The sequence below is a fragment of the Acanthochromis polyacanthus genome, chromosome 1, assembly GCF_021347895.1.
Source record: "Acanthochromis polyacanthus isolate Apoly-LR-REF ecotype Palm Island chromosome 1, KAUST_Apoly_ChrSc, whole genome shotgun sequence".
NCBI classification, from domain to species: Eukaryota; Metazoa; Chordata; class Actinopteri; family Pomacentridae; genus Acanthochromis; species Acanthochromis polyacanthus.
The window spans coordinates 66,917,324-67,025,159 of NC_067113.1; the positions used below are offsets into that span (position 1 = coordinate 66,917,324).

Here is a 107,836-nt window from a genome sequence, read left to right on the forward strand (position 1 = left end):
TTCACCCCCAAAATGAAAATACGACTCAATATTCCGTTTCATTGGTGGGCGGGGCTTCGGAGCCTGCCGGTGCACAATAAAGCTCCTGCCCATCACAATAAAGCTCTTGCGCTGGCATTCACAGACAGACTGACTTTCATTGTATTGCCTGCCCCCACTGCACTTCCCCTAACTCTAAATCAAAGCAAGTCGTGTACACAGTAATGACAGTCATAACCAGTGGTGTAGTCTAGTTTTTTCTAGTGGGTATACTCCAACCTCATAAACCAAAGCCAGGTCAGGTTCTCATATATGTGCGCGTGCACTCACATGTCCGCGCGCGCGCACACACACACACACACACACACACACAGCAGCAGCAGCTCCTTTATTTCAAACTACCAATTAGATACTTATAGACATTATAGCGTCAGCAGCTCCTCCTCCTGCCATCAGGTAGAGCTGATGTTTCCTCTTCATCAGGTAGAGCTGATGTTTCCTCTTCATCAGGCTCCCTTTCCTAAATGTTAACCTTAGCTCCAGCTGTAGTGTTCCCTAAAGTGGCAGTATTCACAGGACAAGCAACAGGCTTATTAAAACACTGAAATAGTTTCATTTAGCTTTGCTTTCTTTTTCTTATTTTTTCTCCACTGACTGATGCTGGGTCATTAGAAGTTCTAGACTCATGTCCCTCTTCTTCTAAGCCAGGGGTATTCAGCTAAAATTCAGAGAGGTCCAGTCAGAAAAGGTCCAGAACATCATAATGTCTAACTTGAGTTACTGTGATATATGCTGATGTAACCTGGTAGTTTTATTAGAGTCTGCCTGTAATCAAAAACTGACCGTCAAATAAATTCAGTACGGTTCAAAAACATTTTGACATTTATTAATAAATAACTTATATATAACTGTATATCTTAGAATAAAGTGCAGAACTTAAAAAAGCATGACTGAACAACCTGAATCAACTTCTATACATCTTTAACAATAATTAAATTTCATAAATGTAAACATTTGAACACTTTTACATTTTTGTCTGTCTCATATCACTCCCCTAATATCTCTGCTGCTTAATGGGAGAACTGAGCTGCTGCTTGTTTGAGCCGTTCTCAAAACATATTTTGATTATGTTCATAGTTGAGAAAGCTGCCTTACAGCTGTTTGCTGAGCCAAACATGGTCAGCATGTGACCACAGTCTGTCCTCTAGAGATGTATAAGGCACAAAAGATACGACTCTCAGAGTCGATGCTTTGTAGTGAATCTGAAGAGCCGACTCCTAACGTATTTAATGGAGTATGGAGTTTAACACTGTCCTAGCAGAAAACATGTTACTGGATCCTAGATTAAAGAAGCTTGCCTTCAGTGACAACAGAGCTGTTGATGAGAAACTTCAGAGAATATGAGCAGCAGTCTGACACCTCCACCATTAGAGGACCAAGTGGAGGAGGAACCTCAAACTTCTGCTGTGTGGAGCCTCTTTGATGGAAGAGCTACAGGAGATGATTCAGGAGAAATCCTACAGCTAATGTGGTAATGGAGGATCATATCTAGAGGAACCCCTCATCCAACCAGCAGACGACCCACTGAGCTGGAGCAGGACAAGGCCTCAGTCTGCCCCACCTGGTGAAGGTGATGGAGGAGAGACAACTTCTTCCATCTGAGAGAATCTTCTCAAAAACACGGCAGATATTCACTGAAAGAAGAAATGTATCAGCCCATCCAAGCTCAGCCATCTGATTTTTCTAAATGTCAGCCTGCTCTGAGGACATTTATACTGTTTGAATACTGAGTCTGGTTCTGGTTCTGTTCTGGTTCTGTGGGTTCATGTGCAGAGTTTTGTTCATTTGTTTTTTGTGCAAAAAAGTTTGGTTGAAATAATAAACAAAAGCAAGAATACCTGTTTTTGTAACAGAGCAAATGTACAAAATGAGTCAATTATAAGGCTTCTCATAAAAACACTGAATGAAAAAGAGTTTGTCAAAACACAAACGATTCATATTTGCCTGGTTTGGCTAAATATGAGGCTACAAACAATAATAAATTAGGAGCCGTTTGGGAGCCGAAAGAACCGGCTTTTCTTTGGAAGCCGTGCCAAAAGCTCTCTGAAAAGAGCTGAACTTCCATCACTACTGTCCTCTCTGTCCCTCATCTCTCAGCTGCTTTTTGAAGGCAGAGCTGCGATGCGATTCAGCGACGTCATTGGCTGAGTAGCGTCACGTGGGATGCCTGAACTCGGACATAATTGGTCTGTGCGTTTCTGAGCCGATAGACCAATGATAAACACTGGAAAGCTGCACCGGTAAAATAGAAGCGACCTGTCAAATTTACACCCGTATAGACGGCGTCTGGGTCCGGATCCGGACCGCGGTCGGCCTTTAGTGAGCCCTGTTCTCAGCCAGACACCTTCCCCCGTCCCATACAGCTTCACCGCTTCCTGACACAGAGAAAAATGAACGTTATGTCAAAAAAACATACTAATACATGTGTTTGCGCATTTTAAGTGGTTATATGGAAATTCGGACCGTATCTTTTGTGCCTTATACATCTCTAGAGGACAGACTGTGGTCACATGCTGACCATGTTTGGCTCAGCAAACAGCTGTAAGGCAGCTTTCTCAACTATGAACATAATCAAAATATGTTTTGAGAACGGCTCAAACAAGCAGCAGCTCAGTTCTCCCATTAAGCCGCAGAGATATTAGGGGAGTGATATGAGACAGACAAAAATGTAAAAGTGTTCAAATGTTTACATTTATGAGATTTAATTATTGTTAAAGATGTATAGAAGTTGATTCAGGTTGTTCAGTCATGCTTTTTTAAGTTCTGCACTTTATTCTAAGATATACAGTTATATATAAGTTATTTATTAATAAATGTCAAAATGTTTTTGAACCGTACTGAATTTATTTGACGGTCAGTTTTTGATTACAGGCAGACTCTAATAAAACTACCAGGTTACATCAGCATATATCACAGTAACTCAAGTTAGACATTATGATGTTCTGGACCTTTTCTGACTGGACCTCTCTGAATTTTAGCTGAATACCCCTGGCTTAGAAGAAGAGGGACATGAGTCTAGAACTTCTAATGACCCAACATCAGTCAGTGGAGAAAAAATAAAAAGAAAGCAAAGCTTAATGAAACTATTTCAGTGTTTTAATAAGCCTGTTGCTTGTCCTGTGAATACTGCCACTTTAGGGAACACTACAGCTGGAGCTAAGGTTAACATTTAGGAAAGGGAGCCTGATGAAGAGGAAACATCAGGTCTACCTGATGAAGAGGAAACATCAGGTTTACCTGATGAAGAGGAAACATCAGGTCTACCTGATGAAGAGGAAACATCACCTCTACCTGATGAAGAGGAAACATCAGCTTTACCTGATGAAGAGGAAACATCAGCTCTACCTGATGGCAGGAGGAGGAGCTGCTGACGCTATAATGTCTATAAGTATCTAATTGGTAGTTTGAAATAAAGGAGCTGCTGCTGCTGTGTGTGTATGTGTGTGTGTGTGTGTGTGTGTGTGTGTGTGTGCGCGCGCGGACATGTGAGTGCACGCGCACATATATGAGAACCTGACCTGGCTTTGGTTTATGAGGTTGGAGTATACCCAGTAGAAAAAACTAGACTACACCACTGGTTATGACTGTCATTACTGTGTACACGACTTGCTTTGATTTAGAGTTAGGGGAAGTGCAGTGGGGGCAGGCAATACAATGAAAGTCAGTCTGTCTGTGAATGCCAGCGCAAGAGCTTTATTGTGATGGGCAGGAGCTTTATTGTGCACCAGCAGGCTCCGAAGCCCCGCCCACCAATGAAATGGAATATTGAGTCGTATTTTCATTTTGGGGGTGAAAACGAAAAAACGAACCGTTTCCTGTTTTTTTGTTTTTTGCTCAAAACGAAAAAACGAAGAAACGGCTTGATTTTTTGTTTCTGCTTGTGTCTTTTATAGCCAGGAAACAAACGGATAAAACGTACCTTGTCCGATTTGCTTTTGCTTTTTCATTTAGTCACAGAATGAGCAGTGCTGAAGAAGAAAATGAAATTGCATTTTGGAATATTGCTTTTTCATTTTAGTTTTGATTCAAATAGTGCAGCCATGACTTTGAAATGCAAAAGCATTTCTGCTAATGCTTTTGAATTTAAGTTTTGAGTCACATTTACAGTTACTGGTATTATTATTATGATTAGTATTATTACTATGGGCTGCTCAGCAGTGGCGTATCCAGGACTTTTTTGCCGGGGTGGCCTTGAAGGGACACAAAGCTAGTGTGGGGTGGCTATGGCATAGCGGAGTTTAATGTCATGTACGCAGCCGACCACAGTTCAAATCCCAGTACTTTGCTGCATGTGACATCCCCTCTTTCTCCCATGATTTCCTGTCTCATAAGTGTTGAATAAAGGTGTCTATTCTGGTTTATTTTTAAATTCCATTTCCCATTATTACAGTCCTCAATTATATCTGGTTATTTTAACTACTCTAAATCAGTAAAATATGTTCAGGATAGGGTACAAATTTTCTAAGAGCCATTTCCTTGGATTAAAGTCCTCATCTCTTCACAAATTAGATTAGATTAACAAAATTCAACTGCTTTCAACTCATCCTGTAGAATAACATTATCAGTCATCAGCTCATCAACTGTGTCACCTGTATTGTTGCTTTACTAACTGAAGCGCCATCTTGTACCAATTACTGCAGTAAGTTGCTAGGAACGCTAGATTCATAACATCAAATTTTAAACAAAAAAATTGTCTCAGATTAGTTATTTCACCGGAAAGCAGCTGTGTAATACACAGGATGATGTAGAGAGCTGGTTAGATCATGGGTAGTAGAAGCCAGACACGGAGCTGGGGGGTTCTATCCGTCTTCTCGGCGTTTATTTCACTCTAGCTATGACAACCTGCTAACAATATATTATTCCTTACATACATTTTACATGTGAAAAGTAATCCCACGAGCTCTTGTTTCCTTACAGCGCTCATTAGAGCATCCATAGGCTGAACAGAAGTCCGGCATCTAAGTGTTGAGTGGCAAAACCAGCATTGTAAAAAAATATCCGAGCACCTTGTATAGTAGCTACACGTGTGACGTTTCTATCATTGATTGACAGAATTTCTCTTGTTTCTCGTGTTGACGAACTTGACCAACCATGGGCGTAACCACCATCTCAGAAGTGAGGGGGACAAATTTTTCAGAGCGATTTATCATTCTCTTACATTTAATTGCACCGTCCTTAGTGGCTAAAGAACCACACAATCCCTAACAGCCACAGTACAATACCAGGGGACCAACTAGGCTAGTTCTTTAAACTATAAAGTATAAAACTTTAAACTATAAAATCTAAAGTTTTAGTGGCCAAACTCTAGTTGAGTTGACAACAATGTCCCTTGAACATCTACTGGACGAGTAGCCAAAGGTGCCAAACACTGAACATGAAATGATCAGTACTGCCTGGTTTCTCCCTGCAATAGATCTCTTATTTTCAGGAAGTTATAATCTCTCCTTACCTGTAAAGACCCTACATCCTTGTCCCTGCTGCTGGCCTCTGATCCATCTCCTCCCTGACTCTGCTCTTTCTGTTATGGCAATAAACATAAAAAATGTGGTAAGAAAAATTCTGAAATAGCATTAGTAAGAGTAAAACTTGCAGTAGAATTTAACCTCAAAATCACTTTAACCCATAGATACATATTTTTTTCTCAGCCACTTATATATATTTTTTCACCTCTGCAGACCCTGCATGGTCAACATTACTGCTGGCCGCCTCCTCTGGTCCATCTCCTGTCTGACTCTGCTCTTTGTTATGGAAATAATCATTAAAAAATCTGAAAATCAAAATTCTGAGATAGAATTTGAAAGAGAAGCAGTAAAAATAGTTGTAAATTTAACCACTTTTATACCATAGACCTTTTCGCAGTGACGTCAGAGTCGGGGACACGTGACCATACCTTCCTTAGCAACGCACGCCGCCATTTTAAGAGGGGGCAACAAAGTCATTAGCAACCATGATTTGACCGCCGAAACCACGCGGTTTTGACCCGGAGAAAAACGTCTGGTGATTATTTCGGAAATCTTGAGCCAAAAGCCAAGCTACGGTATAAAGAAAAAATAGAACTGGTTGGTTTGCAGTCATGTCCGTACCAAATTCCTCTGGTTTCATGGGAAAATGACCCTACTACGTGTCCAGATCTTCATTGGCACTCCATTTACGAGTACCTTATCAACAGCCCAGGCATCCACACAATGGAGAAGATGAAGACTTATAAAAGCCTGGACTCATACGTTTTCTTTGAGGTATGCTTATATTTATACGTTTTTGTGCATACAGGTCAATGTCAGAATGATAAATGCTTTGTAAGATATGGCTACACCAGCTCCGCTATGCTAAGCTAATGTTAAGCTAACGGGGTGAGCCATTCCACCTTTTAATTTCAAGTGGAAGTAGTGTATGTATATTAGTTAGATGTGCATTATCAAAACTAAGAGTCAGATACCTGTAAATGAGCTCTACCCACCCTAGGCCCAAGGGTATGAGGTGCTAACAATAATGAGGACAATGCTGCTGATTACAGCATAGTAGTTAGCAGAACGAAAGGGAGGAGAGAAGGTTTGAAAATAGCAGTGTGAGTAGAAAGACCCCTGACTTTTTGTGGGAAGCACAGCTAGCACTAGCCTAAGTTAAGTAGCTAGCCCTCAACATTTCAGATAATTATAGACATCATAAGCTGCAGTCAATTCCAGCCACTTTTAGTACAAAAAAATCGGTAATATTCTATTTGTAAATAAAAATATGACGAGAAATACAGGGAATATTGGACGTGCATCGCGAGGTGCATTTCCTTGAAAACGACCTATTCGTGGATTATATACCGACTTCAAGACATGTTTTGGACAAAATATGTTACTGGCTTGTTTCGTCTGGATGTCCAAGGTTAGATTACGGCCGTTTTTTGTGGAATATTTTCATCTGTGTGTAATAATGAACCCGGAAATGTGAGTCGCGCTGTGTATGTTGAAGCCGTGTACAGAGAACGGATGGATGGATATTCGTTTTTGTCGGACAAATGTGTTTATATTACCCGCTGTGGTAATCACATCTGAAAGTGGTTTATATCGGCGGATTCATGAGAATCTAAGCTTTCCATCGGCGTATAGTGTTTGTATAATCGTGTTTGCAGTTTCAGACATTTAGCAAATTGCTTATGCAGATTTCAAAGTGTACCGCGGGCGGGACACTGAAGCGCAACAGGTTAAGCTTATTAATTAATAATTTCAGAAAATCAGTTAAGGGTTAATAATTGCATGAAACACAACATACCATTGACGAAATGCTGACTGCAAACATAGGACCATTTTGACTGTGGGCTCCATGTGGTTCCATTATTGTTAATCCGCCTCAATGCTTTGAGCCATAAACTCCTTTTCTGGCCCTTTTCAGTCGGAATCCTGTAAAAGGAAATGTTCTTGTTGCTCCATGACTGAGAACTACAGCCAAAAACAGCGCAGGTTTTGGGCATATCTGCTTTTGGTCGTTCAAATCGGGAGGGAAACGTGGGAAAGTAATGGTCGTCAAGGCAAAGCATACCCCTCTTAAAATGGCGGAATCGCGTTGCTAGGGCCGGTGACCGGCGGTGACGTTCGATGATGACGTTTCGGAAAAAGGTCTATAGATATCCTATTCTTTTTTCTCCTCCCTGACTCTCCTCTTTTGGGACCAAAAGACTTAAATACATGGAGAGCAATTGTGAGCACATCTTCTGCCCAGAAATGAAAGAGGACTGGGTTTATTCCAAGAATAAACTAATTAGCAGTAATGTAACAGAGGCAACCACATTAAAATTATTAACTAACATATTGATATATTGCCACGTTTTACCTTGTCATCATTTAGCTAACAAGTCTAACATTGTTTGCATCCAACAAGGTCACACAACTTACACGGTTTGTTTGGAAAGAACTGTGTAAAGTTTTTTGCTTCTTGCTGGCTCTGGCTGGTTTGCTAAACATTACTCTAGACGCAAGTTCAGCACTGCTCAGCGCAGCAGCACGTCTCCTGTGGAACACCTGCGTTAGCATGCGCTCATGGTGCATTCAAAGACGGCTCGGGAAAACACGTTACTGGATGCTAATAACGGGTTTAGCTGTTGTAACGGCTGAAAAAAGTGCGGGGGGACAGAGGGGACAGATGTGGAAAGTGCGGGGGACATGTCCCATGCGTACCCCGCGTCCGTTACGCCCATGTGACCAACTACCTATCAGATCTGGGGTGGCCGCAGGGGTGGCCAATGAGATTTCAGGGGTGGCCCCGGCCACCCCAGGCCAACCCCTAAAATCGCCATTGCTGCTCAGCACTTTCGCCTTGCAGCAACAAGATCCCCGGTTGAAATCCCAGGGTGGGCCTGGGATCTTTCTGCATGGAGTTTGCATGTTCTCCCTGTGCATGCGTGGGTTTTCTCCCGGTACTCCGGCTTCCTCCCACAGTCCAAAAATATGCTGAGGTTAATTGGTAACTCTAAATTGCCCGTAGGTGTGAATGTGAGTGTGATTCTTTGTGTGTATATGTAGCCCTGTGACAGACTGGCGACCTGTCAAGGGTGTCCCCTGCCTTCGCCCGAGTTAGCTGGGATAGGCTCCAGCACCCCCCGCGACCCTAATGAGGATAAAGTGGTGTATAGAGGATGGATGGATGGATGGATTATTACTATTACTTCTATTACTACTACTATTATTACTCTTACTATTATTACTGCTATTATTACTACTACTACTATTACTATTATCATTATTATTACTACTACTATTACTATTATATCAATTATTATTATTATTACTATTATTACTGCTATTATTACTATTATTTTTTATCGTTATTATTATTATTACTGTTATTATTACTACTACTACTATTACTATTATATCACTATCATCATCTTTAGCATTGTTAGCCAAAGAACTGAAATATTCAAGGAACAAGAACATAAACAATCCTCCCAGAAAACTATGTACAAAAGTATTTACAAGCATTTCATTGACCTAGTACCCCTGGAAGAGAACTGTTTTGCAGAGTTTCTTCCTTGTGCTGCCACTCTGGTGTTTCAGTGTGATGATTTTTGTGACGTGGTGCATCCTAATTCTGAGGAACACAGACACTACTAGTTTAAAGATCCACTGGGTCTTATAGGAAGTATAATTTCATAGAATTAAAGGGTTACATGACATTAAAGTACAGTCAGCTAACGTTCTGCTAGCACAAGCTTCATAGCAGAGGATTCAGGTCTGGCCAGCAGAGTTCTGTTTAATCTTGTGGGTGATTAGTGAATATACGCTGCTCTTCAAAGACTATCACTTGTTAAAACTGCCTGTTTTCAAATTAAAATATCAGGGAATGTTTATCTTAGATTGATTCAGGTAAGGCTCATTTAGGTAGGTGATTATATGACATCAACAATTACTTTGAGCTGTACAAACATGCTCCTTCCTTACCTGGGTCAGGACAGCACCTGGTGAACCTTTCATTTTATTCTCTATTTTGAATAGGCTGAAGAAACAAGTCTAAAAAAAATCAGTTATACTGTTCACAAAACTGTTGCAAAACGATGCTAACTCTTTTTGTACATTTCAGTTCACCTGCCATCTTAATGGAAGAATATATTGTATTTCTATTTGTGATGAGTAAATGTTGGACAATGCACTTTCTCCAAACTCAATTAGGGACTTTTCATGCGTGTGAAATGTGAAAATAAAATATACAACATACCACATATTTTAATACTGTGAGCTGCTGAATCGGTTAGACTGAAGGACATCTGGGTGGCACACTTGTGACTGGGTTATTTAAGGGTAGCAGTGTACCCATTTTCTTCACATAAAGACAGCTATTCTTTGTATTATTCTCCATTTAATAAAGTGTCAATTGTAAAAAAAAATTTAAAAGACCACACATTTTCCAAGATATCTTTATTTAGGAAGTGTCCTCAAACATCTTAAATAGCAAATCAAAATTTCAGAGCACACTTCTATCCGATTCAGAAAAGAATACCCCAGTCATGTCATATTCATTTTAAAGACATTTCTTATTTGTAGACATAAACATAAGCATGGTGTCATTTAAGCATTAGACACTCACAAATTTGAGTATCAAACACAAGTTATCTCAACACACTTCAATAATTGGCTATATAACAAGCAGCCCCTATTTTCACTCATAGTGACAAATCATTACCTAAATATGATACTGGTATTTACTGTGAGAAACAAAGTGTGAAAGTCAGAAAAAAAAAACCCATATGATTCTGTTGATTGAAGATATGAAGGTTGATTATGTCCATTTTGTTGTTTTCTTGTATTTGATTAGCAATTCTTTTTATCTGAAAAAGTTAGTTACCAAAGTAAAACAATCACCCTTACTAACTTTGTCAGATAAAAAGAATTGCTAATCAAATGTCGCTCTCACCGAAGACAGTCTCGGGCATCACTGCTCTGAACAGAGAAAATGACATCATCAGCAGCAGACAATAACAAATGAACAACTGGGATATTGCTGGTGAAGTAAAATAAAATCTCTAATAAAGCAGTAAACTCACCAATCTGGGACTCCACTGAGTTACATCTTTGACTCTGTGTAAAAAAAAAGAAAAAAAAGAAAAAAATGTAAAAGACTGAAATTCTATGTACCTTGAGAGAATTACCATTATCAGTCATAGTTTGAAATTACGGGTTTCATTTATACGTTTATTCATTTATGTGCTACTTTCTGACAGTTTCTTTAAACTAAATGTGTTGCACACACACTGTGGCCGTCCTTAACTCACCCCAAATATAGTCCACGGCCGCCTTCTCTCCATGGGTGACTTTGCAGGTGTACTTGGTTCCATCCTGTGGTGTGAAGGCAACATTTCTGGTCAGATGGAAGTGCCAGTTTTTTTTGAAGGCCAGGTCAGTCTGCAAGGCATCAGGGATTTCTACCCCATCCTTCATCAGCTGGATGGAGATGGCAGGGGGGTGGAAGTTGCTCACATGGCAAATCAGAGTGTTAGCCTTTCCAAACTCCCCTGGGTCACGGCTGTACACCTGAACCTTGGGTGGAGCTAAAGGCCATAAGGAAAGAGAAATTACAATGAATCACAGAGGCTTGGCATAGTCTAGGAAGGTTAGGACCAGGCTTAGGCTAGGAATACTGAATGAAGCTTTCATCAGGGTTTGCATGAGTTAGTCTGGTAGGATCACTCTCACAACATTTTTCAAATGTTCAATAACATTAAAAATAAAATGTAACAAACCAAAAACAAGAAAACGGTGATTTTTACATTTTTAGTCTGATTCCACTGAAGGCGAAGCAAAGTTGTAAACCATGTCCATTTCTGACTAGAGACAACACATCATGGGATAAAAATAAGTAAATAAATATTTTTCACATGAGGATGGCATTGGATAAGCAGCTAAACTGCATTATTTTTGGTAGTGTGTGATGCTGCAAGACTTGGTATCGATCTGATCTCAAGTTAATACAGGGCCAATTACCACCGATACATCAGACTAACTTATTCAGCAGTGAAACTGGTTACAGGGAACACCTTGCCATCTGAACCAGCTGTCTTATCACAGACGTTACATTTACTGATGTTCCCTAAACGCCTCACAGTGCAGACTGATGCTGCTCTGCAGCTGTGTGATCAGACAGGTGTGAGAGCAAAAATTACTTTGAAAAGAGTGAGGTAAAGTGTTCTCATTTCAGATTAGTCCAAGATGAAAGTGATTGATTTTATCCATGTGTTGTTTTCTATGAGCAGAGAAAACAGCGCACAAAAGCGCGTAACATCTTTTAACAGTGAATCGTGATATTCAATTTGAAAGACCGCAGATAGTTGTTTTCTTATCCTGGTAAAAGCTAAAATCATGACTGTGATTAATGGGTTTTTAATTTTGTGGCCCTGCTACAGCACACGTCTTTGTTATTGTCTCCGGTTCAGTATCTTCCTGCCTGCAGTCTGATCATCAGCTTTGACAGTTGGATTTCTCCCTCTCTGCCTCCTCTTTCCTCAGTGTTGGTTGAGGAATGTCCAACAGCTAAACAGCTCATTCTACAAATCAGATAAGAAAAGACTGACAGAGACACGAAGAAATTAAAGTTACACTTTCCACCACGAGGTTGTATGATGTAGCTGCTGAGCCTGTTTTATTGTCTGAAGCTGCTGAGTCACATGACAATAAAACATCCAATCACAAGAGAAAGGAGGAACAAAGTGCTGCTTTTCTGTGACAGGAGGAGCTCTGACCGACATCCAGGTCGACTTCAGTAAAGAGACCAGACTTTTACCGACAGTAAAAGACAAATATGATTGAGCTCAGAACTCAACCAGGAGGTAACAAATAATCAACTCTAGTTCTGTTCCTGTGAGGTAGCTCACCTGAACAACAACAATGAAAGTACGGATTATGTTTTTATGTTTGCTGCTGACTGAACCTACCTCTGTGCTGCCAGGCTCTCAACTAAAATCACTGGCATATTTAATTGCTTTCATTTTGACAAGTTTGTCAGGTCAAATTTAATTCTAAACCCATTTTACATGGATTTGCTGTCTTCACTTAAATGACACATGAAAATGTGAAATTACAGTGAAAAAAAGGTCTTCACGCATTGTTCCACTTGATTTTGAAAGTTTAGGGACATCATAAGATAGGAAAATATTGTTTGACAGGAAAGAGAATACACCTAGGTGACCTGATTTGCCCCATAACAGTGCAGTCACAGCACAGTGGCCATTACACGAAATCGAAACTGAATTGTTCGGGGAATTCCACTGAACGACAACAAGGTTCTTTATGCTTCTCTTTTAAATTTGTTCCAAATATTAACTCTAGTCTCTGGAGAGAAAATGTGCTATGTGGGTAAATTCAGTCTTTCATCAAATTGTATGTATTTTGTATACTGGCTAAAATATCAATTTTATGATAGGTAGATTGAAAAAAAAATGACTTACTGTATTTGGAATCTACTGCGCAGTAGAAAGCTGCCAGAGATACGAACCAGAGAAGTTTCATCTTGTTTGTTAGATTCTGTGTGTTAATGGCAATAAAGACAGACGTGTGTTCCCACGTCGCTGGTAGAGCTGAACTAAAGTGAAAGTACAGCAAATCCATATAATCACACCCTGTAAGCCCGCCCACTATATGACGCAGCCCATCCATCCACCCTATCACTGATTTCTGTTTTGGTGTTACCAGGTAGATTATGACGAAGCAGGTTTGGTTTACTGTGAACTGACAAAGGTTTTGGAAAATCCCCTAAAATCCCACAGTCACCAACTCAACAACACAATACAACCTGAATTTCATTTTAACAACGTTATGAACAAGTAACACATTTAAAATAATCAATAATTATTTTTCTCCCTCTTCTGCCTTGTTCATAGATAATACTGTGGGTAAAGCAGACCCCAGCAGGTGATTTGAGCATGTAAAGCTTGTTGTTGACAACTTTCTGTTTATGTTTTTATGATTTGTACCTGCCAGTATGTAAGTCTCTTAGGACTTTTCAAAGACAGCCACTTCTGTAGATGTACAGTTACATGTAAGACTGTATAAGAGTGGAGAGGATTAATGTTTAAATTTATGTTTAAACAAAATCCAAAAGAAATTAAAAGGAGGAATTTATTCACTGACTCATTGTGGTTTCTTAGTAAATGTGAAAAAACAAATAAAACCACAAAAGCCAAAATCATCATCAGCAGATCACTTTGAATCAATTTAAATCAGTGTCTTGAAATGTGTAACTATTTATTGAATTTTAATTACATTTATGTTCTATGATTTTAACACTAGAAGTGCTTTTAATTTTATTGTACAGTGAGTTTTTGTCAGATACTAACCTTTAATGTTACTAACCTGCCTCTCCTGTCTTTGTTGTTTATGTTGTTGTATGTCAGCTGCTGAACACTTAAGTTTCCCTCAGGATTAATAAAGTGTCTATCTATCTATCTATCTATCTATCTATCTATCTATCTATCTATCTATCTATCTATCTATCTATCTATCTATCTTTGCCTACAGTGATGGAAACAACAATACCTTAAGAACATGAACATGCTGGACAGGAAGTCTACTCCTTACTCGGGCAGTTGTGTCATTAGGAACAGAAGCTATTGAGAATGAGGTGTGAATTTGAATGCAGATTTCTTCACAGAAAGTGAGCAGAAAAGGCAGGATGATTTTGTGTGGGGATGACCCACTACCCCTGTGGACATAATTAGGAACACAAAGTCCTTAGCTGACATTGGAACTTTGTATTTCCACCAGAAACAGATCTGTGCTTTGTCTCAATAGCTTCCCAGTCACTTGAGTTTGCTTTGATGAAAGGCTTGGCTTAACTTTTCATTATTTAAAAGTTATCTCCTGAAAAACAAACGTACAATATTACCCTTATAATCAAGAGAAATATTTAGCTAATTAGAAAATTAGCTCATCTTAATATTATGAAAGTTTTACCCAAAAATGCAATCCACCAGCAAAATTCTCTCTCTCTCTATACACTACTTTATCCTCACTGGGGTTGTGGGGGTGCTCAAGTCTATCCTACCTGACTCAAGCGAAGGCAGGGGACACCCTGGACAGATCGCCGGTCTCTCACAGGGCCAAGCAAAATTCCCTTTTTTATTTCTTAGAAAGATAAAGGTCAGTAATATATTTCACCTATTAAATCATTATAAGACAGCTGTACATACTTTGAATAAGTAAAATAAATTAATGCGCTGGACGTAGTCAATTATGTGAAGCTGGACAGGGGTGATCTAAAGAAAAATTAATAGGGTGGCAAAGGGGTGGCAGAGACATTTTAGGGGGTGGCATACGCATGTGTATATATATATATATATATATATATATATATATATACATATACACATATATATATATATATATACATATACACATATATATATATATATATACATATATATAGACTGTCAGCCAGCAGGCGTTGTCAAATTAAGTATGTCAAAGAAGTAAATATCATTTGTATTTGTCAGCCAATCCTAAACATGGTTTGTTCTTATTAGCTGTCAATTACAATAATGAAATAAAGCCGACCTTACACACTTTGAATGTTAAAAATGTTTCTTAAATTTTGCACCAACTTCGATTAAGACTAGACAGTGGGAAATCTGCATTTGTGTGATCTATGCTTATGGTAGGCCTGTCACAATGATTACATTATCAACTCATCAGTCACAGTCCAGATAATTTTATTCATTGTCTTAGATTTGTGGTTTCATTTTTTGATGCTCTTTAATTGGGACATTTCTTACAATAATTCTATAATCCAGTATTTGGCTACTCTTAAGAACTAAGGATCTACATATCATCTTAAAAATAAAGATGAACAACATCAGATAATATTTTGTCCAAAAAGGTCATTTTTGTTACAGATGTACCTCTTACTCAGATATATTATACGAAAGCAATATTTAGTATTCAAGACGGCAGATAGTTGTTTTCTTGTACTGGTAAAAGCTAAAATCATGACTGTGATTAATGGGTTTTTAATTTTGTGGCCCTGCTACAGCACACGTCTTTGTTATTGTCTCCGGTTCAGTATCTTCCTGCCTGCAGTCTGATCATCAGCTTTGACAGTTGGATTTCTCCCTCTCTGCCTCCTCTTTCCTCAGTGTTGGTTGAGGAATGTCCAACAGCTAAACAGCTCATTCCACAAATCAGACAAGAAAAGACTGACAGAGACACGAAGAAATTAAAGTTACACTTTCCACCACTAGGTTGTATGATGTAGCTGCTGAGCCTGTTTGATTGTCTGAAGCTGCTGAGTCACATGACAGTAAAACATCCAATCACAAGAGAAAGGAGGAACAAAGTGCTGCTTTTCTGTGACAGGAGGAGCTCTGACCGACATCCAGGTCGACTCTTTGATCAAACCGCAGCAGTTCACGCATACAGGAGAGAAAACTTAAACTGTACCATCAATCTCATTACGCTGGTATCGTTCAGTAAGGTCACCAACACTGGTATCGATATTATCAATATTTGGATTGATCAGATCACCACTGTTATTTTTAGTTAAACTCTCCCCGGTAAAGCAACTCCTGGCACAATAAAATGTGTTTTTGTGCTGTTCATGTTGCCATTTTGTTAACTACTTTAATCAGTACAGACAAAATGGTCTTTATAGTTATGGGGACTTCAAACTTAAGCAGAAAATAAAACAATAACACATTTGAAAAGTATTTTTGACTTTAGTAAAGAGACCAGACTTTCACTGACAGTAAAATAAAAATATGGAGCTCAAAACTCAACCAGGAGGTAACAAATAATCAACTCTAGTTCTGTTCCTATGAGTCAGCTCACCTGAACAACAACAATGAAAGTACGGATTATGTTTTTGCTGCTGACTGAACCTACCTCTGTGCTGCCAGGCTCTCACTAAAATCATTGGCACATTTAATCACTTTCATTTCCACAGGTTTGTCAGGTGATTTTTAATTCAAAACTCATTTTACATGGGTTTTCTGTCTTCATTTCACAAATGACGCATGAAAATGTGAAATTACAGTGAAAAAAAGGTCTTCATACTTTGCTCCACTTGATTTTGGAAGTTTAGGGACATAGTAAAATTGAAAAATACACCGTTTTAGTAATCTGTTATTGTTTGACAGGAAAGAGATTTGCCCCATAACAGTGCAGTCACAGCACAGTGGCCATTACACGAAATCGAAACTGAACGAGGAGTGTTTCGGGGAATTCCACTGAATTACGTTTTTTATGCTTCTCTGTTAAATTTGTTCCAAATATGAACTCCAGTCACCGGAGTTTTCTATTAAATCGTCTCTGGAAAGACGTCCTATGTAGGTACATTTTGTGTTTCATAAAATTGTATGTATTTTGTATGCTGGCTAAAATAAGAATTTTACGATCGGTGGATCGAAAAAAAATGACTTACTGTATTTGGATTCTACTGCGCAGTAGAAAGCTGCCAGGGACAGGAACAAAAGAAACTTCATGTTGTTTCTTCGAGCCTTCCTTTTACTGTAGTTACGACGTCTGACCCCTCTTTGCTGGTAGAGCTGAACTAAAGTGAAAGTACGCAGCGAATAATAATTATCACACAGTGTAAGACCGCCCACTATATGACGCAGCCCATCCATCCACCCTATCACTGATTTCTGTTTTGGTGTTACCAGGTAGATTATGACGAAGCAGGTTTGGTTTACTGTGAACTGACAAAGGTTTTGGAAAATCCCCTAAAATTCCACAGTCTCCAGCTCAACAATACAACAGATGAACTGAATTTCATTTTAACAACGTTATGAACAAGTAACACATTTAAAATAATAATTATTTTCTCCCTCTTCTGTCTTGTTCATAGATAATACTGTGGGTAAAGCAGACCCCAGCAGGTGATTTGAGCATGTAAAGCTTGTTGTTGACAACTTTCTGTTTATGTTTTTATGATTTGTACCTGCCAGTATGTAAGTCTCTTAGGACTTTTCAAAGACAGCCACTTCTGTAGATGTACAGTTACATGTAAGACTGTATAAGAGTGGAGAGGATTAATGTTTAAATTTATGTTTAAACAAAATCCAAAAGAAAGTAAAAGGAGGAATTTATTCACTGACTCATTGTGGTTTCTTAGTAAATGTGAAAAAATAAATAAAACCACAAAAGCCAAAATCATCATCAGCAGATCACTTTGAATCAATTTAAATCAGTGTCTTGAAATGTGTAACTATTTATTGAATTTTAATTACATTTATGTTCTATGATTTTAACACTAGAAGTGCTTTTAATTTTATTGTACAGTGAGTTTTTGTCAGATACTAACCTTTAATGTTACTAACCTGCCTCTCCTGTCTTTGTTGTTTATGTTGTTGTATGTCAGCTGCTGAACACTTAAGTTTCCCTCAGGATTAATAAAGTGTCTATCTATCTATCTATCTATCTATCTATCTATCTATCTATCTATCTATCTATCTATCTATCTATCTATCTATCTATCTATCTATCTATCTATCTATCTATCTATCTTCCTCACCCTGTCTTTGCCTACAGTGATGGAAACAACAATACCTTAAGAACATGAACATGCTGGACAGGAAGTCTACTCCTTATTCAGGCAGTTGTGTTATTAGGAACAGAAGCTATTGAGAATGAGGTGTGAATTTGAATGCAAATTTCTTCACAGAAAGTGAGCAGAAAAGGCAGGATGATTTTGTATTGGGTTAGGGTTTTTAGACAACACAGTCATGTAATGGACATCCAGCTCTTCCTTCTTTTTGGCCACATCTGCACAACTTTTAAAAAAAAGTGTTACAGATATTGGCACATCACATTACTGTGTTGATCTTGAAGTGTGAGTCATGTGTCTCTGAGTCATCCTGCTAATATGACCTTTTTATTTTTACACTCTCTAAAGACAGCCTGATAGTATTTGTTTCTAAACTAAACTAAACTAAAACTAAAAACTTTATTTATATAGCACTTTTTATACAAGAAATTGCAATACAAAGTGCTTTACAGATTAAACTGTTTCCTTGTGTGATGTTTAAGACCCACACACACATTTTTTTTGTGCTTTGTCTCAATAGTTTCCCAGTCACTTTAGTTTGCTTTGATAAAAGGCTTGGCTTAACTTTGCATTACCTAAAAGTTGACTTATCTCCTGAGAAACAAACATACAATATTACCCTTATAATCATTAGAATTATTTAGCTAATTATAAAATGATCTCATCTTAATATTATGAAAGTTTTATCCAAAAATGCAATCCACCAACAAAATTCCCTTTTTCTTTTTCTTAGAAAGATGTATGTCATCTGTAATCTGTAGATTTTTGTAATATATTTCACCCATAGTCTATGATTTCACCAGCTCCTGTCCTGGCTTCCAGAGCGGCATGTAAACATAGTCTATGGATGTAAATGAAAATGTTTCTCCACTGTCACACTGAAATAAATCACTGCATTTGACTCACACAGCCTCTAGTTCAAAAACATATTTTGGGTGTTTTTTACTCACTTTTTGTCTACAATGTTAGACTTTTTGAATAACAACGTTATTCCTCTCTCCTACAACGTTTATTTTATACAATACAGTACATCCATCCATCCATTCTCTATACACCGCTTTATCCTCACTAGGGTCGTGGGGGGTGCTGGAGCCTTTCCCAGCTAACTCGGGTGAAGGCAGGGGACACCCTGGACAGGTCGCCAGTCTGTCACAGGGCTACATATACAGACACACAATCACACTCACATTCACACCTACGGGCAATTTAGAGTTACCAATTGACCTCAGCATATTTTTGGACTGTGGGAGGAAGCCGGAGTACCTGGAGAAAACCCACGCATGCACAGGGAGAACATGCAAACTCCATGCAGAAAAATCCCAGGCTCAGGCCGGGATTTGAACCGGGGATCTTCTTGCTGCAAGGCGAAAATGCTAACCACTACGACACTGTGCAGCCCTACAGTACAATACAATACAATTTTTATTTTATTTTATGGAATCACAGGAGGATTTATTTTTTAGTGTTTTTATTTATTCCTCTTTATATTTGCACATTTATTTCATTATTTTTAATAGATTTATTTATTTATTTCTCTTTATATTAACACATTTATTTCCTTATTTTTAACATATTTAATTATTTATTCTTCTTTATATTAACACATTTATTTCCTCATTTTTAAAAATATTTAATTATTTATTCATCTTTATATTAACACATTTATTTCCTTTTTTTTTTTTTTTTTTAAACAAATTCATCTTTTATTCCAAGGGCTGCTCAGTTGCGTAGTGGTTAGCACTTTTGCCTTGCAGCAAGAAGATCCCTGGTTCAAATCCCGGGGTGGGCCTGGGATCTTTCTGCATGGAGTTTGCATGTTCTCCCTGAGCATGCGTGGGTTTTCTCCGGGTACTCCGGCTTCCTCCCACAGTCCAAAAATATGCTGAGGTTAATTGAGTACTCTAAATTGCCCGTAGGTGTGAATGTGAGTGTGAGTGTTCGTCTGTGTATGTAGCCCTGTGACAGACTGGTGACCTGTCCTGGGTGTCCCCTGCCTTCGCCCGAGTCAGCTGGGATAGGCTCCAGCTCCCCCCGCGACCCTAATGAGGATAAAGCGGTGTATAGAGGATGGATGGATGGATGGATCTTTTATTCCCCCAAGGAGGACGGCTAATACAGACTGTTGCCTTTCCTGCACTGGGACCACATGTCTTAGAAATTTTTTTTTTTTCCTCGTGACCAATATTGTTTTTATCCTGCAAACTTTTTTTTGCATTTTTTTTGCATTTAAATGGTCACTGCCGTGACCATTTAAATCATATGCAAATCGAATTCTATGCAAATTATGCGATGACGTCCTGTATCCACTTCCAGCGACAGCCAATAGTTTCTCTCCTTACTACAACACTGTCGCCGACGTACACGTCAAACCTGAGCGTCTTCGTGATGTCCAGTTCTTCCGCCTTTTAATGAATCCACAGTAACAAACTAGCTTTCGCTGTCTAGAGAGAAAACGTTACCGTAACAGGATGAGCAGTGAAAAATACCCCAAGTCTTCTATTGAAGACGACTTTAACTACGGGACTAATGTTGCTACGGCCAGTGTCCAGATCCGGATGGGTGAGTGCCGCTGTGTCGCAGTTAGATGGAGGCTAACTGTGCTAGCTGTCGTTTTAGCTGTACTTAATACTGACACTGTGCTGTTATCAGTATGGCTATCGTTAATCTTTATTACCTCATTTCCCCCAAGAAGCCAGTATAGTGTTAGCTGTAACATTATCACTTAAAAGCATAGTGTTAATGTGGATGCATAGGTTATAGCATGACTAGCAAGTCCACAATCAGCATCACTATTAATAATACTGGTTCACAGGTAACTGCTGTCTGTGATTCAGCATGCATTGGCTGTTTAGTTAATAGAATCAGCTGACAATATGTTCTTTTAAATGTGCATTCATTGTCTCAGCCTCTGCTTTAAAATGAGTCTTTACACCAAATGTGGGTTCCACTGCTTTGATTCTCTGTCTGTGCTGCTCTCTTTGTTGATCAGACTTCCTCAGGAAGGTGTACACCCTCCTGAGCTTGCAGATCATCTTAACCACAGCCACCTCGGCTCTCTTCATGTTTTCTCAAAGCATCAAAGATTTTGTCCATGGCAGGTAAGAATGGGCTAATTTTTGTAGGGATGCATGTAATTCCCCTCTGTATCCATGTAAGCTTCAAGAAGAATAGTCCTGATAAGGCACAGAGGAAAACACTGTCATACAGAATGTCCAAGTGAAACTGGTAGCGATAGAACAGAGATTTAAATATGGCTGATGCTGTAGCAGTTCTGGTTCAGTGGAATATGACATCTCATTGTTGATTTGGTGTTATTAGCATCAAATGTTATGAAAATAGATCTATGCATTATCTAAACACCATTTAATCCTCATGAGTGTCATGGGGGGCTGGAGTCTATCCCAGCTGACTTAGGGTGAGAACAGGGGACACCTGGACAGGTAACAGTCTATCACAGGACTACATATAGAGACAAACAATCACACTCGCATTCACACCTACAGACTATTTAGAATGATCAATTAACGTGAGCATGTCTTTGGACTGGGGCTGCACAGTGGATGGTGGTTAGTACTGTCGCCTTGCAGCTAGAAGCTCCCCAGTTGGCGTCCCGGCCTTCCTGGGTTCTTTCTGCATGGAGTTTGCATGTTTCTCTGTACATGGTGGGTTTTCTTCAGGTTCTCCAGCTTCCTCCCACAGTCCAAAACATGCTGAGGTTAACTGATGATTCTAAATGTGTGAATGTGAGTGTGATTGTTTGTCTCTATATGTGTAGCCCTGTGATAGACTGTTACCTGTCCAGGTGTCCCGTCTTCACCCTAAATCAGCTGGGATAGACTCCAGCCCCCTGCGACCATAATGAGCATGACCATAAAGTGCTAACCACCAATCCACTGAGCAGCCCATGAAAATAGATGTCACAGTCACATAGCGTATTAAGGCCTGCCATTATCAACCCGTACCTGCCTTTATATAGCAATTTATGTTTATGGGGATTACCAACGACATACTCTCTGAGAGAAGTACCATTATGGTATGGCATTTACTACTGAACATGGAGTGGCATGCCATTGGCCACTTTTCCATCTCACCACATCACTCATTGCATTTGTACACATCTTTTGTGCATAATAGCCACATAATGTGACTGGTTGATTTTGTTTGTTTTTTTGCAGTCCTGCTGTGGTTTTGGTTTCTGCTCTGCTCTCTCTGGTTCTTCTGCTGGCCCTGGCAGTTTACAGGCACCAACATCCAGTCAACCTCTACCTGCTGCTTGTTTTTGTACGTCTTTTTTGTTTCCATTTAACAGTTCCTATTAAGTAGTGAGTTGTTTTATTTCACTGGCTGTTACATAACTTAAAATTTCAATCAGCTGTCTGGTGAATTTAACATCCATTAAAGCTCGTGTCCGGAGTTTCCGTTTGTTTTCAATTTATGTATCATTGTTTAACAAAGCTTAAATGTGTTAGTCTAGTTCGATACTATAATATAATGTTAGTATGACGCGATATGAAAATTTATTCATGAGCTCCGCCTTCCTCTCATAGACCCCCATGTTATTCCAAAAAGCGCCGATTGCTGCCGACCAATCAAGTTCGAGCTTCAGCTTTGTCATGCTGTCAATCAACGGTTACGCGCACAGCAAGCAAGCCCATGCAGAGGTGGGCGAGCTACGCACTACGCAACCGCGAGCACATTTGTTTTGCTTGTGGAGGAGAGAGCATCAGGGATCAGCAACTTCCAGAAAAGTTACCAATCCCACGGCTTGTCAGGCCAAGCGACTGCAGGACGTTTTTTGGCTCGGGGTGCTCGCGTCGCTCCCCGACCACGGCCTCCATAGCCCGGCTGACGACTTCGTTTAGATGCCCGACCTCTGGAGGAAGATGTTGGGGCGTCTGGGACATACTCTTCGTCAGAGGAGTCATGCAATTCTGAACTCTAGATAGAAATGAATAAACAATGTAACACATATACACGCGTAAATGCACTAAGTTTGATAAACAACGTCATCGAGAGGGATACACGAGTGTAATCACATATTGAAACTTTACTCGTTCGTCCTAGCAGATTCATGTTATTTTGGTATTAGGACAAGTTAGACTCAATACAGCATTCTAACGTAATTCCTTTATTATTTACTAAATGTACTAAATGTACAAGAGTGGAAAACAGCAAAACAGGCGAGATGCTGCAGCACTCCGGGCACTCCTCTCAGGTACTGCGCATGTGCACAAATAAAGGGGCGAAATCAGAGGGAGGGTGGGACCACCAGTATTTTGGGAGACTCTGCGATTCGAACTCCTGACACGAGCTTTAAGCTGTAGTTCAATTCAGTTTTATTTATGTAGCTCCAGTTACAACTCAGATTGTCTCAGTATGCCGTACAGAACCTAAATGATCTGATCTGTAGCTACAGTACACTAAACGCTGTCCAACAATGTAATGATATACTGCTTCCCGGTAGTGATGCTGGATTAGCTGCTTGGTGACTGTAGCTTTCACAGTGTGTGGTTTTTTTATTAGTATTTCTTAGATGTTTAGCATGTCAGTGTCGCTCATTGCTCTATTTTGTTTGCAGACTTTACTGGAGGCAGTTTCTGTGGGAACAGCGGGTGAGCTATTTTTAAAGAAGTCTGTCAGTTTCCATGTTCTGAGGCTTTTAACAGACTGTCCTGACGTTTCTTCTCTCCACAGTGACCTTCTATGAATACTCTACAGTACTTCAAGCATTGTTCCTGACCTGTGCTGTGTTTACTGGACTAACAATCTACACGTTCCAGTCCAAGAGAGACTTCAGCAAAATGGGTGCAGGGTGAGTGCTGGGTCATGGGCTCTCAGGACGAGTTCTTAAACACTCTGTCCAATCAAAATCAGGTTTTTCACCTTTTTGATGTGTTTTTATATGCTAGCACACACTATGTAAAGAAAATAAACAATGCCATGGCTGTGTATTTCTACCTTGGAACTGCAGTGTACTAATGATAGTCTTGAAAAGTGGCATACAGCTGACTACTCTTTTAAGTTTAGCTTTGTGATTCACTGTGCGTTTACATTTCATACACACGTGGACAAAATTGTTGGTACCCCTCAGTTAAAGAAGGAAAAACCCACAATTCTCACTGAAATCACTTGAAACTCACAAAAGTAACAATAAATAAAAATTTATTGAAAATTAAATAATCAAAATCAGCCATCACTTTTGAATTGTTGATTAACATAATTATTTAAAAAAACAAACTAATGAAATAGGGCTGGACAAAAATGATGGTACCCATAACTTAATATTTTGTTGCACAACCTTTTGAGGCAATCACTGCAATTAAACGATTTCTGTATTTGTCAATGAGCGTTCTGCAGCTGTCAACAGGTATTTTGGCCCACTCCTCATGAGCAAACAGCTCCAGTTGTCTCAGGTTTGATGGGTGTCTTCTCCAAATGGCATGTTTCAGCTCCTTCCACATATGTTCAATGGGATTCAGATCTGGGCTCATAGAAGGCCACTTTAGAATAGTCCAACGCTTTTCTCTCAGCCATTCTTGGGTGTTTTTGGCTGTGTGTTTTGGATCGTTGTCCTGTTGGAAGACCCATGACCTGCGACTGAGACCAAGCTTTCTGACACTAGGCAGCACATTTCTCTCCAGAATGCCTTGATAGTCTTCAGATTTCATCGTACCTTGCACACTTTCAAGACACCCTGTGCCAGATGCAGCAAAGCAGCCCCAAAACATTACTGAGCCTCCTCCATGTTTCACCGTAGGGACAGTGTTCTTTTCTTCGTATGCTTGGTTTTTGAGTCTATGAACATAGAGTTGATGTGCCTTACCAAAAAGCTCCAGTTTGGTCTCATCTGTCCAAAGGACATTCTCCCAGAAGCTTTGTGGCTTGTCAACATGCATTTTTGCAAATTCCAGTCTGGCTTTTTTATGAGTTTTTTTCAGCAGTGGTGTCCTCCTTGGTCGTCTCCCATGAAGTCCACTTTGGCTCAAACAACGACGAATGGTGCGATCTGACACTGATGTACCTTGGCCTTGGAGTTCACCTTTAATTTCTTTGGAGGTTGCTCTGGGCTCTTTGGATACAATTCCAACGATCCGTCTCTTCAATTTGTCATCAATTTTCCTCTTGCGGCCACGTCCAGGGAGGTTGGCTACTGTCCCGTGGGTCTTGAACTTCTGAATAATATGAGCCACTGTTGTCACAGGAACTTCAAGCTGTTTAGAGATGGTCTTATAGCCTTTACCTTTAAGATGTTTGTCTATAATTTTTATTCGGATGTCCTGGGACAATTCTCTCCTTCGCTTTCTGTTGTCCATGTTCAGTGTGGTACACACCTTTTCACCAAACAGCAGGGTGACTACTTGTCTCCCTTTAAATAGGCAGACTGACTGATTATGAGTTTGGAAACACCTGTGATGTCAATTAAATGACACACCTGAGTTAATCATGTCACTCTGGTCAAATAGTTTTCAATCTTTTATAGAGGTACCATCATTTTTGTCCAGGCCTGTTTCATTAGTTTGTTTTTTTAAATAATTATGTTAATCAACAATTCAAAAGTAATGGCTGTTTTTGATTATTTAATTTTCAATAAATTTTTATTTATTGTTACTTTTGTGAGTTTCAAGTGATTTCAGTGAGAATTGTGGGTTTTTCCTTCTTTAACTGAGGGGTACCAACAATTTTGTCCACGTGTGTAACTACCAGCCTCCTCTTCTAAGCAATGCCAGCGTGACAATAAGAAAATGTGCTGGTGTGTCTGTATCAGACCCAGAGCTAAAACACAGACAGCAGAGGCTGCCATTGGAAAAAAAGATTTATCATTGAAAATGAAATTACAATTTTCAGAGTCTGTGCTTTCAGAGACAAATAATTTTTACGCTCACAGTTTTTTTTAAAAATGACGTTTCAAAGTTCTGTTTCCAAAGACAGCTTTCTGTCTCTCTTTTGGCGTAGAGGGGAGGAGCAAGGAGCACTTCAGACCACGGCCCCGCCTCTGTGTTTTAACATGAAAATAATTCATACATACACTACAAGTCAAAAGTTTGGACACACCTTCTCATTTCATGGTTTTCTTTATTTTCATGACAATTTCTATTGTAGATTCTCACTGAAGCCATCAGCATTATAAATGAACACACATGGAATTATGTAGTAAACAAAGAAGTGTGAAATAAGTCAAAACATGTTTTATATGTTAGATTCTTCAAAATAGCCACCCTGTTCTTTGATTACCGCTTTGTAAACTCTTGGCATTCTCTGGATGAGCTTCATGAGGTAGACTCTTTGTGGACTTTGGCCCCAAAACTCCAGCGTGGGTCGGAGTCTAATGCGAGTCAGTCGGCTTGAATTATGTACGACTCAGACCATAAATCTAGATGAAGCGTTTTGAGGCTGCTGATAGTTGACAGTGGTTTTTATCAGAGTTGCTGCTGTTGCCACTGTGAGACTAGGACTCCCTCTAAAGGAGAGATGTAATATCTGATATCTTCCATCCTTACAGGCTCTTCGCCTGCCTTTGGATCCTCATCATTGCAAGCTTTATGAGGGTGAGTGAAACTAATTTAAACATCTATTTCATCTGAAAGAAACAACAAGAGACAAAAGGACTGGGTTCATTGTGTGTCTGTAGTGTTTTACTGCTTGAACTTTCAGGTAAACTGTGGGTACAGAAGTGTGTTTATATGAATATATGACATCGAGGCAATGAGAGAAAATGTTTGACTTTTAGAACATTGATTAAATGTTGGTCATGAGTAGAGGCTGTGGAACAGGATTGATATTCATGGCCTTGCAGTGTAGAACAGCTTTAACCTCCCCTCATGCTGACAGGGTGGCAAACATTAGGATTTTATTGAGTTTGATTCTGAGTTTAGTTCTGCTTGTCAATTCCAGTTCTGAATAATTGTTTAAATGTTGTTTTATACAAAGGACATATGTAGTTCACAGGAGAATGATTTGGTCAGGTCTTTATTCAGGTTATGACATATTTAGTGTCAGACAGTTCATGGAAGCTGTAAATTCATTTTCTACTGTTTAACTTGGCTGCTGTTATTAAATATGATTTTATTGTACTGTTTTCATTCAGTGTACTGTAATACTGTCATCAGTCACAGTGACAGCATGGCTAAGGTCTAAAAAACCACTAACTTGCAATGTGTACAGCTGCTGCCCATGTTAGTGAGCAGTAGGGATGTCTGAGCATGTGACCTCACTAAATACATCTACAAAAGTCAAAGCTTAGTTCAGGCTAGCAGGCATAAAAATCCCCAACTTAAAAACTGGTATTCTTTAGAAAAACAGAAATATCTGCCCTGTCAGGTAGTAAGAACAAAACCCCCAGGAACTCAGTGTAGAGGAGGCCTGAAAACAGAACTATGAGGCTATATCTGACAGTCCAGGACAAGTCATTTATGGTTTCCACCACCCAGCAGCAGAGTTGTCAGATTTACTGTTGTAGCATGTCCACATACATCTGCATTTCCTCCTCTTTTTCTGCTGTCTCATCGTCTCCAGTGGAGACATTTTTGAACTTTTGCACAGAGGTGTTTGTTAAACAATTAAACAACAGGTCCAAACATTCTAGTTTCAGCTACACACGTGGACAAAATTGTTGGTACCCCTCAGTTAAAGAAGGAAAAACCCACAATTCTCACTGAAATCACTTGAAACTCACAAAAGTAACAATAAATAAAAATTGATTGAAAATTAAATAATCAAAATCAGTCATCACTTTTGAATTGTTGATTAACATAATTATTTAAAAAAAAACAAACTAATGAAATAGGGCTGGACAAAAATGATGGTACCCATAACTTAATATTTTGTTGCACAACCTTTTGAGGCAATCACTGCAATTAAACGATTTCTGTATTTGTCAATGAGCGTTCTGCAGCTGTCAACAGGTATTTTGGCCCACTCCTCATGAGCAAACAGCTCCAGTTGTCTCAGGTTTGATGGGTGTCTTCTCCAAATGGCATGCTTCAGCTCCTTCCACATATGTTCAATGGGATTCAGATCTGGGCTCATAGAAGGCCACTTTAGAATAGTCCAACGCTTTTCTCTCAGCCATTCTTGGGTGTTTTTGGCTGTGTGTTTTGGATCGTTGTCCTGTTGGAAGACCCATGACCTGCGACTGAGACCAAGCTTTCTGACACTAGGCAGCACATTTCTCTCCAGAATGCCTTGATAGTCTTCAGATTTCATCGTACCTTGCACACTTTCAAGACACCCAGTGCCAGATGCAGCAAAGCAGCCCCAAAACATTACTGAGCCTCCTCCATGTTTCACCGTAGGGACAGTGTTCTTTTCTTCGTATGCTTGCTTTTTGAGTCTATGAACATAGAGTTGATGTGCCTTACCAAAAAGCTCCAGTTTGGTCTCATATGTCCAAAGGACATTCTCCCAGAAGCTTTGTGGCTTGTCAACATGCATTTTTGCAAATTCCAGTCTGGCTTTTTTATGAGTTTTTTTCAGCAGTGGTGTCCTCCTTGGTCGTCTCCCATGAAGTCCACTTTGGCTCAAACAACGACGAATGGTGCGATCTGACACTGATGTACCTTGGCCTTGGAGTTCACCTTTAATTTCTTTGGAGGTTGCTCTGGGCTCTTTGGATACAATTCCAACGATCCGTCTCTTCAATTTGTCATCAATTTTCCTCTTGCGGCCACGTCCAGGGAGGTTGGCTACTGTCCCGTGGGTCTTGAACTTCTGAATAATATGAGCCACTGTTGTCACAGGAACTTCAAGCTGTTTAGAGATGGTCTTATAGCCTTTACCTTTAAGATGTTTGTCTATAATTTTTTTTCGGATGTCCTGGGACAATTCTCTCCTTCGCTTTCTGTTGTCCATGTTCAGTGTGGTACACACCTTTTCACCAAACAGCAGGGTGACTACTTGTCTCCCTTTAAATAGGCAGACTGACTGATTATGAGTTTGGAAACACCTGTGATGTCAATTAAATGACACACCTGAGTTAATCATGTCACTCTGGTCAAATAGTTTTTAATCTTTTATAGAGGTACCATCATTTTTGTCCAGGCCTGTTTCATTAGTTTGTTTTTTTAAATAATTATGTTAATCAACAATTCAAAAGTAATGGCTGTTTTTGATTATTTAATTTTCAATAAATTTTTATTTATTGTTACTTTTGTGAGTTTCAAGTGATTTCAGTGAGAATTGTGGGTTTTTCCTTCTTTAACTGAGGGGTACCAACAATTTTGTCCACGTGTGTATATTATACTCTTCTTCACGCTCCACTCCATCAGTCTCATGGTTTTTCTCAGGCTACATTGTGATGTCTCCATTTATAGTCAAGCTTAGCTGACTACAGACAGTATAGGTGGCATTTAAATCACACACTGACTGTAGAAGAGGCACTATACATTTGTGCATATATTTTACCTTCTCAATCAGTCAGCTTTCCATCCAACAACGTCCCCTTGATCCAGTCCCAGACAGCAGCATTGTCGTCTGTCTCACTAGGACAGGTTTGCCCAAACTTTCATCTTTATGTTGGACACAGATTCTGTGTAGGAAGCTGTTAAATGGAAGTTGTTTTTCCCCCTTAGATACACTCCTTACAATAAACCAGCATGCAAACCGGTTGCCTCACAGCTACAAGATCACATGGCTAACATGCTGGTCTGGTGTGTGGGGTTTGCATGTTCTTCCTGTGTAGCGTTGGTTCACCTGGTTCTCTGGCTTCCTCACAATACCGTAGACTCAGTTGCACAGATGCAGAGAGAGCAAAGTCCTGCAATGAAACTAAAAAAAATGAGTGCGGCTGACATTTATTTAGGAACAGATAAGTAGAATCGACATGAATGTTTCTTACTGATAGCACGATGGCTTAGTTTTCAGTCCCCAACCCTAATGCTCTACCTGCTCTTCCTACAGTTCTTTTTCAACAGTGACAGTACAGAGTTGGTCCTGGCTGGAGCTGGGGCTCTGGTCTTCTGTGGCTTCATTATTTATGATACCAACCTGCTGATGAAGCAGCTCTCACCTGAGGAGCACATCTTGGCTTCCATCAACCTCTACCTTGACATCGTCAACCTCTTCCTGCACATCCTGCGTGTCCTGGACTCCATGAAGAAGCACTAAAAGCTTCAGTCACACTGAAAACTGTTGTACTTCGCTCTAACACACTGTTGTGTATCCTTAAAGCTTCACTGGAAATCCGTGGTATGCCTGTGCCGTGATTGCAATCTGTTCATGTGAGTGTTGGTTTCTCAAAGTTCATCAAAAAATTGACTTTAGACAAGATCTGGGGAATTTAAAGAGCTGTGTATAGTTGCTGTACTTACTCCAGGTAGCTGCTTTTTCTTCTTCAGCCACAACATTGAAACCACTTACAGAAGTGCATAAAGCTGATGTGTTCTGATGCTACAGTGTAAATGTTGGGTCCTGGCTCATGTGGTTACCATGGCATGTACCATCCACCTGAACACTCAGACCAAGACTTTTTATCCGATGCTCAGGGCAATGGCAAACAACAAAGAACCCAAAGCTTGGATCTGGCCTCCAGACTTTCCAAATTCCAGTCTGATCGAGCATCCATGGGATGCACAGCAACAAAGCTGATTGACAGAAGCTCCACCCTGCAACCCACAGGAGACAAAGATTCACTGGCAGTGTCTCTGTGTAAGACTCTGTGTATGAGAGCCCAGAGGTCCTGTGTCCATGCCCTGATGGATCCAAGCTGTTCCAGTAGCAACACAGCGTTCTATCATTACACACTGGTGGTTTGAATGTTGTGGCCACGAGCACCTTCAGCTGCTGCTCAGATTTTTGTTGGGGCCAATTCATGTTTTCTGTGTTCATGTGTCCTGAAGGTGCCGTATGATGTTCCTGCCTACGTCCATGTTTGACCACGTGCATACTGTGCATGTGCAAAGAAAACCCGATGGATACTGGTTTTTATTCAAGCATCTGGACAAGATTTGCTGTTTTCCAAACCTTTCTTATTTAATCATTATCCGAGTTGTAGTTAAAGGGTTTCTTGCCAGATTTTGATGCTTTAATTTGTTTCCATCAGTGGCATGTAAATAAACTGGGATGATTGAAATTTGTTGAGGTCCTGTGTTATGTCAGCCCACTGTGCTTTGTCCAGGAAACAAACAAAAGGCTCATGTTATTTTAGCCTCCTGGTCTCCTGCTCATGACCCAGAAGGTAAACTTGGTGTGCCATGAGAAATCCTACAACACATCTTTGTGTACTATACAACTATTTTGTGTGCCACGACTTTTATTACTTAATTGCACGTGTGTTAACTAAGAAAGACAACTGCATGACACCAGACATCCTCATTACATTATGTCACATTGTGAACTGAAATATAAGGAAAAATATACTGTAGGATAGTGTGTGAGTTATTTTATGATCATTACAATGAACACTGTTTTGCTCATCTGAGAGATTATAAAATACAGAGGTAGGTTCTAACAAAACAAAGGGCAGATGATACAGCTGTACCACTGATATGATTGAACTGACGTTGCTGTAACCCTTTGATGTGCAGTGTGGGTCAGGAGATCCCATTTTCCACTGGATTTGGGTCACGTTTGACTCATGTTGCTCATCAAAGGGTTAGACTGATGGGTCTGAGGTGAGGATGTCTCATTATGGTCCACTGGAAAAAATGCCCCTCTCAGAACAAGAAAAAAAAACTTATTTCAAGGAACTTTTACCTTGAAATAAGTGAAAAAATCTGCCAGTAGAACAAGTGAAAAATGGCTTGGTAAGATTTCTTAAAATACGATATTTAGAATATTGAGATCTTAAAATTAGCTGGGAAAACTTATTTTAAGCTAGATTTTACCAGGATTGTCTTGACTGAGGTGCTCAGGATTGTCATTGTCTTGACTCCTCAGCATGCATCGCTTCCTCACCTCCATGAGTGTCTTTGGTGGGACTAAGATGTGTGGAGAGCAGTGGACGCAAAGTACAGAGGATGTCCAATTAGAGTAACAACAGTAAGCTGGTAGGAAAATGCAATATGAGGGAGCTGTTGTCCACCATTACTTTATTGTTGAACTGAATTAATTACTTTATGTTAGTTATTAGTAGTTTGTACTACACTGCACTTCTAAGCTCTGTTGCACACCTTTTATGCTCCATGTCTGTCAACGCTGCACAACAGGACACTGTAGATGGCATATTGGAAATACAGTTTAAACAAGCTTAAGGGCGATATCTGCGATTAGACATATTTTATGGTGTAAATGTACTGCATAAAATGTTTGATATCAGGAGCTGAAAGCATGTGGAAACTAATTCTGAGCATCAGGATTTAGTGTCCCAAAAAAATTGACATTTCGCAGGCCAATAATTTTGGCAATTCTTGTTGAAATAACCTCAAATTTTCACAGAATGTATAGAAACAGATCAAGATTTTATATTTAGTGTTTTTTTTGTTCAGTTTTCAGGTTGAGCCATGCCGTTCACTCCCAAAGAGAAGTCATTTTGGGTCTTGGAATATGCTGCTGTTGATGGTCTACCACATCCTTTAGCCCTGCATAAGCAGCCTTCCTCTACATTTTTGGTACCAAGTCCAAATTTATTTGCCAGTTGGTGAAGTATTTTTTTTTCCAGATTTTGCACTTGAAGGCAGTCTTGGGTGACTGTGTGTGAGCATATTCAGTGGTGAGAGAAAAGCAGGCTCTAACCTTGGACAGCTGTAACCATGGCAGCCATGTAGGAGTCCATGACAAAAACTAGTATGTAAAATCATTTATGGATTTCATTTCAGAGACAGCATCTGACTTTGATGAATAATGGCCCACGAGACGGGAATAAAAACCTCAAAGCTGTTTACGAAATGTTTCCACCCCATGTGTGCAAATGACAGAGGAGCACAAAAACACAATGTAAAAACTCCTGATAAACCTTTAATTTGAGCTATTTGTACACCTGGCAAATTACATTAAAACTTCTGTATCCCTACTCTCCCCCAATACCACCCCCCATACAATGTCAGGGAAATAAAGCATATAATGGAAGATATTACAGTTATATCAATGTACAGTGTTTACATAAAAAAAACACAAAGGTAAAATGAATTGAGGATGCACTTAAATGTGAAGCACAAGCTTTGAGAAGTGCCGTTATGTCACTCATTTACCTTAAGCCCCGTTAGTCAGTGTGAACTGAGACACTACAGGTGCACCATTCTGCTAGACATACAAAAATAGATTACGTTGATGCACCAACCACTAGATTATTCACTTTATTTTGTTGTTTTACACATCCTGACAATTGTTTCAAAGTGGATGTAAAGTTGATCCCTGATGGAAAAAAAAAGTTGACACATATATAGCAGGTGTCGTAACATTGAAATAGTACATGCCTTGGTGGTTTAACAAAAATAATAAATAGAAGCTTTTGGTTTAACATCAAAGGAAATTGCTACAAAATATCAAATCTGCAGAAACTGACAGAACTACAGCTAGGCCTCAGTCACCATTTAAAATGTCTCAACTTCTCTTAAATCCAGTACATTCTCCAATAATGCAGTGCCAGTAAAAAAGCACAAATTTAAGGCACAGTGAGGGTCATCGGCTGCAGGATGCTGCAGCAGGCTTTTAACATCTGGAATGTGCACCATTTGTACAATTTCACACTGCAAAAACTGAATCCAAATTTCAATTCACTGCATTAAATTAAAATATGTCTAGCCTGTCCTTGTTGTCTTTTATGAAGAGACACGGGTTGTAGAAACAGACTCACTCAACCAGGAATCCTGAAGCTCTTTACAGCCTCGCTAATGTGTCTGGAATATTTGGAATTTAAACAGCTTCCCAGTTCTAGGTAGAACACACTAATGTCAGCATCACACATGAGGCTGAGAAGATCAGAGACCAGCAGTGACAGCATCAGGGTCCATCCACAGCAAATATTTGTCTCACCAGAGAGAGAGAAGCACAGACGTTCAGCTGGACATGAACCACCCTGAAGTCTGAGCTCCTCTGGTCTGCAGCTCAGCTTTGCAGAGGGAATAAACGTGGTCATTGTTACAACAGTTTTTGAATTCAATGAGTGGATAAATCAACAGTAAAAACAACCCAACTTTAAAGAGGTAAATAATAAATACGAGTAACAATAATAACTTGGACTATAAGTGGAGAAGAAAGCTTCAGGGGACTGTCAATCCTACATCTGGGAGCTTTCATAAAATGAATGAGGAGGAGGAGAAAGGCTCAGACATGGAGCAAACAAAGACATCATCCTCACTGATGCTGTGTTCTGGCTAACTGGAGGCCTTCTGGAAGGGTCTGTCTGTGGCTACAGGTGGACTTTTCTGTGGTGAGCAAGCTGCAAGAAAAATGTGCACTTCAGGTTGACTTTAGTAGAGAAAAGGTAACCCAGCTTGTGCTGCAGTTCACATGTTTGTACAGCTGCTCTGTCTCCTCCCTTTACTAAAACGGTATTAATCCTATGAACAGGTTAACACCTCTGGGACTCCACACCCATACTGTTGTAATGAAAGCTTACACAGAGATGTACTGATACATGCTGTTTCCATACAGTGCCTAAATGAACTCCATCATGGCATCAGATATACAGTGGGAGAGGAGGGAAAACTGGAGTCTTTGCACATCATCTTAAATAGTCTAGAAGAACTCTGCTTCTTTCTTAAATCTATGACACTTCTAATACAAAGATTATATAAAAGACACTGCACTGCTGAACAGTTTCTTTCACAAATATCCTGTGGTGAAAAATGAAAAATAAAAATAAAAAAAGCTTCCCTGTGACACAAACTGGAGTCTACTCTGCTGTAAAGCAGTGAAGAAGCAACAGCAGACTGGTGCTGTAATTGTGGGAGGGCACAGCGGAGAATGTTAACTCTGAATCCAACGATGGTCTCATGAGAAGCCTGAAGAGTTGGCTGAGCCAGAGTACTGCAGACGTGTGTTCATGGTGCTTGTGGTGTTCAGGTGGAAGCTGGAGGCCTTCAGGGGCGTGCTGCAGCCCTGGGCTTGTGGGAAGCGTTGGTGGTATCGGTCTAAACGCAGATATTTCACCGTCACCAGCTTACCTATCAACAGAAGAAAGACCTGTCAAAGACCAATCACTACAGCGTTCTGCAATACATGGAGCTACTCATTCCAACTGATGGAACTCCACACAGATATTCATCCAAAGCTGCAAACACTTCAACCAAAAGCTCGATCCCTACGTGCAGGGTACTACCGCTTACTATCACACTTTTGTTACTGAAACAAAATGTCACCTTGTACTGCTGTTAGAACATTCTCTCAACCCTCCTACAAACTGGAACCATTATCTGCTCAGATGGAAATGATAGAGTGGAAAAAACAGCAGCTGAATCCACGTATCTGCAGGACTTTGTTACTGAATATAATCCTCAAATAAAGTGGTGTATTCTTTGACAAAATAAAAAAACTAATTAGCCAACATGTTCAGTTCATTCAACAGATAACTGAATATAAAGTGGAAGTGCCTGAATAATATGAGTGTTTTTAAGTCTTAACTTGAGGGCATAGCTGTAATTTTTTTCAAGAAACAAAGTAAAATGTTGCCATGGGTAAAATAAGTTAGATTCTGGGCAGCACCATGAGCCCTGTTTCTGTTTAACATTTTGGAAAATGAGGTGTGCCAAATTAAATATCTTGGGAAAGTTCTGAAGCTCTCAGATTCCTGCCCTAATAGTCTTTTGTCGATAATAAATATCTAAAAAGAGGAATCAGGAATGACTGCATATTTCCATCAACCAGTGAAGCTGAAGTTACATCCATGAACACAGTGAAGAGTTTTAAGAAATTTAATCTAATCAGTATCCAACCAAAATATGGCTCCAATCTCCACATCTCTTCCTGACTTTTGGTGGATTTCAGAACTCATAAGATGGTATTTTACAGTGCAGAGAGACAACAACCTGAAGCAGACTGTGAAAGCAACCAGAGAGTCCTTTGAGGCCAACAAGTGGAATGTTCTGCAATGGTCAAAGTCAATCACCTGACCTGAATCCAACTGAGCATTCATTTTACTCGCTGAAGACAAAACTGAGGGGAAAATGCTTCAACAACAAGCAGGAAGTGAAGACAGCAGCAGTAGAGGTCTGGCAGAGCATCACCAGGGAGCAAACCCAGCCTCTGGTGAGGTCTGTGGGTTCACTGACTGCAATGGATTTACAACCAAATATTTAGAGTGACAATTAGATTTAAGATTATGTTAGTTTGTCCAGTTATTTTTGGTCCCCTAAAAAGGAGGAGGATACATCCTCAAATTAAAGCTGAAAGTCTGCACTTAAAGCACATCTGGATTGTTTCATTTGAAATCCAACTGGAAATTCTGTCAACGCCCAAATATTCATGGACCTGACCAATGGATGGGATCTTGTTCACACTTGAGAAAGGTTGATGCTACAGGTACGGACCCGTACCCGTAGCATCTGTACTAGAGGTACGGACCATTAAGGTCACTGAAGAGCTGGCGCCGGTTAACTACTATTTGCTGCACATTACAGGCAGTTTATATGAATGACTTTGACGGCGAACATTGTATAATTTAACCAAAAATACACCGTCTCCTCTCACACTTTAGACATTGCAGTTTTTACGCTTTTAGACGCCGTGTCTAAATTGTTTGAAGTCCAGCTCCTATTAATTAGTTTACCGTGTTCAGTGGTGGAAGCGGCTGACGAACTCCATTGCAAATGTTCCCATTTAATTTCGGACGCTAATTTACAAGATAAAGTTAAGGATGTCGAATATGAAACAAACACTCGTGAATGGTGAGGAGCAGCTCTTTAATTCGGCATGAATTAAAAAAAACCACAAACTCAATTTACTGTGATATTGTGAGATTTGTTTGTGGTTATGTAACTTAGCCATTCAACAGAGTCCGCTAACATGAAAGTGACTGACGTGCAGTGTCTGTGTTGCCAGACGTAGAAAATACGTCAGGGTTTTGTTTAGGTTGTTAATATGTAATAGTCTGTCGCTACTTTTGAAGGTAAAAAAATACTTGTAGTTTGCTGGCTGTTAGTTCCGCCATTTGTTTTGTTTGCTGTTTGTGCTTTATTAGAACAGGGTCACGTGAATAAAAAGTTTTGCTATTTTTAATAGTAGTGCTGATTTCAACCCCCAAATCGCTGCCCGTGAAAAAGTCAGACAATGATATTTATAAGACATTATGCATGATAGAAAAGAGAACAGCAGATGACTGACATGACAGCCTCGGCACGCAGATTCACCTCGAATCACGGAAGCGCCTTCATCACTCGGATTACCAAACCGGCTCATTAATATTTATATACGTCGGATTACCAGCCAATCACAAAGCGCGTTCATCAGCCGACTCATTAATATTCATGTCCGTCTCATTAATATTTATGGTAAGATAAAGTGCCGTATCCGCAGGCCACAGGCTACGGGTACGGGTCCGTATCTGTAGGCACTACCCTTGAGAAAATGGAGCAGAAGATGGACAGGTGGATTGTTGTTGCATCTGCAGTGATGTAAGCGTTGGACTAGACTGTCTGTCATGCTGAAAAGGGAACCAAGCTCTCCATTTACCAGGGCATCTACAGTCCAACCCTCATTTATAGTCATGGGATATTGGTAATGACTCAAAGAATGAGACTGCAGATACAAGCAGTCCAAGTCACTTTCCTCTGTAGAGTGGCTGGGCTCAGCCTCAGACATAAGGTGAGGACCTCGGACAATTGGAAGGAAACTAGAAGTGGAGGTGTTGCTCATTCGCGTCAAGCCAGTTATTGTGCATTGGAATGTCTTCAAAGTCAACCTAGACGTCCATGGAAAAATGCTGCTGTGAAGACGGATGTCAGGAATGACCTGCTCATCCTGCTGCTGATCCGACTCAGAATAAGTGAAAGAAAATAAATAGATGGATCTTTTTGGATGTCAAATTGAATAAAACATTTCTTAATTTTCTGATGTTGGAACCTTAATTAGGTAGGAAATGAACAAACAAATTCTACTGAATTGCGACTGATTCACTGTGCTAAATGTCTTGTTGCATTGCTGGAATGTCCCTAACAATGAAGTGACATAGCTGAAGGACAGTTTCCACTTCGGGCTGCTCTGAGGGTTCAGGTGTATGAGTTCTGCAAAGTGTCTTGAGACAATTTGAATTATAATTGGCGGTATACAAATAAAATTGAATTGAATTTGACACATCCATGATTCTAAAGATTTTTACAAAAAAAATAAAAAAATCACCAAAATGTGATTCAAATGATTCAGTTGAAGTGTTTTACAGCTAATCCAGCAGTACTGCAGAGGCCTGGCCTGTAAATACTCTGGGCATTACTGTGCTTTTCTAATCCAGTCAGTTTTAATGCTAACTGCTCTAGATTAATTCTAAGTGGGGACATACAAATTAGGGTGATAAAACAATAATAATAGGTGCTTGCAATAAAAATGATTTTGAAAGAATGTTGAATAGTTTCATTGAAATGCATCAGCTGCAAACCACCATGAAATCAAACAATGATAACGTAAAGTTGCATGAATAAACTCCATGCATGGTAAAACGTGTAACAATTTTCAGTATGGCCGCTGGTTGTTGACATGCTCTAGGAAAGTATCTGACTCCTCCTGATTTCGTAAATTGTTGGTTTAATAAATAAAACAGCTTTCTTAACATGTTGCATTTTTATTGCAGTTTGCCTTGATTGCTTCAAGGTATGGAAATTCAATATTTTCTATGTGAATATCAGGGATGGCAACATGAAATTCTGATTTCAGCTGAAAATTATTGACTTGGTGAGGGCAGAGCCCACCTGAAGCTGAGAGATTTATAGTAAAATAGAAGTAATTTAGATTGATAAAAATGATCAAAAACATAATAATACTAGACTTAAATAAGTCAGCAAATTTAATGAAAAGTTAACTTACTTGTTCTTCAATCATTTCTCACTATCTTTAGTTCAAAATATTTCACAAATCTATAAGAGTTCTATACTACTATGTACACTATATACAAGTCAGTTCACTGCAACACTCCTATTTTGCCAATTTTCTTCTCTTTGCAGCAAGCTGTGTAAATCTCTGGACAGCCTTCCTTTTCAACTCCTGCTGGTGGGCATTTCTTGCAGCCATTTCCTTCTCTTTCAGTGTATCTTTTGCCTTGGCACTTGAAGTAGCTGTTGATGCTGCTAGTGTAACTAGACCCTCCAGAAAAACACGATTATGCGATCGCATGAATTCCCGCATTAATCACCGAAATGCCGCTGATTATGCGGGGGTCAATTATTTCTCAAAAGGCAGCATAATCCCCGCAAAACAGCGCATAATTCCCACAAGAATCTCACATTTCCACAAAAAAAACAAAAAACAAAAAAGAGAAATATGCGGGTCCCGCTTGATTTCACAATTTCCGCATAAAATGAGAAAACTATAACCAATATAAATGGAGTTGTGAGTGAGTTTTTATGTGATGCCCGGCCTGACGTCATCAGTTCGCGCATTCACACACACACACACACTAGAAGCACGAGCTGATGCGGAGCGCGGTGCCAATGTTGCCAACTTAGTGACTTTTTCGCTAAATCTAGCGACTTTCCAAAGCGTCCGACCGACTTTTTTTTGTCAAAAGCGACTAGCCACAAATCTAGTGACTTTTTCTGCCATTTTGGAGATTGACAGGAAAACTTGGATCATTCTGCAGTTACTGTCCTCAACAAGCAGCAGGTGCTGCTGTGAGCTTCTCCCCCTCCCAAAGCACAGGCTGTCAGTCCAGTAACCCCGCAGCAGTCCCAGTGTCTGATTAGAGGACACATCCCTCCGCGGCCAGACGGCAGGTGAATCGCACATATTTTTGCATATTTCACAACTATTCGCTTGAGTTTCGTTAACATCGGCGACAATAAAGTACCTAATCCCCCCTAAAATTTTCTCAACGGATTTAGACGACTCACATAAATGTTCAAATCTGAAATTAAATCAGCGGAAATCCGCAGATCCGCGGAAAATTGCCATCCGTGGAATATGGACAGGGAACACAGGCTGAGCAAGAAAATCATCTCCAATAATTCCCAAATTTGATGTTGTCTTCTCACGTGTAGAAATACACCCATTTGTTTTATCCTTTCATTAATGCTGATGTGTTCTAAATGTATGTTGTGTGTAAATTACCATCAAACCAGGAGCCATGAAGTGCCTTGAAGGCTTTCCCTGAGTGTTCTGCAGAGAGACATTTCACATAGACACATCCCTGTGGAGACAACAGAAAGAAGACAGTAACAATGCTGCAGCTAACACTTAGGATGACAAACGGTGGTCCTCACTCACAGCACTGAGCTTACCTCTCCTGAGTTCTTGTCAACTGCGATATGGACGATGCCGTCGTTGTCACTGCACTTCTCCAGGATTGCCTCATGAATAGCTAGATCCCAGTTTTCCCCAACCTCCCTGAAAATGCAAATACAACTTCAGTGAATGGGAAAACATTAAGTTTCGTAGTCATTCACAGCTCATAAAACACATAGAAGAGACTCACATGACTGGGTCAAACATGTTTCTGATCTTAAGACATGGCGTGAGACTGTTGGGAGGTGAATTCCTCCGGTCCAGAGGGAAAGCTGAAACAGAAAGACAGAGCAATCGTGTCAGAACTAGGGCTGGCCCGAATAGTGGTTTCTGGTCTCTGGATATGCGGGCCCTATTAAAGACGAATATCCAAATATCCGTTCCGACCCGTAGCGTCCGACACGGGTCCAGACCATTTGTCTGCTCTCCTGGATCCAAATTTTGCACGCTGCCTTCATTTGGCATAGCTCAGTGGGTAGAGTGGCCGTCTCACAACCGGAGGGTTGCGGTTCGATCCCCTGGCCCGTTGTGCTCATGTTGAGGTGTCCCTGAGCAAGACACCTAACCCCTAATTGCTCCTGGTGGGTCGTGGTTAGCGCCTTGCATGGCAGCTCCCGCCATCAGTGTGTGAATGTGTGTGTGAATGGGTGAATGGGATGTATCATGTAAAGCGCTTTGGATAAAAGCGCTATATAAATACAACCATTTTCTCTTCAGTTAAACTGAAGAATTTCCAAACAGCGGAGGTCTTCAGCATCTTGTCTTGTGTTTATGCAACGAAGTGAAGCGTGACGTCAGCGTCGGCAGCAACCTGGCCAATCGGGTGGTGGTAAGAAACATGAATGGATGAGCCAAGATGAGCCGAACACAACGGTATGAGCTGAAGGCGAAGGGAAGAGACGAGCTCTGAAAATTCCTATTTTATCCTATTTTTTAATTTTGGTATCCGAATATTCGGATACCAAAATTAATATCCGGATACTGCTGTAGCAAATGAATATTCAGATATTCGGGTCCAGCCCTAGTCAGAACACACAGAACATGCAGGCAATCACGGTGAAAGTACATATGCGTTTCCACTACATAACCTTATGAACTAATACCTGGAGTTTTCCACAACCAGAACTTTAAGAGAAACTGTGGGCGTACACTGCAAGCCTCCAGATTGTGATCGTTTGCTCCATGAATAAATTACTTAATTTGGGACACATAATCTATCAGTGGAGGGCACTTAGTCCACATTTATTGGTCTCCGTTTTCTCTTCTCTGCTTGTTGTGTCATTGCTTAAGCAGACAGCAGAGTAGAGGATAAACTGTAGTAGAGAGACTGAACCACACTGGAAATGGCGCTAGTTAACCATGACTGCAATCTTCCTCTAAGGGACACAATTTGAGGATACTTCAAAAATTTCTCAGCATCACGTGGAAGGAGGGAGCGTACCTCCCATAGTCGGATACTATACAGCTTGCTATTGCAGTTTACAAAAGCTCAAATGTTTGTCGTTACTTCTTTGCAGTTGGCACCCTTTGAAAATCAGTAGGCAGTGAGCAGACAATAAAGAACAGGTAGATGTACCACACTTTCCATGAGCAAAGCATATTTTCAAATGTAAACACAGTAGTTAATTGCATTCATGTAATAGTAAGAGGCTAAAATCAATAATGTGATAAATATTCAGTTATATTCCATCATATTTTACCTTATTTAAGATCAAACTGCATGACGACATGTAAATCAAGGCCTGTAAACTACAAAGCATACAGAAATAAACCATGCTTCCTGCAGACGGCTCCATAAACGCATGACTTACCTCCACAGATGCAGCCAACACAGAACAAACAAAAACTAAATTCAAAATATCATGGCAGCTACTCTGTGTGAGGCTAATGTTAACAATATTCATTGCTACATGAATCATTTATTTCTCAATATTCACAAAAAAGCTGTTGCGAGCCAGTAATGGCCATCTGCATTGAAATGGTTTGTTTGAGGATTTTCAGTAAGGATTTAAAAAGCATTTAGAACGTTAATGATTATTCCTCCAGTTAGTAATGAAGTCTGCAAGGTTCCATGCTAGGACAAATACTTTTTATCTTGTATGTGCATTCGTAGGCAATACTATTAGGAAACACTGCATAAACTTTCACTACGAAGCAGATGACATATTGGCAAAATTTCCTATGAAGTCTGATAAAACATATTGTCACAGCCCCCATCCTGCTGTTAGTGTGGCGGTTCTAATGTCTGTTTTGTCCTTAAGGAGCTGACAGCAGGAGGCGACCGAGGACGGCTAAGTGTCCAACTTGTCTTCCGGGACTCGAGTATAAAAGATGGCTTCCGCTATCGAGCTGGGGCTCTCTCTCTCTCCTCGCACTGACTCTGCGGCTGTTGGGGCGCAGCCCACATGGCTGGGCTGTTGCTGCCAGCGGCTTGATCTTGCACCTTCATGCATATAACATTTTATTCTGCTACATCTGAAATCCTACTGACGACACTCAGCACATGCACCCACAGCACACCATACACTTACAGTGATGACATACAGACAACTGATGATTTGACCTTCGCTTTTGAATAAATGCCCAGGTAAATGGGCTTCAAACTTGCTCCCCGGTTGTTTACACTTTGTTGTTTGCAGCCTGTCGAGCCAGGTCGTAACAATATCTATTAATGAAATTCCAAGTATGTCCTCAGGACATAAAGATCTGGATGGCCTCTAATTTTCTACTTCTAAACTCAGAATTTAAATTATTTTATTTAGCCTTGTACATCTTGGAAAGACACTATTTCATGAGATGGCTTTGCCAGCACTACTGTGAGGGATATAATTTTGGTCACCATACCTATTCTATTGTTCCCCTAAGCATTGTTTACCTGTTCTCTATCCTTTCCTATGCCATGCTATGCCTGTCCTACCATGCCCACCTGTCGGTCACACATAATGGCAGACGGCTACACTCCCTGAACCTGGGTCTGCCAGAGCTTATTTATTGGCCCCTCCAGTAAATGTTCTTTTTTTTCTTGCCACTGTTGCTAAATACTTGCTCAAAGGTGATCCAAAGGAAACTGCATTTGTTTGGTTTCTCTCTATAAGGACCTTATAGTACATATACCAATCAGGTATAACATTACGACCACCTGTCTAATACTGTGTTGGTCCACTTTTTGCTGCCAAAACAGTCCTGACCCATCGAGACATGGACTCCACTAGAAGGTGTGCTGTGGTATCTGGAACCAGGATGTTAGCAGCAGATCATTTAAGTACTGGAAGTTGTGAGGTGGGACCTCCATAGATCACACTTCCTTGTCCAGCACATCCCACAGATGCTGGATTGGATTAAGATCTGGGGAATTTGGAGGCCAAGTCAACATGTCAAGCCACTCCTGAACCATGTTTGCTTTATGGCATGGTGCATTATCCTGCTGAAAGAGGCCATCAGGAAATACCGTTTCCATTAAAGGGTGTACATGGTCTGCAACAATGCTTAGGTAGGTGGTATGTGTCAAAGTAACATCAGCATGGACGGCAGGACCCAAAGTTTCCCAGCAGAACATTACCCAAAGCATCACACTGTCTCTACCAGCTTGCCTTCTTCCCATAGTGCATCCTGGTGCCATGTGCTCCCCTGGTAAGCGACACACTTGGCCATCCACATGATGTAAAAGAATATGTGATTCATCAGACCAGAACACCTTCTTCCACCTTGTTCTGTGGTTCAGTTCTGATGCTCACATGTCCTTTGTTGGTGCTTTTGGCAGTGGATAGGGATCAGTATGGGCACTCTGACTGGTCTGAGGCTATCCAGCTCCATACGCAACAAACTGTGATGCTCTGTGTATTCTGATACCTTTCAATCAGAACCAGCTTTAACTTCTTCATTAACCTGAGCAACAGTAGCTCGTCTGTTAGGTCGAACCACACGGGCCAGCCTTCAGTCTCCACATACATCAGTGAACTTTGGCCACCCACGAACCTATTGCTGGTTCACCACTGTTCCTTCCTTGGACCACTTTTGATAGATCCTGACCACTGCAGAACAGGAACACCCCACAAGAGTTGCAGTTCTGGAGATGCGCTGACCCAGTCATTTAGCCATCACAGTTTGGTCCTTGTCGGGACTGACTCAAATGCTTACACTTGCCCATTTTTCCTGCTTCAAACACATCAACTTTAAGGACAAAATGTTCACTTTCTGCCTAATATATCCAACCCACTAACAGGTGCCATGATGAAGAGGTAATCAGTGTCATTCACTTCACCTGTCAGTGATCAGAATGTTAGGCCTGATCAGTGTATGGTGTCGCTCTATAAATAAACTGAATTGAAATGTTACTGGATCACTGGTCTAATAACTTGTTTACTAAATATGCACTGCTAGGAAACTAAGAGGGTTGCTGGTTGGAAGCTGTAAATAGTTTTTTTTTTTAAATGACACTATTCATATTTGGTTTCAGAAGGCATGATTGCTGCAAATTGAAAGAAATGCTCACTGGAATCACTAGATAATTTTCAGAGTGTGTTACCTTTTCCCTGCCAGACTTTGGAGGGCATCAAGGAGGTCTTGTCAGAACTAAGACAAGGCTGGAGCCACCTCCAGACCTTGAAGTCCGCTCCACCGATCCTTTGAGTCTCTGTTCGAATCCTGGACTCATTGGCTGAGAGGAAACTCACAGCTCGCTCCCAAATCTTCTTCATTTTCTTCCTGTAAAACAAAATAAACGTTAACACATCTTCTTTACCTCATAAGTCAACAGAAAGCTTCTGTGATGTGACAGAAAAATGTATAAATTTGTAATTAAAACAACCTATTTTGCTCTTTTCTGATAACTTTTGGTCACACACCTGTATAAGTTAAGTAGGGCTGGGCACTAGGAACCAGTTCCAACTTGGAGCCGGTTCAGAGTTTGAAATTTTGAAGGAACTGTTAAGAAAGTTTAACTTTGATCCTGTTCATCAGTTCATAAACACATTTCACTGGTGCTTGTGCAACCAGTTCTAGAGAATGTAGAGCAGTGCAGACGTAGAGGCAGAGAATGTGTGAGTTGTGGGCAGCAAGCAGGGTGACTGTGATGTGTGACCCCGTATGGCCCTGAGGCTAATGACTACTTTGGCTCAAGAGAATCTCTCCCTGGACTACGGTCCAGACAACAGAGCAGCAAAAGGCTCACACAGTGAACTGCTAACACCTACTGTATACAGACAGCTATCTGTAACACTCTGCTTGCTGAATGAATCTGTGTTTTACATTTCCTGAAGTAATAATAAATTGGGACTTTAGCATTATCCTGCTCAATCATTGCTAAGCTGCACAAACTGTGATTTTCCTGTAAAAAAACAAAACAAAAAAGGTTTTGAAAATCCTCACATCCTTTACTCAAGTAAAAGTATTTATACTACTCTGTAAAGTCTTACAGTGAAAATGTTATCTAAAATAAACGCATGCTCAAGAAAATGTACTATGAAAGAAAAAAATACAGTACTCAGAAAATGCCCCCGATGCTGGTAATAGTGACATATTATTAGATTATTATTACTCATGCATTAAAAAAGCAGGACTTCACGGTTTTAATAACTCGGGAATGAAGGATTGCTAAGAACTGGAATCAATGAGCAGAATCGGAACATGAATCAAAATTGTTAAAATATAAATGATACCCAACCCTTGAGTCAGCTGTAAGTTTTGATAACTAGTTTCTCTTTGCAACCCCTCTAGTGAGCAGAGCAGAGCAGCCATGCAATATGGAAGCAACCTAAGGTTCAGTGATGGTGTGTGGAGTAGTCAGGAAGATTGAAACAACAAGCTGATGAGTAGACAGACCACTCTACCACCTGATATCTGCAAATAAAATATACCAAAAAAGCTTCTCCAAAAAACATGCACTATTAAGCATTTACATAAAAATAATTTGAAGGCTCTTGTGGTCAAAAGATTTATTTTCTTTGTAAATTAATTACATTTTTGGGAGGCTAAAGGTGCTTGAAAACTCACAAAACTTTGCACGTGTCAAAAGCACAGGAAAAATTGTATTGATTGTGGGTAACAACGTCCCACAAAATGTAAAACCCTCAGCTTCCACGTTAGGATTCATCTAGATATTTGGTAGGCACATGTATCATTTCCAGATGTTTGACATTTGTAGTTGGTGTGACTTAAAGCCCTTTGTGATGCAAAGTCATCAGTTATGACTTACTGAAAACTGTGGTGACACCAAAATGCAATCTTCAAATGACCACAAAGTCCTCATGCTTGATGACACTCCAGACATGAATACATGTCGATTCTGAGAAGCACTTCCTGGCAGCAGCAAGTCAGCTTATTGTGTCAAAACATCATGCAATGTACAAGAAATGTACATGCTGTGTTTGACATATGATACACAGAAACATGATGTATAATCAGTGGTTGTCTTCCATCACCACACAGTGGACACAGAAAGTGCTGTGGAACTCCACTGTGGACCATCCAGGTCTGAAGACATCATCATCTTCTTTTCCTTTCGGCTTTTCCCTTCAGGGGTCGCCACAGCGAATCAATTGCCTCCATCTAACCCTGTCTGCTGCATCCTCTTCTCTCACACCAACTACCTTCATGTCCTCTTTAACCACATCCATAAACCTCCTCTTTGGTCTTCCTCTAGGCCTCCTGCCTGGCAGTGGGAAACTCAGCATCCTTCTACCAATATATTCACTCTCTCTCCTCTGGACATGTCCGAACCATCTCAGTTTGGCCTCTCCGACTTTATCTCCAAAGCCTCTAACATGTGCTGTCCCTCTGATGTACTCATTCCTGATCCTATCCATCCTGGTCACTCCCAGAGAGAACCTCAGTATCTTCAGTTCTGCTACCTCCAGCTCTGCCTCCTGTCTTTTCCTCAGGGACACAACATGGCTGGTCTCACCACAGTTTTGTAAACCTTTCCTTTCATTTTAGCTGAAACTCTTTTATCACACATCACACCTGACACTTTTCTCCAGCCGTTCCAGCCTGCCTGTACACGCTTCTTCACCTCTTTTCCACACTCTCCATTGCTCTGGACTGTTGACCCTAAGTACTTAAAATCCTCCACCTTCTTGATCTCTTCTCCCTGTAACCTCACTCTTCCACTTGGGTCCCTCTCATTCACACACAGATACTCCGTCTTGCTGTGGCTAACCTTCATTCCTCTCCTTTCCAGGGCAAACCTCCACGCCTCTAGCTTCTCCTCCACCTGTTCCTTGCTCTCACTACAGATCACAATGTAATCTGCAAACATCATAGTCCATGGAGACTCCTGTCTAACATAGTCTGTCATTCTGTCCATCACCATAGCAAACAAGAAGGGGCTCAGAGCTGATCCCTGATGTAGTCCCACCTCCATCTCTGTTTCCTGCACCAACATGTCCATTGAAGTCTGCACCAATGACAACTCTCTCACGTCTAGGGATGCTCTGCATCCCTTCATCAAGGTCCAACCAGAATTTCTGCTTCTCCTCCCGCTCACATCCTACCTGTGGAGCATACCCACTAACAACATTGAACATCACACCTTCAATTTCTAGCTTCAGGCTCATCACTCGATCTGACACTCTTTTTACCTCCAGGACATTCCTAACAAACTCCTCCTTCAAGATAACTCCTACTCCATTTCTCTTCCTATCTACACCATGATAGAACAACTTGAACCTTGCTCCTAAACTTCTAGCTTTACTACCTTTCCACCTGGTCTCCTGGACACACAGTATGTACACCTTCCTCCTCTGCATCATGTCAACCAGCTCTCTATCTTTTCCTGTCATAGTTCCAACATTCAAAGTCCCTACTCTCAGTCCTAGACTCTTGGTGTTCCTCTTCTCTCTCTTCCTATGAACACATCTTCCTCCCCTCCTTCTTCCAACAACAGTCGTCCATTTTCCACCGGCACCCTGTAGGTCTACAGCAACAATGGCGGTAGCTGTTAACCCGGGCCTCGACCGATCCGGTATGGAAGTCATACATTTGATTCGCATGATTGATTTGGCCAAAGTTTTACGTCGGATGCCCTTCCTGCAACAACCCTCTGTATTCATCCGGGCTTGGGACCGGCACAATAAGACACTGGCTTGTGTCCCCTTGCGGCTACATTCCAGGTCTGAAGACATCTACATGCCTTCAATGAACCCGCCTATCAACTGCAGCAGGTCCCAACAATGGTTTAAGGTGCAAGAGCTTAATCATTACTGCTTGTAGCTTTTCCATTACAGCAAATGTGCAACAGTAGATTGCAGTACATAGTTCACTTGAATAGGGTCCCAAACCCTGACATTAAACAAGCCCTGGAGAGAAATTTCTAAATATCGGTGGATCGCTAGGGTCCAACATTAATGGTTCTGGTAATGGTACTGCAGAAAGCAAGAAGAACTTTGTGTTGCACATTGCAAGCACTGGAAGATACATGTCTATATTATATTTTCATTTTCCATATCCAAACAGACAAACACCTGGTGTGTGAGGGACAGATCAGCACACAGGTAACCATGGAGGAGAGAAGTAAATCCTGAAAAGTATGATTACACTCTACAAAAGCTGATGCAGAAAATGTTTGTTGCCAGACAAGCAACAACTTGTTTGCATATTAGAGACATGCTGGGCTCGTACTTCATCTCTTGCTTACTGGGTATGTTATGTTTGTTCAAAGCCCACACAAGGAGTTAACTAATTTATAGCTATATCGCCCGCGGAGCGGGAGGGTGCCGGATGGATCCCCGACGACGGTCGAATTCTGCGCAGCCGGTTCGGCCGGCCTTGGCGAGTCGGGACCGGCGAAATGAAGTGGCGACGCGTACGGTACCGTCACACGCGCGCAACGGCACCGTTACGTGTGTGCGGCGGCGCCGCGTTCAAAACACTGTGCTGTTACACTGTACATGCATGTTATGCTTTGTGCACAAACTGTTAAAACTAAATTAAATCATACACGTACTCTGTATATACTGATATACATGTACTCTGTGTGTGCGTGCAGCAATGTACATGTACTCTGTGTGTGTGTGTGTGTGTGTGCGTGCAGCAATGTACATGTACTCTGTGTGTGTGCAGCAATGTACGTGTACTGTGTGTACAGAGATGTACATGTACTCTGATTCATTACTCTACTAACAGATTGTTTCCCTCCAGGAGGCTGTGCAGAACCAGAACCTCTAGACTCCATCTGCATGTCAGTGAACATCAGCTTCTACTAGAACTCTTATTCCATGTCAGGAACTTAACTTGTACATTTATACAGCCTGATGTCCTCACCTTCTCCTCAGGTATAATACTTATTTTTAACTTTCACTACTACAAATAACTACTACCAGTACTATTAATACTATTTTAAATGTACCACTCCTCCCTCAGCAACCCATTTTACACACTGCAACTGCTGCTGTTTATGTTTGTTTATGTTGCTCTTATTTTTATTGCTGCACTTTACTTGTAGTTCTTAGTTTATTTCTCTGATTACTGCACTCAGAGCTGAGACTCACCAGAGTCACATTTGTCAGTTTTGTGTAAAACTAAGCCAATAAGGTTGATTCTGATTTGATTAATTTCTTTCTTCTATTGTTTAATTTCATGCTGTGTTTTTGATGTTTTCCTGCTGGAACCAGAACTAGGAACCTTCAGACCTCAGGATCCAGCTGATAGATCCTGATGATCAGGTTGACCTCTGTGCCAACGTGTTTTACTGAGCTGCTGAAGATGCAGAGTTTTCTTTTATTCATGATAATGTCAGACAGAAGAACCAAACAACAAACTGTCATAAATTAGAATCTGTCTTCAGCCTTCAACATCTGAACTGAAAGGCCAACAGGCTGGTTTTAATCCAGAAGGTTCCAGCAGCTTCATGGAGATCTTTATACTGGGACACAACCAGAAGGAATGCAGTGGTATCAACAAGAATTCAACTACTGGATGCATCAGTGATTTCTGGATGTTCTGATGGTTCTGATGGACCCAGCAGAACATCTGCTTCAAGTGCTTCATAATAAATACACATAAAATCAGTTATAATAATAAAGCACAGCATATTTTTGACACCAGCAATTTAATTAAAGCAGAAGAAGAAGGATATATTGATCAGTGATCATGTTTTTAAGCTGCACATCAACTGATCCTGATCAGAAAGTATATAAGTATTAATAACATTAATGTCAGGTGGTGCATGAACATGTAATCAGACACTGAATTAAAGTGTTTAACAGCTTTAATCTACCTGGTTTAAACAAGACAGTGCATATGTATTAGAGTTGCTCCATCAAGGGTATTTCACGATTCGATTCGATTTTGATTATGCCGATTATAAAATTTGTTGAATCGATTCGATTATTGCAGCCCAGATTTTTCGATTATTGTGCTTTTTTTGTAGCCTAGCCGCGCTAGACCCATGTTTCTGAAGGCACAAGGGTCTAGGGCCGTTCGACAGGGAGGGAGGCGGGCTAAAAGGTTGTCTTTCAAATCACTCTGCACCAATTGGGTAGGTATACAACCAATCAGTGCAACGAATAGGCTGACGGAGTTCCTAGAGTGCCGGCGGATTGTGGCTAAGTCCCATTAGCTTCCCAACCAACGGAGCCAACTGGTATATTAAGGATTTGCCATATCCCGTCGGCATAAGTCCAAATACGTCTTTCTTCTCAATGAAACACTTCAGTGCCGTCCTTTGTTTATCTTTCAAGTTGAATTTTAGCTTCAAATCTTTAAGGGCTGTGGCTAAAGCCGAGTCGAAAGACAACTGTTTATTGTGCGCCGGTTGTTTCTGTCAGAATCGTCGCGCCTCTGTCGTCACTTCGTTACGCCCGCCTTCTGACTCTACACTTCATGGTGATTGGTCCAGCCAGTTTTAGGAGAATCCAGCCTCGAGCCTTATGGAGGGTAACTAGACCCACCCTGGCAGAGAATTAAATTCCAAAAATAAGCAGCTATCAAAATAATATATATATTGATTATTTTGATACTCCATACATGATTTATATATGTAGTATGATTTTCTCTGATATATAACTTTTACCTGCTGTGTGTGTGTGTGTGTGTGTGTGTGTGTGTGTGTGTGTGTGTGTGTGTGTGTGTATGTATATATATATACACACGTGGACAAAATTGTTGGTACCCCTCAGTTAAAGAAGGAAAAACTCACAATTCTCACTGAAATCACTTGAAACTCACAAAAGTAACAATAAATAAAAATTTATTGAAAATTAAATAATCAAAATCAGCCATCACTTTTGAATTGTTGATTAACATAATTATTTAAAAAAAACTAATGAAATAGGGCTGGACAAAAATGATGGTACCCATAACTTAATATTTTGTTGCACAGCCTTTTGAGGCAATCACTGCAATTAAACGATTTCTGTATTTGTCAATGAGCGTTCTGCAGCTGTCAACAGGTATTTTGGCCCACTCCTCATGAGCAAACAGCTCCAGTTGTCTCAGGTTTGATGGGTGTCTTCTCCAAATGACATGTTTCAGCTCCTTCCACATATGTTCAATGGGATTCAGATCTGGGCTCATAGAAGGCCACTTTAGAATAGTCCAACGCTTTTCTCTCAGCCATTCTTGGGTGTTTTTGGCTGTGTGTTTTGGATCGTTGTCCTGTTGGAAGACCCATGACCTGCGACTGAGACCAAGCTTTCTGACACTAGGCAGCACATTTCTCTCCAGAATGCCTTGATAGTCTTCAGATTTCATCGTACCTTGCACACTTTCAAGACACCCTGTGCCAGATGCAGCAAAGCAGCCCCAAAACATTACTGAGCCTCCTCCATGTTTCACCGTAGGGACAGTGTTCTTTTCTTCGTATGCTTGGTTTTTGAGTCTATGAACATAGAGTTGATGTGCCTTACCAAAAAGCTCCAGTTTGGTCTCATCTGTCCAAAGGACATTCTCCCAGAAGCTTTGTGGCTTGTCAACATGCATTTTTGCAAATTCCAGTCTGGCTTTTTTATGAGTTTTTTTCAGCAGTGGTGTCCTCCTTGGTCGTCTCCCATGAAGTCCACTTTGGCTCAAACAACGATGAATGGTGCGATCTGACACTGATGTACCTTGGCCTTGGAGTTCACCTTTAATTTCTTTGGAGGTTGCTCTGGGCTCTTTGGATACAATTCGAACGATCCGTCTCTTCAATTTGTCTTCAATTTTCCTCTTGCGGCCACGTCCAGGGAGGTTGGCTACTGTCCCGTGGGTCTTGAACTTCTGAATAATATGAGCCACTGTTGTCACAGGAACTTCAAGCTGTTTAGAGATGGTCTTATAGCCTTTACCTTTAAGATGTTTGTCTATAATTTTTTTTGGGATGTCCTGGGACAATTCTCTCCTTCGCTTTCTGTTGTCCATGTTCAGTGTGGTACACACCTTTTCACCAAACAGCAGGGTGACTACTTGTCTCCCTTTAAATAGGCAGACTGACTGATTATGAGTTTGGAAACACCTGTGATGTCAATTAAATGACACACCTGAGTTAATCATGTCACTCTGGTCAAATAGTTTTCAATCTTTTATAGAGGTACCATCATTTTTGTCCAGGCCTGTTTCATTAGTTTGTTTTTTAAAATAATTATGTTAATCAACAATTCAAAAGTAATGGCTGTTTTTGATTATTTAATTTTCAATAAATTTTTATTTATTGTTACTTTTGTGAGTTTCAAGTGATTTCAGTGAGAATTGTGGGTTTTTCCTTCTTTAACTGAGGGGTACCAACAATTTTGTCCACGTGTGTATATATATATATATATATGTAAATGTTGTTGATACTCCATCTATGATTTATATTTATTTTCTCTGATATATAACTTCTATCTAGGCTATTGTTTTATATAGAAATATGTGTTCATTAGTCAGTATTTTGTTTATATATATATATATATATATATATATATATATATATATATGTATATGTATGTAGCGTAATCATATACTGTATTGTCTCTTCAAATTATTTAAATAATTGACTTTACTGCTATTATCCGCTTCTCTAACATATATTAGTGTGTGTGTGTGTTTACAGTGTTTGCAAAATACCTGTCTACAGTCGAGCTTAATATCAGAATATTCTATTACTGTTAATCCCACTATGAATATTAAAATACGCCGAACCATTTGTCCTGTATCATAGCTACACGTATGACGTTTGCAGCAAAAAAAAAAAAATCAGTTTAATATTCAGAGTTAAGATGGATTAAATGCGCTGTCAAACAGCGCTGAGTGGAGCGGGTGACCGGACCAAGACGGCGGCCTCACCGCTCGTCAGACCCAATAGGCAGTAGCGGTCGATGCGGCGTCTACTCTTTATTATGTCTATGGGCGACACGATTTCAACATTTGGAGCAGTTAGCTGCATAGACATATCTATGGTTAGCTGCGTCGGAGCAGCCATCTGAAAAATGACGCTCGCGGTGGTTATTTCCCGTTGGTCCCACTCGCTAAACTGTCCGGCCGGCATGCGCGTCGCATATCTTTGGTTCCGCTTACTATTTTTTTTCCCCGTTTTCTGCGGCAAAGCATCGAGGCTTAATTAATCGATGCTTAATTGTCATGTGAACCATCGTGATTCATCGCTAGATCGATGAATCACGAGCAACTCTAGTATGTATATTATTGTACATTGGCACATTAATAAAACTAATATTTATTAACTCGACAGCGATTTTTAACATTATTTTTGCATCTTTACTCCATTAATTCACCACAGCGGGTTAAAAACACACAGCAGGAAAGTCATTCTGACTATTGTCCGTCATAAATTTCGATTCTGCACGGTTATTTCCTTTAAAAGAGAGAAATAAATGAGTTTAAACGGGTAAAGTAGCGTCAGCGGGCTGATTTGAACTGCCGCGGTGGTGTTAGGGAAATCCCGAGTCATGTGACCTAATTGGAACAATGGGGGCTATCCCACTGGTTGCCAAAAACTCGACAGAAGAATTTGGAACAAGCGAGCGACGTGATTGGCCGAGCGACCGCGGCATTCGGCACAAGCAGGAAGCGGTGCACACGGCACCACGACAGAAGAGAGGAGGCCCGGGGGCCAGGGGGGAAATTGGAACAATTGTAACAGAGAAGATGGCGAATTGATAGGCGCTAATGGGGATCCCCTTCAAAAAGTAAATAAATAAATAAATACATACTTGCCACAGACATGAACTTGAATTGTACATCAAGTGATTTATATAATATATAACAGTACACTAACCACCAAGAGACTAATCAAAACTAACAGCAAGCTAACAATAGCTATTTAAATTTCAAATAACTAACAGTCCAAGTAATAAGGATACTATAACTGAATATGTACAGCAGACATAAGAGTGAAGACAGTAGAGTGTCACGGAATGCTAGGACACACTCTTCTGTTAATCTCAATCTATTGATCTCACAGTAAACAGTGTTTTGATGTTTTTATTGCCAATAAAGGCTCATATCTTAAAACAATACTTGTTATTGTTTAGTGTTAGCCTAGCACCATCAGCAAAAGAGGTTTCAGCTGCACTGACACCAGCAAGTCAATTACTTTGCAATTTCAGTCTAATGGGGAAACTCAGCCTGGTTGTATCAGACTGCTCTGTTTGTGACAACTTCACCAATACCTGCTGCAGAAACTTCTTCATCCATCAAAAATTGCAATCCTCTGTGTACAGCCTAAAACTTGTGACTGGGTAGACTGTCTAGGGCTGGGTATCAATCTAAAAGTTTCGATACCGGTACCAATACCTTCACTTCGATACCGGTTCCTAAACGATACTTTTTTCGATACCAGTTTTACAATATATACTCTAACAGAATGAAAATTGCATTACACATTACTTTTCACATCTTGAGTTTAATTTTCCAGTGATTTCCAGTGCAAAAGAACATTTGCAAGCAATGTCCAGTTCAGTACATACTGAGCCACCTTCGGCCCTGGACCCTTCCTGGCCGACCCGGAGCTGGTCGCGGTGCACTGCCGCGGAGGAAATGCGCCCAGCGGGGGACGGCCCGCACCCGGGGAGAGGTCCCGCGAGGGGACCCTCCCGCACCGACCGGTAGGGTTGCCAACTGTCCCGTATTAGCCAGGACATCAGCAAAATTGGGCTAAATTGATTTGTCTCATACGGGATCTTAACTGTCCCGTATTTGTGGGCGCTGCCATTACTGTGGTGTAACAGCGTGTCTACTCCTAAATGCTGCCTGCTGAGACAGCGGCAGATATGCTTGTAATCAAAATGTTACAGAACCACAAGAGTACTGTCAAATATATAGGTCTAGAGCTCACGCTACACTCTGGCAGCTGACCACACTCCAGAATTCAGTCAATAACAACTACCGGGTATAATCAACAGCAACAAAAAAGAAACACGAACACTGATCCAGCATCATGTCTCACATGAACAAGGCTGGAGCCACATATTTTAGTTCACCAGAGTCGATACGATATGCGCTGTTTTGCGGGGATTATGTGGCCTTTTGGGAAATAATTTATCCCTGCATAATCAGCATTTCGGTGATTAATGCGGGAATTCATGCGATCGCATAATCGCGTTTTTCTGGAGGCTCTACAGTTTGCATACAGGGATAACAGATCAACAGAGGATGACATAGCCACAGCCCTCCACACAACCATGACCCATCTGGAACAGAAGAACAGTTACGCCAGATTTGTTCTTATTGATTTTAGCTCGGCATTAAACACAATCATCCCGAACAGAATGGTAATAAAATTAAACAACCTCCCAGGCTCCACCTGCCTCTGGATTAGGGACTTCCTCAGCAACCGCCCACAAAAAGTCAAAGTATGGCCTCACCTTTCCCCAGCACTCAGTCTCAACACTGGCTCCCCACAGAGATGTGTGCTGAGTCTCCGACTGTCCCTTTCTGCACACATGAATGCACTCCCACCCACCCAAGCAACTCCATCATGAAGTTCATGGACTACATGACAGTGGTTGGGCTCATCACAGGGGAAGATGAGTCTACATAGAGATGAGGTCATTACGGTGCTGCAATAACAAACTGGTCCACCACATCACAAAAAGTAAAGAAATAATAGTGGACTTCCGGAGAAACAGTCTGAACCTCAGCTCATATACATAAACACAGAATGTGTGGAGAGGATCTCTCAAGATTCTTGAATAATGAACACCACTGCACTGATCATGAAGGCACAACAGTGACTCCACTTCCTGAGGTTAATGAGAAACAACACCCAAGCCAGTAGGGCTGGACCCAAATATCCAGCCATTGTGTTAGTATCCGAATATTAATTTTGCCATCCAAATACTCTGATCTCACCTCACAGGAGGCAGTACAGGGGAATAAAGCCAAAAGAAAACAGACTAAAAAAACAGCACATATATACAAGGGCTGTTGCAATCGTACACGAACAATGAACTGCATGCCACATATTTTTGGTTGCTAAAAGTAGAGTTTCGTGTGTTTATACCTATTTACTAGTAGTCATTTTATTTTTTTATACATCTCCATTTTTATAAACCTCAAAGGCTAATAGCCCTACCTCTGCTATAACTACCTCATGTCTGTTTTGCACTGACTGAAGGGCTTATGCAATTTTGTTGTACTTGTTGCAATGACAAATAAAGTTCTATTCGATTGTATTATATCCTATTCTATATTTATACTTGCACATAGTTTTGTTAGTTTAGAATTGCTTCTTTGTGTTGAATGGGATTTCACTTAATTTTGTTTTATTTTTAAAAAAAAACGACATTAAAGATTGTGATTCTCTACATGGTTAATTAGTGTAAGGGACATGGAGCACATGGCTAATTAACATATCACATAACCAGGTACCAAAGCTGCTTTTCAAAATTATTTCTCAACTTTTAATTATATATATGGCTAACATACCAGTCACATTCCTACATTTAGTTACAGTGACAATGATGCGCCATAGATTCACATCTTATATACAAACAAGAACACAAACACTCACTTCACACGAGCACTATGCATACTGTGATAAATTTAATCACTGCACCAAGCAATGTTTTATGTAGCATATGCAACAAAAGATGTTGCACTGTTCAGTCATGACATGTATTTGTTCATCAATTATGATATATTAGAAATATGAAATCATTAAAATTAGCTTGTTAATCATGTTTTTATTTTCGGAACACTGACTGTGAATCATAGGACATTTTTAAAGCTTTGGCTGGAAACTAGCACAATAAAAATTCTACAGAGAGTGGTCTGCATGGTTTTAAATCTTTTTTACAGCTTTGTTTTGCTGCTGAATAGCTGTTCATTTCAGGCACTGGCGTGACCCTTCACATTTTGTTTCTAGACTCTGAAACTTAAAATCAAGTTGGAGCAGCGTTGGTACTCACCGCTCCTGAGGCTGAACCAAGGAGTCTCTGACATGGGGAATTGGCAGGTACGGCTGTCTGTCCTGGTTTTCTTGGCAGGCTTCACTGTGGGTCCTCAACATATCTAAACAACATCAAAGTTTTGCATGAGTTGGGGACCATATTGACTAACTGTTGTAGACACAAATGACAGTAACCATTCTCTAATCTGTAAGCAAACACAACCTGGTTGACACTAATGTGAATACACTGATGCTTCTTACCAATGATCTTCTCCACCATGTCATACATTTGCCTGGTCTCCTCCTCTTCTCTCCTCCAGCGATATCTCATGTAGTACACCACACTCCACATACAGCCTACCACTGCACACAGGAGTCACAAGTTTAAACACAGATACTACTAAAGCGCTCAGTGTTGGAGTCTGATAAACTACTAGAATAATCTTGTACTTACAAAAAAGATAAGTCTTACACTAACGAGATCTCAGTCTCAAAAATAACAGAAAAAATGTTAAAGTGGTTTTTGATCAAGCTATTTATGAACAGGGTCAAATAGTGCTACCTGATGGCGCTGTCTTTTCCATACAATCTATTTATTGAATATTACCTTCATCAAAGTTATTTTGTTTAGTAAATATTAATATAAAATGTTTTATTAGGGGAACAGATGCAAACTTTGACAAGACAGTAAGTACAGAGTTCCCATGGATAAAGTGAGCTGCGTGGGTTGCAAAACAATCCCTGTTTTTAAGCATATATTATATACATTTCAAATGTAAGTATAGTAAATTAGCTATCAGCTAACAGTATCTTTTTGTTACCACTGAATGTATTGACAATTATCACTAATTTACTTTAATACTGCAGAAATTCTAAGGCAAGTTCTAAAGTACTCACATTCCAGCCTAGTACATGCATAAAGCGAGCTACAATGTGTACTTTTTAAAGTCTAGATCTATTTACATTTTGTTAAAAAAAAATTAGCAGCTACTTTTGTGCCATGTACAAGATAGGGTCAAAAAATGTTCTTTCATGAAGGGAGGATGTTGGATCAGCCATTATTCATCTTGTTCTATGCATCTATCCACTGATGCACATAAATACAGCATAGCAAAGTAATGTGCATCCAATGGATGCAATTTGTAACTCAGGATAGTGAGTCAGGATTCACCAGTCAGACCTACATTACAAACACTTGTGAACATCTGCAGGTGCGCAATTGTCGCCAAAGCAGCACAGTGTCAAAGTCTGCAAGGGTCTCTGTCAACAGGCCTGGGATAACTCCACCCAAGACTAAAGAATTGATTCAGGTTAAAAACGCACCAAAATTCATGCCCACAGGGGCAGGGTGAGACTGTCAACACTGAGTTCTACTGTAACCTCTTGAAGCATCTGGTGGAGAACACGCTGCATTAGTGATCTGAACTGTGATGAAACTGCTTGTTACACCGTGATCACAAGCATCGCTCCTTAGAGAATAGAAAAATTATTTTCAATGACAAATCTACAACAGAGGTATGTCTGATGAAACAGAATTTGATCTGATTTAAGGGTTCAGGGGTACACAGACTGTTATTAGCTTCAAGTAAATGACATGGACCTTCTGCTAAAACCAGCAACAGTAGAGAAACACCAAAAAAGGAAAATTTGGTTGCTGAAGGAAAAGCAACATCAATGGTTTGGAAATATATCGCCTGCAGAGAGGATGACATTTACCAAAAACAGGTTCTCTGTGCAGTGCTTTACACTACTAGGGGCAACACAACTAATTTGCTTGAGCATCTAAATCAGCACCACAAAGCTCAGTATGATGAGTGTGAAACCAAAGTTAAATGGTGTCCAAAGCAAATAAATACTGTGGATGTCTTTGTCAGTATTACACTATGTGATAAAGGTCCCAGACGTCAGAAAATTTTAACCGTGACAACATCCCTGATTTTTCATCTAAGAGAACTAGCAGCAGATATATTTTCACATCTTACTGCCATACTTGCCTGCTACTGCTAACCTTTATATTCCCCGTCCAGTATCTAATCTATTTCTAGTCACCAAGGTCCATAATATTTTCTTGTTCCTATCTCTTATCATATTTTTATCCTTGCTATCAGGTGGATTTACTTTTCATTAGCAACGCTTCTACAATCAGCTACTCTAACAGCTGTGATATACACTACACAGCTTATATGAAATGGTTTATGCACCGACTGCGATGAACATGACCCTGCAGATGACGGTGAGGAAAGCTCGGCGGAAACGGCATTGGAAGGGCATCTTAGGATGTGTGGACTCCAGTCGAGAGATCTCAGACACATCAGTCACTGGATCATCAGCTACCTGCCCGGTTAGTCTGCACACAAACACACAGAGTACAGATGTCACCTGCAAAAACAATGAGAAGCACTGGAAGGCTTGTACATGAATGTGTATGTATCTTGTATTACCTTATGCCAAGATCCTGTCCTGTTCGGATGATCCACTCCAGAGAAACGAGAAAGAAGTCTTTAAACTCCTTATTCTGAGTCTGAAAAAGAGACACATAGTACAGAGAATAGTGATGAGAGAAACAGTTTAGCTTTCTCCACCTCCCATTCCTAAGAGTCTGGCTTTCGTAATATTGCTTTTCAGTAATCCTTTGTGGGTTTCTCTTTTTTTTTTTTGTTCTACTTTCACAGAGAGAAAGCACACTCCAGTTGCTACATGTGGTGAATGCTGCCTTTTGTTGTATCCCTCAAAGCATAACATCACTTGCAAAAACACAAGCTAGTCATCGCAGTTGGAAGCTGTAATGATGAAAAGCTCACTACAGGATGATTTTTATTCTTTCTTCCCTGAAAAAAAATGCATGATAGACACAATCGTATAGGTCAAGACTCACATTATTTTGAATGAGCGTGTGAGCTGTCAACAAATAACTACAGTATGCACTATATAATTCTGCATGTGAACACTGGCTGGGATACACGGCATAAACACTGATATGGAGATGTGGCCAAATGTTCATTTCATGTACTGTCCAAATCTGTTTGTGCATTTACATCAGGTTACTGTAAATCCACATAAACAGTTTAGTAGCAACATTTATTCCCCATTCTTTTGTTGTAAATGTATAGTGATAAAAAAAGCACTTAATTTAAACACAAGATCTGTATTTTTTTGTTTCACTCAAGACTGCTATAATTACCACTTGTGACCAGTTTTCTTGTTTACATAACAGGTAAGAAAATCAGTTGACTGGACGAATTCAACTGTAACCCTGTTACTGAGGAGGAAGTAATCACATTCAGTGTGCTGCTGAAAAAAAACAGATTTCTATCACCTTGGAGCTAGAAAGAAAACTGATAATACAACTTTTAACTGATAAATTATTGTGTTCACTCAAATTGTGACTTTCAAAAATTCACACAACAAAATTAAAATATCAAGCTCTCAGGTTACTCTGGTATGCAAATTACATGGCCACGGTGAATTACAGTATTGTGATCTCTTGGCTTGTTCAAAATAATCAGCAACAACGTTAGCTTATCTGAGGTTGTGCTAAACAGACAGTGTGAACATACCAATAAATACGCAGAGGCCTCATCAGTTGACAGGCTCCTGTTTGGATGCTGCTGATCTCCACAGTCATGCTGGCCTGTAATTACAACAGCAAACCATTACTGATGAATACTGCTAACTTTCTGCATCAGTGTGACATGTCTTCACATACTCTATCGACTGATGCACTCACGTTTACATAAAGGAACAAACTATATTTTGTTAAATATGGATTAGGCTATCTAGTACAATTTTTGTGTGTGGTGCAACTTGTCATACCTGTTTAATCAGCTAGGAAAGTTCAACAAAAATAACTTTTTTTTTTCTCCATTTTTGTGAACAAGTATTTCACATTACAAAGTATTTTATGTTTTGCTCTACACTCCTAGTGAGGTCAGTTCCTTTATTTTTGCTGTAGACTGAAAACATTTGGGTTTGACATCAAACAATGAATAAGAGACAAGAGATCAACATTTCAGCTTTCTTTCCAGGCGTTTACATCTGGATCGGATACACAACTTAGAAGACAGCATTCTTTGTAACAGAACACAGCTCACACAATGTTTCTGTCGTCAACTGCTGCTGTTTTCGTTGGTCTACCATTTAGTACACCAGAGGTTCCTGTCTTCTTCAGGACATTCCAAATGGCTGTACTGGCTATGGACAATATCTGTGCAATGGCTGTGAATGGTTTCCATCTTCTCTCAGCTTCACAATTGCTTGCTTTTCACCCATAGACAGCTCTCTGGTTTTCATGTTAGTTAAATCTAACTATAGATGCAGTCTGCACAGTCTAAATCCAAATCTAAAACTGAACATAGATACTGAGCGATATTCGTTGTTTGAATAATCCAGTTAATAGGACACACCAGGGCAAAAACATACACCTTTTGCTCACATAAAAAACAGGTGGATTCAAACAAAAGCTGCTTTCTTCTAGGTTGTGTATCAGATCCAGACATAAATACCTGGAAATAAAAGCTGAATTGTTCATCTCTTGTCTCATATTCATTGCTTGATGTCAAACCCAAATGTTTTCAGTTTGCAGAAAAAATAAAGGATTGGGCCTCACTGTTCCAATACTTTTGGAGGGGAGTGTAAATCTACTGGATTCTATGTGGGCAGTGACAGAATTGTGAACAAACACAATCAATGAAAATGAAAGAATCACTGCTCACTCAGATGTCACATTGACAACAAAGCCTACAAAGTCAGTCAGTCAATGACCAGAGGGTGCAGTGCAGTGAGTCAGTAGCTACCAGCGATGAAGGCCAAGTGGTCATGAAGATTGAGTAGCAGCTTTAGGATCACTTCCTTTTCTTCCTTTACCTGCCAAAAAAGGTGTTTAATTAACAGCCACACTACAAGGAAAAGTGCATTTAATGGTACACTTGCTCAAGAATGACTCACTTATATTTACTCACATGCTGACCAATTATTTATCTGACACAGGAAAAAAATGCAAACTGGGGACTATGAAATCTAAAACATCAAGTTACTTGATCCAAATATTGGAGGTCCTGGCTTAAATAAAATAAGAAATTATGGATTGAAAGATATGAAATAACTTTAACAGGAGAATACACCTCATAAAACTGACAAATGGCACAAATCAGCCAGAAAGAAGACATCTTAGTCTGCTAGTTTTTGAAACTAAAGTAACATCCAGCTCACTCACAGTTACAGAGTGGAACTTAAAATGCCAGCTGAGCACAAACACTGAATTCCAGAGAGCACCGACAAATAAATTGTGAGCATATTACTCACTGAACTAAGTTACCAGCTGATAATGCTCTGCTGCAAGTGGCTGTTCCGAAAGCTAGTGAAATTACTGCTCTTTGTCAGTGACAATTAGCCAACCCCAGTGCCCAGTTCAATCAGCTGTATTTTAGCAGAAACCAGTACATTAAAATATAATGAAACTGATTTAGACATCTCTACAATAAAGATCCCGAGGCTTAGTCAACTTACTTACTTGAGATGTGGTATTAGCAGTATTCACTGTCACTATAGGCAAAAGCTCTTCACAACCTGCTTCTTTAATTTTTGTATTACAGTTTTTCTCAATTGCTAAAACACTAAAGTCTATTGTCTGAACCAAATTCTCAGTTGCCTGAACCCACTTATTGAACCAGTCACTCTTTTGGCAAAACCATAAGCCCTTTTCACCTGTTTACACACATCTTGTCAACGCATTGTCATTGTGATGCACCTGTGTTGCATAATGGTGAGCACTGGTGAGCAAAAGTCAAACACAGTTAAAGCTCAGGTGTCACCAGTTGAACACAACTCAAAATTGATCACACTTGTGGCTAATGATGTGAGGGTACATATAAGCCAAAGCACTGGTTTGTGAGGCACTACAATGGATAGAAATCTAAGAAGAGGAGCATGGATACGGCATGCCAGGGTTTTTTCCCCCCGTTGCCTGGCCAGAGAAAATTCTGCTTCACAAGTGCTGGTAAAATTACAGAAAATGTACATGACTGACTTTTCCCTCTGTTTTGTGTGTGTTTGTTCCAGAGAGTTTTTCAGTTGCATTTTGATGATACACATAAATACACCTGGGACAATGTTAGTTTTCATAGAGGACTACTGATTTGGGAATGGTTCAATATGAACCCACAAGTCATTGGGATTTTTCTGCCTCCATATTCTCCCTTTCTGAATCCTAGAGAAGAATTCTTCTCTACATGGAGGTGGAAGGTTTATGAGCAGCAGCCATAGTTTGGGAAAATCTTTTGCCATCAATGGTCTTCTCATGTGGTGATATTTCTGTTGATGCATGTTAGGGCTGGATCAGACACACGAGGTCCTTCTTTCCAGAGAAAATGTGGCCTGTGATGTAGATGAAGTCCTGTGGCCTGACCCAGTACGGAGAAATGATGCTGTGGCAGAGTAATGCACTTCTTTTCTTTGTACTTCATTTGTAAATTTTTGTGCTTTATTTTTACGTACAAGTGCTACATCTAAATGCACAGGATTTCTGTTTTTTTGCAAATTCTTTTTTCTATGTACAAGTGTTACAAATGCTCAGGTATTTTGTTTTGCAACATGCATTTAGCCTAAATAAACATTTATTTCTACCGCTTCATGTCCTGAGTATTGTGTTTTCCTTTTTTCTATGTAGTGTTCAGTGACTACTCAGTAGAGTATTTAATTTTGATTGACTTGAGGCACAATTTGACCGCAAAGTTCAGTTTTGAGCACAGATTGAACTGTTTTGGGGTGAAAGTTTGGTTTTGCAAGAAGAGTCAGAGGTTTTGTGAATGTAGCTTGAAAACTGAGTTTTGTGTTCACAGTTTAGGGAAAAGGAGAGCAGCTTTCCAGAAATGTGTCTTAGTAATCGAGAAAAACTGTAAAGTCTGCTTGCTGATATAAATGGGGTGAAAACAATATTTCAGTAATTTACTGAGAAGACAGCATTTCAGCTGTGTTCACTGTTCACATGCATTATTCTTCTAAAGTACACCCCATTTTAAACTTTGCTGTCCACAGATTAAAAGACGGAGTTAGTATGTACTTACATAAGAGGCGTCAAACTCACTGCCAAACGGGTGACTCTTAACTACAACAAAAGAGAAAGAGATATAGTCATGGGAGATCCTTTAAACCACCATGTAAACCGAACACATCATGCAAATGCACAAACAGAATGAGCAAAAAGACAAACTAGATATTCTACAACAGGAATGCATATTTGGACAGTGTGGACTGTGTCTGTAGTTCAGACATCTCAACATGTGCCTCAGAATCTCCACACAATACCCCACTACCAGAGAGTATTGCCCTCTGACTACGCTGACTGTAATTACTGACACAAAGTTCATTCATGACTAAATTATGTTGTATGTTATTCAGCAACAAACTGTAATTCAGACCAGTGTGTCCCTACTACACTCAGAAATAGGCAGCTGGACTATTAGAGTTTGAATGCAGATTATTCTATTTTCTTTACTGTACTAAAACTAAATTAATAGAGCAATTTGAATAAGCAGTAATGCAACAGAGATACATTTTAGGTTTTTCTGTTTATTTGGGACACAAAGCAGCCATTTAGATTTTTAATAGGGGCTGGTTTATATGATTAATGCTCTCCAATGTCCTGGATCACTATTGGTACAAACATCTGAAGGGCATTTCGTTTTGTATTCCAAACTTGTGTGTGCTTTCATATTCACTGCAGTTATGAGCTTGTTCCCTAATGTCTGTGCTTCCACTCTGTTATCTGTGTATCCCCAAGAACCAACAAAGAAAATCAACTCCACAAAACATTCTGTCCTGTCTTTCAATTGGAAGTTAGTATCTTGTACAATCCGTGGAAAAGCTAAAACAGCGAATTTTGTTAGATACTTACTGGCGCCATCCATGTCCGAGGATCCAGTGCCCCTCATCCTCAGGTACATGAGGCCTAGCAGCAGAAAGAAGAGGCAGGCTGCCGTGAGGAGGAACATGGACAGATAATGGGCACTAAAGCTACCAGAGGAGGCTAGCTCTTCCCTTTTGAACTGCTGGAGAAGCTCATCCTCCGGGACAGATAGCTTTTTCTTCAGCACTGCCTGGCTGTATGAGTGGTTGGGAGCGGGGGTGTGATTGGAGTGGTTGTCCCGGTGTGTCTGGGACAGGCTGCTGTAGGTGGAGAAGCGCGGTCGCAACCCAATAGCGAACCTACTAGTGCTGTTGCTTCTAGACGTTCCGTCTTCGCCGTCGACGTGGTTGTTTTCACCGGCCTTTCCTCCATGGTTTTCGGTGAGGGACACGTAGATGTGCTTCCTGGGAATCCTGTTGCTCCGCGAGCCTCCTGATGGGTCCAAATCTCTTCTCTTTAACTCGTCTTCAGCTCCAACCTCACCGTAGCTTTTCACCATGTTTATATCCCGACGCGGAAAAACTTCATGGTTTTTCTTTTCGGTTTGGGAGTTTCGTTCGGCGACGTGAGAAGAGAACGTAGAGACTATCCGGTGCCCCCGTCGAAACTCTAACCTATCTCGCTCTCCGGTGCCCCCAACTTCTTCTTCGTCTGAATCCGAGTACTCCCCGGCTAGTTTGTTATTGTTCAGGCGAGACGCTCCGCGACCATTTAAAGAGCAAGAATTCTTCTCCGATTCCTCCTCACAGTCGTCATCGTCCCCCGATTCGTCGTAATGCATTCCTTCCGAGTCAAGGGTCGAGCTAGCACCAACTGCCCAGCCCAGCGAAACACTTCTCTGTCCGTCTGGACCGGGGGAAAAACTACTGTTCAGCCTCGTACCACCGCCATACTGAACCTTGCTAGCCGCATTATGAGTTGGTATGGTAATCTTCGGCTGTTTTGGAAAACTGGAGCTTCGGTTTGCCCTACTGCTGTGATCGAGGCCCTTTCTTCTCAGTGGAGTTTCAGCGTCAGACTCGTCGGAGCTGAATCCGAGGACAGAGGACTTCCGGCCCGGTCTCCTGCTAGTGCTCAAGTGCGTGACGTCAGGGCCGACTGGCCTAGATGCCGCGGCGCCGCCGTCGCCTGTGGTGCTGTTGATGGACCCGCTGCTTCGGGTTTTACCCGGTCTGGAACCTCTCTGCTGCTGCTCTTCGCGAAGTTTCTTCAATTTCTTTAAATATACCGGACGAGTGTTTTCGGTAACCGGACCTGGAGTGAATCCAAAGCGCTTTAGTTCCGAGAAAATCTCCTCGTCCGTTAACTGCGTTGACGCCATCTTGTTAAAAAAAAAATGGAGCCAGCCGTGTGACGGAAATGACGTAGAGGTGAAGTGGCAGTTGACCAACAGGGGCTGCGTACTTCTTCTTCTTCTTCTAATAAATTTCCGGCAGGCTAGGGGCTGCGTACTAAACCAGTAGCTGGATATTTAAAATAACAGTGCTCTAAATCTGAACAGAGAAATGTTTATATCTAAAACCTGTGAGATTACATAAAGATTGTCTATAGATGACCGATTCCATCTCGTGTCCCTTAAACAAATCTGAAATTTAGAGGTTCAATACGGAAATATGTACAATGTGAAGTACTGTGCAAAAACTTTAAGCAAGTTCCAGGTGAAAAAGAAACAATGAATTTGCAGGCATTTGACAGTGCATTTATACCAAACACATGCTAATAGACAACAAAATGTATGCCAATAAAATAGCATAAAGTAAGCTGAGCTTTATTAATCCCAAGCGTTTATACATTTTTATATAAACCCAGGACAGGTTGCCAGTATTTATTGATCCCTCACAAAAAATGTTTTCTTGCTACTGTTTTATTGCATTTTTATTTTTGTTATCTGCAAAGTACTTTGTGTTCTATTTTATTTGTTTGAAAAGTGATACTCAGGTGAAGTCTCATTGATTGTTTTTATGGATTATGTGTGAAAGTTAGGCACTATAAGAGAGTGACAGTCAGAACCACCACTTTGAACCTTAAGGCTGCTCCTCAGGAAACCTCCGACTGACATCACAGAGGAACTGATGAATTTGAAAAATTACACCTGACAACAAAAGAATACATATTAGTCTCCTTTGCATTTGTCTTATTCCATCTCAAATCATCAACTGCCTTCTGCTCATCCCCAATTTGACACAAAACAAACAAACAAACAAACAAACAAACAAACAAACAAACTGCCTGTCAACCCACTTTCATCACGTTTGTTTGCACGCTGAAATTTAAGGCTATGTTTGGATGACATTTCAGGAAGTATTATAGATAAAAATCTTAAATGTTTATTGTTATTTCTCATCATGCTGTTGATTCAGAATTTCCAATACTGTACAAGTCCAGATCAAATAATTTATGATTATGGATAATCTGAAAAATATTTTTTTAAACATCTGAAGATATCATGAAAGTCCTATTGTTGAGCAAAAAGTTAAAAATCATACAAAAAAAAAAGCTTTGAATGATTTTAAGATAATACAATTTGGTCACAATGTATTTTCAAAACTTGTAGAGCAGATGTGACTTGTGGCAGATGTAATATTGCTTGTTAGCTTAATCCAAGTAGCCCAGAGTTCTGAAGTTTCAAAATAGTTTTTATGTTCTGTGTTTTGCTAGGACCTTTTTGCTCTGTGGTGTTTAGCAGAGGGGCAGCACAATGGTTGGGGGTTGCCTCACAGCTAGAAGAAAAGTTAACTTAAGAAGAACAACTTTAAGTAAAACATAGGAAAACAAATCCCTAGTTTAAAGTTAAGCGCTATGTTTCTTTAAGCCATCATTAAAGAAACCATTATTAAGCTTTTGTTTAAGTTTTCATGAAAGAGCCCCAGACTACTTCAAAATCCCATTTCTTCTCTGAACCATTGTTGCATTCCAGTGACTTTCTTTGACACTAAAAGTTTTGGAGCCAAATTCAAATCAGCATCTAACCAATCATGGATGTGTTCCTCCACTATCTGCTGACTTAAGGTGATGGCAGGGAACAACCTGGACATGTCTCCAGTCTATCGCAGGGCTACACATAGAGACAAACAACCAAGCATGCTCACATTCACACCTACGGACAATTTAGAATCAGACTGAGAGTGAGAACCCACATACAATGTCGCCTCACAACTCAACAGTCTTGATTTGGGATCTTGGTCTGGGGTTTTCCTGTGTGGCTTCCGCTCACAGTCCAAAGACATGCTGAGGCTAACTGGAGATTCTAAGTCATGAGTTGTGTCTAAAGTGTGATTGTATTTGGCTGTCTGTCTCTGTGCAATCCTGTCCAGGGTATACCCTGCCTTTGCCCCAAGTCGGCTAGGATAGGATCCAGGCCCTTGTGACCCTAGAAGACAATAAAGCGGTGTGTAGAAAACAGAAAAAATGGACAAATAAATATAGTAACACTAGTATCAAATAAAGAAGCGGAAGCAAAAAGGTTGCTGATGAAAAAGTCCATTTCAATATCACAAAGAATTTAGCACAGACAGAAAAAAAATCTAGTTTATTTGCAAACTAGATTGTGATTCCAGGGGAAAATGCAGTGTGATTGTTAAAAACTGTTGCAGGATGTTTGTAGCCACAGAAGCCTGCTTCTGTTACATTAGTCTTGTTCTACCAGTAATCTGACTGCAGCAAAAGAAACAGAGATAAACATACAGCTACAGAGGTGTAAATGCCTTTTTTTATATAATGCTTTGTACACTAGCATTCCAAAGTTTCTGTCACCCAGATAATTTCATGGTTGCCATGAAAACTCACACTTTTGTCCATGTGCTAACATAACTGCACAAGGGTTTTGTAATTATCAATGAGCCTTTCAACACCATTAGCTAACACAATTAGAACACAGGAGTGATGGTTGCTGGAAATGTTCCTCTGTACCCCTATGGAGATATTCCATTAAAAATCAGCCGTTTCCAGCTACAATAGTCATTTACCATATTAACAATGTCTACACTGGATTTATCATTCACTTAATGTTATCTTCATTGAAAAAACTGCTTTTCTCTCAAAAATAAGGACATTTATAAGTGACCTCAAACTTTTGAATGCTAGTGTATATGTCAAAGTTATCCTTTCTTCATTGCAATATTATTAAAAGAAGGTGCATTTCACTGTTGTAGGGAAATTTCAGACACACAAGAAAAGAGTTTCAAGAATGAAGAGCTGGACAGCACCAGGCTGCTACATGATCTACACCTACTGGCCAAAGAAGCTAACTGCACTCCATGGACGTCTAGCAGCAGAAATGAACTAGCTGCTAAAGGATGGGAAACTGTGGGACCAAGTCCAGACTGATAAAATAGTGGTGGTCAATTAATCAGATATTGTGATGGTTGATAAACTGCAAAAGAAGCAGTAGCGACAGATGTAGCAATCCCAAGTGACAGCAACATCAAGAGGAAAGAGCATGAAAAGCTTGAAAAAGGTGATCTATATGTCAGGGTAGAGACTGCGATTTGGTAGAATTGGAGTTTCTACCAGTAGAGTTTGCGATTGTAATCTCTACCAGTAGAGATGGAACTTTAAATCTGACCCCTGCCCTGACCCCTGACCCTAAGCTTAACTAACCCTGACCTTTAAATCCGACCCCTGCCCTGACCCCTGCCCCTAACCTTAACTGACCCTGACCTTTTAATCTAACCCCTGCCCTGACCCCTGACCCTAACCTTAACTGACCCTGACCTTTTAATCTAACCCCTGCCCTGACCCTAACCTTAAAAGTCTAACCTTAGCCCTGACAAATCTCTACTGGTAGGATTGGAGTTTCTACTGGAAGAGATTGCGATCGCAATCTCTACTGGTAGAGACTCCAATTCTACCAAATCGCAGTCTCTACCATGATATATATATGTCAGGGTAGAGACTGCGATTTGGTAGAGTGGTGTAATGTGATGACTGGAAAGTGATAGAATTTTGAATCATTTGACATTTAAGTGATCTTGTACATGAATAGACTCACGCCTGTAGTGTACTGTAGATGACATCAGGGGTGTAGTACAAAATTCATAGAAATACATAAGCAATATGGCACCCTTCCTGTTTTCATCTATCACTCATGTATCTTTTGGAATGTTTTTATGTTTTTTAAATAAGTAATTAAACTATGCACATTCATCTGTACTGGTCATGCTGCCTGGCTCATAATGTTTGAGGACGATGACATGTTTAGTACACCTCACCATGGAAGACAACAGTGCTGCACAAATGTGTGGAGAGTTCTGCTATTCTTTCAATCTATTTTTCAGCTGCTCGTTGCTGGAGGGGTTGTGTAGTGCTACCTTTCTTTTTAAAAGATGCCAACAGAGGTAGCAGGTCATAGTTTTCGCTTTATTCTTTGTGAAGATTGTGGTAGTATGCTAGTTTGGATCATTATCATGCCTGAGTGTTCCTCTTGGGTCAAGCTTCTGCAGACTGGGAGTTATTTTTGTCAGTCTTTGCTTTGGTATATCAGCAGCCACACATGGTGCTATCAACAAATGTCATCTCCTCAGTCCCATATCATCACACTTCAACCTCTATGGTGGAGGCCCTCTGGAGGCCAGGCAGGAGGCTGGTCGAGATGGCAAGACAGGGCTAAATACAGATGGGTCCCAACTGGGGAGGAGGGTGTATCTGCAGAGCTGCACTCTCAGGGCTGCACTGAGAGGACCGCACCTCGAGAACCGCACGCAAAGACCATTTTTTGTAGACAGCGCCGCCCTCTGCAATAGATGATCACTGAAGTGCAACTACGGTTTTAAAGGATGATTTCACCCAAACTATACTAAGAATTTAAAAGGTTTATTCAAGGAGTATTCCACTTTCATTTTGGTCCCAGTTACTATGTCTACAGAGCTGGAAGCTACAAGGCATTGTAGAGCCTTGACCCCCACAGCAAACCCCCGAACCTTTATTGTCTTCAAACTGTGCCCATAAAAACAAATCGCCACTATGTCCACAAGCTTCTCAGTGCATTAGAACAAAAGATGAATTGACCAAAAGTGAATAATTGACCAAAAGTGAATAATTGTACATATAATCTTAACTATCCACCCCTCAAATACGTAGCTACAGTCCTGCATCACACTCAGAGCGGCCTTCATTAGACACACACCGTCAGACTGAGTCTGTCGGTACAACACAAAGTGAAGCGACTCAGCCAATCGAGTATCTTCATGTGAGGTCAGTTTCCTCAGGTGAAGTTTGAACACCTGAGGAAGCACGTCATATGTGATGTGATTGACAGATCACCGTTCTACTCTCCACCAGTCAGTCATTTTCTCTCGTCCCCCTTTTCCTTTCTTGATCAGTATCACTGAAGCCAAAAAGCTCAAAAATAAATTTAATCATTGCAGTATCACAGCACTTCTTGTTTCATGAGTTCACTCACTCCAGCCTAAGGTCAAAAGCTGGCAGTCCTACTCTCACATATGACAGCAACGAAGCTGCACAAATGACACCACTGTACTGTCAAACTCAGAAAATGATAAATACAGTGGCTTGGGGAGTGTGTTGAAACATTGCGTTATTCAACAGTAAAGAGCTTAAACATATTTTTGTGGATCTTGTTGTTTGAAACCATTAACATATATGAGACTTACCACATACCGTCCTCCCATGCCACCCTGCAAGACTCTTGTCACCCTACTGTATATAAGATTTTCTAGATCCACCACTGCTTAGAATATTTAAATGTCGCTTCATCATTATGTGGGTCATTTCAGGAACAGAGGACATTTGAGCTTCAAAATTTTTGAACCTTTTTTGTTGCAATTTTCTGCTTCATATTAATCAATAATGGGTAATAAACTATCAAAGGCTTGATTGGCTCAGCTTACACATCAATGGTACCATTTCTATTCCATGTTTTATTAGTTGTTTGCTAACCCTACTCTAATCACAGTAACGGGGTTGCTAATCCATGCTAATGTGATCTTTTTCTCAGCAGTAGAAGCTAGATATTTAGCTAGCTGTTACTGCTGACCAAGAGGACAAACTGACTGATGGAAAACAGTCCAAAGAATGAGTCTGATCCTGATAATATGAGGTAGAGTGAGACATTCAATCAAGGCTGAAAATGTGATGAAAAGATGAAAAATAGAAGAGAGGACATAGCTTTGCTCTACCCATTCTTTAGGAAAACTGTTAGATGATGTTAATTTCAGCGTTTCATGTGATTCACTGTTTTCTTCTTCTACTAGATAAAAAGGTTATGCTAACAAGGTTGTTGTGGGATACACGTTCCATGCATAATTATTATTATTTAAAATATTATGTTGATTTAAAATGTTCCTACAATTACAAGAAACATTAATGAAAAAATAATACAAAAAAAGGAGATTTAAATTTTATTTTACCTGATTTGAGATTCAGTTTGCTCATCAGGGGGTGGGACAAGAGAAAAATGGAATTTTAGGGGAACTCCAGACTTATTTAGTATTTTAAAAAACATTTTCAAACATTCTTTTGTCCTAGTTTTTTTTTATTTTTTTTTTTAGATTTGGTCTCAGGAAAAGAACATTTACACAACAACTGCATGTTTTAGCATTTTGTACATGGATTATGGGGCTGCACAGTGTCGTAGTGGTTAGCACTTTCGCCTTGCAGCAAGAAGATCCTGGTTCGAATCCCGGCCTGAGCCTGGGATCTTTCTGCATGGAGTTTGCATGTTCTCCCTGTGCATGCATGGGTTTTCTCCGGGTACTCTGGCTTCCTCTCACAGTCAAAAAATATGCTGAGGTTAATTGATTACTCTAAATTGCCCATAGGTGTGAATGCGAGTGTGATTGCTTGTCTGTATATGTAGCCCTGCGACAGACTGGTGACCTGTCCAGGGTGTCCCCTGCCTTCGCCCGAGTCAGCTGGGATAGGCTCCAGCACCCCCCGCGACCCTAGTGAGGATAAAGCGGTGTATAGAGAATGGATGGATACATGGATTATTTGAAACTTGATGGATGGGATGTAAAATGTCCTCTAAGTCTGGAATGACATATTAAATGATACATATACAGTGCATTGGAGAAGTCTCCCATTTTTCATAACTGCTCAAAATATGTTTTACCCTTAGATGCTCCAGTGATTGGACCTGCACTCTTCCATAAGTGGGTCAAAATGACCCGTATAAGAATCAATGTGTTTTTATGTCATTTTTGTCCTTTTGGTTCAGAATAATAATTTGTATCATTGTTTTTAGTCTATTTTTGTCCACACAAGAATGATTTCATGTTGAAATACGTTTATTTTTCACTTTTTTTTACAGATTTTGAACATTTTGATGATTGGAAAAGAAAAATATTACACAGAAAAGCAACAGAAGAATGTCTACATCAGTTTTGTTTGACATTTTTCCACTCTTTTCCTCCAAGTTTGTGCATCACCTCTTGTATGATATTACCAGTGATAAAGAGCTTGAGTTAGTAATACAAATATTGCAATTTCTATTGAAGTATTAAAGACAATTTAAAAAATGGAATCTTACCGAAAACATGTTTTTTTGTAGGAATAGCTGGAATATGAAACGATTAAAACTTTTCATTACAAAGATATTACAAGAAATCACCTCACTGGGTCATCTTTGACCCATTTCTGCATCTAAGGGTTAAAGCTGCGCTTATATATAACGTACAGGATAGCATTTAACACAGTCAGTATTAATTCTGCCTACTGCTAGGTGTTGTTTTAGCTCTATATTAATAGTTAAATTAAATGAGATGAGGTTTGCATACAGTATTGCATCATGCCGTGACGGGGCTGGTATGGGACAGCCAGATGGAAACTGAAGCGGTCCTGGCCATAATTGGAGATGTGAAGGTCCTGACATTCTAGCTGCTAGCCGAGCGCAGTGTTAGCTATGAGCCAGGGATAGCTGGTGGCTAATGTACCGAGCAGATTCTGGAGGATTACCGAGAACTACGCCACACTTTATGCCAGCGTCGCTTTTCTGCTTCTTTCTTCCTCTGGTATGTTTGAGTCTTATGCATTTTGTGCACTAATTTACAATTCAGAAAATAATCGTTGTCCTAGGCAGCAGGAACCGTGACATAAGGCGATGTTTGTGTTGTTTCAACAGTTTCTGTATGTTGAGGAATAGAGGAATTCAGAATCTTAACAGATTTAGAAAGGGCTAACAACCTGTCAAAGTGGAACAAAACACTGCGATAACAGTGTATCCAGTATTCATTTTAGGCTCCAGTGTTTTCAAACGCAACGAGGTACAGAAAGGCATAACTCAACACAAAACACTGGTGCATAATATACAAGCGTCGTCATCATGACTGTACTAGAAGCGTCGGAATAGAGCTTCCTGTCAGCGATATACAGCGATATATATCTTCACAACTCCACCGGTGTTTCAATATGGCAGACATTACAAAAACACTCAAGATGGTGAAGCCTCAAACCGTAGAATATGACAAAGGTAGCTGCCGAGACGAGAAAATGAAGCCAACTGACGACGTTTCAAGTAGGCATATTGAGAAACAGCTCAGGATTTTGCTATTTCTTGGATTTTTGGAGACGAAAAATAGAATGTAAAAGTTGGGAACCATAAAGCAATGATTGGTCAGACTGACTGAAAGCCGAGGACTCTCTACCCGCCCACATTTACTGGCTGTTGCTGTGTTTACAGACACTGCGGCTAAGAAAGTTAGCCCCCAAAAGTGGGGCTAAACTCTACATGTAAGTGTTAAAGTCCTCTTAGTAACTTGTTTTCATGCCCACATCTGGATAATGCTGCATATAAAAGCAGTGTCCTATGTTATTGTAGCTGAAGTTACTGTGCGTTACCCACTAGACTGCGACCTCTGCTGGTAAACGTGTTCTGACATTGTGCTTAGAAGTGGTTCTGTAAATCTCACGTTACTTTTCCTGCATTAGTGTTAACAGGAATGAAAAGTAAAGTTTGTCAGCATTATGAATTAGTTGACTGTTAGCTGTGAGTAACTCTCATTACACAACACAGAATGTAACGTTACTGTTTTAATCACATTTAGGTTGTCACATTACATTAATGTGATTCAGCGTCTCCACTGATAGTTTGATTAATTAAATGTACCACATTATACTAACACAACACAAACATTGTTAGCTTAATACTGCTACGTTAGCTTTAATCAGGCTACGACTATTAGCCAGCTTGTTTAGCATCGGTAATTTACATTAAAGCTAATATTTACTGGATGCTAACTCTCTTCTCTGGTCAACACACAGAGCAATTAACTGCGCCTACTTCTGGAGTGCATGGCACACATTATATCACATTATACATTAAGACGGCACCAATAAGAAAACAAGACGAGCACTCAGAGAGTGCAGTACTCCGTCAAGGCTGCTCAGTCATATGATTTCTGACGAATGAAATCTTTAAAACATTTGTAGCAGGATCATAATCATGTGATCGTCAGCCGGCATCTGATGTAGTGTTTACTTGTCATAGTTACAGTAATGCCGTGCTGCTATCTAGCAATGATACAGAAATTTTTAACAAACCAGTGGATCCAGACTTTAAGCCACATCACTGCCAAAATCTAATCACCTGGTCCTTGTGTCATTTCTGACCTTCCCTGAAATCCGTTAGTCCATTTTTGAGTAATGTTGCAGACAGACAGACAGACCAACGGTGATCGTAGCATAACTCCGCTGCGTTCCATGGTGGAGTAACAAACATTTAGCTAAACCTAATATCAGAGTCCTTTCAGTATCTGCTGGTAGAATCAGCCAAAGGTGAAAACCTGGGTAAAACAAGCCAATGGGCAGTTAAACTGCCCATCAGGGCTGCCTCCTCCATACTACCTGTCAGTCATTCCAGATCAGACTGTCAATCAAATAGCCACGCCTCATGATGTCGCCACAACTTTGACGCTTTATATACAGTTCAAGTATTGATCCATTTTCAGATTGGCCACCTGATCTCTGATTTTGACCATGAGAACTAATGAAAAAAAATCCTGAGCTGTAGAAAAGCAGTTTTTCGTGTTTTAGTTTTTGCTGTGACTAATTGGGGTCTATGGAGCCAGCGCTGTTTGGTGCCAGCCCCTGTCAGATGTAGTAGTACTGCAAGTTTTTGACACTTCCAGATAGGCTTCATTTGTTGGGCCGATTGCTAATCCATCTTTTATATACAGTCTATGCTTAAAACAAGGCGTTCCAATGTGCTACAGCACACTGCCATCTAGTGACAACAGAATAGAATTCCTTTATTTTCATTACAATCAAATGAGGCAGCTAATGTTGCACATCTGGATCTTACACATTGCTGAACATATGCTGAAAAATATGTCTTAAGTAGAGCAGCATTGCACAGTTGTATGTATACATGGCGTTTCAGTAAATAAATACATGGTGCACAAGGAGTTAGGTTGCTCATAGGAGCAAGACAGGCCCAGACAGTTTGTGTAAGCGTTTGGAGGAATTCAGTTCTCTTAGGACTCTTGGTTAGAAGCTTTTATTCAATATGTTTGTTCATGATTTGATGGCCCTGAGGGCAGTGGATTAAACGGATGTTGTCCTGGATGGGATCGGTCCTGAAGAGTGTTTGATTCCCCGCTGAGGCAGGAGAGCTGAGTAAGTCCCTAAAAAAAGGCACTGAGCAGCTGATGATCTTCTGGGTGGTGTTTATGGTCCTCTGGAGGGCTCTTCTGTCCACTACTCCTGAAGGAGCAGCGGTAAAAGGACACCAGCAGCCTTTCCTGCAAACAGTTTTTTCTGAGGATCCTCAGGAACTTTGGAACTTGAAAGATTCGACAGTTCAGAGAAGTTAAATTACAGCTTTTGCTCCACTTTACCCCCACATTTTTATGATGTAAACCCACATGTGAGACATTTCTGGTAACCCTGTATGTTGAAACGTTGAAATCCACTTTCCAGTTTGTGAAAATGCAAAAAAAGTTGTTTATTCAGATCTTGTCCACATTAAGCCAGATCCAGATCAATTAAAAGAACACTACATAGGCTAATGGGCTATAGATTGGTAAAATCTAGACTAGACTTACTCAGAGAAGCTTGAGTCTCTGGAATATTATCTGATTTGTCAAACCTTTGCTCTAGGTGTGAATATGATAAAAGATCTGTTTTTCTAAACTTTATTTCAGATCTGCATTACATTCGACCAGTTCCAGATATAAAACTACAATTAATAGACAGGCTACACCTGGCCTAGACTCTCAGAGAGAGAGAGAGAGAGAAAGGCTAAAGAGTCATTGAAACACAAATTTGTAATGTGTAAAACCTTGTACATGTGGGAGAATATGCTGCTTTCTATGACATTACCATAGAAATCCACATTTCTCATTTGTAATTCCTCGATCTCTGCTCCGATTATTATATAAAATAATCAATTCCATGTGGGTGACATTGAATTAAACAGATGGAAGAAGTCAGCAAACACTGCTTCTTTATTTTTAACTCACAGAGGATTGAAAACATCAATAGACAATGTTTTTTTGTGAGCCACTGGTAGTGATGCAGTTTGGGAAAAGAAGAATTACAGTACTGGGATCCAAAGACAGAGGGCAGCAATGTGAATAATTGCTAGCACTGTCGCCTCATAGATCGAAGGTCTTTGGTGTGGAGTTTACATGTCCTCCATGTGCCTGGTTTTCAACGGATGCTTTGGCTTCTTTTGTCAACAAAAAGGAATCAACTGAAATATATCTCAGTTTACAATAATTAAGTCTTGAATAAAGCAACCCATATTAATATTCTTCTAGTCTTTCCAGATAACAGAAGGATTAGAGTCTGACATAACACCAGATTTAGTTATCCTTTCAGGAGTAGAAACCAGAATCTATTCCAACAAAGATAAAGGTTGATAGTTCACTCTAGTAAGGTCAACCATTAGCTGAATAGCTGTATTTCTGTTATTGGAGGACGAAGCATCAAGCCTACTGTTGAAATTATTTCCATTCTGACTTTTCCATAGTGAATGGGATTTGTAAAACAGTAGCTTAGCAGCAGGATGGGAGGAGAAAGTAACATAAAATGTGTGGAGGAAATATAAGACGTATTTCAGAAGTCTACATCAGGTAAGTCATTGTAGAGGTTTTAACGTTGCGGTGTTGTGTTCTTAACTAAATAACAGCCAAAGGCAGAGTGAGTAAATCCCATCAATTAATACTTTTGGAGTTATAGAAAAATCTAATGGCTGTGCTTCTCTTACTCTCACTCTTACTCTCTCTCACTCTCTTTAGTGTGTCATGGCTGTCCTACTCAGACGTGGGTTCGTCATTGCCCGACACCATGCCTTTGAACAAGGCAGCAGCTCAGTCTGCCACCGTGCGCTGCCTGCTGTTCTTCTAGGTAGAGTAATCTGTTAGCTTCAATGTTAATGTGTCCACATGTGATTGTAGAATGTAGGGTGTAGCACTGTGCAAACTACAGTGACAAACATTTCAACAGAATGAGACATGCTACATGCGTCTCTGTCTTGTGGTTCTTCGTTGCAATATTTACTACCAAGATCCATGCTGTTTCTGAGAACAACATTAGAAAAGCATCTCAAGGCGTTCTTCAAGAAGTCGAGATACGTGTATTGACTCTAGTCTAGTCTCCTTCTGCAGCATCAGTGCCAACCCTGTCAGTATGCAACACTGATAGTCATGTAGGACTTGTTTCTGTTTAAAATACCCTCATAAGGACGAGGGGTGATGGCTTGGTCAAAGAACTGAGATTCATCTATCTTGTTTGACCTTTTTTGGACCATTGTCTTTTTTTACTACATTGTGCTATGTGTGACTTAAGTTAACTTTTCACTTGCTGTTTACTTTTGTTTTCACTCTGTTTGGGTAGGCTTAAAAAAACTACTGTGTTAGTTTTGGGCAAAGATAACTGTTTGGGTTAATATACCATTCCAATACAATTTTACAACAATAACCAAGTTTCTAGGCAAACTTGTCATTGAATGAATAGAATAACAATGAAGATACCAGAAGAACCTTTGGCTTTAGAATCAAGGCATTTTTTTTTTTGACGTCCACAGAGTTTTTGGGGGTCTTTGTACATGGAAAAATGACGCTAAAGGATACCCATTACATTCAAAGCTTATGCCCAGGAGTCCACACAAAATGACCATATTAAAGTTTTGGGAAGCAAGACTAGGCTCATTGATAACATTCTCTATTTCACATTTATTCAAGACCATGACTCCAAGATACACAAACTCTAACTGCTCTAACTGGGCCCAGCCCATATGCAAAATTTACTTTTTCTTGCCAAGGAGTCATGGCCTCATTACAATCCCAGCCACTTCACACTGTACTGCAAACCATTCCAGTCCATGCTGACCAAGCCAAACAGGACCATGCCATCTGCAAAGAAGCAGTCCTCAAACCAGACACTCATCGAACCCCAAACGCACCTTGAGCTCCTGGCCATGACATTTGAAATCCGAATCATGACAATGGACAACCCTAATAGCGGGGAGGGAATTGCCCACAATTTATAAAGATTGTGCACTTTTTTTTCAGTTTATTTGATAGTTTGTTACTCTGTGGTCAGAAATTCAATATGGTCTAGATGGTTGGTTAGAGATATGGCAGTCCCATGGAGCTCGATACGACCAGATTCATCAATGTTATCAACTCCGCCAGTAGTAAAGACCCCCCGCTTGATGTTTGAAGGCACAACAACTCCATCCTCAGCAGACCGCCTTGACACAGCAAGGGCAAGTCCCATCCTGGCATAAGACACTGACATGCCCAATGAATGAAATGTGTTAATAGTGCGTTTCTGGCGATCATGTGCATGCAGTTTCAGTCCGACATAGAGTGGAAAGGGTGTCTCTTTTTCCTTCCTCTGATACAGAGGATACAGAGTGAAAGCAGATTGCTTTGCTGCATTGTTGCATATCAGTTGAGAGATTGTGCAGGCAACTCTGGTATTTGCTCTAATGCTGTCTTGATCCTCTTCCATTTGCTCCTCAATACAGCTCGAACCTTGGAGTAATATGCCTTGGAGTAATATGTCTAGAAGGGTCAGTAGAGGCTTGGCAACTGGTTCACTTAGACAGTTTGAGTTGAATGATCCATTGAACGGCATCTGTTGCAAAAGGATGTATCTGCGCAGCATGAGACCCACTTCAACTATTTTTTTAGCCTCATCTTCAGTCACCAGAAGAGGAGCAGTCTGTGCTAAAGCTGCTCCAACTGCTTTTTTGTGAGAGATGTAAATGTCACGACCCTCAGAATATTCAGACCAATCAGATCCTAACTTCTCTATAAGATGTTCTTTGAACCTTGTTTGAGCAACATACACCCCGATCCAGTCAGAGCCCATTTGCTCGAGACGACGATCATAAAGCTTCCTCATGTCAGCAAGCTTAAAAGCAGAATGCTTTAAAGGGGAACTTCTTTTTTTTTTTCAACCTGGGGTCTGTTTTCATATGTCTTTTCATACATGTGAGTGATGGAGAAATGAATTTTCGACATAGCTCCAGTATTTATCCAGGCAGGCAGCTTCGCAGCTCAGCTAGCGAAAAGTATGGGGCAACTTGCCCCCCTGTGTCAAAGTCCGCCCTAATGTGCTTTTTTTTTTCCCACACTGACCGGCTCGGATAGTCTCAACGAGTGTCCCACGACATACTAAAGATGAGAAGTGAACGAAAACCTCCACATTACTTGGTGATCCCTATTTGTTGTGGTCTGTATCCAAATCTCAGGACGCTAGAAAGCAAATCTCGTTCTGAAATCGCGCGATAGCTCGCGCCAAAACACCAGTTTTGTACTGTAATGTGGAGGTTTTCCTCCACATTACAGCATCGTTGTAATGATTAAATTGCAGTGCAGTCAATCAACTAATTATTGAGTGAATTACAGAAGGCTGCGGTTAGTACACTGCTTCCTAATAATATTGCTTAAGGCAAGCTTGTATAATGTTAGCAGTATCGGCCCCAAGACAGAACCCTGAAGAACTCCATGATTAAGCTTAATAAGCTTAGACAAGTCGTTGTTGACGTGCCCACACTGGACGTAGGATTTAAACCAGTCCAGTGCTGTCCCTTTAATGCCAATAGAATGCTCTAGCTGCTGTAATAAAAATTTGTGATCGATGTTGTCAAATGCTGCACTAAGGCCCAACAAAACAAGTATAGAGACTAGTCCATTATGTGATGCTATGGGAAGGTCATTAGTAACTTTCACCAGAGCTGTTTCTGTGCTATGATGCACTCTGAAACTCTTCAAACAAGCTATTCCTTTGTAAATATTTACATATTTGATTTGTAACCATTCTCTCAAGAATTTTAGAGAGAAATGGGAAGCTGGTTTATAGTTAGCTACAACATTTGGATCTAGAGTAGGCTTTTTAAAAAAAAGTTTGATTACAGCAACCTTAAAAGCCTGTGGTACATAGCCTGTTACTAGAGAGAGATTGATCAAATCTAGCATTGAACAATTAATTATAGGTAAAACTGCCGTGAACAATCCAATTGATAGGATCTAAAAGACATGTCAATGGTTTAGATGTAGAAACTGTTGAAATTAGCTCAGAGAGATGTATAGGAGTGAAGACTTCGAAATGTCCATCAGGTCTTACAGCTAATTCTAAAGCAACTGTACGTGATGATACAATTGTGGCAGTTGTAGGAAGGGCCAGATTAATTTTTTTCTTTGATGTCAATTTTATCTGTAAAGAAGCTCATGAAGTCATTACTGCTCAAAGCTAAAGGAATACAAGGTTCCAAAGAGCTCTGACTCTTTGTCAGCCTGGCTACAGTGCTGAAGAGAAACCTGGGGTTGTTCTTGTTCTCCTCTATAAAAGATAAATAATATGTTGTCCTGGCATTACAAAGAGCTTTTTTTTAAAATTTTATAAATTACTAGACTGTTTTTCCAAGCTATGTAGACTTCATCTAAACTAGTGGAATACGACTTCCTTTCCAGCTTTCAGGATGCCTGCTTTAAAGCCCCCAGCTGGGAATTATACCAAGGATCAGGCGTTCTCTGAGATATACACACGTGGACAAAATTGTTGGTACCCCTCAGTTAAAGAAGGAAAAACCCACAATTCTCACTGAAATCACTTGAAACTCACAAAAGTAACAATAAATAAAAATTTATTGAAAATTAAATAATCAAAAACAGCCATTACTTTTGAATTGTTGATTAACATAATTATTTAAAAAAACAAACTAATGAAACAGGCCTGGACAAAAATGATGGTACCTCTATAAAAGATTGAAAACTATTTGACCAGAGTGACATGATTAACTCAGGTGTGTCATTTAATTGACATCACAGGTGTTTCCAAACTCATAATCAGTCAGTCTGCCTATTTAAAGGGAGACAAGTAGTCACCCTGCTGTTTGGTGAAAAGGTGTGTACCACACTGAACATGGACAACAGAAAGCGAAGGAGAGAATTGTCCCAGGACATCCGAAAAAAATTATAGACAAACATCTTAAAGGTAAAGGCTATAAGACCATCTCTAAACAGCTTGAAGTTCCTGTGACAACAGTGGCTCATATTATTCAGAAGTTCAAGACCCACGGGACAGTAGCCAACGTCCCTGGACGTGGCCGCAAGAGGAAAATTGATGACAAATTGAAGAGACGGATCGTTGGAATTGTATCCAAAGAGCCCAGAGCAACCTCCAAAGAAATTAAAGGTGAACTCCAAGGCCAAGGTACATCAGTGTCAGATCGCACCATTCGTCGTTGTTTGAGCCAAAGTGGACTTCATGGGAGACGACCAAGGAGGACACCACTGCTGAAAAAAACTCATAAAAAAGCCAGACTGGAATTTGCAAAAATGCATGTTGACAAGCCACAAAGCTTCTGGGAGAATGTCCTTTGGACAGATGAGACCAAACTGGAGCTTTTTGGTAAGGCACATCAACTCTATGTTCATAGACTCAAAAACCAAGCATACGAAGAAAAGAACACTGTCCCTAAAGTGAAACATGGAGGAGGCTCAGTAATGTTTTGGGGCTGCTTTGCTGCATCTGGCACAGGGTGTCTTGAAAGTGTGCAAGGTACGATGAAATCTGAAGACTATCAAGGCATTCTGGAGAGAAATGTGCTGCCTAGTGTCAGAAAGCTTGGTCTCAGTCGCAGGTCATGGGTCTTCCAACAGGACAACCATCCAAAACACACAGCCAAAAACACCCAAGAATGGTTGAGAGAAAAGCGTTGGACTATTCTAAAGTGGCCTTCTATGAGCCCAGATCTGAATCCCATTGAACATATGTGGAAGGAGCTGAAACATGCCATTTGGAGAAGACACCCATCAAACCTGAGACAACTGGAGCTGTTTGCTCATGAGGAGTGGGCCAAAATACCTGTTGACAGCTGCAGAACGCTCATTGACAAATACAGAAATCGTTTAATTGCAGTGATTGCCTCAAAAGGTTGTGCAACAAAATATTAAGTTATGGGTACCATCATTTTTGTCCAGCCCTATTTCATTAGTTTGTTTTTTTAAATAGTTATGTTAATCAACAATTCAAAAGTGATGGCTGATTTTGATTATTTAATTTTCAATAAATTTTTATTTATTGTTACTTTTGTGAGTTTCAAGTGATTTCAGTGAGAATTGTGGGTTTTTCCTTCTTTAACTGAGGGGTACCAACAATTTTGTCCACGTGTGTAACTTTCTTTTTCAAAGGTGCAACACTATCGAGTGTTGTACGCAGTGTGGGTAAAGTTATAATAACTGCCCTCCATTGTATCAATATATAGCACTGAGGTAAATAGTGATGGAATCATTTCCTTAAATTTAGTTACAGTATTGTCAATCGTTATCAAAAAATTATCAGACAGAAGTGGGTTCTGAGGAAACACTATCAGCTGTTCAGTTTCTATGCCATATGTCAGAACAAGGTCAAGGGTGTGATTAAAACTGTGAGTGGATTTATTTACGCATTGATAAAAGCCAATTGAGTCCAGTAATGAACTAAATGCAGTCGTAAGGCTGTCACTGTCAATGTGAATGTTAAACTCAGAGTAAGGAGCAGGCGGACGATACACAGCAACAAATAAAAATGGTTTCTGAATTTTCCAGTCTTGGTGTGAGAGACTAAGAGTGACATTTTCTAATGAGCTGTAACCAGGTTTAGGTGTCTGGTTCATTTTGGTAGATTGCTGCTACTACTCCTCCTCGTCCTGTGATTCGAGGAATATGACTGTTAGTATGACTTGGAGGAGTTGATTCATTCAGAGTAACATATTCTTCCTGCTGCAACCAGGTTTCAGCCAGAGCAAATCAATCTGGTGATCAGTTATAAAATCATGTACTAGCAAAGCTTTAGACAAGAGATCTAATATTTAACAAGCCACATCTAACTGTCATGTTTCTTTGCTCTGTTGAAATAGTGGTATTCATTTAGATCAGATTTTTATGGTTACTATTTCTTTAGTTTATTTTTTGATTTAATTTGTTGAATTTTGGTGGTCGGAGAACAGACACAGTCTGAATGGACCTAAATGAGCTACTGAAGAATGACAGCTGTAAGGTGATTACAGAGAGGTGTGAAATACTTCAACTCTGCATCCTGGTCTTAACTCTGGGTCATCATGGTGGTCTAATAAAATCAGCCATGTTTCTAGAGATGAGAGTTGCACCAGCCAAAGTGGGATGGATGCCGTCTCTCCTAATCAGACCAGGGTTTTCCCATAACGAGCTCCAGTTGTCTGTAAAGCCCATGTTGTTTGCCAGACACCACGTCGGCAGCCAGCGGTGAAATGACTGCATGCGACTAAACATATCGTTGCTGGTCAGATCAGGCAGGGGTCCAGAGAAAACTAAGGAGTCCGACATGGTTTTAGCAAAGTTACACACCGATGCCACACTAACTTTGGTGACCTCTGATTGGCATAACTTGGTGTCATTACCAACGACGTGTGTAATAATCTCACCGTATTTGTGTTTTCCTTTAGCCAGCAGTTTCAAATTTGCTCCTATGTTGCCCGCTCTGGGCCCTGGGAGCCATTTGACTATGCAGTGTTTCCCCTCCTATATGACCGACGAGGCGGGCCCCCTCGCTGGTATAGGCCACCACCTCATTACAATTTTGCCGACATTGCTGCCTCACTGGTCCGCGCCATTGTTTCATTTTTCGGGGCTAAAAACAGGTGTGTATCACAGACATATGTCAAATTAAGTATCAAAACTATCGCATGTCATCAAAATAAAGAGAGCAACGCAGTGTAGGCATCGATCTCGCTTCCTTTACTGAGTTTGCTTACTGTTTTGTTGTCCGCGGCGGTACGAATTGACAGTGACTGCAAAAATGGCTCCCGTTAAAACATTTAGGCACAACAAAATCCGTTCTCACGAACGAGACACATGATTTCAACGGAATATAAAGTTCCTAGTTTCTTTTGATAAAATGATTTATAGAGTGCCCGAAATTATCATTCAATGGCAAAACAAATTCTGTGTTCAAATTCTAGTTCTGTGTTCAAAAAGGTAACAGTTTTGAAAACAGAACTAACTCCTTCAGAAAACCAGTTGTTAACCCAGAGTTGAAGTTTTCTTTCACATTTTTAAGTAAAATGAAGGTCATGACATAACCTTTTTATTATAAATAAAAATGAAGTGGGAATTTGGTACCTAACCTGTAGTTGTTTTTAGAAAAAAAGTAAAAGTCACCACTTGATTCCAGATTCAAGTCCTTTTTCATCTTTTTCAAATTTGTAATAAGAACTGATGTGACATTTTGGAATGGGTTGTGGAAATCTGACCAGAATATAATAGACTGGACTAGTTGACATGTTTCGATCGCAAGGACAAGTGGGTTTATATTTGTCATATTTTCTCCCTATCACTAATTTTTAGAAAAGAAACATGAAAATTTTATTTAATTTAGTTTTTGGAAATGGCTACAAATACAACAAAATGTGCTCCAAATTGTGCCAGAATGCCCCATTTTGCATCTTGATTTTTCAAAATTTTTCAGGGGGGGCATGCCCCCGGACCCCCCTAGTTGCTTCACGCCTGTGGCGCCCACCGATGCAAAGACCTTTGGCCCTTGCCTACACCCCACCACCTCACAGCCATTTCAAACCAGGGCAAACACTACTATTGTTGCTGGTGTCGCTAACTTCATGTTTTTGTCTATGGAGCTGCCAATGATCAGAGTTGGTTTCTCGGATGGTGTGTCACTGAATGGAGAAAACCAGAAACGTGAAGCGGTTGGTGGTAAACCAGGACAGAGGGTTTGAACTTAGGTCTAAGTTTCCCACAAACTGTCACCTAGCTACCCTGGCTTCCTGGCTGCTGAGGAGCTGCTAGGGGACGGCTAGCAGAAGCTACACTAGCAGCTATGCTATTGCAGTCCACACCAGCTATGGGTGCCTGGCTAGCTGCTAGCAGGTTGCTTTCCATGGTGTGGAGCCCATCCATCCATTCTCTATACACCGTTTTATCCTCACTAGGGTCTCGGGGGGTGCTGGAGCCAATCCCAGCTGACTCGGGCGAAGGCAGGGGACACCCTAGATTTGCTGTGACGGTCCCAAGCCCGGATAAATACACAGGGTTGTGGCAGGAAGGGCATCCGACGTAAAACTTTGACCAAATCAAACATGCGAATCGAATGTATGACTTCCTTACCGGATCGGTCGAGGCCCGGGTTAACAACAACCGCCATCGGTGCTGTCGACCTACAGGGTGCCGGTGGAAAATGGACTACTGTTGGTGGAAGAAGGAGGGGAGGAAGGTGTGTTCGTAGGAAGAGAGAGAAGAGGAACACCAAGAGTCTAGGACTGAGAGTAGGGAATTTGAATGTCGGAACTATGACAGAAAAAGGTAGAGAGCTGGTTGGCATGATGCAGAGGAGGAAGGTGTACATACTGTGTGTCCAGGAGACCAAGTGGAAAGGTCGTAAAGCTAGAAGTTTAGGAGCAGGGTTCAAGTTGTTCTATCATGGTGTAGATAGGAAGAGAAATGGAGTAGGAGTTATCTAAGGAGGAGTTTGTTAGGAATGTCCTGGAGGTCAAAAGAGTGTCAGATCGAGTGATGAGCCTGAAGCTAGAAATCGAAGGTGTGGTGTTCAATGTTGTTAGTGGGTATGCTCCACAGGTAGGATGTGAGCCGGAGGAGAAGCAGAAATTCTGGTTGGACCTTGATGAAGTGATGCAGAGCATCCCTAGAAGTGAGAGAGTTGTCATTGGTGCAGACTTCAATGGACATGTTGGTGCAGGAAACAGAGATGATGAGGAGGTCATGGGCAGGTTTGGTATCTAGGAGAGGAACGCAGAAGGACAGATGGTGGTTGACTTTGCAAAAAGGATGGAAATGGCTGTAGTGAATACTTTCTTCCAGAAGAGGCAGGAACATAGGGTGACCTATAAGAGTGGAGATAGGAACATCTTGTGTAGATGGTGTAATCTGAAGGAGATCAGTGACTGCAAAGTAGTGGTAGGTGAGAGCGTAGCCAGACAGCATAGGATGGTGGTGTGTAGGATGACCCTGGTGGTGAAGAAGATGAAGAGGGCAAAGGCAGAGCAGAGGACCAAATGGTGGAAGCTGAAAAAGGAAGAGTGTTTTATGACTTTCAGGATAGAGTTGAGACAGGCTTTGGATGGTCAGGAGGTGCTTCTAGATGACTGGACAACTACAGCAAATGTGATCAGGGAGACAGGTCGGCGAGTACTTGGTGTGTCATCTGGAAGGAAAGGAGATAAGGAGACTTGGTGGTGGAATGAGGAGGTGCAGGAGTGGATCCACAGAAAGAGGTTAGCTAAGAAGAAGTGGGACACTGAGAGGACTGAAGAGAGTAGACAGGAGTACAGGGAGATGCAGCGTAAGGTGAAAGTAGAGGTGGCAAAGGCCAAACAAGGGGCTTACGATGACTTGTATGCTCGGTTGGACAGTAAGGAGGGAGAGACTGACCTGTATAGGTTGGCAAGGCAGAGAGACAGAGATGGGAAGGACGTGCAGCAGGTTAGGGTGATAAAGGATAAGGATGGAAGTGTGTTGACAGGTGCCAATAGTGTGATAGGAAGATGGAAAGAGTACTTTGAAGAGTTGATGAATGAGGAAAATGAGAGAGAACGAAGAGTAGAAGAGGTAGCTGTTGTGGACCAGGAAGTAGCAAAGATTAGTAAGGATGAAGTGAGGAGGGCATTGAAGAGGATGAAGAGTGGAAAGGCACTTGGTCCTGATGATATACCTGTGGAGATATGGAAGTGTCTCGGAGAGGTAGCAGTAGAGTTTCTGACTGGGTTGTTCAACAGGATCTTGGATAGTGAGAAGATGCCCGAAGAATGGAGGAGAAGTGTGCTGGTGCCCATCTTTAAGAACAAGGGAGATGTGCAGAGTTGTGGCAGCTACAGAGGAATAAAGCTGATGAGCCACACGATGAAGCTATGGGAAGGAGTAGTTGAAGCTAGGCTAAGGGCAGAGGTGAACATCTGTGAGCAGCAGTATGGTTTCATGCCAAGAAAGATTACAACAGATGCAATATTTGCTTTGAGGATGTTGATAGAGAGGTACAGAGAAGGTCAGGAGGAGCTGCATTGTGTCTTTGTAGATCTGAAGAAAGCTTATGGCAGGGTGCCCAGAGAGGAACTGTGGTTTTGTATGAGGAAGTCTGGAGTGGCAAAGAAGTATGTTAGAGTGGTGCAGGACATGTATGAGGACTGTAAGACAGTGGTGAGGTGTGCTGTAGGTGTGACAGAGGAGTTCAAGGTGGAGGTGGGACTACATCAGGGATCAGCTCTGAGCCCCTTCTTGTTTGCTATGGTGATGGACAGGATGACAGACGAGGTTAGACAGGAGTCTCCATGGACTATGATGTTTGCAGATGACATTGTGATCTGTAGTGAGAGCAGGGAACAGGTGGAGGAGAAGCTAGAGGCATGGAGGTTTGACCTGGAAAGGAGAGGAATGAAGGTTATCCGCAGCAAGACGGAGTATCTGTGTGTGAATGAGAGGGACCCAAGTGGAAGAGTGAGGTTACAGGGAGAAGAGATCAAGAAGGTGGAGGATTTTAAGTACTTAGGGTCAACAGTCCAGAGCAATGGCGAGTGTGGAAAAGAAGTGAAGAAGCGTGTACAGGCAGGCTGGAACGGCTGGAGAAAAGTGTCAGGTGTGATGTGTGATAGAAGAGTTTCAGCTAAAATGAAAGGAAAGGTTTACAAAACTGTGGTGAGACCAGCCATGTTGTTTGGTCTGGAGACAGTGTCCCTGAGGAAAAGACAGGAGGCAGAGCTGGAGGTAGCAGAACTGAAGATGCTGAGGTTCTCTTTGGGAGTGACCAGGATGGATAGGATCAGGAATGAGTACATCAGAGGGACAGCACATGTTAGAGGCTTTGGAGATAAAGTCAGAGAGGCCAGACTGAGATGGTTCAGACATGTCCAGAGGAGAGAGAGTGAATATATTGGTAGAAGGATGCTGAGTTTCTCACTGCCAGGCAGGAGGCCTAGAGGAAGACCAAAGAGGAGGTTTATGGACGTGGTTAAAGAGGACATGAAGGTATTGGTGTGAGAGAAGAGGATGCAGCAGACAGGGTTAGATGGAGGCAATTGATTCGCTGTGGCGACCCCTGAAGGGAAAAGCCGAAAGGAAAAGAAGAAGAAGGAGGAAGCCGGAGTACCCTGAGAAAACACTCGCATGCACAGGGAGAACATGCAAACTCCATGCAGAAAGATCCCAGGCCTACCCTGGGATTTGAACCGGGGATCTTCCTGCTGCAAGGCGAAAGTACTTTCAACTCCACCACTGTGCAGCCCATGCTGTGGAGCCGCGCTTCCAATTTAGAGAGATTCGCCTCCAGAGCTACAAAAAGACTACATTTGTTACACGTACCATTATCATTAAAGGAGGCAGAGGAGTAACTGAACATGTGACACACCGAGCAGGAGAGGAAGAGGAAGAGGGAGAGAGCTAAGCCATGCTAACTGCTACGCTAGTGGACCAGAGATAGCAGATGAAATACAAGCTCTGTGAAGGAATTTGAGTTATAGGTGCTTGAAGAGAACAAGTGTATGCTACTATTTAAAACTTTCAAGTTATACAGAATGTTAATATCAGATTAGATAAGGTGAATGAGATAGGATAGTCAGAAGACATGATGGCGCTAGAAACAGGAAGTGACGCAATACGCCCAACGAAACGTCAGACGCCAGTTTTGTGTCTGATATTGTTCATTATCTTGACCTGTGTTGTTATGTGTTGTTTCTTCCTCTGTTTGCTCCCCTTTATCCAGCACAGTCCTTGGCTGTAGCCCTGCTGAAGGGCGTTTGGTTCTAGTAGTGGGTGGAAGTGCCTTTCTACAGCAGCCATGTCGGGCTTCAATCTGCTACACCTAATAACCAAGAGTCAACCTGTTGCTCTGAAATCCTGCAGTCTTCCCTCAGGTCCACTGACTGGGTGCTGTGTGCCTGCTGTGCTCTGTATCTCTAAAGTCTTAACACTGCACTGGTGTGTCAGCATGTCTCTACTTCTAAAGTCTGCATGTGTTAAGAGTGATGTGACCTGCTTTCAGTTTTTCTTACATTTGATTTGTCCTGTCAGGGAATAGTCCTTAAATTTTTGCATTAACCATTGCTTGAAAGCTTCACAATTGGACCAAATCTGAACATGATTGGACCTAAAACTTTTAAAGTCATAATTAATCCGTATTACAAATCGTGTCAAAAACATACTTTTTTGTTATAGCACATATGGTATTCTCTCTGCATGCTTTGAATGTATTTTAAAATACGGCTGTTTTATTTTATACTACTAGTGTTATTAAACTTATTATATAAATAATAATAAAAACAAAGAAAGTGAAATAGAATACATATATGTATTTGCTTTCCAGTATTGCGATTAGTACGCCATAAATAGCATCTTTAAAGGCTGTGTTTATCCTCTTATTTTTCATAACTCAATTAATGAATTAACTGTTAACTTGAATTTTTCACATCACGTTAAAATTAATTCACATCACAGCAAACAAGAAGGAAGGAAATACAATGCATGGCCATTACCGTGCTATTAGTTTTAATGAGGTGATATAAGTAGTTTTGGAGATATAGCTACATTTTAGCTGAATTATATGTTGTATATTGTATATATATTATAGCTAAATTTCCCTTCGGGGATGAATAAAGTGATTCTGATTCTGATTCTGATTTTCCATGCCAAAGTGAAAATCTACACACTGTGTAACGTTATGTTCCCAAAGAATGAGGTCAGCTGACTATCTGAATATACTGAATGACCAGGTCTTTCCATCAATGGAGTTTTTCCTTCCTGATGGCACGGGCATGTTCCAAGATGACGACGACAGGATTTATGGAGCTCACACTATCAATGAGTGGATCAGGGAGCATGAGATGATATTTTCACACATGGATTGACCTCCACAGAGTCCAGACCTCAGCCCCACTGAGAATCTTTGGGATGTTCTGGAGAAGACTTTGTGCAGCAGTCCGACTCTCCCATTGTTAATCTAAGTTCTTGGTGAAAAACGAATGCATCTCTGTACAGAAATAAGTTGATAAGAAACTTATCAAAACGATACGTCAGGGAATGAGTGCCGTACTCCAAGCTAAAGGCAGTCCAACAAAATATTAATATGTGCGACTTTCTTTTTGGTTGGCCAGTGTATAATATATGCAAAATTCTCGAAATACTGTAGACAACAAAAGTGAGTAAACCCCTGTTCAATATCACTTTAATGTCAAGTGATTCATTGACCTCTCAAACAGTTCCATCATTTCTGAATCGACAGAAAGCTAGACTTTTCATCTTGAAGAAACTCTCGTGAACATTCAGAAACAAATACTTTAATTGACATGTTCCTGCTGTATCACCACTGATTACAGATATTTTATCTTACTTAAATATCACTTCAGGCAGCACAGAGTAATTTTCAATGTAAAACATTCACAAAGGCTTTATAAAACTGGTTTGTTTATGCGTTACCATGTGCTCTTCTTCTGTCACCAGAAATGTGTCTAATATTTCTTAAATAATCTTGGCTTGCTGGTTTAAATTACAAATGTTAGTGCCCCAAGTAGTCAAAGCATTTCCAGGGAACCTTTCAAATGGTTTGAGTTTAGCATCTGTTTAATTTGTAGCTCTACTCACATGCTGCTGTCACACAAAATGCTCTAACAATTCCTCACTTGGCGCTTTTGCAGCTTCCATGCACTGTGTTTGTTTTGGTTTTATTTGACAAATTGACCCTAATGTTAGAATGTTTTCTTGCTCATACTGCCAGTCAGAAGTTTGGACACACCTTCTCATTTAATGCTTTTTCTTTATTCTATGACTATTTAAGTTGTTGATTGTCACTAAGGGCATCAAAGCTATGAATGAACACATATGGAATCATGTAGTAAACAAAAATGTGTGAAATAAGTCAGAACGTGTTTTATATTTTCAGTTCTTCAGAATAGCACCCTTTGCTTTGCACACTCTTGGCCTTCTCTGGATGAGCTTCATGAGGTGGTTTGTGGAGGTGTAGCTGGGTTGTTCCGTCTCAAATCATGAAGTTTTTACAATAATTTCTGCTCAACCTTACTGATTTGCCTGAAAATTTATTACCAGAAAATATAAATATTTCTAAAGATGTTTGTGTGTTTTTTTCTTGTTATATCCAATATCGTCTGAGATTTTTACTTTTTTTTTTTTTTTTAATTTCCCATCAGTCCACTTTTAGCCATTTTTTCACACATTGAAATTGAGGCTATGCGTTTAACGACGGTATCTGAGGAACTAGGAAAGATAAAAACAAATGCATCTTGTTTAGTACCTGATGTGTAAATCTAAATTTTTCCAGATATATTTATATCTATAGGCTAAAAAAAATCAAGTGAATCAGAGCTGGTTGAGCTGAAGGCCCCTGATGGTTTGAGAGGTAATGATCCTGAGGAACATGAGGGACATTTTAATGGTATTTCTTTTTTTTCCCTAGCACCACCAGAAGACCTGCATAGTTCTAATATTTTGTCATCTCTGCATTTGGTCTCAGGAGCACGTAGGACTAAGAAGACATGGCCAGTAAGCTTTTCTCAGGAGGACCTGAGGAAACGCCTTACACCGATGCAGTACCACATCACCCAGGAGAGAGGAACTGAGAGGTAGGAGGATTGCTGTCATGTACCAACTTTAAAATGAACTTATTTTCTTTGCCATGCCTCTAAGTTTTTAGTGATCACTCACTGTTTATGTCATGGGGTGTATTAACAAAATAAACTGTACTTGAATGCAATCTAAGCCATTTGCAGCTGCATTTGATGGTGTTTAACAGCTAATCCATGTCAATCCACAAATCAGTCGTTTTTAGGAAAAGAATATCATAGGTGCTATAGGCATACACACTTCATTCCATATTCTCAGAGTTTCATTTAACAGCCTTAACTTTCATTCCAGATTTTCAGAATTTCATTCATTCAATGACCATGTCCTAAATAACTTCCCTTTTCCTTGTAGTATGCTCTACTACTGTCATTTCATTAGGTTGTCCACAATCTCATGTAGCTGTTAAGGATTGAGTGCCCATACAGTACATAGGGAATAGTGAATGAGGTGATTCCAGACACATTTAATGTTGTCAAGTTTTATTTCACTCGCCTCCATTGTCATTCCATTCCATTCAGTATTTGAAATCTTTTTCTCAGTATGCAATGGGGTCTAATAGTCTGAACTACTCTGGACTAAAACAGAGACTGTATACCGTAGGTTGTCATTGGAAAGGAAAAGAATTGGCCATTGAAAATATAATTTGCCATAATGAGGAGCAACATTATAAACATTAGCTTTGACCTTATTCAAACCAGTTTTCAATTGAACAGTAAAAAAACACAAGAAAAGCACTTTAAGAGCACAGTACTCCTCCAAGGCTGCTGAGTCGTGTGATTTCCGACAGATGAAATTTTTTAAAAATTTGTGGTCCTCAGCGGTAGATTTGTAGTGGAAACACAATCATGTGATCGTCAGCAGGCAGCTGATGTAGTGTTCACTTGTTGTCATGGTTACAGTGACACCATGCCGCTATCTCACAATGATACAGAAATTTTTAACAAATCCATTGATCCAGACTATAAGACGATATATAATCACTGCCAAAACCTAATCACTTGGTTCTTGTGACATTTCTGATGTTTCCTGAAAATTTCATTGAAATCCTGTTTTTGAGTAATGTTGCAGACAGACAGATGCTGATCATCTGTGTTACTTGTTGGAATAATTACTATAAGGCCAAAGTGTGACCATTACATACATGTAAAACAGGAGCAGGGTACTGAACGTTGTCAGACTCCTCACAGCCTCTCCATAAACTGTTTGAACTGCTGCCATCAGGCAAATGTTTGAGGAGCATCAAAGGACGAACCACCAGACTGATACAGTGGGTACGGAAAGTATTCAGACCTCTTGAAATTTTTCACTCTCTGTGTCATTGCAGCCATTTACCAAAATCAAAAAAGTTCATTTTATTTCTCATTAATGTACACTCAGCACCCCATCTTGACAGAAAAAAACTGAAATGTAGAATTTTTTGCAAATTTATTATAAAAGAAAAACTGAAATATCACATGGTCATATGTATTCAGACCCTTTGCAGCGACATTCGTATTTAACTCACATGCTGTCCATTTCTTCTGATCCTCCTCCAGATGGTTCTGCTTCTTTATTGGAGTCCAGCTGTGTTTAATTAAACTGATTGGACTTCATTAGGAAAGGCACACACCTGTCTCTATAAGACCTTACAGCTCACAGTGCATGTCAGAGCAAATGAGAATTATGAGGTCGAAAGAACTGCCCAAGGAGCTCAGAGACAGAATTGTGGCAAGGCACAGATCTGGCCAAGGTTACAATAGAATTTCTGCAGCACTTAAGGTTCCTAAGAGCACAGTGGCCTCCATAATCCTCAAATGGAAGAAGTTTGGGACAACCACAACTCTTCCTAGACCTGGCCGTCCAGCCAAACTGAGCAATGGTGGGAGAAGAGCCTTGGTGAGAGAGGTAAAGAAGAACCCAAAGATCACTGTGGCTGAGCTCCAGAGATGCAGTCGGGAGATAGGAGAAAGTTCCACAAAGTCAACTACCACTGCAGCCCTCCACCAGTCGGGGCTTTATGGCAGAGTGGCCCGACGGAAGCCTCTCCTCAGTGCAAGATACATGAAAGCCCGCATAGAGTTTGCCAAAAAACACATGAAGGACTCCCAGACTATGAGAAATAAGATTCTCTGGTCTGATGAGGGGGCTGCTCAGCGGCGTAGTGGTTAGCACTTTCACCTTGCAGCAAGAAGATCCCTGGTTCGAATCCCAGGGTGGGCCTGGGATCTTTCTGCATGGAGTTTGCATGTTCTCCCTGTGCATGCGTGGGTTTTCTCCGGGCACTCCGGCTTCCTCCCACAGTCCAAAAATATGCTGAGGTTAATTGAGTACTCTAAATTGCCCGTAGGTGTGAATGTGAGTGTGATTGTTTGTCTGTATATGTAGCCCTGCGACAGACTGGTGACCTGTCCAGGGTGTCCCCTGCCTTCACCCGAGTCAGCTGGGATAGGCTCCAGCACCCCCCGCGACCCTAATGAGGATAAAGCGGTGTATAGAGGATGGATGGATGGTCTGATGAGACCAAGATTGAACTTTTGGTGTTAATTCTAAGCAGTATGTGTGGAGAAAACCAGGCACTGCTCATCACCTGCCCAATACAATCCCTAGAGTGAAACATGGTGGTGGGAGCATCATGTTGTGGGGGTGTTTTTCAGCTGCAGGAAAGGACGACTGGTTGCAGTTGAAGGAAGGATGAATGTGGCCAAGTACAGAGATATCCTGAAGGAAAACCTCTTCCAGAGTGCTCAGGACCTCAGACTGGGCCGAAGGTTCACCTTTCAACAGGACAATGACCCTAAGCACACAGCTAAAATAACAAAGGAGTGACTTCAGAACAACTCTGTGACCGTTCTTGACTGGCCCAGCCAGAGCCCTGACCTAAACCCAATTGAGCATCTCTGGAGAGACCTCAAAATGGCTGTCCACCAACGTTCACCATCCAACCTGACAGAACTGGAGAAGATCTGCAAAGAAGAAAGGCAGAGGACCCCCCAAATCCAGATGTGAAAAACTTGTTGTGTCACTCCCAAGAAGACTCATGGCTGTACTAGCTGAAAAGGGTGCTTCCACTCAATACTGAGCACAGGGTCTGAATACTTATGACCATGTGATATTTCAGTTTTTTAAAATAAATTTGCAAAAATTTCTAGATTTCTGTTTTTTTTCTGTCAAGATGGGGTGCTGAGTGTACATTAATGAGAAATAAAATGAACTTCTTTTGATTTTGGCAAATGGCTGCAATGACACAGAGAGTGAAAAATTTCAAGGGATCTGAATACTTTCCGTACCCACTGTAAACAGCTTCATTCCACAAGCTGTCAGAATACTAAACTACTCATCTGGAAACGCCATCTCATCTGATATAATGACAATAAAGCTTCATTTGATTTGATTTGATTTGATTTTGAAAACTACTTATATCCCCGTTTAAACTCTATGGAACCGTCAGAGCCAGTGGCAGATTTTAAAAAGTCTGGCCGAGATAAGGCTGCTCTCGATAGGCGACTGTCCGCCTGCTCTTCTGAATAGCTTCTAATACTTGCTGTCCAACCAGGACATTCATATCTCCACAATCGTTGGAGTAAATTTTTACGCAGACTTCATCTTGATAAATTGATCAGAGATATGATGTGTACACAACTACTTCAGCAAATCATTACAAAAAAAATTCTGAATATAAATAATAAAATATTTGTCTTTAAAAGCACAGACACTAGTTTGGTCTCATGAATGTAATACTTGCTGCCGCACAGTGACTAGACCATGCTGAAAATATAATGAGTCCTTGTTCATCATAGTAGGCCATTCAGTTGTACTAATAATACAACTTTTTCCACAGTGCCTTTACTGGAGAGTTTGCACATCATAAAGATGAGGGTACCTATACGTGTGTTGTCTGCGGGGCCTTCCTGTTCAGGTAAGAGATGAAATGTGTCTTTGTGTTAGCAAATGCATCACTTTTGATCCATATGTTTGCTGGCATGGGATAAGCTTACAGAAAGAAATGCTGCCATTGATAACACATCTTAAGAGTCCAGAGAATCAGCAAATGTAGTGATCAGTCGTGACCTTTTCTTAAATGGGTCATTCCGTGTGGTTTCACCAGATGGTGGTTGCCGCACCATTTTCAAATTAGTCCTAAATTTGCATGCCATTAGATAGTCACAAAAGTACTTTCTATGCAAAATTGTAGGCCTGTAGCTCAAATAGTTTCTGAGTTGTGGGGGTCTGAAATTTTCAGAATTTGGGCTATAAAAAGCCTCGCCAGTGTTTTTTTGCATCTTTAAGTGGTTATTTCTCCGCCTCTAGACATACCAGAGAGCTGTGAGTTGGTAAACAAGGCCTCTGCATGTAGCTAGTGCCCCACAAACATCCCCAGGTGTTTCCCTACACTCTGCAGGCCATGGGGGCTTGCTAAAAATGCTAAAAATTAAGAGATACCTACTCACGAGTGGGATTTGGGACCTTAAAAGTACTAGAAATACTGCACAAAAGTGTTCTAACACCCCTGGGTTCCATTCTACACAAACTTGTGTGATAACTTGGCAAACTGGAGCTTTCTAGGTACCTCAGTTTGGAAAATATGAGCTCCCAAAGTTGGACGAGATTTTTAATTGGCTATTTTTGGTGGCAAAATTCTCAGTGTGGGACAGGTACCAGAGACCCCAAATTTTTCTACAAGACAGTTCCATCTGTCTTCTATCACTGTACAAAAAAGCAGCAGGGTTATATTTGTAGTTACTGAGATATTCTTACTCAAAATGGCATGGGTAATGTCAAAATCGTTTTTTTGCTTTTCAGTGCTTTAAATTGGGACACAAGTATTAGTAGTCATTCCAATGGTAGTATTATGTATGTTTTGTTCTTTTTGAAATGTTAGTTGTTAAAGGTGACCACCTTCAAAAAGTGTAATGACATATTGACACCCATTTGCAATGCATACATGTGATTATAACATACACATACAAATTACATGTACTAACTTGAATTCAGGGAGCTCTGTAGTAGTTTATGGTTGATTAAATTAAAAATAGAACAATAATGTTGAATTTTACAGTATCAGTGCAGTGGGATTAAACATGTTAAATTTAATTGTACAATGTCATGTCACAAGCAAAAGAACCTATACCTAAGTTATAACTTAGGTATACCTAAGGTATACCATTACACTTTTTGAAGGTAGTCACCTTTAACAACTAACATTTCAAAAAGAACAAAACATTCATAATACTACCATTGGAATGACTACTAATACTTGTATCCCAATTTAAAGTACTGAAAAGCAAAAGATGATTTTGACATTACCCATGCCATTTTGAGTAAGAATATCTCAGTAACTACAAATATAACCCTGCTGCTTTTTTGTACAGTGATAGAAGACAGATGGAACTGTCTTGTAGAAAAATTTGGGGTCTCTGGTACCTGTCCCACACTGAGATTTTTGCCACCAAAAATAGCCAATTAAAAATCTCGTCCAACTTTGGGAGCTCATATTTTCCAAACTGAGGTACCTAGAAAGCTCCAGTTTGCCAAGTTATCACACAAGTTTGTGTAGAATGGAACCCAGGGGTGTTAGAACACTTCTGTGCAGTATTTCTAGTACTTTTAAGGTCCCAAACCCCACTCGTGAGTAGGTATCTCTTAATTTTTAGCATTTTTAGTAAGCCCCCACGGCCTGCAGAGTGTAGGGAAACACCTGGGGATGTTTGTGGGGCACTAGCTACATGCAGAGGCCTTGTTTACCAACTCACAGCTCTCTGGTATGTCTAGAGGCGGAGAAATAACCACTTAAAGATGCAAAAAAACACTGGCGAGGCTTTTTATAGCCCAAATTCTGAAAATTTCAGACCCCCACAACTCAGGAACTATTTGAGCTACAGGCCTACAATTTTGCATAGAAAGTACTTTTGTGACTATCTAATGGCATGCAAATTTAGGACTAATTTGAAAATGGTGTGGCAACACCCCCAAGGAATATCTGGTCATTTCACCTGGAATGACCCAAATAGTTTTTTTTTTGACAGATGGTGAGAGCAACAGCACTCCACTATGTTACAAAGAGTTCATAAGAAAGACAAGGCATTTTGAGTACTTGAATTAACACATTATTTCTAACTGACATTTTTCTTTTTTTTTCATAGCTCAAACTCTAAATTTGATTCAGGATCAGGTAAGTCGAGCTGCTGTCAGCTTCGTATTCGTACCTCTGCTTTCTTTGCTTTGCCATTTTTACAACCTGACCTGTGTTTTGCTACAACAGGTCACATTTATGAGACTTGAAATTCTTTATTTGTGACCAAGAATAGTTGACTATTTGATTATGTGCTCTAAGGTGCCTGGTTCGGCTGCTAGTCTCACTGTTGTATTGCTGCATTTGTGTGAAAAACAAGGGTTCATATTGGAAATACAGTTCTAAAGAATGTCTGATTTTTACATAAGATCATATATATATATATATATATATATATATATATATATATATCTACATACACATACAGGGTGACCCAAAAGTTTGGAAACAAAGTTTAACTGCAGTGTCTATTTGAGTTGGGGGTGCATGAATTCACTCTTATTTTACCCATTTTTGTTATAGCATAATAAAATAACTTAAAAGCATAGTATTTGCCGAGTGCAATAACTCAGAAGAAAATTAATAGAACCATAAGGTCCAGGTATGCTGGAGCATAACTTCAAAATGCAGGCCATCAGTGTCAGATTTCAAAACTCTTGATGGTAAAGTGTCTGACAGTTTTAATTTTTTTAAACATCCAAAAGTACTATGAGGCAACATTTACTGGCCAGTTTGAGGAACCTTCATAAGCATGAATGAAGATACATTCCAGAAGATACCAGTGGAACCAGGTGGTGGAAACGTTCACAACTTTGTATAAGAAACAAACATGAACATGTTGAATTATGTTTGTTTTACACTAATCTGTTACTCTTCTGAATATATCTGTGGTACTGATTTATTGAAATAACATATTATTTGGATTATAGAATTTTCATTTGTTTCCAAACTTTTGGGTCACCCTGTACATACATACATACATACATATATACACACGTCGACAAAATTGTTGGTACCCCAACCCTTTAAGCTTCAGTGTACCGCCGGCGGTACACCTACTAATTTGCATAGGAATTTCAGGAATGTCCGACGGGTGCAAACGCGATTATACAAACACTATACACCGATGGAAAGCTTAGATTCTCATGAATCCGCCGGTATAAACCACTTTCAGATGCGATTACCACAGCGGGTGAGAAAAACACATTTGTCCGACAAAAACAAATATTCATCCATCCGTTCTCTATACACGGCTTCAAAGCACACAGCGCGACTCACATTTCCGGGTTTATTATTACACACAAAAAAAAAGATTCCACAAAAAACGGCCATAATCCAACCTTTTACATCAGATGACACAAGCCAGTAAACTATTTTGTCCAAAACATGTCCTGAAGTCGGTATAAAATCCCTGAATCGGTCGTTTTCAAGGAAATGCACCTCCCGATGCGCGTCCAATATTCCCCGTATTTTTCGTAATTTTTTTAATTTAAAAATAGAATATTAGCGATTTTTTGTACTGAAAACGGCTGGAATTGACTGAAGCTTAAAGGGTTAAAGAAGGAAAAACCCACAATTCTCACTGAAATCACTTGAAACTCACAAAAGTATCAATAAATAAAAATGTATTGAAAATTAAATAATCAAAAACAGCCATTACTTTTGAATTGTTGATTAACATAATTATTTAAAAAAACAAACTAATGAAACAGGCCTGGACAAAAATGATGGTACCTCTATAAAAGATTGAAAACTATTTGACCAGAGTGACATGATTAACTCAGGTGTGTCATTTAATTGACATCACAGGTGTTTCCAAACTCATAATCAGTCAGTCTGCCTATTTAAAGGGAGACAAGTAGTCACCCTGCTGTTTGGTGAAAAGGTGTGTACCACACTGAACATGGACAACAGAAAGCGAAGGAGAGAATTGTCCCAGGACATCCGAAAAAAAATTATAGACAAACATCTTAAAGGTAAAGGCTATAAGACCATCTCTAAACAGCTTGAAGTTCCTGTGACAACAGTGGCTCATATTATTCAGAAGTTCAAGACCCACGGGACAGTAGCCAACCTCCCTGGACGTGGCCGCAAGAGGAAAATTGATGACAAATTGAAGAGACGGATCGTTCGAATTGTATCCAAAGAGCCCAGAGCAACCTCCAAAGAAATTAAAGGTGAACTCCAAGGCCAAGGTACATCAGTGTCAGATCGCACCATTCGTCGTTGTTTGAGCCAAAGTGGACTTCATGGGAGACGACCAAGGAGGACACCACTGCTGAAAAAAACTCATAAAAAAGCGAGACTGGAATTTGCAAAAATGCATGTTGACAAACCACAAAGCTTCTGGGAGAATGTCCTTTGGACAGATGAGACCAAACTGGAGCTTTTTGGTAAGGCACATCAACTCTATGTTCATAGACTCAAAAACCAAGCATACGAAGAAAAGAACACTGTCCCTACGTTGAAACATGGAGGAGGCTCAGTAATGTTTTGGGGCTGCTTTGCTGCATCTGGCACAGGGTGTCTTGAAAGTGTGCAAGGTACGATGAAATCTGAAGACTATCAAGGCATTCTGGAGAGAAATGTGCTGCCTAGTGTCAGAAAGCTTGGTCTCAGTCGCAGGTCATGGGTCTTCCAACAGGACAACGATCCAAAACACACAGCCAAAAACACCCAAGAATGGCTGAGAGAAAAGCGTTGGACTATTCTAAAGTGGCCTTCTATGAGCCCAGATCTGAATCCCATTGAACATATGTGGAAGGAGCTGAAACATGCCATTTGGAGAAGACACCCATCAAACCTGAGACAACTGGAGCTGTTTGCTCATGAGGAGTGGGCCAAAATACCTGTTGACAGCTGCAGAACGCTCATTGACAAATACAGAAATCGTTTAATTGCAGTGATTGCCTCAAAAGGTTGTGCAACAAAATATTAAGTAATGGGTACCATCATTTTTGTCCAGCCCTATTTCATTAGTTTGTTTTTTTAAATAATTATGTTAATCAACAATTCAAAAGTGATGGCTGATTTTGATTATTTAATTTTCAATAAATTTTTATTTATTGTTACTTTTGTGAGTTTCAAGTGATTTCAGTGAGAATTGTGGGGTTTTCCTTCTTTAACTGAGGGGTACCAACAATTTTGTCCGTGTGTATATATATAAATATATATATATACACACACACACAGTGATAAATAAAGGTCTTGAATCTTTTCCTAATAAACGCTTGTATAAAGAAAAAAGATGCCCAAATCATATGCCAGCAGAACCAGAACATTTCACTTTCCCGATTTTTTTTTTTTTTGATGCTGAAGTCTTAAAGAACCCATAAATATCTTAAAACTAGTACAGCTAGCTAGCTAAAAAAGTAGATTTGTGTAGATACAAAAAAAAAAAACTTAAAATGTACTTTTCAGTTTGTGGAAAATTGTGCTTACATTTAGCATCCAATGCTGTTCCTGAAGTAAGGCTATAGACCGTGGTGTTTTCAGAGAAAATAGCCTAGATTTGATTTCATCATGTGGGGACAACACCCACATTACGCATACAGAACGACCAGTGCTGCACGATAGTCATCACGTCCATTTCATGTCCCATTATCTGCTTGCTAATGTATCCCTTCCATGTTCTTGGTTTAGGTTGGCCGTCCTTCTTTGATATTATAAAGGAGGAGTCCATCACTCTGACAGATGATTTCTCCTATGGCATGCACCGGGTAGAGACTACCTGCAGCCAGGTACAGAACAAACACAGTGTGAATGCTACAACTTTCCTACGGTATTTCACAGGAAAAAACATGTAAATAGAAATAGTTTACTATTGCACTAAAACAAAACTAGCCATAATAAACAGATATAATTAAGTCGTAAGAATAACATTTTAAAATGTCTGGTCTAGAAATGACAGTTTGACCCTATCACTCTGTTTTGAAAAGAAACTTTTTTTGGGGGGGGGGGGGCTTTTTTTTTCGCCTTTATTGTAGTAGACAATAGAGAGAGACAGGAAACGTGGGGAGAAGAGTCGGGGAAAGACATGCAGCAAAGCGCCGTGAGCTTCTGTTTATGGGTCGCCTGCTCAACCAGCTGAGCTATTTGGGCGCCCTACTTTTTATTTTTAAAGAATGCCCTTATGCATTGTTGGGCTACAGCATAAAGATATGCCTCATTTTCCACATTTATTGGACAAAACTTACATTTGTATTAGACTGATACATTTGGAAAGTAACAGCTTTCACTGGAGAGGGAGCCAGAACTGACCACTTCCATGTATCCACAAGATGCTACGCTCAAAGAAAGAAGCAACACAACAATGCAAATTAAATAATATAGATCATAATCAGAAGAGTATTTTTTGACAGATATTTGTACTAGGTCAAACTGATCAGAGAGAACATTTACAAATTGTTGCTAAATTCCAGTAATTTCTCTCTTTCAGTGTGGAGCTCATCTGGGACACCTGTTTGATGATGGTCCAAGACCCACGGGAAAACGCTACTGCATTAACTCTGCTTCCTTGGCTTTCCAGCCCAAAGACACAGCCGCCTCCACCTCCAGCTCCATAGCCAGCCTTGGAGCTGCTCATAGCTCAGAGAGTGGCGGAAAGACTGAGCTCTGAAACAAAGATACAGAAATGACAATGCAGTGACAGCTGTATAGGGAGAGTCCAACAATCTGCATGAATAAAATAGTTAGGTGTTTTGCATTAATAATCTACTTTGTGAAGAGATAAGTGATAATATTTTGAAAGGAACGAATACACTCAGGCTTCAGTTACTAACCAACAACTCTCTAATGTAGTCTGATTCATTTTTGATCCTCTTTTACACAGTGCCTACAAATAATGTTAGTATGCTTGCATACAACCACCAGAAAGATTTATAAGCCATTTATGGAACATGAAGTACACCCTTGGCGTAAGAAACTAGTATTGCACCCTTTAGTATAACTTTCTCCATCCATCCATCATCTTTACACCACTTCATCCTCACCAGGGCCATGGGGGGCTGGAGTCTATCCCAGCTGACTCCAGGAGACACCTGGACAGGTCACCAGTCTATCACAGGACTATATATGGAGATATAAACAATCACACTCACATTCACACCTACAGACTATTTAGAATCACCAATTAACCTCAGTATGTTTTTGGACTGTGGAGGAAGCTGGAGAATCTGGAGAAAACCCAACCATGCAACCTCCATGCAGAGAGATCCCAGGAAGACTGGGAGGTGAACCGAGGATCTTCTAGCTGCAAGGCAACGGCGCTAACCACAAGCCACTGTGCAGTCTAATTGTGCAGTATTACCTAACCTTAATTCTTCACCCTAAGTCAGCTGGGATAGACTCCAGCCCCTCTGCAACCCCAATGAGGATAAAGTGGTGCATGGATAATAGATGGATGTTGAGCATGTTAACATTTGTACAGACTTGGGAAAAGTATGGCACTTTTCATGTGAACAGGCTCATAGGCACGTTCAGAAACCCTGGATTGACTTACCGACTTTATAACCAGCTTTATGTGAATGCTTAGGTTCCATATAGTGAAGTCAGAAATCCTGCTGAATGCTGAACTCTCTTTATCGTACAGGCTCAAGTGTTAATGACAACCATCCATGAGACCATCATGAAATATGATTTTCACTTCTTTACTTGTGGTTTTCTCTTGCTCCTGGGCTGTGATGAGGGATCAAAGCTACATGTTTATGAAGATGTGTCATGGTTTGGTCTAAAATACTACCCATTCATATATGATTTTTATTTTCTGGGTTACCAAATTGACAAGTCCCATCCCATCTTGTACCCAATTGGCTGGCTGAAAAGAGCCCACTGTAAAATAATACAATAAATGAAAGTGAATGTTGATTTGAATTGTACTTGGGATGCATTAGAAACCAGTGTAATAAGGCAGATCTAGCACATTTCCCTGAAAACACAACAGAGAATGCAGTAGGAACATCATTTTAGAGAGAATGGGATGATGGTGAATGGACATGCATACACCATGGAGAGCTTTGTTATTGTATCTTTTGGAAGATTTTAGTAGAATATGGTTTTGAAGTGATATTTGATACTAAGATGTTGATTTAATATTACCTATGCAAGTGGCCTTTCAGCAGTGATAAAACCTACTGTGACAGATTACATGATATTGTGGACATATATTTGCCCCTTCCTTTTGAGTTTTGTTCACAGCTTGGATTATACTAGCCAATGAGTAAATAAAAATATATAGAAACACTTTGAATTTGTTGTTCTTTATTTGAAAATTGTAAATAGCAGGACTGTCCAACAATTAGAACATCTGACAGGAGTTAATCACATGGCTGTTCATGGTTCATTGCAGTCCATTCTGACATTGTTTAGGTATTCCAAATTTAATACAATAGAACATCTGTATAAACACTGTCATCAGCAGCATCTGGTAGCATACAAAATATGCTTGCTTTGTGCCAGTGTATGGTTCTATTATTGGAAATCCCTCACCAACATAATATGGTGACAAGCTAGATATTTAGCTAGCTGTTACTGCTGACCAAGAGGACAAACTGACTGATGGAAAACAGTCCAAAGAATGAGTCTGATCCTGATAATATGAGGTAGAGTGAGACATTCAATCAAGGCTGACAATGTGATGAAAAGATGAAAAATAGAAGAGAGGACATAGCTTTGCTCTACCCATTCTTTAGGAAAACTGTTAGATGATGTTAATATCTTCAACCAGATAAAAAGGTTATGTGTTGGACACAAGTTCCATGCATAATAATTATTATTTAAAATGTTACATTGTTTCATAAATGTTTCCACAATTACAAGAGACATCAATGAAAAATTAAAACCAAAAACGGAGATTTAAATTTCATTCTAACTGTTTTATTTGAGATTCAGTTTGGTCATCAGGGGGGTGAGACAAGAGAAAAATGTTTTTTTTGTTTGTTTGTTTTTCAGGGGAACTCGACTTATTAGGCATTTTAAAAAACATTTTCAAACGTTGTTTTCTCCTATTTTTTTTTAAAGATTTGGTCTTAGGACAAGAACATTTACACAACAACTACATGTTTTAGTATTTTGTACATGGATTATTTGAAATTTGATGAGTGGGATGTAAAATGTCCTCCAGTTCTTGAATGAGCCTCTAGTGTTGTGTCAGCAGCATCTCTTCAGTTTAATGATCTAAACCTCTCCATATTTCTCAGATGTGAATTCTAATGGATGTTGTCTTACACTGAAAGCTGTGAAATGTGAACTTGTTTTTTTCATAAATGTTCCTGTCATGTCTGGGCCTTGTGTTTTCACTGCTTCCACTCAGACCCTCCTACCCAGGTGTGTTTTCCATCCACTGCACAGGTGACTTCTTCCTTCTCTGATTTATTTTGGTAAACCTGATTCTCATTGAGTGGAGAAGGTTTTTGGATGCAGCAGGCTATTCCCACACTTCCAGACGGTCCTTCCCGGTGCCGCGGTGTGTTGTCTCCGTGTTGGAGCTGAGGGTGCTCTCCCCGGTGTCCCCGTGTCTCCGGTGTCCCGGTGTTTCTTGTGCTCCTTAAGACAAACCGTATCGCCGCTTCCGGGTTTGTTTCTGTCAGCTTTACCAGCTGTCCATAAAGCGGACAGCAGAACTACAGCAGCACCACTGAAGCTACACTGCGGTCACGTCAGCCGTCTTTCGTTTTCGCGTGGTCAAGCCAGCCGCTCCAAGATCTTATGTGCGCTCCTCGTACAGACTTTATGGTAAACGCACAGAAACAAGTGGGAAAGTCAGCGTGACTTACAAAAGCGCCTGGAAACTTCCGGTTTTCAAAATAAAAGGGTGAATAAAAGAGATGTGTGTCATAGACCAGACTTGGATATACCATCCTGTGTTGAATTTGAGCCAATATGTCACATGACCTGGGAGCGATTAAGCTAAAACTGCAAAATTTACAGTTAAATATTAATATAACATTTACAAAGTAACCAAATGGAATAAAAAGTACTGTGTCTTGATCAATATGTGTCATACTATAATCCTGAATACATTTGGAGTCTCTGGGTCACATAACCTGGGAGCTATTCAGCTAAAATGCTAATATTTACTGTAAAAAAATTAATATTAAATTCATTAAGTATCCAAATGGAATAAAAAGTGGTGTGTCATGATCAGTCTGTGTCATACTATAATCCTGAATACATTTGGAGTCTCTGGGTCACATGACTTGGCAGCTATTGAGCTA

The 107,836-nt window shown here is 40.3% G+C and overlaps 4 protein-coding genes and 1 long non-coding RNA gene across 11 annotated transcripts; 3 read left to right on the forward strand and 2 right to left on the reverse strand.

Annotated features, from left to right (window-relative positions):
* Positions 1–9,921: 9,921 nt before the first annotated feature.
* Positions 9,922–17,086, reverse strand: b2m (beta-2-microglobulin). 2 transcript variants are annotated; one of them, XM_051954616.1, is made up of 4 exons: positions 16,927–17,086; positions 10,793–11,068; positions 10,565–10,598; positions 9,922–10,460 (listed from the first exon to the last, which is right to left on the reverse strand). In XM_051954616.1, the coding sequence occupies exons 1-3, from the start codon at positions 16,985–16,987 to the stop codon at positions 10,585–10,587; spliced, it is 351 nt and encodes a 116-aa protein (XP_051810576.1). In that variant the 5' UTR covers positions 16,988–17,086; the 3' UTR covers positions 9,922–10,460; positions 10,565–10,584. The 2 variants fall into 2 exon arrangements, with proteins under 2 accessions (XP_051810576.1, XP_022071502.1); XM_022215810.2 differs by lacking the exon at positions 16,927–17,086 and adding an exon at positions 12,962–13,098.
* A 3,298-nt stretch (positions 17,087–20,384) lies between these two features.
* On the forward strand, positions 20,385–31,117 carry tmbim4 (transmembrane BAX inhibitor motif containing 4). The gene is made up of 7 exons (XM_051954562.1): positions 20,385–20,610; positions 21,041–21,149; positions 22,227–22,332; positions 23,630–23,663; positions 23,746–23,863; positions 26,552–26,597; positions 29,947–31,117. Exons 1-7 carry the CDS (start codon positions 20,520–20,522, stop codon positions 30,151–30,153), a joined length of 711 nt encoding a protein of 236 aa, XP_051810522.1. The 5' UTR covers positions 20,385–20,519; the 3' UTR covers positions 30,154–31,117.
* Positions 31,118–32,920: 1,803 nt separating this feature from the next.
* lemd3 (LEM domain containing 3) lies at positions 32,921–66,888 on the reverse strand. Its single transcript, XM_022215812.2, has 13 exons — positions 65,541–66,888; positions 64,711–64,751; positions 62,443–62,512; positions 61,207–61,280; positions 60,091–60,170; positions 59,851–59,996; positions 57,911–58,012; positions 57,669–57,771; positions 44,876–45,054; positions 40,541–40,622; positions 40,347–40,452; positions 40,177–40,255; positions 32,921–35,090 (listed from the first exon to the last, which is right to left on the reverse strand). The coding sequence occupies exons 1-13, from the start codon at positions 66,871–66,873 to the stop codon at positions 34,918–34,920; spliced, it is 2,568 nt and encodes an 855-aa protein (XP_022071504.1). The 5' UTR covers positions 66,874–66,888; the 3' UTR covers positions 32,921–34,917.
* Positions 66,812–70,697, forward strand: LOC127535887 (uncharacterized). The gene is made up of 2 exons (XR_007944769.1): positions 66,812–66,922; positions 69,704–70,697. It is a non-coding gene; the product is annotated as an uncharacterized LOC127535887 (long non-coding RNA).
* A 3,482-nt stretch (positions 70,698–74,179) lies between these two features.
* msrb3 (methionine sulfoxide reductase B3) lies at positions 74,180–105,870 on the forward strand. 6 transcript variants are annotated; one of them, XM_051954570.1, is made up of 8 exons: positions 74,180–74,521; positions 78,749–78,857; positions 90,705–90,855; positions 93,465–93,573; positions 97,392–97,469; positions 99,694–99,722; positions 103,266–103,363; positions 104,062–105,870. In XM_051954570.1, the coding sequence occupies exons 3-8, from the start codon at positions 90,780–90,782 to the stop codon at positions 104,239–104,241; spliced, it is 570 nt and encodes a 189-aa protein (XP_051810530.1). In that variant the 5' UTR covers positions 74,180–74,521; positions 78,749–78,857; positions 90,705–90,779; the 3' UTR covers positions 104,242–105,870. The 6 variants fall into 6 exon arrangements, with proteins under 6 accessions (XP_051810530.1, XP_022078009.1, XP_051810541.1 ...); XM_022222317.2 differs by lacking the exon at positions 78,749–78,857; XM_051954581.1 differs by lacking the exon at positions 78,749–78,857 and having other exon boundaries at positions 90,710–90,855.
* Positions 105,871–107,836: the final 1,966 nt, after the last annotated feature.

Coding starts and splice junctions, on each gene's coding strand:
- b2m (XM_051954616.1), bottom strand. CDS start 16,987: ATGAAGTTTCTTTTGTTCCTGTCCCTGGCAGCTTTCTACTGCGCAGTA. Junction 11,069..16,926: donor CGCAGTAGAATCCAAATACA/GTAAGTCATTTT, acceptor TATGGCCTTTAG/CTCCACCCAAGGTTCAGGTG.
- tmbim4 (XM_051954562.1), top strand. CDS start 20,520: ATGAGCAGTGAAAAATACCCCAAGTCTTCTATTGAAGACGACTTTAAC. Junction 20,611..21,040: donor CAGTGTCCAGATCCGGATGG/GTGAGTGCCGCT, acceptor TTTGTTGATCAG/ACTTCCTCAGGAAGGTGTAC. Junction 23,664..23,745: donor AGTTTCTGTGGGAACAGCGG/GTGAGCTATTTT, acceptor TTCTCTCCACAG/TGACCTTCTATGAATACTCT.
- lemd3 (XM_022215812.2), bottom strand. CDS start 66,873: ATGGCGTCAACGCAGTTAACGGACGAGGAGATTTTCTCGGAACTAAAG. Junction 57,772..57,910: donor CATGGTGGAGAAGATCATTG/GTAAGAAGCATC, acceptor GATGTTGTTTAG/ATATGTTGAGGACCCACAGT. Junction 40,453..40,540: donor AACATGTTTGACCCAGTCAT/GTGAGTCTCTTC, acceptor TTGCATTTTCAG/GGAGGTTGGGGAAAACTGGG.
- msrb3 (XM_022222316.2), top strand. CDS start 74,438: ATGTACCGAGCAGATTCTGGAGGATTACCGAGAACTACGCCACACTTT. Junction 74,522..78,748: donor TCTGCTTCTTTCTTCCTCTG/GTATGTTTGAGT, acceptor CACTCTCTTTAG/TGTGTCATGGCTGTCCTACT. Junction 93,574..97,391: donor CAGGAGAGAGGAACTGAGAG/GTAGGAGGATTG, acceptor CTTTTTCCACAG/TGCCTTTACTGGAGAGTTTG.